Genomic DNA, 123,151 nt, shown 5'->3' with positions numbered 1-123,151 from the left:
TCAAAGCGTTGGTTGCTCTTGGTTGCTTGTTGAGTGTTGCAGATGCTGTGGAGAGCTCGTCTGGCTGATGTTGGGTGTCGAAGAGGTGCTGCTGCAGGTTCATGAAGTTCATCTTATTTTTTTTGATCGTTACTTTCTAAGACTAATTGATTGCTATGCGGGCCAGCTGGTTTTGTCTGCTATTGACGTTTGTTCTTCTGTTTTGAGAACCTTTCAAATTCTTTATGAGCCTGTTTATTTATAATATTAGTCTTTATTTGGCAAAAAAAAAACCTATTAAAATACTTATAAGAGAAATTTAATTTAGAACTCAAGAATAAAATTATAATTATTTAACCATCTAACCAAAAGAATTAATGTGTCAAAAATTATAATTATTTATGCGTTCTATAAGACACGTTTCAGCTGACAGCTGACGTGGCTGAAAGCACATCTTATAAGATAAGTTTTCTTTTTTCTCTCTAAAAATAATATACATCATAAATAAATAAAAAAAAACATAATTTCTCAAAAAAAAAACACATATTGATAAATTAGCCTGCATTTAACTTCAATTTAGTATTTCTCTTTTTTTTTTAAACTCATTTTAATACTTAAACTTTAACAATTAAATCTATTTTAAAGAAAGATTGCACGTAACCCATATTCTTGAAACAAAAAAATCAATCAATCAACTGAATCGATAACCAATTAATATACTAATTTAAACAAAAGAATTAAGCCGATTAAATAAAAAACAGCTTGAAACTGACAAAAATAGAAAACAAAAACAAAAAATCTATAGTTAAACAGGTTGAAGGAGTTTAATTATTATTGTTAGTCTAATAACTGAACCAGTTAAATCAAAAACCAATAATCTAATCAATTTAACCATGGAATTAGGTATTAAAACATGGTATCATGTCATGAATAAAAAAATTATATAATTTTTTTAATTTTCAAATGATAATATAACATATTTTTATATTTTTTAAGCTCAAGAACAAAAATAATCTAACCACCAAAGTGAATAAAAATTACAAGACCAAAATCTACTTGGGCATAAATTATATTATCCCTAAATTTAAAGCCTCTCCATTTTTTGTAGGATAGATGGTTGTTTCATTCACGACATTTAAACTTCAACTGTAAAACATTGCGTCGTCGAAAAATTTCCCATTTTTACATGCTAGAGGGACGGAAACAGAGCAATGACGGATATGAGCCTCTTAGCAACAGCGGTTTCTACAACATTAACTTTAAATACTACAAAGCACCGAAATAAACCCAGGTTGCAAATGTTCCAGCCACAAATAATGGGGCCTTCAAGGGGAAACAAATAAAACCCTAAATACCTACCGATGTATGCTACTAGTAAACTGGTATCTTATGGCTTCCACCCTCAAAAATCAGCATATATGGAAGTGTTTTCTCCGAACACAATATTCGACTAGAAGTAGTGTTGATAATAATAAGCGAAACACAAATGACTTTAAATTTTAAACTATCTTGAAACAATATTAGGGCATCATTTCTAACCAAAAACAAGAACATACATTAACTTCATCCCAAAAAAATGTATCAAGTAACTAAGTGTCAACCAACAATAGCCTTGTCCATCCTCGTTCAAAATTTGAAGCAACTCCTCAAAAATAAACTAGAGAAAAACTAAAGCATTCATCCTTGTTCAAAATTTAATGCAACTCCATAATCATAAACTAAAAACAGCTAAAGCATTCAATGTAATGACACCCCTCAAGAAAAATGTTCTCGTAAAAGTTTTCCTAAAAAAAGAAGGCTTCATCCAAAACAACCTTGTAATACCTCAAGCAGAAGCTGCTGCAACCTTCTTCCTCGGTGCTGCTTCAGTACCTAGACCATAATCCAACACCGGAATTGAAAATAGAAACAAAATCCAAAGATATGCTTCTAACAAAACAGAATGAAACGAAGCTTAAAATTATAAACCCGTCAGCAAAAAGAATTAGCAACTCATTACCTTCTCTGAAACCAGTCTTGAACCTGCGAGGGACATGGCGCAGATACCTCATCCTACCGGTTCCAGTGGTCTTTCTTCTGATTGCCTTCACACTCCAGTTATCTGAATCCCACGATAAAACAATTCCCCTTAGATTTAAGGACTAACACCAAATTACAATCCAATCGTAACATATAAACACATCAAAACACATGTTCATTCAAAGTACTTGAAGTATTACTACTGGTATAAGCACATTTCATGTAACATTACAACTAACAAATCTATGGTTCAGGAAGAAAACACATTGATTCAAACTACAAGTCCATAGTTTTATATAGAAACATCTTAAAATTTTAATCACACCATTTTTCCCACAATATTCAGGAAATTGAATTCTTATCTGACTAAACGCATTCAAACTGAAACCCAAATAGATATTCATGTCAAAGATATTAGCTTTAATATATAAGCACATAAAGAAAGAAACCCCACTAGTCAATCCGAGAAATCTAGTTGCAAATTAGACTTAGGAACAAAGTTAACAACAAAAACGAAAAACACAATAAACGATCTTGATAACAAAGAAAAAGGGGACGAGGCACTTACATGTCCTCTTACGAGCAGCAGGGAAAGCACAGGCAGAGCAACGGCTCTTCTGGAGATGGAAGCTACGGCGGCCACATCTAACGCAGAGAGTGTGGGTCTTGTTCCTTCTTTTACCAAAACTCCCTGTTCCCTTTCCCTGCACATTACCACTTTTTTTTTATTTCATTTTCAAATATACAAGTAGATCAAGGGGTGGAAAAAGAGAAATAAAAGCAGGGTGTGTTGGTTTGGTATATTACCATTGGAGCTGACGCAGGAAAAACCCTAAGTGGCTCTGAAGAAGAAAGAGAGCGGCGGAGGTTTCTAACAATACCAGTTGGAAGCGAAACAAGGGTTTTTTTAAGGCTGAGATGTGCCACACTTGGACTTCAATGGGCCTATCTGTTCCTTCTTGTTCATGCTTTTGGTCCAATTACTATCACTCAATAATTTGCTTGGGTTGGGCCAGCAGGAATATATGGTTGTTATTGAACTGGCAAAAACAGATAGTGTTGAACAGGAATCAGGTTTTTTTGCCAAAAAATTCTTAATATATATTTCGTACTCAAACTTGATTTTTTTATTTTGGTATTTAAATTTTGTTTTGGGAAAAGAATAAATAAATATTTGCGTGAAGTTTTTTTAAAAATTTTAAAGATTTTTGGGAAAAGAATAAATAAATATTAAATGAAACTTAATTAAGTATTTAAAAACAATTTTTTTTACATCTTTTCCACATTTAAAATTACTTCATATACAAGTGTCATGTGTCGATTATACATTAACTACTTGTATAAAAAATTAACATTTTTAGCATGTTAGAAGTAACTTATATAACTTTTATCAAATTTAGGTACCATATTGAAAAAAAAAATTAGATATCAAATTTAACCTCTAACATTGATAAAGTTGGAATCAAGGGCGTTCAAACTACGGTTAAAATCGAATTAATCGACTGAACTTATCTAATTTGGTTAATTGGTTGGTGGCCGAACTTAGTTATCGATTAATTTGGTTAATGACTTTTTAGAATTTTAGTTATCGATTAATTTAATTCGAGATAGGGTAATTAATCGAATTAATTGAAATTAATATGTTTCAAGACTTAAAATTTCGGTTAACTTTCAAGACAAATGAACATTATCATTGTATTTTTTTATTTGTTTTACAGTTGTTTTAACCAAAAGAAGAAAACATATAAATTTCGGTTTGGTTAAATTTATTTAAAAAAATTTTGATTCGATTAATAGTTAAAGAATTATATGGTTTAATTAATTCGATTAATACTAATTTGGTTGAATACCGTAAAATTGTAAAATTTAAAATTAATTCCTTTAGCTGAGGCCAGGGAATATTTGAAAACCAATCAATTAGTAGGTGCTAAGCATTATGAATACTACAATCAATTAATTGTAAGGTACATGTGTTGAGGGATATTTATTGTGGCCACAACTCAGAAGAAGGATGAAGGTGGGAATTTAATTCACTTGGATCATTGTTCAGTGTTCAGTTTCTCAGAACTGCTTCTGATACTCTTTTAATTGATTTCATCAGTCTCAGGTAGAGGAGAAATTGAGCAGATAAATGATGACCATGCTTACTTGAAACCTGTTCTTATGCACCACATTCTTGAAAAAGAAGTTTATACACAAATCATAAAATACGGTGCACTTATGCTCATTCAAAGCACATTGTATTATACACAAGATAAAAATATCATATCAGACGTGAATTAAAAATATTACCAACACAATCGTTCCAGTGGCCTAACGCTATCTGAATGGGCCAATGTAGATCTAAACAAAAGGGACCAAAAAGCTATCCTCTAACCATATCTAACGGCTTTTGCTTTTCTCCTTTTCATTTATTTAGGCTTTTTCCCCCTTAAGATTCTTACAACCATTTCGATTTTCGAACACTTCTGGGTTTGAAATTATCAGGTAAGAGCGGAAGGCTCTTCTTAAGCATACTGTTAAGTGAAGTTTGTTGGCTTGGTTCCTTTAGGCTTATCTTTATGTAAAAAGTAACAAAGGCTCAAGCTCCCTGTTTTAGGTTGGTGGAACGACTTTATTTCAGTGATGGCAACTGTGAGAAAGTGACTTCACCATGCAAGCATCAACATGTACCTTATCTTTGCATTAATATTGGCAACTGAGTTTTGGGTCCTTTAGATGCCATCCCCCCCCCCCCAACAAATAGGACCATTTCATACTTATGTTACTCGAAATCATGTATATGTCTGACATTGATATATTTCACAGTTTTGGATGATTCATATCTCAATACCTGTATCTTAAAGTGTATAAGAAACAAATATTGAATTTAACTACTTTATGAGTCAAATCAAAAGGAGGACTTGTAGATGATGAAATGATGAATTATGATCGCACCAAAAAATCTTAAAGAGATGTGGTGTCAAATACCATGTTGATATCAGATTGATTGTTGTGAAATTCAACAAAAAAAGAGTTTAAAAAAAGAAAGAAAATAAGAAGCAACAATATGGGTCCTTCAGTTTGGTCATCATAGTAAACCAAAAAAGGGTAGTAGTTGAAAGTGTGGACTATATCAGTTAAATTTCACCCAACCTAATGCCTTTTGCTTTGCATCTTAATCAGTAGCACTGCACTTTAAACAACAAATAGTCAAAAACAGAAAAACATTTGTGATCATTAGATTCCTAAGACCTCAATCTCTTAAATCTTTAACTTTCATTTAATTAATCTTTTAGCCCCAGATATTGGAGGGTTAAGGAGAAAAACAAGGAAAAGCGCAAGCGATTGGGAAGATATTTGCACTTTTGGCTCCATTAGCTTTGTCTTGTGTTATTTTAAGTCTTCATTTTTCTAACATACTCATGTGGGACACGTACATGAATCAGAGACACACCCGAGTCTAAGTAATATAAGTTTTGTTTTTAAGTAACCTTTAAGAAACATCTCTTGTCTCAATCCGTCTGACCTATATATTGGACATAACAGTTGGAGGAGAAGAAGAAGAAGCTTAGAGCTGTGTCTTTAGTTGCAGATAGAGACATCAAAGAGCTTAACCAAGCCTTCCCCCATACAAACATCACTGGCAAAAAATGCTGGTGATGGAATCCACACAAAAGACCAAGAACATGTTCCACAAATCAGTTGACAACCTTAAATCTTTCTTCTTTGTGGGATACCAAAAGCTGTCCAAACCAACCCTCCCAGACCCCTTCTCATGCACTGGTTGCAGCAGGAGGAAAGGCCAAAAAGATCGATCCTTGGCAGACTTTTGTAACGGCTGGGAAGTTGGTGTAGAGGAATCAAGGATGGGGAAGAAAGATGCCGTCATGTCCATGTCGTTGAAAGAACAAATGAGGGAAGAAGAAGAAGAATGTAATGGAAGCTTGATGAACTTTTCAGATACGAGTGTAGTGAAGAACAGAAAGCAAAATGGAGGAAAAGAGGAGAAAAAGAAAGTGAGAAGCTCAAAACTGAGCAAAGGGGAGGAACAGTACTATTACAAGAGAAATGGAGAAGGAAGTTATGCATTGGCTCAAAAGATGAAAGAGCTGGAGATGATGGATGTTGGTGATATGGAACATGTATTGGATGTTGAAGAAGCACTCCATTATTATTCTCGACTAAAAAGTCCGGTCTATCTTTCAATCGTCGACAAATTCTTCATGGATATGTACTCAGAATTCTCTCTTCCACAGGCCTCTGCCAGCATCAGCCGTTCGAAGCGAAGATTTGGGTCGATTCGGCTGTAGATCCTTGTCTCCCCATACATACTCTTGTTCAGATGAACCTGTGTTCTTATCCTAAATACTTTTCTTTTAAATCTGTTTTATGTGTGTGTGTGTGTGTGTGTGTGTGTGTGTGTGTGTGACTGCATTCTTCTGTTTCTCTTGGATTGTTAAAATTTGGTTGAGCATCCATTGTCATCAGTAAATCATAGAAGTTTCATATCAAGATTTAAGAAGTGTATATTTGCGTGTAATTCGTATCATAATATCAAATATTGCTTTGAATAAACTTTGCATCAATAGAAAATGGATGTTCATAGTAAATTTGTTTGAGTTTTGGATGAAAGTGAAAACCAGTGACTCAAGGTCGTTGAGTCCAGTTATTAGAAAAGCTGTTCAACTTTTTCAAAGGAAGGTTGTAGAGTTGATTCCGATAACAGTATGTTGTGAAATGATGGTGAACCGTCGAATGCAGTAGGTGATGTTGATGAGTGGCTCTTGGGGCGTTTGACCCCAAATTCAGAATCAGGGTTTGAGTCTGGTTCAGTCATCAATCCCATCAAAGTTATTATGAAAGAATTTGCGGTGCTGTGAGCACCTGGAAGTAAAAATCGAGAGGATCAAGTTCTCTTATATTTTTTATTCCATAGCTGATTTTAATGTATTAATTTCATTGTTAGTTTCATTACACACATGACATTTCAAACATGAATTCTCAAAGTTCATAAGACTTTATTATTATCATAAAACCATCATTGGCCAATATTTTAAAGATGACATAACCTGAAAGGGGAAAAATGTAATGAGTTAAAATATGGGTGACAAGTTCAAATAAATTTTTTTTCTTATAAATTAGAAATTTAGAATTTAGATTTCAAGGATAAAAAAGTCCTTTAAAAGAATTAAGTTGTTTTTCTTAGTCCAAAAATATAGCTTCTCTTAGTGGATAATTATTTTTAAAATTAAAATACTTGATTATCTCTAATTTTATTTTGTTTTATAATTTTAATTCATATATATGCAATTTTAATTAACTAAATAAGTGTGACTAGCCCATGATACTAAACTTACTCACCCCTTTAAATAAGATTAGATGGTTACGAAAAAATTATATAATAAATTTATTAAAATTAAAATAATAAATTGAATGTTGTCTTAACTCAGTTAAAGTTCTTGTCAAATATTTATTTAGCATAGACTTAAATATGTTATCTCCATCTCTTATCCCTAATGTTATATCAGACTTTAGGTTCAACTCCCATTATCTATATATAATTTTTACCATTTTATATAATTATAAAAACAAAAATACATTCATAATAATATTTATTGTTTAATAAAACTAATGAGTATTTGGTAATTTTATAAATGAGTTGAATCCCAATTGAAGAACTCAACCAATCTCTTAAATAGTAATAGTATGGATTAAAAAATACATAAAATAAAGAGTGTTGTGACATATTCAAATAATGAATCCGATCACAATGCTGCTGAACTTTACAATAGCATGCTAAAAGGCATGTAAATCCATCACTTCCTTTGCCTATTGCTTGAAGGCTGTATATATAATTTAAAAGAAAGAAGGGAAGGGTGTTATATGGCAATCAGTGAATCATCAAGCAAACCCATGGTTGCACCACTCTGACTTACTAATCTTCATCCCTGTACACCAATAGCCAGAACAAGACACTAAAATGTTCTGTTCCTGTAAAGCTTCTCGAAATGAGCAATTTGTGTTTGTAACTGCACGACATCGTCAGCCTTCTGCGAAAAAATAGCATTCAGTCTAGATATATAACCGTCCTGCTGCTTCCCAGGTCGGTCTGCTTCAACCAGCAGGTTCACCTCCTGTAATGTTTATGTGTACATTCAATAAACATGAACGTATCAGCTCAAACAAACGTAATTAGCATGCCTTGCCGAAGATAAATACCACTTTCTGAATTACGATAATATTGAATCAACGTGGAATATTCAGAGCTCGGATTCTAGTCAGGTGAAAAACAAAAAACTTGAACATGAAATGGTCAAATCGTTTACCTCTTTGACAATGTTCATAGTCTCCACCTGTTTTCTATGAGCATTTACAAGATCCTCCTCTTCCTGGGTGAAAGAAAACACTAAGGATTGAACATATGAATCATTTGCGCTGCATGTCTCTAACAATAGAATTCTATTACAAAATTACCTGTAGGAGGGTATTCAAATCATCATCCGACTTTGAATGTTTAAAATCGGATTTCAGTGGGTTCCTTCCATTTTGTCTGACCATTAGGCTTCCACAACTTGTCCTCGGAAACAGAGGAACTGTATTGATCTGGCTTCACATTTTTCTTCCATGTCATTTTCTCCTTCTCAAAAGGATCTTCTGATGCATCAAAATCATCTCTTTCATTTTGGTCAGCCCATGTGCCATTAATATCGTCTTCAAAGGTTGATGCTGTTGGTAAAACCGAAGATAGGGGTTGAGCAATCAATTCTTTCAGGTTTAAGGTTGAAGATAACAGATCTTTCTTGGGATTTCTCCCTTCCGAGAGGCTCTTGACCCCAGATGTAGCTTTACATTCAATAGAAATCATAAATGAGTCCCTTACAACCTCTGTGACTCTGTCAGCTTACTGCCTCGGAAAGGTATGTGACCCTGATCATTGTCCAGAGCTCTTATGCACTCCTTCAAAGCAAGCAAGCTAAATTAAACAGATATAGCTAAATTAAACAAAATCCTGGAAAGAGCTGAACATCATGAACTGGAAACAAATTTCATCTGCAGGTGCATATAGACTTCTGAACAACATTTAACTTTGAAATGTTTGTCTTGATAATAAATCATTAAGTAAAATTAGTTAAGAAGATTAGACACCAAAATGACAAAGAAAAGTTGAGACGATTCAGAAACTGTTGACTATTTGGCATAACATCTACTTTCCAATATTGTCTAACAGACAAATTACAATATATATCAGATACTAAAAACACTTCCTTTTTATTTCAGCTATAATCACCAGTGCATCAAAATATCCAGCTCTGCAACTCAATCTGGTCTATATCATTTTGCAATTGAAAGATTTCTCTGTACCTTGTCTGCTTATCATTATCTGTAGCATCTGCACCTCTTCCACTTCCAGCCAGATCTATAAACGAGGATTTGCATAAGATGGGGAGGCTTTGATTCAGTACCATCAACAGATCTCTTGATAGCAAGCTTAAGTATGGCATGAGAACGGGAAGATTCCTCATTTGCACCACTGGTACCAGTACTTCTTGTGGCACTTCCTTTCTCAATAAGCTCCTTAATAGTCTCTACATCTGATACTCAGTAGTCAGTACTCTTGCAGACCTACCGTGTAAACTTGTTGCTTACCGTCCTCCAGCATGAAAAGTTTTCAGCAGAACAAAAGCTTAGCTATCAGCGAATAAAACAAATAGCACTGATTAGATGAAGAGAATGCTTACAACAACTTACTTCCTATCACTGAGGAGATCAAATAATTTCCCTCCATATATCTCAAAGAAGCTCACAAACAACTGAAATCCTCGGTTCCTGTAAGTATGGTGCATCAACCTCAAGATATCCCGAGAAGCTTTAAGGGGAAGTGGCTTCATAGTATAGGTTTTTCCACTCCCTGGACAAGAGAAATATCTATAAGTGCAAGATAGCTTAAAGCAATAATCCAAAAATATGAGATGACTTGATGAAGATGGTAAATTTTAATGTCCGTAAGAAAAAATTGCAGTGGAAAAAAGACCATAAGGCATCCCTCAACTTTGCCAAATTTAGGCTCATAAGAAGCTAACAACCAACCATATAGATAAAAACAGTTATCCTCAGTCCTCACAAATGACAAAGGATATGCAAAAAAAACTTACTGATAACAGCACATATTCATAAAGATTTACAAATATACAAATATTACATTAAAATAAATAAATTCAAATTCTGGGTCATGCAAAACTAACTCCATAGTATCTATTCGATATTTTGGTAACAGCTATTCACCGGTTTGGTCATATGCAAAACAAGTAGCTTTTGTGCGCTGAAAAAATCGTAGGAACTATGGGCTCGACAGTTTCACGATAAACCGACAGAAAATAAGCTTGACTAAGTTAAGCTAAAGAAAACAATCATTCTAGGAAATCCATGTCTTGTAATATATGCCTCCTTTATCCACCAATAAGCACTCAACTCATCATTTGAGACCTCCTCCTTCAGCACAGCATCAAAAACAAATTCATGCTGCTCCAAGTGCTCTGTTAGGTCAACCTGCAAAATATCAGGAATAAATTGCATCAAGAAAATGTAGTATGAAGATAAAGCAATATCAGAAAATGAGTGATTAAAGTATGTCAAAAGCCAAGTGATAAATGATGACAACATAAAAATAATATGCTAGTTTTTTTTTTTTTTTTTTTGCATGCTATGGCAGGGAAGGGCAAACATAAAATATTCCTCAAGAAGACTAAAATAATCATCTTTGAGATTGCTCATTCCCGCGTGTAACTGCTTCAAAACAATTAAATTTGAAACTCAAGGGATTCATCCATTGCAATTTTCTTAATTACCTCAGGGGGAAAAAATTGGGATAGACCAGATTCTCAGGGTTCATTTTGGATCCCTATTCATATTTCACCATTTTAATATGGTATAGTGTTGAGCTTGTAGAGAATAAACAATTGTTACCTTAAGTTTAGTCTCATGGACTACTAGAGAATTGGAAACTGTCTCTATAATATCTTCCTCATTCCTTGCTAACCCCTTTTTATTAAGAGGTCTTTTGCGCACCTGCAGGCAAAAACCAATAGAAACTCTAATCAGGGCAAAAGCAAATTTGACGCCATACAAAGCATATGCAACATATCTTTATGTCATTCAGCATCATATCCAGAAGTCCAAATACTCGCACAATTGAATCTCAAATGTTTAACCTGCATAAATCATGGGGGAAACAAAAGTATAAATACCTTTCAAGTTCATTGATGGTTTATATTTGACGAAGAAAAAAACACGACTTGCATTCATACGCAAAAATTTAACTATAAACAGGGTGCATATCGCACATAAAGATGAGCTGTTAAATAAAATATCCATTCCCTAAATGACATTAACTCTTTAAAGAAATGCCAAGTGAAACCAACCTCAGGCAGAAGCTCCGTAACAAAAGAATGCAGATCTATGAGACCAGGACTAAAGTCACTAGGTGACTCTTCACCATTCTTCCTCTGGCCTGACGGTAGAGAACTAAATGGAGGAGTCGTATGCTCCATGGAAAAGTCATTGCCCGCATTAGAACCCCTCCGGACATTTCTATACATTCTAGATCCTAGTCCACCTTCTTCTCCTCCTCCGCCGCCATATAATGCACAATCCTGCTCTCAAAACAAATAAGAAACCACGAACAATGAGTCTACGGGAACCTGAAGTGGAGGAGCAGAGTTGTTAGGAGACTGAATATGCTGAAACCAGTAGACTGAAGCCAACTTCCGTATGACGTCGTTTGGAATAAATTATCCGAATGTTGCCTAATCTCTGATGGTGCACCTGTAACCCCGCCGCAGTAGATCTCTGCCCCTGTCTTCCTATTCCGTTCATCTCCCAACTCTCTCCCCCTTCTGAATTACTTGATATCTAATAAAAACCTCGACGCTTCGATTCAAACCTTCCCTTACTCTGTCCCTTCTTAAATCGACATGATCAAATAAGAAATCAATGAACCCAATTAATATTTAATCGGATCTATAATCGGGTTTTTTTTAATTATCTTTGTTTCAGACAAGATTCAAATGGAAGAGTGAAAAATAAGAGGGATCAGCGGAAGAGACGGAGTAATTTGAAATTTGTGGGACAAGTGAGGGACGTGGCGCGGGATAACGAGGGGGAAGATTACGCGATGTCGCATTGAGCCTTGGTGGTGGTAGTAGGATCCAGTGAAATTTGGTAATTTGGATTTATTTTGAGAAAAGAAAACGCGCCTGTCAACCATCACCGTCCTACATGGCAGGGGCCCACTTGGAGAAATTAATCCACTTTCGTTTTTGGGGGATCCCTCTACCTACACGCAACGTTTCATCAAACTTAGGAAGTTATTAATTGATTGGATTTTTTTAAATTTATGTGTGACTTTAATTTTTATGTTTAATTTAATTTTAATATTCACTTTAATAATTGAATTTTTTAATAAAAAATTTATGTTTTCTTTGTACTAAATTCATACTAGAGCACAAGTGTAATATTCATTGGATCCAACAACCTCTCTCAATCCGACTTTCCATTTCGTCTCCACCATCTCTGATTCCTACCATCGATTTGAGGGGATGAAAAATTGAAAAAAATTACTTCTCTTTTTCAAGGAGAAGATAAATTGGAAAGAGATTTCAAGAATTTTATATTTGAAACTCAAATTTTCAAGTAAATAAATATCTAATAAATAATTAACAAATAAAAAGACAAAAAGAAGCATGAAAACTTTTCAATAATTTTTTTAAATAATCATTTTTTGCATTTTTGTTAATATGAAGAATCTATAATAATCTGCACTCATCTTTAAGCATAAATTTTATTGTAAATGTTATTTTCATCTAATTTGTTTCTAATTTATTTAGACAAAGATGTAATTTTCTGAGGGTTTTGAATTTTTTTTAACTTCAATTTTAGATTTTTTTATTTTTTTGTAATATTTTTAAAATTTTAGATACAGATATTTTATAATTTTTAATTTCTTTTAGATTTTTAAACTAATATATATTTTATATATTTAGTTTTGAATTTAAATATTTTTTATTAAGAAAATTATATCATTATTAATGTTACGAGTCTCGAGTGTTCCATATTTAACAGGATTACAAAAGAAAATACCAATTCTTTTATGGAATGACAATTTGGATAACAATTTGAGAAAAAAAATTATAAATTCCAACTGGGAGAATGTGTTAGTTGGTGGGCTAAATGCAATATCGGAATCAAGCAAGTGAGAAAAAAAAAGTAAAGGTAAAAGGTGAAAGGTAAAAGGTAAAAGGCAAAAGGCAAAAGTTCGGTATATTGCAAGCAAGATTGTTTAATCCGAACGCGGAGCCAGAACTGGAGAAGAAGCCTGCATAAATTTCCTGTGTCTATGACTAATGAATGTTCATAGAAACTTCTCGAACTAACAAAACACTAACAGCTACCCCTCTTTTATTCCCTCTTAGGCTCCCACCCTTACAAGCAATCTACCAGACACCAAAACTAAAAGTCCGAAATACGCTTCCTCGTTGGCTACTTCCTTTGAAGCATTTCCACAAGCATTTGGCAGCCATGGCAGAAGACGGAGCCGTAACACTCTACAAAGCCACGTCCATAACCGACGCCAAGAAGAACTCCTTCTCTATCAAAGCGGGGCTTGCCCAAATGCTCCGTGGCGGCGCCATTGTCGAAGTCTCAACCCTCAGCCAAGCAAAAATTGCCGAGGAAGCCGGTGCCTGTTGTCTAGTCATCACCGAACCCAACCGCCAAGGCATTTCGCGCATGCCGGATCCTTCGATCATCAAACAAATAAAACGCTGCGTATTAATCCCCGTTATGGCTCGTTCCCGGGTCGGCCACTTCGTCGAAGCCCAGATTCTCGAACGAGTAGGAGTCGATTACATCGATGAAAGCGAGGTTTTAGCAATAGCCGATGAAGATAATTTCATTAACAAGCATAATTTCGGATGCCCTTTCGTTTGCGGCTGCAAGAACCTAGGGGATGCGTTAAGGAGAGTGAGGGAAGGAGCTGCCATGATTAGAACGCAGGGGGACTTGTTGGGGACCGGTAACATTGCTGAAACGGTTAAAAACGTCAGGTCTGTGATGGGTGAAATCAGGATTCTAAATAACATGGATGAAGATGAAGTTTTCGCGTTTTCGAAGGAAATTGCTGCCCCTTATGATCTGGTTGCCCAAACCAAGCAAATGGGGAGACTACCAGTGGTGCATTTTGCTGCTGGTGGAATTGTAACTCCGGCAGATGCTGCATTGATGATGCAATTGGGGTGTGATGGTGTCTTTGTGGGATCTGAAGTGTTTGACAATGGCTCGGATCCGTATAAGCGTGTTCGGGGAATTGTGGAAGCAGTTAGGCATTACAATGATCCTCATGTTTTAGTCGAAAATAGTTGTGGATTGGAGGAGGAAATGGCGGGCCTGAATGTCAGTGAGGAGATGATGGAACCCTTTGGAGAAGGAGGAGCTTGATCAAGTAATGTATCTTCTTTCCTGTTGTTGAGATTCATATGACTGTTTCTTAGTTTGCTCTTGAAGTTGTTGTTCTTTTAGTTTTGCTGAGGTTTGTATGTTGAACTCCGTGAGGATATAATTACAGAATAAGTTGGTTTAATCAGTTCGTCAAAAGTGTTCATGTAATTACTTACTTTTCTCACTACTTGGTTGTTGATGATATCGATTTGGCGATTATTTGCTATTTAGTGATTACATATGCCAAGTATATTTTTATCTTGGTTGGATATCGGACATGGATATATTCAAAAAGAAAAACTTATGCTTATATTTGGAGAGATAGATTCATATCCATATCCAAATATGTCGGATACCAACACTTTTAGGAAAACTTAAAGGGTCAAAGCAACATAGGTTCCAATCTCATAGCCAATATAATGGATCATTGTCAATTAGTCCATAGCCTTTAGTGTGATCTTACATTTTACGGTTTACCATCACCTGGTCTATGTTTTTTAATGAAAACGTTGCGTGCTAAGTTTTTCAAAGAAATGCATCTAGTAGAGCTGTTGCAGTTAGGGAATATGATTCTGAAAGTCTCTGATTTGTGTTTGTCTATGTGCACATTAATGCTTCATGTTTTAATAATTTGTACATAGAGGATGTTTGAATGTCGTCTATCAAAACTATCACGTAGATGGCATAAAGATCGCACTAGCATTGTGCTGGGAACAGTCTAAAAGATACAATCATGTAGACGTGCTTTCTTATTCGGGTTTGTACTAATAAAAACCATATCCAAATATTCTCAACTCAACTCAACTCAAGCCATTGCACTAAACTAGGCTTATTTAAGAACTTCTTAATTTACTGAGTGATATTTTACTATGTAACTGAGCCGAGTTCTAGTTGTAAGAAGCTCCAAGCCTCCAATTCAACTCAATTTTGGAGCTTGTTCAGCTAAATCTCAATTGAGTTTCACTTTTACAACTCAAGCTTGATTTGGAATAAAATCAAATGCTTGAGTTTGCTTATTTATAAATAATGAATTCACTCTCATGCTTGACTTTAAATTCTATTATTAATTTCAAATATAAAATGGGCTTGCTTAATAGCTCGAACTGTTAGAATTTAGCTTGACAATGATGGAATCAAATTCGATATATTTTCAAGTCAAATCTAAGTAGCTTGTGTCTCATCTGCACCTTAGTGGTATTTGCTCACTTCCTCTTTCTATATTTGTGCTTAGCCTATGAAAACCAGGGTAGTAGAGTTATAAAAGAGTAGGCTAAGTTGATTGCCGAAATAGCCTAATCTTTCGTCGTGCTTGTATAATTAGCAAACTATCTAAATTCAATTATGGATTATCGATACTGGATAAGACAGGTGTCTGGGCCGGATCATTGACCTTCAAAATTTTCTTTTGGTCCAAAACTTGGCTTTTGATTGAACTTTGTGAAATCAGAAATGCTTTTTTTTTTAATTTATTATCGTAAGGATTAATTTTTATAGGAAATAGTTTTCAAGTTTTAAGGATCAAATTGTAAAGATTATCGAATTCAATGATTAAATGCAATATTAAAGAGAAAAAAAACGCATTCAATCAAAAGCATCACTTTACGAATAACTAGTTTTTTATTCCGTATTAGTCATATGTTTTATAAAATTGTTATTATTTAAATATCGATATATTAATTAAAATTATTGATAAAACAATACTTAATAAATGTAAGCAAATTAAAAAATATACTTATAAATTTTTGAAAGATAATATAATTTTAATATTATGAATATAACTTATGCTTTAATTATGAAGAAGAAAAGTGGAAAAAATAAAACTATTATAATAAAGTTTAAAATATTTTTAATTTTTTAATTTAGAAATCATATATATCTAATACCTTTTTTAATTTTAGAAACAAAGTTTAAAATAATTTATTTCAGTACCAAATAAAGTTTTAAATAATATAAAAGCATAAATTTCACCTACGAAAAAAATAGTTCACTGATTTTTGTCTGTTTGAATAATTTTATAAAATTATTTAGGATAAACTATATCACAAGTCAACTTAAAGGATTAAACCGGAGCTAAACATACCTACCAATGTAGGTAAAAAAAATAGATGTTAAAAGTAAAAAAAATGATATAATTTAAAGGATAAATCATTAATAAATCCAAAGCATAGTAATAAATTCTATGTTTAATAGATTTGAATTCTAAATATTCTTTTGAACCTTAATTATTTTATTATAAATTCAGATGGTTTTTTTTATTTCAAATGATAAAATCTATGCTATTTTTTACAATTTTTATTTTGTGATCATCTTCTCTACAAAGAGAAAAAAATAGCATAGCTCCAATTTTCGTTAAAACATGTCTATGGGCTTTAAAATTATATTTAATTAAAGTGATTAAAATGAATAAATTTAGGAAATCTAGTAATTATTTAATTAATATGTATGAATGTACTCATCTAATATACATTAATATAGTAGATTAAGAGTTGCATTAAGAGAAAATTAATAATCACTTGTAAAAATTATATAAAAAGTTATAAGTGATGAAGTTATTGTAAAAGAAAAAAAATTAGAAAAATAAAAATAAAAATTCTTTTCATATTATCTTTCTCTTCAAGAATTCCCTCCAACTAGTATGAATATGGGATTATGTAGCTAGCCATTTAAGTTGACTAACAGGAGACCAAATATATTATTATTTGATATGTAGAAAAGTATTGGGCTGTCTAGTTTGATGATCAACGTACCCGATGTGAAACAACTAACAAGAACTGAAATCAATTATTTTTCTTTTCCCACTAAACCAGTTTGTTGTGTAATTCAATATAGACCTAATCATGAATTCAATACGAAGGTGAGTCCGAAAAATGAGAAGTTTGAATAAAAATATAAGTTTATTTAGAAAATGAACTAAGTCTCGAGTAAATTTTTTTGGTTTAGGCTAAACCTTAATTTGTAAAAAAAAAACAACTGTGGTTGTTTTTTACTATTTTACTACTATTTGCTATCATTTTATTATTATATTACTATTATTTTATTGTTAATTTTGTTATTATTTCAGAAGTATTTGCTTGTTAAATTGCAGCTATCCTAATATTATTTAAGTATAAAGACTTTTTTTAATTTATATTCAATTTGTTAAAAAATATTTAATTTTAATATTTTTAGTATATTTAATGTATTATATATTTTAAATTTATTTTTATATAAAAATATTTAATACAAGCGAGCTAGGCTGAGACAAAATTTTACTCATTGGGCTAAGCCTCTAAAACGGGCATGAAATTTTATCACCCCTACTTCAATAGGACAAAGAAATTTCCATACTTGCAATCTTTTTATTTAGTCTCTAAATTGGTCTGCGGGATAATAAATACAAAGTTGATCTTCTTATCGGGCTTCCATCTCTGTAATTGAGAGATTATTTGGTGAAAAAATCTGCAACTCGCATTCCACTATCTCTGGCTCATCCCTGTTCCTGGAAAAGTAATAAGCTGGTGGTTTGGGCGTAGGTAGTTGGTTGCCTTCACTGTACATCATGGATAAGGCATCTAGAATGGTTGGTCTATCAACTGGGTTGTCTTGTCCGCATAGGGGACCTACATGTATGCACCTCATCACTTCATCCTTTGGATACGACTCGCCTAATGACGGATCAATTAGCTCCAAAGCTCTGCCCTCATTCCACGCCTCCCATGCCTGAAATAATCCCAGATTTCTCATATGTACCTTACAGTGCTTACATGACATGACGTTTCTTATATCAGCAAATGGGGTTAAAAAAGGGGGGGGGAATCTTGTGTGATTTTGCTGCACTTACATATGCTACAAGGCTGAGAGGTCCACTGAGACTATGGAAACTATTATGCTTCCTGCCAGTTATTATCTCCAGCAATAAAACCCCAAAACTGAACATATCTGATCTCGTAGAGTAAATGCCATCCATTGCATACTCTGGAGACATATATCCGCTGCATTAAAAATAAAAATAAAAAAAGAAAAGGGTTTGAAGCTTATATCCTTCATTTATCTTTAAATATTTGTGTCCAACACATATTTAGATAGGGATATGAAATATAATCCTTAAAGGTTGAAAACTGATTTATCCTCATTAATTTGATCGGCCTTTGGCATGTTTGCTAGTGGTAGATGCAATCTACATGTATGTATGTACTTACTACGTTCCAACTATCCTCTCGGTGTTTGCTTTAGAGTCGTGATGACCAAAAATTTTAGCCATGCCAAAATCTGATATTTTGGGATTCATGTCATCAAGAAGTAAAATGTTGCTACCCTTGAGGTCTCTGTGGATAACTTTCAATCTTGAATATTTGTGAAGGTAAAGAAGCCCTTGACCAACACTCTCAATGATGTTATATCGTTTTTTCCAATCCAAGACGTTCTTTTGTTCAGCATCTAATTAAGATAGATTGTTTATTTGCAGATTATATTGTAATTAATATAGATGAATGCATTCAACAAAGAAACGAAGCAAAACTCACTGGATGATGATTAAAAACATTAAAAAGTTTTTGAGTGTTTATTATTCTAACCAAAGAGGAAGAAATCCAAGCTTTTATTGGGCATGTACTCATAGATTAGCATCTTTTCTTCTTTCTCAAGGCAGCAACCTTCACGCCTAACAAGATTTGTATGTTGCAGTTTAGCAATCAAAAGGGCTTCATTTTTTAACTCTCAGTTCTTGCCCAGAGCTGCTTGAAAGCCTTTTTACTGCTATTTGTTGACCACTGTGTAATTTCCCCTTAACCAGAAGAATCAAGTTAATAGCCAATTAGATTGGTCATTCATGTATTTGTATCGTATCGGTGTTATTTACTTTTCATGTTAGTAGCTACCTGAATTTTGATATGTTCAAGTACTTAAGTCGTGTTTGTATTTTTGTGTGTGTCCTATTGTGTGATTGGGTTGTTTCCAAAAGCGACAGTTCTAGAACTAACTAGCAATTCTCAGCATCTAACAAGCCCAAGGACTTTGTTGAGCATACCTTATAAACGGGTCCAAATCCACCCTCTCCAAGTTTATTTGTGGCTGCAAAGTTGTTCGTGGCATGTGCAATTGTTTCAAGGCTGAAAAATTGCAACTCCTGGTTTGTCTTGCCCTCTTTATTTCTCATCTCTACTTCTGTTTCATCCACTGTGTGCATATTGCTTTAATAAGATCAATGCTGAGAAATAATGGATGAGTAATTGAAATTAGCCTTGAAAACTTTACCTTTCGATCTTATAAGTTCTTTTACTATGAGAAGAAACATAGTTGAAAGAAAGCCCAAAGCTAGAACCAGTGAAACCACCAAGAATATTGATTTGTCCAATTCTACATTAACAAGAAAGTAAAATCGTCATGTTCCATAATCCACAACCATTTTAAAGTACTTAAATGCTTGGTTTCTTCTAAAATTCTAACTTCCAGCAGTTCTCAAGACCAGGAGATGAAAATTCGATGTTCTACTTGAAAGAACATTTGTTTACTAGTCAGGAAAATATTTTCGATTGTATGATATTCACCGCAGTTATGGTTGCCATAAATATTATGGTGTTGTGATAAATATTGCAAAAGAAAACAAAATAGAAAATTTTAAAATTTGAACAAAGATGGTCATTTGAATCCTAAATTGTGAAAGGACCCTGCATGTGTAAACAAAGATTATATTGATCGTTGAATGGGAGAAAATTTATAATTATCTGAGCATGAACTTACCACTCGAATTGTCCACAAGCATGAAGTAGAGCTGTGTCGTTTCTTTATAAAAAATGGGGTGGCTTTTGGAATTCATTCCTCTGCTCCAGACATCGCAACTGGCGGTTCGGTCATCATAAGCAAATGCGACACAAGAATAATCGCTAGAGCAATTGGCATTGCAATCATAAAGGCTCAGATTGGAATATTCTCCAAACTTGAATTTGCCTTTAAAGGAAGCTTTGCTATGCTTATACTGTTGGACAAAATACGTACTGCACTTGTGCGCTGTTGGCTGGATGCAACCGGTAGGAAGGTTATTGGATCTGTATAAACCGCAGCTCCGAAAAGGTGCTGCCTTTGACCTCTCCAGGATTTCACCTGAAGATGTAATGGAATTTCTTGACATGGAGTGGTTTTTATTCGTGGAAAAGAAGTACCTCTCTTCCTCATTTTCAGTGTAGCTGAAGTGGTGGTCAGATTCATTTGACAATTCTGGGGCTAAATCGAAATGTTTGTCGCGGTTCCGCCAAAACCCGCTGGTCCAATAGGGCTACCCTTTCCACGAGATTATCCATTGGCTTGCACCGCTGGGGTCTACACCAAGGGTAAAAGACCCATTGGCAGGAACGGCATCGCTAATCCATGAACTTAGTGATCAGTTGTGCCCAGTTTTGAAGTTAATTCCGAGTTTCATGCCAGGAAGAAGCGTGTCTGTGGGATAATCAAAGCTCTGCCACAATATCCGCTTGGTAGAACCATCTGAACTCAGCTCCCTGATTATAAAATTACCAGAATCGAGTAGCGTAGCGCTAACATTACTAGCTGTTCGAGCAGGAGAAGATAATACAAAGGGACTGCCTCCACCATGCGACACTTTCAAACTGCCAACTTCATCTATGATTAGGATTCCGAATTTATCAAATAATGGGTTGTCTCTATTGGCAACCCACACCGCCTTTCTATCTGCAGGCTGAGGCTGGTTGTACCACATCCCTAAGTAGCGATTGTTGGAGGAGCCGGGACTAAAGAATCCTAACCTGAAAGTCCCGCCAGCAGAGACCAGATACCCCGACTCTGCATCCTTCAGCTCTTGACCTGCCGCTAAACATATAATGCAAGTGAAGGAGCTAATAAGGAAAATCAGTTGTCTTCGTTTATTACCCATTAATCGGTTAAGCTTGGGGATTAAATCGATTACCTTGTAGTGACTATCTAGGCTTAGATATTCTGTTCTAGTTACAGTATTGTTTTAAGTTTCAATCTTGAGGTCACTACGGTATTCATTTCTTCGACGGCGTTGGGTACCCCTCTTTAGAATTCAACATTTTCGTTCTGATGAAATTTCAGAAATCAACACTGTAACCGGTAAACGGAGGTTCCTTTCCACTTTTGAGCGTCGCGTGGATCGGAAACTGTGAGGAAATTGAAATATGATCTGGAAATAGCAAAGAAACAAATGTATAAGGGTCAATCTAGTATTTAGGGCTTAAACTTAACGATTATTTCAACTTGAGGGCTTGAGGTTTTTTCAAATTAGTCTTTTCATTTGACAATAGTTTTTACATTAGTACCTAAACTTTTTTTAATCCAAACTAATCACTCACGATTAATTTAGCTAACAACAATATGATTGTGTACTCGTTTTAGTTAAAAATTTTATCTATGTATTATTTTTTGGTCTAATATAATATATATTTGACAAATGTTATACTGAAGATGACAATATTAATTTTTTAGTGTTTAAAACAGGTTTTGGAATTGATTTAATGAAAATTCATAATTAGCTAATAATGTTAGTGATAAACTTTCATCAAATTAATACTAAAACTAGAATTAAATCACGTTCGTAAGACTATATTTGACAAATTAAATATAAAATTAAATAAGTTCACAATTAACACTAATTTTTTTAAAAGATCATAAAAATTTCAAAACCTAATAATATTAACAATTGATTTTCATCAAACCCTATAACTCTAATTAAACACTAAAAAATGAATATAGTCACTTTTAAGTATCTGACCATATAACCTTGATCAAATATAAATATCATATTGGATAAAAATAACACAAATATCATTTAAAAAAAGAAATATGTAGCAAATTATATTTTAAGTTATGAATTAAATTTAAAAAATGTTAACCAATCCATACACGGTTACATGTAGCAGTTTCTTTTTAAATTCTAACCGCCATTTGACAAGCGACAATTCTTATAACCTCGAGATGGAAAATACTGTCTTATAGGTGAAAACTGAATTGAAATTATGAACTCTTTAAAGATTTCACTGCAAAAACCATGGGCTCCACTCAGTCATGCAGTTTTGTCAGCTTAACAAGGAATTTATATTTTATGACCCATTTGATGGAATCTCATTCGGTTTGAAAGTCTAGTTAGATTTTAAAACTTCTTTTCTTCAATAATTATTATTTTTAATTGTAACTTTTTTTTTTCTTTCCGATTAATTTATTTTTATAATGGAATTAACGTTGACGATAAGTATTAATAACCCTTAGTAGTAATCACTTTTTTTAAACACTCAACCTTTTTAAAAATTCTTTTATCATAATTGAATAAAACTAAATAGATATGCGATGGAATTAAGTTGAGTCGATGATAATTTATTTGATTAAGATGATTTATTTAATGAAAAGATTAAACTTAATCCATACTTGAATGTTTATCAACTCATTAGTCGGTAACACTCCCACTACTTATTGGACTGAGAAACATGAAATCAAGACAAATCTATCAAAAAAAAAGATCAACATTATCCGAGAATTAAAACCATGTGTTAGCCCCATGTTTAAAGGGGTTCTGATAAACCCCCTGAATCAGGAAGTAAATACAAGCAAGCCGACGAGAAGGTGAATTTAAATCAATTTTTTTATGTTTATGAAATCGAAAAAGTTCACTGGCAACAGAACATACGCATAAAACATCGAGGCCCGTCATTTGGGCTTTGTCCTATTAATCCAGGAGCTTGGGTTGGCTCCTCAGTCGTAGCATTACTATAAGCCATTTTAACAGTTTGGCAGCGGATTTGACCCTGAGAGAAGGGTAGGTAAGAACATCAGCTGAAGATTGGCAGCTACGATTTCATCAGTTGTTTATCAACCACCCACATTTCTCATTTCTCTTCGATCCACTACACTTACCCATTGTCTATTTTTAATTCAACCTTCAATCTCTTCTTCACTTTACCACAACCGTTGGACAAATTTTCCACCGCTTTTTTGACACTGTAAAATCATGGTAATGGCGTAATGCACTCTTCCTTTCTTTGTTTTTATTTTTTTTGTTTTCAATTTTTGTACCGAATTTAAGTGAGAGTTTTCTTAAAACTGCTCTAACAAATGTGTATATATATATATTATCATCTGCCATTGAATCAAGCTTCCCAGCGGTTAATCTTAGTGATATATATTTGTTGCAGTCTGTGATGACATTGATGGTACGGTCGGCAGCAATGCTAGTAACAACGCTAGTGAGTGAACCAACGGCCTCGTTCACAACGTTGCTTTATTACAGCGATCTTCTACCGCAAAACCTCAACTTAGAAAGACTTGTTCGGCGGGACTTGCTGGACCCAGAAAACTACTTGTTTCATTTTCTCATCAACCTCTTGAGATGTTTTTGGTAGTAAATTACCAATAACTTATTTTTCTTATCAATATTGCCTTTCATTTCTGATCATACATGGTTTACCTGTTTTATATCTAGGACTAGTGGGACGAGTAATAGTAACACTAACAGTCTATTCTGTTCTTTTGAAGTAATAGTAGAGTCTTTAAACGTCTCATTTTTGTTTTGTATTTTCTTTCCCAGACCCCCTGAGATTGGATCATTTTGGTGGGAAGAGAGGGATAGCATCCATTGATGGATCCCAGAGTTTGATGTAGCGCCATACTCTAAACTGCATATTATGCATTTGGAGACAAGTCCTAGGTTAACGAGTAGACTTAGAACTGGGAACTAATATTGTAGGAAAGATGACTATGCTAATTAATGAAATTCCATTACCAGAGTTTTATTTTTCATTTTTTTTATGGTTCCTTGTTTCGTAAAGACTAAGAATGAAAGAGCTGGTGGAGATCGGAAATGAACTGTGTACGATGGGGGGCAAAGAAAATGACCCTTCACATGTCGGATGCCAAAGAATCATTTAATTTGGGATGTCATCGGTTAATATCAAATACTATACAAAATTACATATGAAAAATTTATATAACATAAGTTATGTTATAATATAAAAAATTATAATAAAATGCATAAATTATTTTTTGAAAATTACATGTGCTCTGATAGAATATATAATATGAGAAACTGATAACTTCAAGTGCCAACAAAATACCAAATATTCAAAGTCAATGCTCCAATAAGAATTACATACAAAATCAAGATCATGAGAAGACAATGAATCATACATGATAACAAATTTGGGATATTCCCCAGTAATCAATTCACGATCTATATTGCTAGTTTTCCGACAATCTTCCCGAAGTCTTTTGCGTACAAAACTTTCACTCTCCTTGGACGATGAGTGAGTTCATTTGTGCTAGAAATACTACGGTTGCCCGCATCATCCAACAACATACCGGAGCTATAATGACCAAGGTAAGGTGGAACCAAGAAACCATACTCGTGTCTCCTTCTAATAAATAAAATATTTTAAGCAATTTATTATAATGTGCAACACCTAAATTTTCGGTTTGTATTTAAATAGTCTATTTCTCAAATAAAAACACTAACACTTCAAATTTGAGCTAAACTCTTTAAAATATTTTAAAATAATCAAATAAGGGTTAATTCATTTCAGATATACTTAAACCAGAATAAAATATTTTAAATTAATCAAATAAAGATAAAATCTAGTAAAAAAATTTTAAATATGTTTTAAATTATGTTTTTATTTTGTCATTTTTTAAATAATTATAAAAATTTGACTCTTGACAATTTTAGAAAAATTGTAAACAACTTCTAAAAAAAAATACGTTTTCTGGTGTAGGCCGAAACCCTCTGAAACTCGCACAGTTGAGCCACCGCTCACCCCACATGGATCAAAACATCCTTTTTAAACACTAACTAATAATAAATGGGTTATAGGCCCAACTAATCTGAAAGCTACGGGACCATACGCAAGGCTTCTCAGGGCTTAATTTGGATACGAACTGACACTTTGATGATGTAGGTGTGCGGGGGAATGCGGTGCCTCCAATCGGGCACAATGAACTAGGCTCGACTCATAATCAACAAAATAGAACCATTTAATAAACTCACTAGCAGTTTTCTTTACGTCAGAATGTAAATATCATATTTAATTCATGGGTAGATAAAATTGCCTTTGCTAGAATTGTAAAGCCAAAATCATCTCCAATATATGCAGGCCGACGGATTTAATTGTTCATCCATCCATTCTTCAGAAAAAAAAGAAAAAAAGAAAAGGGTTCATCCATTCATCATTTTCTTTCCTTCTCGTCAAATTTATAGCAGTCACTACCATCATAATATATATCTTAGTATAGCCACCGGTGAAGACCATATCGGTCAATATTGCACCGATTTTACTGTAAAACAAAACGATATTTATATCCCACCATCTTATGTTTTTAGAATTATATTAATGTGTATTGATTATATCGAAAAATATTAATATAATTGATACAATATTTTGATTTTTTTTAATTTCACCTATTTTATTTTTTAAAGTAGATTTTAATAATTTTTCTATGATAAGTCATTTTATATATGATCAATAATACCAAAACCATATATTACATAACACACTAGTATAAAATGCATGGGTATAGCGTAGACATGCCGGGCTCGGAAAAAATTTTTGGCCCGACTCTTAGGCCCAGGCCCTGCCCGGCCCGAAATATGGGCTTGAAATTTTGCCCAGCCCGTCCCGGGAAAAAAGAGTAAGCCCGACCCGACCCGACCCGATTTTTAATAAACACAAAAAATATTTTAAAAATAAAAAAATAAAAAAATATTTTTACAGTATTTTAAAATTAAAAAATAAAAAATAAAAAATATATATTTATTATATTTGGGCCGGGCCGGGCCAGGCCCGGGCCAAAAAAGTTGAGCCCGAGCCCGACCCATTTTTTTAAACGGGCCTCATTTTTTTTGCCCAAGCCCATATTTCGGGCCTATATTTTTACCCGAACCCTCCCATATTTCGGACGGGCCGTCGGGCCGGGCCGCCCGGCCCATGAACAGGTTTAGTATAGCGGTAAGTGCAATTTGGTAGCCACCGTATTTAGTAGTGTAAGAACCGCGTTTAGTATCTACAAAAGATGTTGGTTTTGGGGCGCAAGTCATCTACCAAAGGCAGGCTCACATGGAATGCTTTCCTGTTTTGCCGGAACAAGTTTTCCTTATATTATTGTTATAATTATTATATGTAATGCGGTTAATTGAGTTAATATCACTAGTCTAATTTTAATGTTTATTATATATAATATAATTAATTTAGTTCGTGTCAAGGAATTGATGTCACGAATTAATTTAAAATTAACTCACTTAAAAAATTATTTAAAAAATTAATTTTAATAAAATAATTAATATAATGGTATTTTTGTTTTTTACTATTTTTATATAAAATATTTAATTAAAACAATTAAAAACTAAATAACTAGGCTTTACACTTTAGAGTACTAAATAACTAAAACTTTAATTCGGTTCAAATTAAATTATTATATTTTATAATTATTGTTTAATATATTATAATATTAATTTATATGAAACTACACCTGCTGAATTAATTTAAGATTTTTCTTTTTGTTATTAAAAAAACACGGCTATCCGGAACTGGGAATAATATTTGTTTAAGGCCCAGTGTGTAAAGTCGAAGACTTGGTGATACGTATTTGCAATGTTCATGTGAGTTGGATGGGGTGGCGCAATATTTTTCACCCGATTTGGTGGCAACGTAGCATGTGAGCTGCTAGCTAATCAGGCCCAAAGGAAAACTTCATTTTGACGCCATCCCCTACAGTTTTTATGACGATTTATTTTTTTAGTCCACTAAAGCAAACACAACCATTTCACCATCACTCCACTCTATAGATCATGCTTTTCTCCCTGCTTCCATACCCAACTTATTATTGCCAGCTATCTCTATATCTGATACATGGCTATAAACCATTCATTTCATTTTCATGCATTAACTAATTATTTCTAAAGTGATATACCATTTTCAGATTATATACCTCAGGACGCCATTGCCCATTTACCTTCACCCAACTTCAAGACACCAAAACAATGGGTCTGCGCTATTTATGTAAATAAATGTCCGATGATTATAATATGATCAATCATTGATTGACAACTTAATTTTTTATGTATTTATTAAAAAGTCTTTTTTAACATTTTTTATTTTGTTCTTTAATGAGATGATAATTTATAATTACTTATGCGCTACCAATACATCAAATATACCTATAATTATATTTCACATATGTTTATTTTAAATCCCGCATCCAAATAAAAAAATATTCGTACAACGCTAATTAATTAATTTGATTCAATTTATAAAGTTACCTGCGTTTACTTAATTAGCTCTAAATTTGAAATTTTTAGCCATTTATCATATTCTATCGAAATTAAAACAGTAATTTTTAAATTTTTAGATGGTAATTAATTAATGACATGTTTAAAAGAATAAATTAAAGGTGGTAGAGAATAAAGAATAAAAGTATAGGCATAGAGGCTATATATCATGTGATTAGTGGGGTCCAAAAGCAGTACCTAATCAAATTTTGAGTAGCATATTGTCTCTCTCAACCACTTATCACGAACGAAAATCAGGTTAGTGATGTTCAAATGGGATCGACGTTCTTTAACAAAGATATCAAATTTTGATTTTGTGAATAGAAAAAATAATTCTTTGTTATCACATATGAAAATAATATATAAAATCATTACAAAGTCTCTATTTTTTTATTTGTCCCGTTATTCATGAAATTTTGATGCATAATTTTTTTTTATACGAAGATTCATCAGGTTCTGAATAAAAGTTTTAATATTTGAATCTAACTTAATTCAAAATCCTCTTATATCCATAAAAAAATACATTTTATTTAACATGCATTGACAAATATTAATATAATATAAATTATAAAATAGAAAAAAAAGAGATAATATCATTTATATATCATAGAATTGTATTGCTTTTGTTTTTTTAAAAGGTGACCCACGCAGCTTGCGCACCTTTTTGTGAAATTAATGTTGATCATAAATAATGTTAATTTTAATAAGAAAAAAAAAGGTCACCATCTTCTCTTTCATAATCATAAATAATGTTAATTTTTCATAAGAAAAATATATTTAAAAATTTAGTTTCCTATAAGAAAATAAATAATGGGAGTTGATGTTTTGTAATCATAAATAATATGTTCACAGATATTTCCCCTAAAGAAATTGGCTACTAAGTTAACTAAAACTGCTTTACTTACTAAAGAAGATTATGGGGCACACATTTTGATATTGTCAAAGGGAAACTACTTTTCAAAAACTCAAAGTGGATCATTGAACTTGCCTAACAATGCAACATATATATATTTATTTATATTAAAATTGTATTTAAAATATTACAATTATTAATTATCAATAATTCGTATTAAATAAAATTAAGCATATTTCTATATTAATATTTTTTTAATACTTAAGTGGTAAAAATCTTTCTGAAAAGTTGAAGCATTTTGTTTTGGCTTTTAGTTTTCAATCGACCAATTGGCACATATAACAATTTTTCTAATGAAATGAAAAAAAGGAGAATATTTTAATACTTGGCAAGCAAGAAAGGACATTGGCATATATTTCCATCCAGGTAACAGCTGTGCTCCAAAATCCAAAGACATGGAAACCCCGTTTTTCTACCGAGTTAAGCTTTGGAGTTGGACTTGTTTTATTTGGCTATATCCAATATAATATGGACACGTGATGTTAAAAAGCAAAGTTATTGACAATTATTCATTCTAAAAGAAATTGGGGGTGAGTAGGTTATTCTTTAATATTAAACCCAAGTTCTAATGAGTATTATTATTTAAGTTGTTAGTATGATTTATCCATTTTTATTCTTTAAATCGTCAGGAAAATCTTGCATGACTATGTTAAGGTGATATATATATATATATAAAAAAAAAGAGCTAGTAATGTAGATATATTATACTGTAAGTTTTTCGTCCAATAAAATTTAGATATTTTAAATATAATAAAAATCACAATCACGGATCCCAAACTTAAAATAAATTTGCTTGAGATCCACGTATGTTATTTATGCATAATTTATGACTCTAATTGAATGTTTAACAACTTTACTCTAAATAAACTCATTACAACTTATAGATAGTTAATGAAAATAAATATGAAATTTAATGGTGTTTGAAGTCCTTAAACTTTTTAAAAAAAAATGATTGACTCTCTCCCAACTTTTTCAACAAATGAATAAAACAAACATCGCCAATGACACTCCTCAATCCATATGATAGTTTTTAGTTCACATCAGTTTTTATAAGACAATAATTTATTTTGACAATTTTACATATAATAAAAATAAAAATATGATAACAGTACATAGATATAACAAATTCTATATAAAAATATAAATTATATGATACTTTAAAAATAATTATAATATATAATTTTTATAAATAGAGTACAAATACAAGTGATCAAATCAATATTTTGAAATTTGAATGATAAAAACATCGGATACAATATATCGCATTGACTCAAGTTGACTATACTTGAAAATACTTTTAATATAACAGCTTCCACCATGCTCTAAGATGTTGGCTATTATACCTTATTTTAGTGTAACAAAAGATCTGCACTACGCTAAATTGGTTTTAATTAATCATTTTATTTCAATTTATTATCATTGAGTAATATTTAAAGTAGCAAAAAAAATTAAGGGAATAGTTATATTATAAAATATATAATTTTCAGGCATTAATAAAAAAGCATAAAAATATTAATATATACCCAAATATGTATGATATATATACTTTTTAACTTAATTTAATTTTAATTAAATTACTTAAAAATAATTAAATTTTTAATAAAATAAACTAACATGAATTTTAATCATTTTTTAGTTTTTTAATTTAATTTAATTCTTTTGCAACCAAAATTTTTTAATTCTTTTAGTTTTTAAGTAGTCCCTTTTTTCATTTTTTAAATGTTTAATAAAACACCAAAGTTTGATTATAAATTTTTTATTTTCAGTTTTTACTAAAGGTTTTTTTAGTTGTTGATTTCATTTTTTTTTTCAATTTTATCTTATGATTCTTTATCAGTTATTTTTAATTATTGATTACAAAATTTTCAAAATTCAGTTGTTTTAATGTGTAGTATACTCCTCTCTCTTATTTAAACATTCTTTAAAATAACCTTCTTCATTTTCTGCTCGAAAAGTTGAAAAACCTCTCAAATTCCTTTCGTTTTAGCTACTTTTGCTTTGCTATAAACGCACCCATTTTAGCTTTACCTGTCTCCTCATTATCTTCCGGCTCTTTGTTTTTCTTTAACCGAGTAACTTTCTCGTAAACTTGTATCTAAAATCTTTGCCTTTTGCATTAAAAAAGAGACACTTCTTTTCTTTGCTTCTTTGGGTTTTTGACATACAGATTCCTACCTTCCTGGTGAAACTTGAAGAACAAACTTCCAGTTCTATGTTATCATAAACCCGGCCTCAAATCTTTCTCTTCTTTCAAAAAGCCATTTTCATTTTCATTTTCATTTTCAAAAAAGAAAAAAAGAGCCGTCTGCCTTTCAAGTTTGAGTCTCAAGATGTTTGACTTCTTGTTGAAGCCGAATTTCTATACAAAATGGTTAGACATACAAAAACATTCTTTTCTTTTTTTGCATGAAATTTTGATGCTTTGTTTTGTTTTTTAAAATTTCATTGTATTTATCGTTTGATTGGATTTTTCATATTTTGTTCGGTTAGCAAATCGGCTATAAAGATGATTAAGTTGAGACTGGAGACTATAAAGAAGAAGAGAAATGCGGTGGAAAAGTATCTGAAGAATGATGTTGCTGACCTTCTCAAGAACGGTCTTGATGAAAATGCTTACGGCAGGGTAATTACTTCCACTGTAATTCGTCCTTTTCCTCTTTTTTGCTCAATGATTTACGCATTAACTTTTTTGTAGCAGAGCCTGAAACTTGAGTTTCATAATTACTATATATGATGTTTGTCGCCTATATTGCTAATTAGACATTGTTTCCTTAATGCACTTCTTCTTCACTCTCAAAAAATAAACTATTTACTGCTAATTTTTTTATTGTCTTTACTTTTTAATTCGATGAATCTTATAGCTCTGTATTTCAAGAACCCAGAAAATCTGTTTGCTTGTTTAATTTTTGTTGGCACTTTGTGATGAATTTTTAATATTAGTTCTTTTTTTTGGGGGGGGGGGTTCTTTAAGCATCTATTTGCTGTAATACTTCCGTTGTCTGCTTATCCTTGGATTCATGGCAGCCTAACAATTTTTCGACTTAATCAACTTTGAGTGCCTTGTTCCTTGCTTCATTATCCGTGAATATTGGAAACATTTAGGCTTAAGGAAACATTTCCACAGAATTTTACACCAAAAGAATAAAAGTTGAAATATTGGAGTATGTTACGGGACCAGATGTTATGCTTCGTGTGCTATGTTATGTTGTCTTCAATTGTCACCCTACTTCATTTGGCAGAATATATTAGTGTCTAGTTGTGAGTTTTGATTAATGAACTGTAATATATGATTGTTGGCGTGTCGATTGAGCATCAGCAGCTGTTCGGGATGTTTTTGTTTATCAGCATGATACTTTGATGACAAGGCAGCATCTTGATTTCATGACCTGAGCTACTGCTAGGTTTTTTGTGTTAGTGCTGGCATTCATCAGGGTTCATGTGCAATAAGCGTCTATATTGCTGATGTTTGCTCTCAAGGATCATTGGATGGTCTAAGCACCTTAAATTCCCAACATGAGCCAGACTTGAGTGATAAATATGCAGACCGTCTTACACCTTTGTTTGCGTGCAATTTAATATGAGATTTAATTACTTGGCTCAATGTGCAACCAAGTTAGTTTAATAATTTATGCACGCATATTGACTATATCGAAATTTAATAATGTTTGTGGCCTGCACATGCAGGCTTCAGGTCTTCTGATGGAGCAAAAGAGAACAGCTTGTTACGATTTCATAGAGCAGTTTTGTGAGTGCATCTCAAAGAATCTCTCAGTCATGCAAAAGCAGAGGTATTTTGTGACGCTTGAATATGTGCTACTCCATTCGTATTTACAGAACGGATACCTCATCAAGTGCTTAAATCAAACATTTACCCCACTTTTCCATCTCTTAAGCTTAAGGATATGGGGAAATACTTGAATTTGACCCAAATTTTCTCTTCAATACAGTGAGTGTCCAGAGGAATGCAGAGAAGCTGTCCCTTCTCTACTATACGCAGCAGCCAGATTCGCTGATTTGCCAGAACTACGTGATCTCCGAACTATATTTACTGAGAAATATGGAAATTCCCTAGATTCTTACTTAAACCAAGAGGTAATAAATGGGTGACTTGGAAGTCCTATAAGATGTTATCTTCTCCTATGCTTAGGAATAGTGTCTCTTTACGTACTGATCTGGATGATTGCATACATACAGTTTGTGCAGAAGCTAAAGGCAGAGCCTCCCACAAAGGATACAAAGCTTCAACTGATGCATGACATAGCACAAGAGTTCTCTTTTGAATGGGACTCCAAGGCTTTGGAACAGAAGCTGTTTAAACCACCTCCATTAGAGCAAGTAAACTTCCTGCCTAGAACCTTGTAAAACCAGTATCTTGTTGGAACATGAGTACAGAACAATTTTGAATGCTTTTTGATGTTAAGAAATCTATAGTTATTACGTTTTAGTTACTGTAGATCTATTTGCTTTCTCGTACCGCTTGGCTTTAAAATGCTTTGATGCATTGGGGAATGCATTGGGCCTTTATTAGAAGGTAGAATAGTTAGGAGGTTCTAGGGACATTGCATATAGCTAGGCAATTTGTCTCATTACAGTAAATACTTCGTCTTTGAAGATCTTTTCTAAGGCTGATACACTTTGTGACTTTTCTTGCAGAACAATGCTGATGATGATAGATACAATTTGTATAGAAGCAAGAACAACACGTTTGAGAAAAGCAACAATGAAGATGAGAATGGATTGAGCAACAGGAGGCAAAAGGGAAATGAAGCAGACCTTACTTCTCGTGGGAGAATGGAGGATACTGATGATAAATTCAAGCAGAATAGCAGCAGTGAAGATGAAGTTACTGATCAAGATATCCCAAAGGGTAGTTCTGCCACGGATGAAAGTGTTTCTGAGGATGGTATAGAAAACAGGAAGCCCTTTTATTACAGGTTTATTCCTCCTCCCTATGTCAGGCCCGCCCTGGGTAAAGAAAAAAGCATCACAGAGGACCCCATGGCACCGAATGATAATACCGAGAATGAGAATAACAATAAATGGAATGAACCTGTTGCTGAAAGTAAGCCAGAACCAAGATCTGTTTGGAGGAGATCTTTGAGGCCACCACCGGGTTCCAAAGGTTTAAGTGGCTTTGGAAACAATGTAGCTGCAAATATGAGTCGGACATCCACACAAATGGAAGGCAGCGATAAGAGGGATGAAGAAGAAAAGAGGATGGATGAGCTTTTGGTGCATTATAGTAAGAAGAAGTCGCCTTTCGAATGGGTGAGCAGATGGAAGACAGCAATTCTAGCACCTCCTCCTGGAAAACAAGAATCCGAAGGCACAAGTAAAGCTCCAGGCTTACGAAGCACTAAATCCAACCCCATTTCACTTCCAGGCAGAGTTGCATCTTTTTCCAAAGAAACAACAAGTTCTACTGAGAGAGCAGGAAGACACACCCGAGCTGCCTCAGATGGGTTTGCTGGGCATGTGCATCCTAAGCTACCGGATTATGATGATTTGGCAACTCGCCTTGCAGCTCTAAGGCGGCAATAAAAGAATATTTACACAGTATTATGAGAGTATAGATATTACCTGCATTTATATTCTACCTAGTAATTTTCAGATTTGAAAGGCATCTATAGGAAATTAATTTGTTGTTTCATTCATTCATTACCATATATAGCTCTACATTTCTTTATGAATAGCTCGTTCATTCATGTAAAAGAAAAAGGAAAAAAAGCTTGTAAAAATAGATTCGGATACATATATAGATGATATTACTACGTGTTTATTTACATGCGGATTTTGATTGCTTCTCTGTAAATGATTACAACTTTTGGAAGATGAATTTCAATCTTCACCATTAACAGGATATAAAAAATTGATATTGGAGGACAATTTATGGTGGAATCATTGAAGAAGAAGGGGCTTACCATATGCGTGGTCCGTCTAGGATGATAATCAACTAAACAAAACCCCAGATTCTTTTAGGCCGGCCTCGGCTTTCTTCATTCCTGTCTGAAGTTTAAGGCATTCCCATGCTACGTTTTTCCAGAACGTTGCGAAAATGAAATTGATTTTTTCCTTTGAGGATAAAATGAACTAATTAGTTAGTAGTTTGGACTGCGACAGATAACATGGGATGTCTTTGCCATATAAGGAAGGGGACCATTGCTGATTGTTTCTCTTTGCTTCTCAAGGTTTTGCTTGATACTTGTAAAGATTAAACGTCCTTGAAAAGAGGCCTTACCCAAATTATAAGACCCTTAAGAATTAAAAATTTAAAATTCCATTTCTTTAAAATAATTGTATGAATTAATTAAATTAAATCATATACCAATTTTTTGTTCTCACATTTTTATTGCAAGAAATTTTTATTAGAAAATTACAATCACAGCTTCCGCGTAACAATCAAATAATTAACTAATACAAGGGATGTTAAAAAAAAGGAGGGTACATATGAGGAGGTAGAGGGTGGGTTTGGATGGGCGATTGGGTGCGGTGCGGTGCGATGCGGTGCGTTTAGCTTATTTTTTGTCTCACGCTACAGTATCGCTACAGTATCTAATCTCACCGCCACTGCTGTTTTTACACTAACCGCAAGTAAACGCACCGTCCATCTAAACTTACCCAAAGAAATATAAATACATTCGTACCTCACAAATGGTTTAAAATTCCCAACAAATTTAAAGCAGAAAAAACAACCTAACAAAAGAGCAGGCATTGCAATTTTTGTAAAAAAAAAAATTGTAATTATTATCCAATTGTGTGGCTTGTTTGAGTCACCCAGAGTAGTCTGTCTTCTATTTGTTCTCTTCTTGTACATGAAGATACGCATTCGAAAAAAGCTGCATCAAGAAAACAAAGTTTTACCAAAGCTTTTAGAAAGATATATGGAGCGATAAACTATCGTTAAAATCACATTTTTATATTCATTACTCCGAATCTCAATTTTTATTAGAAAATACTATGAAAGCAATACAACGGGAAATTTTTTAAAAAAATTATGTTAAAAAGTTATAATTCAAGGAAACACTACCTTACTTAAATAATCAATCAGCGCTAGGAAAATCATCCATGATTGCATAACTAATTATGTCTTTTACATAAATATATTATTTATTTATTTGAATGCGAGGAATAAAAATGAAACAACAAAATTTTCCCGTCCAAAGCAACCATCATGATTAAAGGGGAAGCAAACAAAAAACCCACTTTCCTCTAAAATACTACATGATCTTCCTAACACAACAATCACTCCCATCTGGTCCAAAGTAACATTTCTCTCACACCCGACGCCAAGTCAATGGCTCTCTCAAAACTCGAACAACAATCACCCACACAAGAACCGCCGTCGCCATCCCACTGCTACACTGCTTTACCAACCCAATCTCCTGATGAAAACTACGCCGTTTTGCCCTTCTACTCCCCCGGGGGACGACTCCGCTGGTGCGGTTGCCGGATGCTATACACCGGCACGGCTTCCTTCTTCTTGTTAGCTACCTTGGTGTACATTTTCTGGCCCTCCGACCCCGACGTTAAGATCGTACGGATGCATGTGAACCGCATGAAAATCCACACCGTACCCATCATAGCGTTGGATATGTCTTTATTGATTACGTTGAAAGTGAGGAATTCGGACGTCTACTCCATGGACATCACCAGTTTGGACGTTGCCGTCGGGTACAGAGGGAAGATGCTAGGACACGTGACGTCGGAGCAAGGTCACGTGAAGGCGTTGGGGTCGTCTTATGTGGAGGCGGTGCTCCAGCTTAATGGGGTTGAGGTGTTGTCGGACGTTGTGTATTTGCTGGAGGACTTGGCCAAGGGAACTGTCCCGTTTGACACTGTTACGGAAGTCGCCGGCTCCCTCGGTCTGTCCTTCTTTAAGTTCCCTTTAAAGGTAAAAATAAACTTTTTATTTTTTAATTATTATATTTGCTTTTCTTGGAACCTATCTTTCGTCCCCAGCAATATATGTTAGTTTAGGTCAAATTTTAATTTTAGTTCTCCTACTATACTGAAATTTTAGATTTAATCCCCATAGTAGGTTTAAATTTACAACACAATTAACGGTTGTAATAAAGTTTATTAACACTGTTAATATAGTTTACAGTTAATTTGTTAGTACTCTAATGGAAAAGCTAACAGTGTGGCCTACTGATAACATTGTAAAAGTAGAAGATCAAAATTATGCCAAATTAGAGGGGATTAAATTCAAAGTTTAAATATAGTAGAAGGACTCAATCTAGAATTAAACCTTTCATTTTATTATAGGTTTCAATATTGACAAGATTGAAGTTGAAGGCTTGATGCTTTAATTTTTAGATGGCTTCTTTACAAAGAACTATAGTGGTGCCTTCTTCTCGAAATATTTAGATATATTAAGCTTTAAGGTTTGTCTTTTCATGTTTGGGGTGAAATGTTGATTGACACAATAATTTTGTTTTCCTGGAAAGCAAAAAAAAAAAAGAGAAAGAAAGGTAACTAACCATTAAAGCTGTTTTATACCAACTTACCATTTGACTGAACAATTGCAATCTTCTAAGCATGTTGATCTTCATCTTCAAAATTTTCATTCTTGAACATGACTTGATGATTGCTTAAGCTCGTCAAATTAACACCCTGTTTCGAGAAATAAGGAACTGGGATTATTGGATTAACAAGCATTAAATATTAATGTTGAACTACTCTGTTTCATGATTTTAGTCTTTAGATTCTCTTCATGTGTGTAATAATATTGAACAGGCGAAACTCTTATGCGAGATTGTGGTACATAGAACCACTCAGACTATCGTCCGCCAAAATTGCTACCCTCAGGTACGGACGGAGCTAACAATTCACGCATGCCTGTTGAGTTTCGTTTTATAAATATTGTACTTTGTTTTATAAACTTATTGTCAATTTGACCCTTGCATAGAAATGAAGTTGGAAGCGATGGGTACGAGGAATGAAGTGGAATGGATTGGATTGCTTGCGGTGCAGAAAAAGCTGAAAGATTAACCAGTGTTCCACAGCCATCATTGTAAATAGATATTGAAACAGGTTTCTTAAACTTGTGCAGCATATTATTTCATGATATTGTAATTATAGCATATCCTGTTTCCATTATGCTGGACAAATTGGTTAATCTGTGTAAAAAAAATGATTTGGATTTTCCCATCAGCTGCTTTTATGATTGTTAGATGGAAAGTAGTAATAAAATAGGAAAGTGAGGGATGGGAACAGAAACAGGATAGTAAAACAGGGATGGTTTGGAGGTTAGGTAGTGATCCCGATGGACGGTATTGTGACGGTGGCGAAAGATGATAAAAGAAGAAAAAGAGGCGGAGATTACAAAAATCGACGACGTGCCCGAGGTGGTTTGGGTTCCGGTGGCTGGGATTTGATTTGTGGTTGGTGGGTATCCTCCGCTACAATCGTCAACCTGAAAACAAAATTGAAAAAATTGACTGTGAGGCTAATCAATGCTCTGACACCATGGAAGAGATTTAAACATTTTTTACTGCTAAGATACTAAAAAGTATGAACTGTAGAAGTGGCTAACCTTGTTATATGTTCACACTTACTCTATTCTTTCCCATATTTATAATCATAAAAAATTAAAGAAATCTAAAATGATAGAGAAGAGATAAGTTACGTATCAATTAAAATTTTAAGTGGAATCAAATTACATATAAATTAAGAATCTAGTAAGCTAAAAGAAAAATATATAATTAACGAAATAGGAAAGTAGTTTAATAAACATAATCCCATTATTAATCTAAGGTTCTACATTTGAATATGAGTTTCGGATCTGTGGCAGCTACCCCTAATGGGGAACTGTTGTTTTGGGCTGCACCCATGGCCTAAAATTCCCCAATCCCCATTTGAATGTATTTTGTTGCATCTATTTATTATTCCTTTTCGAAGAGCATCTTAATTAGTCTGAATAATAATGTTTTGAAGAGTTGTTGTAAAAGCATGAAAATTCAATTCTAAACGGTTCAATCAAGCAATTATGCTAACCCAATTATCAAATTAGCCAGTGCATGTAGCTGAATTATTATAATAATAATAGAAACAAAGGAAACATTAATAACTCACCATCACATGCAGCATAATTTCAGGATCAAATATTGTAAGTCAAATTAAGCTGAAATTTTGGTTTTCTTTTTTGAAAAATAAGATAAAATAAAATAAAAGAATTCTATTATTAGCTCATCACAGGATTTTGACTTTGGAAGCATGTTATTGCTTCGTATATAACTACCATACAGCATGAATATCCATAGGCTTTTACACTCTTGCCTCAACAAGATCTCAAATAAAAACCCACAATTTCTAGCTTTTCTTTCACAATGGAAGTTAGCAAGTTGTGCAGCTCAGGCATCCAGGAGTTGAGATGGAGAAGCAACCGCTATGACCGGATGCTTTCAATCAGTGTGTTGACGACCACATCAAAGGTGCCGAGGTGGAGGCTGCTATGGCGGAAGTTGATGAGGGAAAAGAAGAAGGTATTTGCTTGTACATCAAGGACTACTTCTGGGGTGCATAATGTTTCTTATGATCCTCATACATATGCACAGAACTTCGATCAGGGCTTGATCTCAGCTGATCCTGATGACTTCTCCAGGTCTTTTTCAGCTAGGTTTGCTGTTCCCTCAAGGGTTTTTGACAAGACTAGATTCATAGCTTGATCCATGTATTGTTGAGTTAAGAAAATAATATATAGTTTTTTTCTTCTTTTTTTTTTTTACTTTGATATGATCAATTTACTATGTTAAGATCCACCAAGCTTTACATATTTGGTCATCTTAATTAATGAAAACATATCTACTCTTCTTACTCATCTCATCTTCTTGTGTGGCTTTTTTCTTCATTTAATCCCTCCGCCGCCATATTTCCTCTTACCTATCGGATGCCACGGACCGACTGGACTAAACACTGGATTTATTTGCTCATAAGAAACTGAAGATGTGTGATCACATTTCATGGTTGAATATTGCAAACCCAGTCTGGCAAAAGGAAACCTGTAGAGCATATTTTCATTTTGTTTTCTTTAGATTTTAAGTGAAACTTGAAATATATTATAAACATTAATGATTGAAAGGATTATATCAAAATAATTTTTAATTTTCAAATGGGTATTATCCTATTATTTTTCTGAAGATTGCAGGGATGTTTTATGGGAAAAAAAATTGAGGTAGTTTGAAAACTGAACGTTCAACTTACAAGCTTTTATAATGAAGAATCACATTGTTGTTCCTGGTTTAGCTGTTCATTTAATCATTAACTAATCAACACTGCAAGCTTTCTGCTAATAAGAAAATTATTTTAATCAATTTTCATTAGTGACACAGAGCTTGCTTATATATATATATATATATCATGCAACTTCCCTGTTAGGTTTAGTAACAGAAACATATTTTCTTTTTTCTCTTCAGTTCAAAGCATGAAATTGGGCTTTTTGAATCCTGGTTTAAAAGTCCTTTTCATACAGCTGAAATATATATATTTTTAAATTACTTTTATAAATAAATCTTAACTTTTGAGATTCTTATGGTATGTATGGTTAATAGTATATAAACAAATGAATGGTGCAACCATATGTTCATACATATGGACCCAGATGTCTCACCAGTCACTAGTGTTTCCATTTGCAATGGTTCAGGTCACATCTTAAAGTCTTAGAAATGCAGATATAAGGCCCAGTGAGAGTGTCATTTGGTGCATGGCTTAACCCTTCTTTCAAAAGCTTGGAACCCCAGTGTTTGTGTTGATTTCCTCAATTTGCATGTAACGAGCTAGAACTGAAGAAGATAACAATTACAAATAATACGTACGCATGATATTATTACAAAAATTAACCATTACCCTGATCCATATAAGCTTAGATAGATCCATTCAATCACCATAATCAATAAGTATGGTGAAAATGGCAAGAGAGATTTCACAACAAGCTTTATGAATAGATAATATGAGAAAATTTCCTAATTTCCAATGCAAGAAGCCCCAGCACAGGTTAAGATTTTGAGTTCAGAATAGATAATGGCACTGCAATTCTGGTTCTTTTACCAAGTCATTCACCTTCACTTCTCATGTCCGGGCCCTATCTGTAACTTCGACAGACCATTTGATGGAGCCTAAACATCCACTAAAGGAATATATGATTCTATGTTCTTCAATCATCCAACCACAACATGTGGGCTGCCTTTATAAGTTGTATTATTATTGCAATCAGGGATGAATCTTGACCAAAAGTGAAATGAGATATTTCTTGAATGTCTCAAAGTTCCAAGTAACTCAAAATTGGTTTATCAAAATGTAGTTTTCAGCAGATTTATCTAAAGCTTGGAAACAGGTATTGCATCTCAATTCTAATCACTCTTATAGTTAAATTTTAATTCTGGTCCTATATTATGCTTAAATTTGAGATTTAATTTTTATACTTTAATTTTTTATATAATTTAATACCTCAAAGTTTATAATGTCATCAGTTAGTTTAAGTAATTTATTCTTATTAAAATAATTATGTGAATTTTAAAAATTGTTAACACCGTCTAATTTCTTTATTAAATTTAGATAGATTACAATGTTTTTTTTTGTCATATTTCTTCCAAGTGAGCTTTTTTTTTCTTGAAAATAAATATATGGGTACTAAATTCCAAAAAGAGTACAAAAACTCAAAGCATATTGTAACTTTAAATTTTAGGCATAAAGTCAAATTTAACCCTCTACGTTTACATCTTGTGTCAATTTGACCCTCATTCTTTTCTAATTAAATTTGTTCTTCAACCTTTCAAAAAAGTTGAATTTGACTTTAAACCTTTTAAAAAAGGTTAAATTATTGTTTATTTAATAAAAATATCGATTAAAATGTTAGACTTTTAAATATAACAAAATTTAATTTTAAAAAATAAAAACTAAATTGACAAAATATATAAATATTAAAAACTAAATTACATTACTCTATAATTTAGCATAAAATAATTAATGCAACATTAACAGAGGTTAAAAATCATACTATTTTAATCATAAATGTAAGGGTAGCTAAAAATAAACCGGTGCTAAGAAATTCATTGCTGTGATTACTTCGAAAGGAGAATTTGCTATAACAATGAAAATCACAATGGTGTTTAGCATCTTTGCACGTCAAACAAGGAAGGTCGGAGCCACTTCAATAATTGTGGAGTCAATCTAAAAAAAAAAGTTTAAAAATAAATACTTTATAAGAAAAATAATTTCTTTCTCACTAAAACTCCAAGAATCTTTAATTTTTTTATTTTATCTTAACTTATTTTAATATTTATAATGTTTTCAAAAATCTACTTATTTTCTCACCCAATTTTTAAGACTTTTACATGATAAATGATCAATCTTTTAAAAAATTGAAGTGGGTATAACATTTTTCTTTTATTTTTAATTTTTATTTATTTACCTCTAGAAATTTAAGATTGCGACTTTATTTTTCATAGATTAGGACTTTTATGCAAGATTTAAGTGTTCATTATTGAATTGTTTTGAGATATTGATTTTGTATGAAATTCCTAACATCTTGATTGGGTGATAATTTTTAGATGTTGATTAATACTAATCATGAAAGAAAATTAGGTTTGATTATCCTTATAATTTTTTGAACATTGATTAAAATTTTAGCAATGTTTTTAGAAATTTTTGTTAATAGTGTGATTATTGTGAATCTTGTATTTGATATATTGCATTCTCATGGCACCAAAAAATATTTAAATAGTCTATATTTTTGTGAAAAAAATTAATTACCATTTTATAATCAATTTACATTTAACCATTTTATGCATTAGTTTATAGAGTGTTAATGTTACTTTTTTAAACATTTAATTTTTCAAAATTTAACACTACAATAAAAAAACTCCTAATTTTACCTTTAATGACCTGCACATAAGTTGATACGCCCCGGCCTCGGTGATGAGAGTCGAGTCGTTGATGTACCCGATCGTGAATTGGAGTAATATCAAGGTTTGTCGAAGATAGGTTAAGAAAGAAGGGATAAAGGCTCAAATTTAGTTCAAAAGGGGTTATGAAGTGTATTGAGGATGATAGGTGAATGAAAACCAAGTATTCAAGTTGAACCAACACAATATAAGTGTGTTATCCCGGGACTTATACGAATACTTAGGAAAGGTTAAATGTTGTATGGATGGAAAACGAATAAAATGGAACCTTGACCCACTATCAAAGATGATAGGAACCTCGGTATAACTTGAACGCCACACTTTGGATGCAAAGTGATAAGTTCGGATAAGAAGAATGGGTTGACGCCACAAGGGTTACTTGATAAGTCAAACAAGTCTTTGGAGAACAATGAGAGTTGTAAACAATCTCACAAAATATAAAAACATTAATTCAAGGTTCTTCTCCCTTACAATGAAATTTAACAAATTTATAGGCAAAACAAAAGGGTAGCCGAATGGGTAAAATTGGAAGCCAAATTCGGCCATGGTGCTTCCTCAATTTGTTCCTTAAATTATGCATGATGTTGGCCAAATGCTTCCTTAAATTCTTCCATGAATTATGCATGATGTTGGTCAAATGCTTCCTCAAATTCTTCCATGAATTATGCATGCTGTTGGTCAAATGCTTCCTTAATTTGTTCCACAAATTATGCATGATGTTGGACAAATGCTTCCTTAATTTCATGCCGTTCACCTCCACATTAATTCGGCTTTTATGCATGTTGCAGTCCACCTCTTCTTTGCCGTCCATGTACATTGTCCTAGCAAATTCAACAAATTTACTTAGCTTAAATCTCACACATTAATTCGGCTGAACTAAGAAATATTTAACTAAGACTCAAATTAAACTTAACAGCAACTAAGACAATTTAATTAATTATTTCAAAAAAAATGAATAAGCTAAAAACGAGCTTGTTAAAAATTAAGCTGGAAGAGCTTGAAGTAAAGTGCACGGTTTGCTCATCTTGTTGGTCCATGAGTTTTCAAGTAGACTGGCCACGGATTCACCCCAAACCCGATCAACCAAAACTGAAATTGTGTCTTTAAACTTCTTAGCCCTAGCTCTGGTAATAGGTCCTTTAGGCAGCTCGAGGGAAACATCATTCGCATTTGATAACTCATGGGGCCCGATTGCATCATTCCCTCCCTCTTCGAGGCGATTTGTCCCCAAATCGCTACTTGCATCAAAGGGAGATAAATCAGCCACATTAAAGCTTGCGCTAATATTGTAATCACCTGGGAGATCAAGCTTGTAAGAGTTCTCATTAATTCGTTCCAACACTTGAAAGGGTCCGTCTCCTCTTGGCAACAGCTTTGACCTTCGTTGGGCCGGGAACCTTTCCTTCCTCATGTGAACCCAAACCCAATCTCCGGGTTCAAACACTATTTGCTTCCTTCCTTTGTTTGCAGCTCGCATATATTGTTCGGTTCGCACTTCAATGTTGGTTCTCACCTTTTGATGAAGTTGCTTCACATAATCGGCTTTTCGTTTTGCATCGGTATGAACAAGCTAATCATGGGGCAAAGGAAGCAAATCTAATGGAGTTAGAGGATTGAATCCATACACAACCTCAAATGGTGAATGTTTAGTAGCAGAATGGACGGATCTATTGTAAGCGAATTCCACATGCGGTAAACATTCCCCCCACGCTTTGAGATTCTTTCGAATAATTGCTCGTAATAAGGTTGATAGCACGCGATTCACAACCTCCGTTTGTCCATCTTTTTGGGGATGACAGGCTGTTGAAAACAACAGTTTCGTTCCTAGCTTTCCCCATAGAGACCTCCAAAAATGACTTAGGAACTTTGCGTCTCGATCGGATACGATGGTTTTTGGAATTCCGTGAAGTCGTACAACCTCCCTAAAGAACAAATTAGCAATATGAACGGCATCGTCAGTTTTAGAACAAGCTATAAAATGTGACATTTTGGAGAATCTATCTACAACAACAAAATTGAATCCTTCCCCGTTTTAGTCCTTGGAAGTTCTAGGATAAAATCCATAGAAAGATCGACCCATGGTGCGTCAGGTATGGGCAACGGTTTGTAGAGCCCATGTGGATTAATCTTGGACTTGGCCTTCTTGCAAGTTATGCAGTGACTACAAAGTTGTTCAACTTCTTTTCTCATTCCAGGCCAAAAGAAATGTTCTTAGAGGGTTGAAAACGTCTTAGCCGCCCCAAAATGGCCCATGAGTCCACCACCATGTGCCTCGATCACCAACAATTTCCGTATTGAACTTTGCGGAATACAAAGCTTACCTTCACGAAAAAGAAATCCATCAAACCTGTAAAACTTATCAACAGCTTTGTTTTCACAAGATTTATAAATATCACCAAAATTAACATCATCATTATACAATTCCTTCAAAAAGGCAAATCCGAGCAATTTTGAATCTAAATATGATAGCAAAGTATATCGTCGAGATAACGCGTCAGCCACAATGTTTTCCTTACCCTTTTTATATTTGATGATGTAAGGAAAAGATTCTAAATACTCTACCCATTTGGCGTGTCGTTTATTTAATTTTGCTTGTCCCTTGATATGCTTCAATGCCTCATGATCCGAGTGTATGACAAACTCTTTTGGCCATAAGTAGTGCTGCCAAGTCTCGAGAGCTCGAATTAGAGCATACATTTCTTTGTCATACGTCGGGTAGTTGAGAACGGCTCCATTTAACTTCTCACTAAAGTATGCCACGGGCCTTCCATCTTGCATTAGAACGGCTCCAATTCCGACACCTGATGCATCACATTCAACTTCAAACATTTTAGCAAAATCAGGTAACACAAGTAAGGGAGCATTAGTTAAACAAGATTTAAGAGCAATGAAAGATTTTTCTTGTTCCTCATTCCAATAGAAGGCAGAAGACTTCTTGATCACACTAGTTAAAGGTGCTGCCAAGGTGCTAAAATTTGGAACAAATCGTCGATAGAAGCTTGCCAATCCGTGGAAGCTCCTCACTTGGCTAATGCTCGTGGGTCTAGGCCATTCTTGAATGGCTTTCACCTTTTCTTGATCAACCTCCAATCCTTCCGAGCTGACCACGAATCCTAAGAAAATAACCTTGTTAGTATAAAAAGTACATTTCTTAAGATTAGCAAACAAGGATTCTTTTCTAAGCACACCCAAAACAGATTTTAAATGCAACAAATGATCTTCTAAGGAATTGCTATAGATAAGTATATCATCAAAATAGACAACGCAGAATTTTCCGATAAAAGAACGAAGAACATGGTTCATCAACCGCATGAAAGTGCTAGGCGCATTGGTAAGCCCGAATGGCATAACCAACCACTCGTAGAGTCCATGTTTCATCTTAAAAGCGGTTTTCCACTCGTCCCCCTCACGCATCCGAATTTGGTGGTATCCACTCTTTAGATCAATTTTAGAAAATATTAGAGCACCACTCAATTCATCCAACATATCATCGAGTCGCGGTTTCGGATGTCGATACTTAATAGTGATCTTATTTACCGCGCAACAATCTACGCACATACGCCATGTTCCATCCTTTTTTGGCACCAATAAAATCGGTACGGCGCAAGGACTAAGACTTTCTCGTATATATCCCTTCTCCATAAGTTCATTGACTTGTTTTTGCAATTCTTTGGTCTCTTCGGGATTTGTACGATAAGCTGGTCGATTGGGAATGGAGGCTCCGGGAATGAAATCAATTTGATGTTCTATTCCTCGAATGGGCGGTAACCCATTAGGAATGTCTTCCGGAAACACGTCCTCAAATTCCTGCAAAAGAGAAACAATCGAAGAGGGCAAATTTGGATCTAACTCGTTAGTATTCAAAAGAGTTTCCTTGTACATAAGTACAAGAACCGATTGCTGCATCAAATAAGACTTTCTAAAATCACTCTCTTTCGCATAAACACTCATTTTCTTTTGCTCTTTTTCTTCTCTATTTTTTGTTCAATCGATTTATTATTTTCTCTCACACTTTTCAAAAGTTTTTCTTTTTTTTTTCTCAGTGTGTTTTTCGCTTTCCTTTTCATTCTCTCGAAATTTTTCAAAAGACTCTCTTAACTTCAATTGGTCTTCATAAACCTGCCTCGGTGTCATCGGGACTAAGGTGACATTCTTGCCTTCAAACTTGAAAGTGTAGCGGTTTGTAAAACCATCATGAATAGCTTTACGGTCGAATTGCCATGGACGACCCAATAACATATGACCAGCATGCATAGGTACTACGTCGCATAAAACTTTGTCGAAATATTTTCCGATAGTGAACGGCACCAAAACTTGCTTAGTTACCTTCAACTCCCCTCCATCATTAAGCCATTGAAGTTTGTAAGGTTGAGGGTGCTTAGTTGTTGGCAAGCCGAGTTTTTCAACCATTAAGGTGCTGGCCACATTTGTACAACTCCTGCCATCAACGATCAAGCTGCACACCTTGCCTTGGACATGGCAACGTGTATGGAAAATGTTCTCCCTTTGCTGTTCGTTTTCAACGCTTTGAAGACTAAGACTTCGTTTAATGACGAGGATTTCGCCATCAACAGCATATTCAAGTTCGTCTTCTTCTTCGGCGGCTTCATCGGGGTTTTCATCATCGTCTTCCTCCGATTCGATCTCTCCATTAGCCTGCAATATCATGTTAGTTCGGTTAGGGCATTGACTTGCAATATGGCCCCTCCCTAAACACTTGAAACACTTTATTTCTCGTGATCGATTCGGCATGACAACTTCTTTACCTTTGCTTGTTTCACCAACGGGTTTGCTCACCTTAGAAGACAAAGGGTGATCTTTAGTGCGATTAGAGAAGTCTTTCTTACCCGTGCCTTGGTTCCACCTTTGAAAATTGTTAGTGCTAGGAAAGGTTCGGCTAGTTCCTTTTCTCTTCAATTGTTTTTCGACTTTGATGGCAACATGTACCATATCAACAACTTCGACATAGTGTTGAAGTTCCACCACGTTAGCTATGTCACGATTAAGGCCGGCTAAGAATCGAGCCATGGTTGCTTCACGATCTTCATCCATGTTTGCTCGAATCATGGCAATTTCCATTTCTTTGAAGTAGTCCTCCACACTTCGATTTCCTTGCGTAAGATTCTGCAATTTTTGATAAAGTTCACGATAATAGTAAGAGGGTATAAATCGCTTACGCATTACGGCTTTCATTTCGGTCCAAGATGAGATTGGCCGCTCCCCGTTCCTTCTTCGACTCGTTGTGAGTTGATCCCACCATACCATTGCGTAATCGGAGAACTCGATTGCCGCCAATTTCACCTTTTTGCTCTCCGAGTAGTTGTGACACTCGAAGATCACTTCTATTTTTCTCTCCCATTCTAGATAGGCTTCCGGATCAGATTTCCCATGAAAGGAAGGAATGGATAGTTTAATACCTTTTAAATCACCATCAACTTGGCCTCGATCTCTAGTACCCATATTCCTTTGACCTCGTCGTCTTTCGTTTTGATCCAATGCTTGGTCACTTTCCTCCTCGCTTGGCTCGAAGGGATCATCCACAAAAGGTCTTGCTCGCCCCCGCTCCCTTCTCAGTCCTTGAGGGGTTCCTTCTCGTGTTGGCCCTCCTTCCACTCGATCTAGCCTCTCATTGATGGATTCAAGCTCGTTACGGAGCATTCGTTGAAATTCTCTTAAGAGGGCTTGTTGGCCTAAATCGGGAACTCCTTCTCCTCCCGGTGTGACATTTCTTACCGGTTGCCTTTCAGGTCTTCCCACCACGTTTTGCTCGGTATCTTGAGACATGATTATATACTAAAAGAAGAAATGTTAAAAAATAATAATAATAATAGAAAATTAAATACCTCACCACAAAATTCTCACCAATTCCTCACAAAGAAAATTTCACACAATTTGGCTTTTACTCCTCTTTAATGGTCTCACCAATCGCTCTTGCCTTTTACCACTCGATTTTCGCCTCTCGAAGTTCTCCGCAAACTAGATAGACGAATCAATACCGTTTGTCGTCGGCTTACAAAATTGAGTTGGCTTGGTGGGCAATGATGCCGGAAATGGTAGGCTATCAAACAAAACTTAAAATGAATTTCAATCACTTTTTTTTTAAATTCTGATTTTTTTTTTGAATTTCTCTTTTTTTTAATACCGAATACAAAAGAAGAAAGAAAAAATAATAAACTGGATAATTTTTTTTTTTGAAAACGTGAAAATTCACTCAAAGGGGTATAAAGGAGTGTAGATTATGATTCAAAAAAAATTGTTGAAGGGTTTCCAGACTCTTTTTTTTTTACGGATCTTTCACGTTCTTTTCGTCCGCGCCTAGACCGTAGGCAAAATTTTTTTTTTTTGATTTTTTTATACAGATCTTTCACGTTCTTTTCGTCCGCGCCTAGACCGTAAAATTTTTTTTTTGATTTTTTTTTTACAAAACCATAATATCAAAGATGATGATTCTTACTCCGATTCGGCTGACTCTGATACCAGATGATACGCCCCGGCCTCGGTGATGAGAGTCGAGTCGTTAATGTACCCGATCGTGAATTAGAGTAATATCAAGGTTTGTCGAAGATAGGTTAAGAAAGAAGGGATAAAGGCTCAAATTTAGTTCAAAAGGGGTTATGAAGTGATTGAGGATGATAGGTGAATGAAAACCAAGTATTCAAGTTGAACCAACACAATATAAGTGTGTTGACCCGGGACTTATACGAATACTTAGGAAAGGTTAAATGTTGTATGGATGGAAAACGAATAAAATGGAACATTGACCCACTATCAAAGATGATAGGAACCTCGGTATAACTTGAACGCCACACTTTGGATGCAAAGTGATAAGTTCGGATAAGAAGAATGGGTTGACGCCACAAGGGTTACTTGATAAGTCAAACGAGTCTTTGGAGAACAATGAGAGTTGTAAACAATCTCACAAAATATAAAAACATTAATTCAAGGTTCTTCCCCCTTACAATGAAATTTAACAAATTTATAGGCAAAACAAAAGGGTAGCCGAATGGGTAAAATTGGAAGCCAAATTCGGCCATGGTGCTTCCTCAATTTGTTCCTTAAATTATGCATGATGTTGGCCAAATACTTCCTTAAATTCTTCCATGAATTATGCATGATGTTGGTCAAATGCTTCCTCAAATTCTTCCATGAATTATGCATGATGTTGGTCAAATGCTTCCTTAATTTGTTCCACAAATTATTCATGATGTTGGTCAAATGCTTCCTTAATTTCATGCCATTCACCTCCACATTAATTCGGCTTTTATGCATGTTGCAGTCCACCTCTTTTTTGCCGTCCATGTACATTGTCCTAGCAAATTCAACAAATTTACTTAGCTTAAATCTCACACATTAATTCGGCTGAACCAAGAAATATTTAACTAAGACTCAAATTAAACTTAACAGCAACTAAGACAATTTAATTAATTATTTCAAAAAAAAATGAATAAGCTAAAAACGAGCTTGTTAAAAATTAAGCTGGAAGAGCTTGAAGTAAAGTGCACGGTTTGCTCATTTTGCTGGTCCATGAGTTTTCAAGTAGACTGGCCACGAATTCACCCCAAACCCGATCAACCAAAGCTGAAATTGTGTCTTTAAACTTCTTAGCCCTAGCTCTGGTAATAGGTCCTTTAGGCAGCTCGAGGGAAACATCATTCGCATTTGATAACTCATGGGGCCCGATTGCATCATAAGTGTTGGAGGCAATACTTATACATGCGACTATGGTGGCAATTGTGCATGCAAAGAGATTTGGCCTAGTGACTTTGAAAGTCTCCAAGGGTGAAGGTCCTCTGAGTGCAGTTAGTGGGTTGGTAGGCTTTTGAAGCCTTCGAATCACTTTTAAGATACTTTGAGAACAAAGGGTTCGGATGTCCCCAATGCACGCGAGTACTAAAAGTGCAGGACAAGTTTAGAAACTTGTGGTGAGTGTTGGAACACACAAGTGAGCACTAAAACATTACAAAACATCGTAGGTGTGAAATTAAATATTGTATTGGTCCAATCCTAGGGAGGCCTATAAAAGATGTAGGGGATGCCTTGCTGACTCAATGAAAGCCTTTAGGGTACTTCCACCACCTCAACCATAGTCTTAAACTAGATATTAATTGGCTAGTATATTTTGATCATGCATTTGTTGTATCATTAATTAGTGGATCCTATATGGGGTTTGGCCTATAAATGGGAGGCACCCACCAATGGAAAAGCTCAGGTGTACATAAGTTGTGTTAAGTAATATGAGCTTATAGCCTTCTCCTTCTTAGCATACTAAGTTACTAACTCTTGTATTTGGTATATTAGAGTGCCTAGAGGCTTTCTCGTGCATGTATTTCGTAGAATATTTAAACATTGAGTTTTGGCACGTGTAGGCATAAGTCTTGAGCATAAGGGAGCACGACAATAGAGCTAAATTCTTGACATGTGATAAGTGTTAAGTGAGTCACATTTAATATGTAAATTTGTCACTACTTTAGATAGTAAATGAAACTTGCTATTATATTTTAGTTTTATTGATACTTATCATTGCACTTTTAAACTAAAGATAAATTTACCACTTTATTTTAATTTTATATTGAATTTTGTCACTTCACTTTTGTATGATTGAATTATGAAACTAAAGTTTGATTTTTTATTATTAAATTTTACTATTCAATTTTAGTTTAAATTAACTTAAATTGAATTTAATCAAGTTTTTTTTTTCAAGAAAAGACAACTTCATTAAAATAATAATAGGACAAAACAATGAAGGAAAAAACAAGAGGGGCACTTAAGTCCAAACCATTAAGCTTACCCAATACGCTCGAGCCTAACTCCCCTCATTAACATTCATATTAGCCAATCTCTCGGCGCTTACAATACCAACAATATAAGAGGGATAACAATGCATGAGCAACCTTATTAACATCCTTTCGAACCCAATGGAGGTTGAAAGATTGAAATCTGAAGGCAATAGCAACACAATTTTTTAATAATAATCTTGAATTCGAAGTATCTATAGACCTCGAATAAACCACTTGCCAGAGACGTTTGCTACCAATTTTCATGATAACACCATCCAAGTGCAACGACCTAAGCCAAAAAAGAGCCTCACGCACAGTCAAAATTTCAGCCATAAAAGGATCAGAAGAGCTGTTCATGAAACCCAAAATACATCTTATAAAGCCTCCTACATCATTGTGCACAACAGCAACCCATCCCACATGTTCATTATCAACAAAAGTAGCATCATCAACATTACGTTTGAGCATGCCATTAGACGGCTTCCTCCCAATCATCACCTCCCTCAATCCCTAGACACTTAACCGATTGAGAGATGTGAACCGTATGCGGCCCAACCAACAATGTATGAATTCATCAACATAAAGCACAAGCTGGTCTATCGTCATAGAGATATGCTTCCAAACCAATACATTCTGGTTAAACCAAATACCCATAGCATCCCAAGCACACGCCTCCTCAAATCGTCTTACTGATTGGTCAGAATATGAACAATGAACTCCTCAAATATATAATAAATATATTTCGTTTAAATAATTAAAAACAATTAATTAACATAATATTAAATATTAATAAAAACTGTTATTTATAAAAAGATATTCTTTTTATATATTTTTAAAAATTTTCAAGTCTTTCTTCCATTAAATAACTTAATGCTGGTTGTTAAAATAAAATAATTAAAATAATATTTTTTCATTATTTTTTCAAATCATTAAGATAAATATTTAAAAGTAATATTTTATTTAAAAAGTAAAATTATGAAAAAATTAATTAAAATTTAAAGTTTAGTAGCTATTTTCAATAACATAAACGTTAATGGTAAATTTATCTATAATGACTAATATAAATCAAAATAAAGTATAACCCCTATTTCAAAACCCACGTTCATTGATCAGCTTAGGTTAAAGGCCATACTTCTTTTGTTTCATTTCTTAAATTCATTAATGGACACATAGACAAGTAAATAAGGCGGATAATAATGTAGCTCCAGTATGTTTATTAAGTGCTAATTATTTTAGTTGTATTTCTCATGTTTTGAGGTGAAAAATAATTAAATAAATTTTAATCCTTAAACCTTAAACCTTAAACTCTGAACGTTAAATCATGTTTTGAGGTGAAAATAATTAAATAAATTTTAATCCTTAAACCTTAAACCTTAAACTCTGAACGTTAAATTAAAATAGAAATCATGAAAACTGTAAAATTTAATGTATAAATTCATTAATGGTCAAAACAAATAACCCCATACATTAATATACCAGAACGAAACCTCTGAATAAATACAATTTTAAAATCTCTATTTAAATATTACTTTCCATAAAATCTGCCAAATTAAAAACAACCTAATAAATTAAATGCTTTTAATATTAGCATCCGAAAATGTATCCTAAATAAAGTAAATCTTTCCATGATTTAACAGCAACCCAAATCTTACCAAATATTTTTCACATTTCCATTGAAAATCTGGCCTCCATTAAGTAAATCTTTTCCACTATTTAATAGCAAACCATATTTGTCAAATCTTACCCAAATTTGATGAGCTACACAAGGTAAGTTTTCAAAGCATTTGTTTCTATTTGCTTTGTAAATATTATTATAATAACCCAACCTGAACCTGTTTATTCTTATGCTTTTTTATACTTTGATAAACCAAAGAGCTTGGAAAAAAAAATATGTCCAAGAAGCTTCAAAAATCTCTCCAGGATTACGTCTCCAAGATCAAAAAAACTTCCCCAAATATTCAATTCCTTCCTCCAAACTCACTCTCTTCTTCCAAGAAATGGATCCGATGCAAACACACCAAAACCCTATCTTTTGCAGTCAACCTTGCCGAAAATCATGGTCATCAAGGGAACAGCGATGATAATAATGATGTTGCGGCGACACTTGCTGATGTTGATCGTTTCCTCTTCGAGAATTTCAAGTCACTGTATATTGAAGACTACGGCGAAATTAATGAAAAGAGAAGTGACGTTAGATTAGAAGATGATGAAGTAAAAGGCACCCGTGGCATCTTCCTTGATTCTCCAAGGTTTATTGATCTTCCCTCTGATCTTTGTGGCTCGAACAGGTTCTTTGTGTCGACGGGGTCGTCGGGTTCGCTTGTTGACGAGGCTCGCAGCAGTGCTGGGACCAAGTCAATGTCTGAGGAGCTGGGTTCAACGTCAAAGTCGTCAGCTTCAATCGATAATACTACCGCTGCCAACGGTTCTAACAGCAATGGCACCATCGGGGGTGATGGGGTCACTGTCAAGTCACTGAGCAATATTCCGAATGAGTGCATCGCGGTGTTAACGTATTCTCCAAACCCGTATGATGATTTTCGACGTTCAATGCAAGATATGGTGGAAATGAGGCTGAAACATAATTCCGGTATTGATTGGGATTTCATGGAAGAGCTTGTGTTTTGTTACTTGAACTTGAACGACAAGAAGTGTTACAAATTCATTTTAAATGCTTTTGTAGACCTAGTCGTGGATTTGCGTCAACATGATATAAAAGTTCCGATGAAGGCTCGTAATAATGTACGAGATCATCAAAGATCAATGAGAACAAGGCACAACATAAGGTAAGGATACATATAAAATGTCATGTGTTCAAGAAATATTGTTAAAATTGTTATTATGTTTTTTTTTCTTTTCAAATTAGTAATTTGTGTTATTGATACAAACATATGATTTCTAAGAAAGAAGGTTTTAATTTGTTTATAATTTAAGCTATTGGATTGTTGTGGTATTCGGTAAGATTTGGTGGATGCTTGTGTTGACATTGTCCATTGCTTGTTCCCTGCTGATTATTTGTGTGTATATTAATATTAAATATAGAATTACAAGATTTATTTAAGGCATGGCTGACAAATCAACAATCGTATAGTGTTGATTTATTTTGGCAATGAAGGTCTATTGTGTCATGTCTAACATCTACCATTACAGATTGACACGAAAATGAGAATCTTGAAGGCTCTTGGTCATTTTCTGGAAGCCAACATTGAAAAAAGGAACAAAATCTGTTGGCTTGATGTGTGAATTTTTAATTAAAATTTTAATTATTTATATAATAAGAAAGTATATATATTATATGACAGATGTTGTCATTTGATTATAAGGATTAAACTAACATTGCTCATCAAAAGCTTAAAGCTGTAAACATAAAGATGAATTTCAAACAACACAAACTATAAATTAGGCTTTTAAATTTTATTATTGAAAACTAACATTTAAACAAATTAATTTAATTAATATGTATGACAAATATATTCAGTGAAGCAACATTTCTATTATATTTATTTATTACATAAAATAAGTAAAATTAATATTATTATATTACATTTTAATTGAAATACCATTTATTATTTTGGTATAGCGCATTTTAATGAAATAAATATATAAATATATATTTATTCTTTGTCCCCATCATTTTGATTAAAAGGAAGCCTCCACCCCATTTTCAGATTGTTTATTTGATAAAATCTATATATGAAATTAATTTATTAGTAAAACAAAACCCTATAATCTTAAACTTTTGTGTAATAAACAATAAAAAGATAATAAAAAATTTCTAATTTAATAAAATGTGCTTTTATATTTCGTCAATTAAATAATAAAATGTTACATTTTGATTGTTTTAATTTATCAAATTTATAATATAACAATATTTAAAATTAATTTTTCATAAATACTCACCAAATCATTTGTGTAAATTCCATTAAATATTTTTAAAGTATCAAAAACACCTTTACTTAACACTCATATATGTCCCTAATGAAAAACCATTTAAAATTTAATTATTTTATGGAGTTCTATTAAGGGATGGATCCCAGTAAAGATCCCTCTTTCCTTAGCCACACGCATTTTAAGAAGGGTCAAAGATGGATCCTGGGAGGGATTCCCCAGCCTAACATAACAGCTACTAAATTTGTGTCTAAAAGAGATGAATCTCATACTCAACTATTAAAACCCACAATATTTTTAGTTTGTCATTCTACAATGAGAGACAAGTTCCAAATGTCAAAAGGGAATATTCTAAGTTCTATTATTTTCATATTCACTTTTTATTCAGAGGTTTATTTTTTATTGAGGGAGCTTTAACTTACATATTTGAAAAGCATATTTGTTTGTTAAATTTGTATTCTCGTTTACCAGAGTTTTTAAAACTTTTGGGCACAATTTTTAATAACAATTAGTGGTTCTATCTTATCCTTGAATACATATGAAAATGTGTCAATTTTTTTATCCATAAAATGTATTAATTTAAAAAAAAAGATAATTTGGAAATGTAAAACTCCTATCTCGTATCCGTCGCCGGATTAAGGTTACGAGGTGTTACCGAATAAAAAAAATATTTCCGAACAATCACTTATTAATTACAATTCATGTATAAAATTTTATCAACTTCTTTATCAAAGTTCTCAAGCTCAAATAACATCTCGCCAATCATTCATAAATGTCAAGTCATTACATATATATATCACATATCCAATTAAATAAATCATGAATCATTCACGAACCAAGTAGCCATAATTCACTCAATCACATAAACCAAATTCGCATTACAAACCATGCTCTGAAACTCAACCAAGTCATTACCATTTACTTATTCAAATATTGGTACCAACTAATATATATCCATATCATGTTTCTTATGCTTCATAAATTCAATGTTCAAAGCATATGTCCATCTATTCATGGCATTCGAATACCTAAAATATAATCAAATATATTTTATTTCATATAACAATCACATATTTCATCTCATTCTTTTGTATACATCTAATTCAATGGCTAATTATTAAACATATCATTTCATAAACCTAAGTGCGTTAGCAAATCAAGTCAAACCAATCCATATTATACGACCTATTAATTATTCAAATATAGGTCATTATCAAATATCACCAGATGGTCAAATATAGTTTTAATACATTATAATTTCATGTGGAATATGCTATAGTAACAATAGCTATTCCTAGTTGTCAAATCAAGTATACCAATTTAAAACATAGATAATGACAAGCATATATAAAGAGAGAAATAGTCACAACATTACATAACCAAATTAAAAACAAATTGTAAACCCATGTCCAAGCATCTTATTTAAACCAAACTAAAACTAGATATTATAGATAGGTTCGAAACTTTATATCTAAAGTTAACTGTTTTATTGAAGCTTGAAGTAAATGATTCAGACAGCTGCGGCGATGGCTATCACTCAAACTCGTCGTTGAAGTTCAGCAAGGAATCCAGGAAATCCTCATCATCCTGCAGTGATATAGAATTTATTTTTATTTAAACGTAAACAGTATAAGCCATTATAAGATTGAGTGATGATGATAACTCATAGCTTGATGAATTAGCTCCAACTGGGGCACCATTGTTCGCATTGTTTGCCTAGTTATATACAGCCAGAGCTGGAGCAGGAGTAGGAGTGTGCCTTCTCCATATTTTCTGCAGCCTCTGCCATGAGGTCAGTAATGTTTCTACCTTGAAACATGTCTGAATTTGAGGCTGGGAAAAGGTCATGAGGAATGAAAAAGGAAAAAATGCCCGAGGAAAATGAGGGATGACGATGCCATTGGGGATTAGAGTGACTCTTCTTGAAAGCAAGAAGAGGAAGCTCGTCACAGGCATGAAACAGAATTCTAAGGAGCTCCTCCATTACATCCCAAGAAAATCCTGCGCCAAAGAAAATGTTGAGTACGGGGGCCTATTTTTCAAAAATGCTTTTTCCCTTAAACATCCTGTACCCCCAGTAAAACTCAACAAAGGATGACTGATGCTGCTGAGTCGTGTATTATGAGGTCATACTGCTGCACCGCCAGCATGATAGGGACCAACACCTTAATGGACGAGGAGTAGGAACTTGACATTGCTCATTGCTGCAGGAACTTGTCTCATCGCGATATGTGCATACAAATTGCTCAATATTTTAATTTTTACAGACATATACAATCAAAGAATGTTATACTTGGGGTAAGCGTTCAATGAAAGCTAGTTTTTAAATACAGTATCAAGATTATTGTTTTTTTTTTAAAGTGAGAGGGAGAAATTGGAAATGAAATCGCATAAAAGCCTGTCTCACTATAGATTGCTTTTAACCTATCATGTTGAATAATGCATAAAACTCAGTATATATTCACACAGATTATATCCTGGACCCCATCTTCATCTATAGATTCGAAACGACTAAAGTCCCAACAAAGGAAGCTCCTACTTCTAAATAAACAATCGCTCATTTTTTGTAACCTCTGACTTGTATATATAATTATCCATTACTGAAATCAGAAACAGACAGCTGCTACTTAAAAATTTCGTCAAACAATTATCTTTTTGAGCAACTCAAGTTCAGAATAAAAAGCCCAGCTTGGCCCCATTTGCATAGTGAAGATAAAAACCATATGGAATAGATTTTTCACCGTGCCATATTCAATAAGAAACAGCTTTTCAAGCTCAAAATACTCTTGACACCTTTACAACCAACACGTCCAGCCAAATTGCACCAATAGCATGAAAGAATATACTAAAAGAGGGGGCAGGGGAATGAAGCCCAAATTCTCACATGGAACCAATAATCAATAATGTAGATAGAGAAACAATACTTACCAGACTTCATATCTACTCTTTCGATTCTCCCAAATTTTCTGAAGAGTCGTTCCAAATCAGACTGACGTGCATCATACTCAAAGTTTCCACAGAAAATGGGTCTCATATTGCCTGAGAGGAAGTGACAACTTTCCATCAGTATTCACACACACACACACATAACTGAAGTTTCGGTTGACAATATCTTCGTGCAAAAGAAAGCTTCAACAATCGAATTAACTTTAATTTACCACAACGTTTCTCAATTAGAATCGTTCCGATGGATATAATTCTCAATTAGAATACAAATTCTTCTTCCAAACTAAACCTCAATTCATATATGTACATTCAAAGTTTATTTCCAATCCGGTAGATAGATTCAAACTCATATAACCCAATTAACTTTTCAATCAAATAATTCAAATTAGATTAAACCACGGAATCGGTCTTTTCGAAGAATTCTTCTCTTCTCGTTAAAAGAATAACCCAGACATATCATTATACAGAAGCCACAACCATCATATAGAAATCATAATGTCATGATAAGACCGACGTCTTAACTGTAACAATAGATAGTATCCCGACTATTAATAAAGCATTTAAACACGGAGAAAATCAAATATGATTTGAACAACAACCAATGTAGAAGCACAACTTTTATAACTCTGATAACGGTACTGTAGCACTCCCAAATTTCAGAACAGAAATTATAATTATAATAGATATAGCCATTTCCGTCAAATAGATATCTCTTACAGATAATCATATAGAATCATAAGAAAACCAGGATAGCGATATTTCAACATCTGAAACTACACAAAATATCAAAAAATTACAACCCATATAGAATGATATCAATTCCGATGATATCCTAGAAAATGTCTGGAAAGATCAATGTCACTCATAAATACTAGAATCCAAAGTAACAGAAGCAATATAATCTTCAAATATATTCAACAAAACAATAGCCAGTAGAAACAAAATATTAGCCTCATACAGACTTTGCCGTCGATTTTCATATTCACACAAGGGAATAAATACCAGAAAAAGACATGCAAATGTCGAACATAACCCAAACAGACCAACAATACTTTCATCTATTAATATGTTTAGCTAATGTTCTCATACGATAAGAATTCTTTCTGAAATTAAACAGTCACATATACTTCTAAGGATAATTGTACACACAAAATGTCCGGAAGGAATCATAGTAACTGCCCGACTATAGCCACTGCACTCAGCCATCAATACAATACAAATATTATTCAACTGCCCAATTCTATCATCAAAAATTTTCACATTATCTCTTCACTAACAGAAATCAATTCAGAAAAGCTTCGAGTTAATACTTGCTTTAGATAACATACCTGAATAGATCATTTAATCGAATTTAACTTCTTCTGTAACAGTAACTTTGCATAACCTGAGTAGTTTTCAGAGCTATCCAATATATCTTTTAATATTGTCTTCATTTGCTGATTCATTCACTTTTCTGACTACATTATTAATCTTCCGTACACAAACTTCTATAACACTACACTCATGAGCTTATTCGACCTAAATCTTACAGATTTCATTGTAACATAAATTTAACTTACACATAAATGCACATAACACATACTACCGCAAATAACCAATTCATTACTAATTTCACATTCTCAAAGCATTTAATAAACATTTGTTTTTAATCACTTTTGTTCTTAACACATAATTCATATACTAACTCAAATCACTAATTCACAATCGAAATTTCCATATAGCATCATAATCCAAATATCATAACTCATGTGCTCATATAATTATAACATTTATCAATAACAAAGTGTCATACTCTTTGATCCATACCTTTATGAGTTTCAACTCATAATCAACACATTTTCACTCAAACATTTGAGTATTTACTTCTGTACTATCAGAATTAACTCGGTTGGAAAACATATCTGTCTCATCAAAATTATTTTCGTCAAAGTTGGGAGATATCACACTATCGCAGGTTAAGTGTGGCATGTATAGCTAGACTATATTAGCTATGTTAGTCCTAAAACTGACTAAACCATAGCTCTGATACCAACCAAATGTAAAACTCCTATCTCGTATCTGTTGCCGAATTAGGGTTACGAGACATTACCGGACAAAAAAAAAACATTTTCGAACAATCACTTATTACAATTCATGTATAAAATTTTATCAACTTCTTTATCAAAATTCTCAAGCTCAAATAACATCTCACCAATCATTCATAAATGTCAAGTCATTACATATATATATCACATTTCCAATTAAATAAATCATGAATCATTCACGAACCAAGTAGCCATAATTCACTCAATCACATAAACCAAATTTGCATTACAAACCATGCTCTGAAACTCAACCAAGTCATTACCATTTACTTATTCAAATATTCGTACCAACTAATATATATCCATATCATGTTTCTTATGCTTCATAAATTCAATGTTCAAAGCATATGTCCATCTATTCATGGCATTCGAATACCTAAAATATAATCAAATATATTTTATTCCATATAACAATCACATATTTCATCTCATTCTTTTGTATACATCTAATTCAATGGCTAATTATTAAACATATCATTTCATAAACCTAAGTGCGTTAACAAATTAAGTCAAACCAATCCATATTATACGACCTATTAATTATCCAAATATAGGTCATTATCAAATATCACCAGATGGTCAAATATAGTTTTAATACATTATAATTTCATGCGCAATATGCTATTGTAACAATAGCTATTCCTAAACTTAGTTGCCGAATCAAGTATACCAAATTTATAAGCTTTACACATTTGTATATTATACCAATTCGACCATTTCCCACAGCTTAAATTTCATTAACAAAATAGATAATAACTAGCATTATCACATTACCAAAATATACCTCTTTTCACATTACAAAATTATGCGCATATTATATATCAATTTGAACCATTTTCGAACACTAATAAATAGACATATCATGCCTAGTTTGCATGTTAAAATCATGTCTAGACATCACCCTTTTCAATCATCCAATGAGTCATTTAAAAACCAAACCTAAATGACCAACCATTCAAGCATAAAACATGTGCATATTTTGCCATCACCAACCGTACCTAAACAACCAATATACAAGTCATCAATTATACCAAACTTAGTTTATAGAAACTCATGCATTTTAGCAAAACAAAACCATCAACTAACTCATTATTCAAACTGAATCATATAACCAAATACCACACATATATACACCATGAAACATACTTCCATAATAATCTTGAGATATGACCAAATACACACAAGCATTAACATCATGATTAAGCCATTTTCGCATGTCTATATATACACAAATTCCAAAACCAGTATATCAAAACTAGTCTATACATGCCACATAACCAAAACTCAAAGCATTTATTTACCGAAGCGAAAACTGTATAGTGTGATGTGGTCTCCTATGACTTCCAATCCGAGCAAGTCTCCGAAACTCTATAAACATAGGGAAAATACACAAAGTAAGCTTTGAAAGCTTAGTAAGCCATAATCAAATAATTCATCACAGTAACATTTATAATTCAATTCGAATAGACTGAATTTAGTTAATCTCATACACATATACAACCACTTTTCTCATATAATCCATATTGTCACATTACACAACTTCACTTACCTTATTTATCAATGAACATATAAACCAAGCTTTAAAATTCAACCATTTCAATCTCATTTATCAATTCAAAATTCAAATTAACTACCATACATCAAAGTCATATTACACATGCTTCATAATTCCACTGATCGAACCATATATACTCCTCATTCAAATATATCACATTCGGTCATACAATCACATAACTAACAAATCAAAACATACTTATTTAACTCTTTCACATATTCATAACATATTTAATAATTTAACATTATCAATAACATTTATCTAATCATCTTTCAAACCAAACTAGCATACCTCAAAACCATGTTTCATGTTTCATAAATCCCATGTTCAAAACATAGGACCACAATTTCATGGTATTCGAACTCTTGAATATAATTAAGTTTATTTCATTACAATTTCATATAACGAGCATATGTATCACAACGTTCATTTATATACATTCATTTCATTCATTGTCATGTATTTCACATATCGTCATTTGAAAAATACTCACCTTTCATTCTTGAATATCATATACACTTCGTACGTACCTAAATCGGATATACTTTCACATAGTCATTAATTTCTCGATATTGCCCGTTGAACCGTTCGGAATCAATAAGGATACTTGGATAGCTCGGAAGCTCTTACAATGCCAACGTCCCAGGCGTGATCTTACATGTAATCAAATATCGATGCCACTGTCCCAGACAGGGTCTTACACGAATCGTATACGATGTCGATGTCCCAAACATGGTCTTACACGTAAATCTCAAATCGACGCCAACGTCCCAGACGTGGTCTTACACGGTAACTCATATCGAAATCCTATGTCATGACATATGTATCTTATACTATTCCTATGGTTCGTACAGGGCTTTCGAACGTCATAATTCTATCGATTCAAGCTCGTAACTAGTTCTCTAGTGTTTAATTCATTTCGGCATATACACATATACTTATTATAATTCAATTCAGCACATATAACACACATACATTCGAATTTAACAACATTTATTTACTTATGAACTTACCTTGTACGGACACGAACGAACCGGACGACTATTCGAAATTTTTTTATTTTTCTCCGATCCAAATCTGATCTTCTCTTTTCTTGATCTAATTCAATTCAAATTTGGCTTGTTTAATAACATACTCATTCAATTTTATCCAAAAATATATAATTTGGGCATTTTTCATTTTAGCCCCCAACATTTTACATTTTTACAATTTAGTCCCTATGTTAAAATAACACAAATTACTCAAAATTTCAACAAACCCATGTTAGGCCGAATTTACATTAGGTCTTTAGCAGCCAATTTATTCAATTTATTTCACAATTTGACCCTTCATACAAATTTCACAATTTAATCCTTAAAACACATTTTTATCAAAAATCATTTAATTAAACATATTAATCTATCAATAAATATTTATTTTTCATCATCAAACAACAAAAAAATCAAGCTATCATCAATGGCAAATCACAAATTCATCATAAATTCCTAAAATTAGAGCATGGACTAGCTAGAATACAAAGCAACGATCTAAAAAACATAAAAATCATCAAAAACCGAGTAAAGAACGTACCTAAATCAAGATTTAAAGGTGCCGAAATTCACCAAGCTTCAAACCTTATTTCTTTTCTCTATATTTCGTTGAACATGCAAGAATATAAGCATATTTTAACTTTGTTTTATTTAATAATAACCTTATTTCTAAAATTACTTATTCAACCTTAATTAATATAATTTATAAACACTTAGTGGATGGTCATTATCGTCCATTAACCATATCAATGGTCCATTTGCATAATAAGGGCTTCATAGTTAATAAGCCATAGCAATATAGCACATTAACAAATAGCATACAACTTTTGCATTTTGCGCAATTAAGTCCTTTTATCAAATTAACCAACCAATCGGTAAAATTACTTCTCGAAATTTTCACACATATCAAATAATATGCTGTAAATACCAAAAATGATATTAAAATAATTTTACAACCTCAAATTTGTGGTTTCGAAACTACTGTTCCGTCTAGGGTCTAAACCGGACTGTTACAGGAAAAATTCATAGTAAGAAAAGCTAAGGAATTGATTTGTTTTCAATCTTTCTTGATTTCATTTTGGGAATTTTTAAACATCAATTCAACTCGTTTTGGTATTATCGACTTTCTATATTCCAATCAAATGAATCAAAATAGTAATTTAACATACCTAATAATGTGCTACATAATCTTACATTATTTTAACCAAATGCTCCTTAGTAAAGTGTGAAGAGGGGATTAGAGAAGGCTCTTACTTATGCTGAACTTGTAGTTCAAGAAGTTCACATGGTTGAGGCTGTTGGTTCAGTCTCTCGTGTTCCTGCTATGTTAAACATCCTCACCGAGTTCTTTAGTAAAGAACCTATGTGCACAATGAATGCTAGTGAATGTGTGCGAGAGGTTGCGCCTTGCAATGTGTAATTCTCAATCTGACATTCAAGTTTCGGGAGTTTCAGGTAATTATTTGCAGTTATTAATTTATTATCATCGTTTTGTTGTTCCTGTCAAGCTTTGTCTCAGCTTTCTACGTTAATTTAAGTTCATTTATCTATTTGAGAAACACGCATCATAGTATGATATTCAGTTGACTTTTATTTATTGTCTTGGTGGTTAAGATTTTGTCTCGAAAATCTTCCATGCCTTACTTTCAGTGTCAAGGCTGTGACATTCCATAAGTACTTTCAGTCAGCGTCGATGTTTAATATTCTGATGCAAGTGATTTGCAGGTCCCAGCAAAGATTAGTACATACATGGTAATTGGTCAGCAAAGATACTGTTGCCTCTAGTGCCAATGAGACAAATGTTAACATGCAAGATGTCAAGGGTACAACTAATGCAACAGGGGTTGAAAATGGTGTTGATGAGTCAAGGAACAAGCCTGTTTAAATGGAAACCAATACTAAAGTATGTGTTTTTGGTCTGCGGTCTATAAATGAGTTGTAAGGATTGATAGTTTAGCCTTTAAGGAAGAGCTTACTCCTGATCTTATATAGAATAATTTTGGAGCATTTGTCTTTGGTTTTTGTATGCGTTTGGTTGGTTTAAATTTTATATATGTTCTGCCTGTCGTATAGGTTGAGAGTTGAGACTCCCAAGAAGAAGGTGAAGAAAACAAATGTCCCAGTGGCAGAGTTGGTTTATGGTTCAATGTTACCTACAGGCTACAGATGTTCAAAAAGCAGTAGAGGAGTGAAGTACTAGATTTTATTATATCCAGCTTGTAGGTTCTTCTTTTATTCGTGCATGATACTTGATGCTAAGACATTGAATTTTGCTTTAAAACAGGTTTTGCAAACCAATGATGACGAACCCTAAATCAACTAAGCCAGCCATGCCTGAAACACCACCAACCCCACCTCCCCAGGGAAGTGAGGCTCAACCACAGGGAGCAGATGGCGCAGATGTTAATCCCAATGTAAATACAAGTCCTAACCACAGCCCCTCCCCTAGTAAGAGTGTCCCGGCAGGCGAAGGGGAGAGCAATTGTCAGTTTTAACTGGAAAAAACAAAAATTAAATGGACCCGTTTGGATTTTCCAGTTTCGGACCGACAGAAAATCGACTTATTTTATATTATTTTTAATTATCTAAAATATATTTATATTTTATAAGATAATAACCATATAAATCCAACCCAATAACCAAGTTGTACCATCAACCCTATAATTTCTTTAGGAAAAACTAAATCGAAATTATATTTGCAGCAATCTTGTGGGAATACTATGAATTATGAAATGGGTTTAGTTATTTCTTATTTATCATGTTTTTCCGAAAGCTGATCTGGTGCAGACAATCAGTTTGCTATTAACAAGGCACTGAGTTTATTGATGAATTTTGCTAACATGATTGAAGACGATTCCACCCTTGAGTTATTTCCATAGCAAGATCATTTTGTTTTCTCTGTTTCCTGTTGGATTTACTGAAAAATGGTAGGAAAAGTTGAAAACAAACTAATCGAAAACTTCTCATTCAATTGGTATACAACAATCTTAATTTAGCCCTAGTTTGGAGAATGCTGCACTGCTAGCTATCATGAGATCTACTTGCCCTTCTTCAAACCAAAAATGATGCTATTCAACCAAATTGCATGCTTGACATAAAAAAAAGGATTTATTACCTGTGAACTATAGCTATTAAAGCAATACAAGTGAGAAAGTCGGTAAAAAGAATTTTCTAACTCACAGTAGCATTTGGCAATAGGCTTTCAATATGATATACAACAACATTTAGTAGTCAACATTAAATAATCAGGTTTTGCATTATCCGCTAGCATTCTCGATGGAGACATCGTTATCCTCTTCGTCACCCTGCTGTATTTTTACAATTTCGGCTTGTGCATTTTCCATGATCCGCCTCTTTTGCATTTCCAACTCCATGTGAATCTCCATCCTCATTTTTTCTAATTCCAACATCTGGTGCCTTTTACTATTTTCGATCTTTTCATATATATTGCTGAATTTATGGATTGAATCTGCAAGCATTCGGAAAGAAGAACCCTCGTCATATTGCCTCCCGAACCTTCTCTTTTTAGGTGGCAGTCCATCTGAGATGTCCTCATCACTGTCAGCGGATTCTGAATCTGCTGGACTATCCCTCATTTTGTCCATACCATTTGCACAGTTCGAATAAGCCCTAGGGTTTACAAATATAGGCTCACCCAAGTCCATGCCACAAGACAGACCACCTTGCTGTGGAGGAGTTGACATTAACATATCCACCTTCTTAAAATAAACCCATTTGCTAGTGGTAGCACTAGTCTCTGCCAGCATAGCCTTCTCCTTCTTATACTTCTTCTTCAATGTATCCAACCGATTACAACATTGGGTATCAGTCCTTTCAATCATTGAGACCTTCGAAACTTTCTCCGCAACTTCTTGCCATTCCTCGGATCGAAGACCATTCCTCCCACGTTGCAAGAAACGGCCACCCCATGCATCTAGTAAAACAAATGTCTCATGTTCAGTCCAGTCTGTAAGAGAATTCCTTCCACAATGCGAAGGCTTCGGCATCGACGAAGCTGCAACTGCTGGTGCAGGTACTCAAGGAGCAAATTCATAACTCAATAGCAAATTCTTCAATTTCCTCTTTTTTGGGTGTCTCTCCAAGTCAACATCATTGCTATTTTCATTATAGCCTTTTGGCTTATCACTGCCATCATCATCATCATCCTCTCCATCATCAAGCTCATCGTCATCTTCATTATCCATATTTTTTCCTATATACTTCTCCTACAACGTAATACCTCCAATCTCAAATTTCCTCTTTCCCAAACAATTAAGCTTTAACAACATTTTCCAAAACAATCCAAAAAATCGCCATAAAATCCCTAAAGTTCTAAAATCCTTCTGAATCTTTTCTCTTCATAAAAGGAAAGAAATTCAAGATCAAGCTTCCTACTTTATTATTGAATCAACCAACAAACCTTAAAAATTACTAAAAAATGAACTTTCTCAACTGTAAATGTCTAACTTAACAAAATCAACAGCGTTCATTATACAAATAAATTTTTTTAAAAACTAAATTTCAAGTTATTTTCTTTTTGTTTGATCATTTTTACTACTCAGCTCCTGATGACCAAATTAACTTTTCCAAAAATAAAATTAACCCACTCATCATAAAATTCGATAAAGCCCCTAAACCTTTAATCAAATCAAGAAACAAATGAATCAAAAACGTACATGGAAAAAAAAAAGCTCTCAAATTTCTCAAACTACCTTTCAACATCAATTCCTAATTGAAGCTCTAAGAAGCCTCTAACTAAAAAATGAAGGCAAACTGAAATTTCAATTTGTTCTTTGAAGAAATTGAAACAAATTGTGTTTGTGGAAATTTTTAAAAATTGGAAGGAAAAATATTCATGGGAGATAAAAAGATGATCGCTGTTATTATACGCTTTGTGCGTAAAATAGTTAAAAGAATAAGTATTAATCCAAAATGATTGAGTAGCAATAAATTGAATTTTTGAAATATAATGCTTCTTTAAAATTCTTAACGTATAATTAAATGATAATGTGATAATTAACATGAAAAAAATGATAATATAACGGTTGATGTGAAATAAAATATTGATATAAAAGATTTAATAAAATTTTAATTTATTTAACGGAATGTTAATTGATTTTTAGAAATTTTAAAAATATCATTAAACTATAAATATATATTTATTAAAATGATAAAAATATTTAAAAATTGCTAAGAACTATTACAATAAAAAATCATATATATAATTTTTAAAGGTTTGGAGTCATTGGTTTTGATAAAAATGAGATGGAGAGCTTGAATTATGGTAGTAATTAGACTTTGTATGAGACGTCAGTTTGAGGGGTTTGAATAATATTAAGTTTAGTGTTGCTTAAGTAATGACAAGATTTACCTCTGTGTTTTACTAAAATTGTCTATACTTTTAATTTATTTGATTTGATACCTGTATTTCTCCACTGTCATCAATCTTTTGTGCCACCTATAGGACTAAAAGCTAATTTATCACTATTTATTATTAAGTTATAGAAAGAACATCTTTATTAATCAAATAAAGAAAATGTCCGCCATCATCTTCAATCTTCTTCCTAAGAACCTGCAAGATCTAGAATTTAAAATTCCTATACAAAACTACAGAATAGAAATGAATCTAGTTTAAGGTCTCTTTACACTTTAAAATTCCTATACAAAACTACGAGGCGACCATCAGGTAATGTTTCAAGAAAAGAACTAGTGAATCCCAGCAATTGAAGCTGAGACTAGATTCCCAAGATGTTGCCACAATTACTGATCTTCCACTACATGCAGTTTTTCTTTTTCATAAAAAGAAAAAAAATCTCTAAATTTCTCTTTTTGGTCTGGTAACACCATAGCCGATTTTCCAAGCAACTCAAACCAAACACCTTTGAAACATCTCAACTTAATCCCATAAAATCCAAAACCAAAAACAATAAAAAGCCCTAAATTTCAATAAACCCAACAAGCATTTAGCTCTAAAAAAGAAATTTCCTACAGTCAAGTTCATACATAATAAAACATACAAAAGAAAATAGAATCACTTATCAGTCAAAGAATTAACAACAAATTCAGGCCAAAATTAAAACTTACCCCAGTCTTCCATCTTCACTTAACAACAACTCGCATTGTTATCTTTGTAACATTCCGATTTAGGGCATAGTCAGAACAGTAGTTTCGGGATCACAAATCCGATGAGGAAAAATTAATTTTTACTATATTTTTATGGCCTACAATTTCATGGAAAGATTTCGTGAAAATTTCGTTCAAAAATTTTGATATTTGGGCACTCAATTTAGTCAAAAGGACTAAATTGTAAAAACTGCAAAAGTTGAGTTTTATATGTTAAAGGTATTTAATTGTTATGGAACTATAAATTAGGGGTACTTATATGGTAATTAGACCATTAGTTAGTGATGGACAAAAATGGACATGAGATAAGTGAAATAGGATTTTTTTTAAGTAAGGGTATTTTAGTCATTTAGTAAATAAATAGAATTAAAAGGGAAAAAGATGTAAAAATTGTGTTCATCATCCTTGCTTGCTGCCAAAACTTGAAGGAAGCCATATCTAGGATTTCTTCAGTTTCTCAAGCTCATAGTAAGTGATTCCAAGCCCCGTTTTTAATGTTCTTTACGTTTTTAGAATCTCGGTAGCTTAATTTAGCTTATTTTAGCAATAATTTAACTTAGGGTTCATATTTGAAAAATACCCATAGGTGAAATATGTTTATTTTGATGTTTTATAGTAGAATATGAAGTTAGGAATTATGTTAAACAACTTTTGCTAGTCGATTTTAAGTGAAAACGAGTATATTGACATAATCGGCAAAAATACCTAATGTTTCTAAGTAAGTGTTAGAGTAAGAATTTGATGTTGTCATAGAAGGGAAAAATGTTCAGCATGTTATAAAACATAAGAATAAGATATGAAGTTTAATTTCCGAGCTTTGGGGCAAAAGTGTAAATATGCAAAAGTTTAGGGGCAAAACTATAATTTTTCAAAAATTGAGTCAAGGACTGTTTTGATGAATGTGAGTATTAAATAAGCTAAATTTGCTATTATAGATCAAGAAGAACGAAATCTGGAGCTAGATCTGGGAAAGAAAAAAGTTGAAGACTAAGTTGATAGATTTGGCCATATTTTGTACCGAGGTAAGTTTACGGTAAATAAATACAATATTTAATAATTATTATTAATGCTGCTATTTTCCAATAATTATGTATTTATTTCATGAAATTATTTAATGTTGACTCAAGTATGAGATGATAGAGAATCAGTGTTAAAAAGTCCCGTTGAAACACAAGGAATGTATTGGATACAAATGTCATGACATTTGTGTAAAGAGATCTCATGTAAGACCATGTCTGGGACATGACATTGGTATCATTGAGATTATAAGAGGTCCCATGTAAGACCATGTCTAGGACATGGCGTTGACACTGAGATGAGAGGTTCCCCGTAAGACCATGTCTGGGACATGGCATGGGCACCGATATGAGAACTCTCAGGTAAGACCATATCTGGGATATGACATTGGCAGTACAGGAAACATCCCATGTAAGACCATATTTGGGATATGGCATTGGCAGTACAGGAAACATCCCATGTAAGGCCATGTCTGGGACATGGCTTTGGCATGTTATTATCAAAAAAGAAACTCAAGTATCCTTATTATTCCAATGTGGCTCAACGGGCTAGTAAACAAATTATGTTCCATGAAAGTTCAGGTAAAAGCATAAATAGCAAATTCAGGTGAGTTATAAGAGTTAAGAACATATTATGTTATCAATTGAGAACCAACATTTCAGCAAGAGAAGAGTAAGTTATAATCATGAGTTATCTAAGTAAACAAGTAAGTGAACGAGTAATAGATTAAGTAAAGAGAAAATTAGAGATCATGACACTTAAGTATATTTATTTGTGTTAAATGTTGTTATTTATTTGCTTGTAAACTTACTAAGCTTTATGCTTGCTTCTTTTATAGTATTGCAAAGCTAATTTGGGGATTTTAAAGACGTCAAAGAGCGTTCACACTATCAACAATAACAACTAGGTATTTTATGATGATCAATGTTTGAGCTATTGCATGTATAGGGACTTAGACATTTTGAATGTATGTCCTATGATATTGCTAAAGGATGATGTGTAAATATGTAATAATGTTTAGCTATTAAAATGGCTAAGTAAGAATATGATTGGTATTATGAATGCCTAGGTGATAGTTTATACCTAGAAATTATGAAAGAGTTGCAATGAAGCAGTTTTGGGATAGCAGCAGTGACGTGACTTTGAAAATCACCAAGGATAGTATAAAATGAATTAGAGAGTGAATGATATATAGAATTAAATCTTATCGAGTCTAGTTTCATAGAAAAATAACGGTGTGGGTAAAGAAATTTTATATTCTGAGATATTTGAATTTTCGTTAGTCAGGGTCAGAATGGTTTTTGGAGTCCCCTGTTCTGAATTTAGAAAATCATTAAAAATTGTACAAAAATAATTATGAGTTATAATTTATATGTATAGATTCCTTAGTGAGTCTATTTTCTATATAAATAAGTGAGAACACCATATGAAAATCATACGATGAGAAAATTGATTTTTAGTGAATAAAGGCAGAACCATCAGGCAGTGAAACAGAGGAGACTTTAATGAATAAACTGTACTAATTGGCTAAACCAAAAATTCTGAAAATTTTATGGTAAGATAGTATATGAGTCTAGTTTCAGGGACAATTTACGGATCTAAATTTCGAGTTTTTTAACTTGAGTTATAGTTAAATTTAGTTACTGTTGCGCAGGTGCACAACATTATGGTGAACAGTGAAATAAATTTTAAAAACAAATTTTTATACCCCGAACTAATAAGTTAAGTCAAGTAACGCCCCATGCTCAACTCTGGAAATGGTCTCGGGTAAGGGGTGTTACAATCTTTCCAGCATTTGTTAAATCAAAGCAATGAAATCAGAAATGCAGTGAAAAAGCAAAAAAAGAAAAAGAAAAAGAATGGTTTGCAACTTTTCAACCAAAGGAAAAAAAAGGAAAGCTAGAGATGGGAAGAAAATAATGTTACAGTTTATTCATACTTTGGGCAGAGGCGAGGGCAAAAATTGAAATTGGAAAAAGAAAATTTCTTTTTCCACGAGTTGAATGATGAAGGGGTAAGATGGGGTTCTTCAAGCAACGAAGGGGTAAATGATGAAGAGGGAAGAGAATAGAAATCCTCAAATATCTCTACTTAAGCCCAGAATGGAATACACCCGTAATAGAGTATTCTCTTAAACCAAACATCTGTTTAAGTGGGCATAGCCATTACCTTCAACCAAACATCCCCTAACAATTTTCCCATCAGCTTGCAAGTATTTACTCCACCAATTAAGACTCCCTCCTCTATGAATTGTACAAGGCTCTTTGTAGAGGTTAGGGATAAAATTTTGACACAAGAACAATAATTTTTATTAAGGGATTCGTCGGTCCTAAACAGACTACACTTTAAAAACTTCTTCCAGTAAAGAGTCTAACCTTCCCTCAACAATATTAAAATATTATAAAATCAATACTCATTGTTTACTATATTATTTGATTATTATTTGAAATGTTATTTTAAGTTTACAAAAAAATACAAAATGCCTTAATAAAAAAAAACTAAATTTCTCTTACACTTAAGATGCAAAAGGCTCAAATAAAATCATTGTTGTTGTTTGGGGTAATTTTTAATGGGTTATTATTTGGAACATTTGTAATTGTTTTTTTAATTTAAAAAACAAAGGTAAAATAATAATAATAAACTAAATAAATGAGATGCATAGTAACTTTTAATTCGGATTATAAAATTTAAAACCTTCATCATAATTATATAAATAATTATTTATTTTTAATAATTTTTATATATTTATCATTAAGAAGTTGAATTTATTACACATAAAATTATTTATGTGAGATTATTTCACCTTCAAATTTTCAATCTATATTTAAACTTTAATTTTCATAAATGAAATTTTTATAATGATTTGTAAAGAAAAAAAGATTACATGTTAAAGCAAGGTAAATGTACAATTTACATTTTATTCATTTTTAAATATACAATTATATAGAATTGGATTTTAAAATAGAAATATTGATACAAATGGTTCCGTATTTATTTTGAATAAGGAAATTTTCTTTTTTAGGTTTAAAGGTGTGAAAAGTTTTCAAGCTTTAAAAAAAATAAAATTAAACTTTTGTTTTTTTTGTTTTTATATTCAATTTGGTACTTGAACTTTCAAAATGCATAAAAAAAACCCTCAAACTTTAAAAAAAAAGCAATTAAGCCCATTTTTTTTGCACTTAATTAGGTACTTAAACTATCAAAATGCATCAAAAAGGCCTTTTGATCATTAACTTTAACAGTTGACCATTAAAGTTAATTACTCCTAATTTTTTCAATTAAAGTCACCATGTGTCACAACCATTGTATGACACGTGACAAAAAATGATAAAAAATAAAAATAAATTAAATTTATAAAAAAATAATAATTTTTAATAAAAAATATAAAAATGTTTAATTTTTATTAAAAATTAGAAAAAATTACAAATATCGTAAAAATGATAAAAAAAATATATTTTACAAAAGTTGTAAAAAATTATAAAATATATAGAAATATAGAAAAAATTATAAAATTTTATAAAGTCGTAAGAAAATTATAAAAAAATGTAAAAAATATAAAATTTGTAAAAAAATATAAATTACTGTACCAAAAGAAGCATTTTATAAATTTTTATAACTTTTATTGATTTTTATTTTTTTATTAACTTTCGCCACATGTCATGCTGTGTTGCGACACGTGATGATTTTAACTGAAAAAATTAGGGGTCGTTAACTTTAATGGTCAACGATTAAAGTTAATGGTTAAAATATTTTTTGATGCATTTTATAATTTTTTATGATTTTTATAAATTTTTACAATATTTTATGATTTTTATATATTTTTTAATTTTTAAATATTTTTACCTTTTTATTAAAATTTATTAATTTTTATAACATTTATTATTTTTTTATAATTTTTTGCCACATGCCACGTCGTGGTTGTGGCATGGGGTGGCTTTAATTGAAAAAATTAGAGGCAATTAACTTTAGTGCTCAACTATTAAAGTTAACTGTCAACATGTCTTTTTGCTGCATTTTGGCAATTAAAGTACCAAAATGAGTGCGAAAAAAAAAAGTAGGGGCTTACTTGCTTTTTTTAAAAAAGTTTGAGGGTATTTTTTATGCATTTTGAAATTTTAAGTACCAATTGAGTGAAAAAAAAGAGGCTTAATTGCTTCTTCTTTTTTTAAGTTGAGGACATTTTTTTATGCATTTTGAAAGTTTAAGTATCTAATTAAGTGAAAAGAAAACAAAGACTTAATTACTTTTTTTGAAAAAGTTTAGGGTTTTTTTTTACACTTTAAACCTTTGATTTACAAATAGAGTGGGTAAAAGTATCATAAAGATTCAATATTAAGAATTGGATTACATTTTGTCCTCTACTAAAAAATAGGTAATTTAATACCTATACCTTATATCAGAAAGCAAATTGGTCACTTATTTTAAAAATTTCATTTATTTGTACTATTAAAAACTAGCGCGACTGACAAAATAACCAAACAATGTCACATGTACCTCATATCAACATACAAGAACCAATTTTTAATAATAGAAATGAATAAAATATTTAACAGAATGAGCAATTTTCTTTTTTTAGTTGACACACAGAGATTAATTTATCTATTTCTTAAATAAAAAACTCTTAGTACAAAAGCCTTCGTGATATTTTTATCCAAATCATTCAAATGACTTTGCTTACTGTGAAATTACCATCAAATTCATAGGTTAAACCCTGAATATCCTTGGCCTGCAAAAAGAAACCGAAAGAGAAAAATTAAGAAAATAGTAGTATTAAAACGAAAAGCGAATGATGCAAAGTTGCAAACTCCGGGCATCCCGATGTGGTTACGATCTCGTGCGCCACAAACAAACAAAAGAATTTCAGGCACTTCAATACATTGCACGACACGTGTGGTGGGCTCACTTACAGGGAGCAGTTAACTATGTATTTTTATCCGTCAGATCATCTTACTTTCCCCAGCGAATCTTCATATTTCATCCGTTGGATTGCACCAGGTTTGACGGCAAAAGGGAACACATGTGGATCCTCTCGTGTACATATCTTTATTGTTATTATTATTACTATTATTTGGTGTAATTAATTATATTAGTGAATTAGATTTCTTTTTATAAAAAAAAAGAAAAAGAAGAGCTGAGTCAAGCTAAACGACAAAACAGAACTGTAAAATAAATAGGTCTGTGAACTGCGAGGAATCATTACTCGGAGCGAGGTCTTTTCTAGTGGGGTCCACGTTTTTTGGACCCACTAAATCATAGAGTTTGACGGCGACGCCGTTTAATTTATTGTTTGTCTCTACCACAAAGGACGTGGCAAAGCAAAAATTTCAAACTTCTTACGGTATAATAAATTATTTACAACCATTGATTGCGTAAAACAAGGCAAAAATGTCATCGTGAGCTTATATTTTGAGTGAGCTATACGCCATATAAAATTAAATTAATCTATTTAAGTGTAATAGTAAAATGGAAGAATGAAGTTAAAATTTTAAAAATAAAATTATTAAAAAGAGTAACCATAAATTACAAACGTGAATGGTAAAATTAACGTAAAAAATATTTAAAAAATTAAATAAATTTTCGTAATTTTTTTATTTACACGCATTATCCAAGTTAAAGGAGTAGGAATATTTTGAAAATGGAATTTTATTTTTTACCTTTATACTTTTAAATCAATAAAAATAATATTTTTATCAATTATCATATAATTATTGATAAAAAGAACTGGGTTTTTAATTTTAATAATTCGAAACACGTTTTTTTATATTTCGTAAAACATACGAACCTACATAGATACAAAAAATTTGTATAAAGAAAGAGTATAAGCAGTACGGTTTTTTTTTTGGCCGGAAGAAGTAGTACGTTAGTGAGCAGGCTTTGATCCCTTAAAACAAATAGCACCATGTTTGGATCAATCCAGAAGCAACTTTGGCTTTGTCTCGAAGTTCTTAAACACCGACGGCATAGTAAGAAGTTTGCAAAAGTTAAAAGCAAACAGATCTTTAGGTTCCCTCTCCTAGCCCTTAACGATTAACGTCGTTAAAAGCAACAGGACAGAAATTTTAGAAAAAAGAAAAATTGGTGTTGACAAAGACGTTTTTGTTCAGCTTTGTGTTCTTCACTTTTTCGGTTTTTTGTGCTGATTACACTCTCTAAGAAAGGGCAAAACCGTAATACACTCCTTCAAAAGCTTTTTTATTTTTCTTAACACAACTGGAATTTTTATGGTCTATCTTCAATGCACCATTTTATGCTCTGAATTCAAAGACCTTTTTTTTTTCTTTTTTTTTCAAGTATATAATCTAGACTCGAGAATTTTATGTGAATTATATTATACGATATGAACTGTAAAAAAATTATAATACGATATTATATATAATTTAATGTAAAACATTAATATGGCTATTACAATATAAAACATGCAAATATATGATAAAAATTTATATAATATAAAAGTTATTCATTTATATTTATATTTACATGATTATGGAAATGCAAAATATAAGATTTTTAGTAAAAAAGGAGAAAATAAAATAAAAAGTTGATGAAGGGAGAGGACAATTAAAAGCAAAAACGTGGGGCAGATCAAGTGGACAACAATTGCCGTGCACAGCAAGCGTGACTGCTTCATATAAAAGAAACTCTGTTTCCTTTTGTCTTCAGCTCTAACAGGAATGGAATATACACGGTTTAAAGAAACATATTATTATTCTTACAGTTGGATAATAATTTGATTATAAATTATTAGGGAGCTAGATAAACAGTAGAAAAAATAAATTAATTTTTTTTGTTTTATTAATTCAAATAAATTGTTAATATTAAAATTTCCTTTACTAACCATATTAAATTTGAAGTCTTTTTGAATGAAAGGTGAGTTTATTTGTAGTCAGTATAAAAATAACGATAGTAAACTTTGAGATATATTTTAATTCGTTTAATCTATAAAGAAAAATTCGATTATTAATCCTATGCCTCTTTGGATGAATAATGTATTAATGTAAAAATAATAATAACTATAATATTAGATACTTTAACTGTAATGTAACTTGAAATAAAATAAAAAAACTAAACGTACCAGGAATAAACATAATCTAAAAGAATCCTAACATATATTTTAATTATTTTAGTTCTATCGAGAAAAATTCGTTTATTAATAACATAAAAGCTTGTTTTGAGTCGGTTACTGTTTTATTGTAATATATTATTTCTATTTTGTTTTATTATATATAATCAAGGTTACTTTATTTACCGCCTATCAGTAACTTTTACGAGGTTATCAACAACATTCAAGCTCACAAAGGTATACGGTGGACACTGTTTTCTACGAACTACATCTACATCGTATAAAAATACGTATTTCTCTCTTAATGATTAGAGAGAAGAAGAGAAAGAGTATATCAGAAGCCTCAGTCGTCTACTATTTCCCTGATTTTGATGCATTTCAGAAGAAGCAAAAATAAATTAACTAAAAAATTTAATAAAAATGATAGGAAAAAATATATTTTGAGAGTTTATATATGTTTTTGCTAAGCCAGACTATCATCTCATTCTCATCTGCATTTTGGGTGTTCTTTTCTCCTCTCTCCTTCCAAGTTTTAAGAGAAGAAAACCAGGTGGGTTCTTTTCAATTTTCGCCATTTTGTATTTGTTTTAGCTCTTTATTTTTATTTTTTTGATCAATCTGCATTTTTTAGCATCTGGGTGTTAAAAAGATTGGATCTTTGTTTGAAACCAGTTTGATTTTCAAGGTACTTTTTTTCCCTTCATGTTTTAACTTTGACTTAACTGTTGTCTATGTTGGTTTTGATGCATGCAAGGTCTTTTTTTTGTTAAATATTAATGCCTTATCCATTTTTTGAGTACCCATTTACTTTTTTTTTGGGGGGTAAATTTTGCATCTTGTTTCGATTGTGCTTTTTGTTTGAGTTTCCTTCTTCTTCTTCATTTTTTTAAGAATCTGTTCTCAGTCCTCCATCTTCAAAAAGCTCCTCAAATCTGTCTGATTTTTAGGAATCTTTGAAAATTTTTTGTTAATGATAATCTGGGGTTTGGTTAATGTTGAATGTAAAATAATCTTGTTTATTTGCTTTGTTTATTTACAAGTTCACTGTTGCATATCAGCTATGTAAAAGGGTCGCCCCCTTTTGTTGATTTGGATTTACCTTTTTCACATTAAACGAACTTATTGAGGATTAGTTTGCTTCATTAGATTCTTCATCGGTGCTCAAAAATGTCATTAGATTAATCTTTAATGACATTTTCCAGTGTTCTTTTTTTAATCTTCATCTTGCATTGTTGATATGATTCAAGGATCTTGTACTGTTTCCACTTTTTCTAAAGGACTGTCAAACTTTTGATTTTTGAAGTGAAATTGTTATGATATTATTCTGCTTATTGGCTATTCCGATGTTGCTTTCCAAAAAATGCTCATGATTTTGGGGTATAATCCTGTGGGCTTTTGTTTTTCTTTGGGTAGATAAATCAATGTTCTTTATACTCTTTTTCATGAGGCATTTCCTTACATGGTATTTGTTTTGTTATAGTTTTGGCATCAATGGCATTTGTTTTATATTGATGGATTCTTGATTCTAATGCAGTAAGGAGTTGCTGGCTTTCTTGCTAAAAGGTTGAGGTTTTATAGATAATGCAGTGTGAGAAAACATACTTCATAGGCAAGTTCAATGGATGGTAGTGTGATGGCTGATCCTGATCCAGACTCGTCTACATTGGGTTTAAGGCATATTAGCAGCTCACTATTCAATATTCCTGGTTTCCTTGTTGGGTTTAGCACTAAGGGTTCTTTGGATTCTGATGCTGTACGAAGCCCTACATCTCCTCTTGATTTGAGAGTGTTTGCAAATTTTAGCAACCCCTTTACTGTTAGGTCTCCTAGATCATCATCTCAAAGTGGTTGTCAAAAGAAGTGGGATTGTAGTAAGATAGGCTTGGGCATTGTGAATTTGCTTGCCGATGAAATTAAACCAGATGGTGGAGACCTTGATTCTCCAAAGAGAATGAATATTGTATTTGGACCACAGGTCAAGACTAAGTTTCCTTATTCATCAAGGTATTCCCGTGAATACCTTGGTAATTCCATGAAATCCAATTCTTTGCCTAGGAATTACATAATTTCACAGCTTTTCCAAGCCAGAAAATCCAGCACCAAGTCAGCAGATTCTAGTCTTGACTTTGGAAATGAAGAAGTACCGGTTGAACCCAAAACAGATCTTGGGCTTTCCCCTTCATTTATTTCCTCTAGTGAAAACCTGAATATGAGTTCCGAAAGTTGTTGTTCAGAAAATGCAACCTTCAGTACTAACAGTTCACCTCTGCCAATTGGCAGACCTTTGCAAGTAGATAATTCTTTGGTAAGTAAACCAAGTTCACTTCCTATACTCCTCAGCCATAGCATGGTGTCTCTTTCCACACATGAGCTAGAGCTTTCCGAGGATTATACTTGTATAATTTCTCACGGTCCGAACCCGAAAACAACTCATCTTTTCGGTGACTGTATTTTGGAATGTCACAACAATGAGTTGACCATTTTTGACAGAAAAGCCGAATCCGGTACCAATGTGCCCCCACCAGCTAAGAGCAGAGAGACTTCAACAGTTCACCTCTCTGATGAGTATTTGAGCTTCTGTTACACTTGCAAGAAAAAACTAGAGAAGGATGAAGAAGTTTACATGCACAGGTTTATACACTTCGTATGCGCTTTCAACTTTTACTTCTGGTTGCATCTCTATGTAATGGCTGAGACTGTTTTTACTTCTGATTGTTGCAGAGGTGAAAAGGCATTTTGCAGTTTTGATTGCCGCACTGAGGAGATTTTTGCTGATGAGGAAATGGAGAAAACTTGTAATAATTCCTCATCCAACAGTTCTCCAGAACAGAGCAATGATGAAGATGTCTTCCTAATGGGTATGTCCATTAACATGTAATGAACTATTGTTGTGATAGCTTTTTGCAGGCATTCATGCCCAGAGTGATAACATTAATTAACCGGGATGATCATCTGTTCATAAAAAGAGCTGTTTATGTGAATCTATCTGCAGCCATTGATGATCGGAGCATTCGGAGCATAAATCACAATTCATGGATAGCACAGCATAGAGTTTAATTTATAATCCGAAGATAGATATAATATCATTAGACTGTTGCATTATAATTTTGATTAGATGAGTTAGTAGCGGCAGGAAGCCCCATCTCATCAGTTTTCTTTTTATTATATCTTTTTTGTTTTTGTTGCTCCTGTGTGAGCTGTTGCAGAAACTTTGGAACTTGAAAAACTCATTGTTGAATCTTGAATGTATTCGACGTTCACTCGATTAACCTTAGTTGTCTGTAATAAATTATTGTTTATGAATGTTAGTGGGTTTAATCTTGTTCCTGGTTCCGTGATGCAAATCTGGGTTTTCACGGTTCACTTGGTAATGCTGAAGAAGATCGTCGCAGGTTAAATGTATCTCCTATAATTGGTGTCTCAATCTCAGAACCAACTATACTTTTTGTGGAACGCTGTATGTTACGTGGGTGAGTGTTGTCATTGGTTATAATTGAGTATATTTATTTTTTAGAAATTTTTTCCGGGTATGATCTGGATGTGTTTGATACAGTGGTTGAAGTCTAGTGCTGGATTTGCTAATCTGCATATGGTAGCCTAATCTTCAGCTCCAATCTTGCAAGAGCTTAGACTAAGGTGAAACCACTTATTTGATCTGCAGGGAAGGGGTTAGAATCTTGCTCTTCGAATGAGTGTTAGCAGACTTTTTGGTTTTTTGTTTATGGTTTACTCCAACTCGAGTTAATATGACTATGGAATACCAAAGAAAAAAGAAATCACACAAACAAATAATTTGTAATTGTTTTAATGGATGCGAAGTCAAAGGCACTCACATCGGGTTGAAAAGCATTGCATCTTTTCTGCATGCATAATTCTTCTAACATTTGCTTTGCACAACGTGAAATAAGAACCATGGAATTCGGTGTTGAGGCAAAATTAATCATAATCAACTATCCTTTTAAAAAATAAAAAATAATAATAGAAGAAGAACAATGCATATGAAATGGTCCAATGCATTCATCTGTATCATTAACAAGTGTCAAAAAAGAGGGTGTTATAGCCATAATGACTTGTCAAAAAGGTGATATCTGACCTAATATTAAGATTGTTCACTATTTGCTTATTATTAAACATTAATGAAACTTCCATCAAGGAAAGGAGATTGGTTATAGGTTCAAAAGGCCCAAAAATAATAAACACAAAGAAGTAGAAAAGACCAACAGATGTCAAGCTTAGTAGCCCACAAGTGTAAGAACACCCTCAAACAAGAAAAAATATTTATCAGAGCTAGCTTATCGGATACATCAAAATTAAAAAAAATTGGACAAGAAAGGACTACTTCAATCTACGATCTTGCATGTTAAAAGCCTCTATCATTCACTATATTAACATGACTACTCAATTTTTAATGTTTATCAATACGCGAAGAACATATATTTATTCGACCATCTGACCTATAATTTTGTATAAACATAGGAGGCTATGAAAAAGAAAAAGTAAGATTATACACTAAAACAATTTGCATGACGTGGCAACCTGACCGGCCTGTATGTTGAAGATAAAAAGTTTCACTTCTTCTTACGTGGCAATTTGACATTGGGTTTAGAAGCTGTTGAATCTCAATACTGCATGTATGGATCTGTTTTTTTGGACCCATATCTCTATTCCAAATTACCCATTTGCCCTCTCATGTCTAACATTATATATTACTCAATAGTGTTTTTAAAAAAAATTAAGAGTATTTCTTTTTATTAAAAAATGAATTACTTTGATAAAATTTCACCACTTCGAAAGCAAAACAGTCTACTTGACCGTGTCAAGAATCATTTCAATGCACTACTCTTTTTATTTTCATAAATATATTTGTATTGAACTTAAGTATAATGATTATATATATTCATCCGAAATCATTAAATTAAATTTAGGGTTAATATTTGATATATTCATTAAATTTTATTATTTTACAAATAGTTTTAAAAATTGATTTTGTGTCTCCATGTTTTTAAAATATTTTTTTTATATTTTATTATATTCGTACAAGATGTTTTTTTAATTTTTAATACTGATTGTAAAATTTAAAAACTCTGATGAAAATATACCAAATGTTTTTCCTAATTTATATGAGATGCAATAGAAAAATACCAATACTTAAACACAAGCACAAATATCCCCCCAAGAAAATTCTCAAATATACTACATGAAAAAGGGGAAAAAAATTGAAAATTGAAAAATTTATATTTTATAGAGCGAAATAAGGATTTTCCTCGTAATTTTCACAAACTGAAAGGGGCTTTTTTGCCTTTCAACGAGCTTTCACTGGCGGAAATTAGAAAAAAAAATGAAGATAGAGCAAAGTAGAGAGCAGGCGAGCTTCTTTCTTTTTTTCTCAACTTCCCAGAGAAGTTCAAAAAAAAAAAAAGGGAAAAAAGGTAGAAATGGGTTTCGTGATAGGGAGCTCTTGCTATTTGCAAACTCCCATTTCCAACTGTCAGCTACTGTTTTCTTCTTCTTCTTCTTCGCAATCCGTTTTCTTTAACCTTAGAAATGCAGAGTCCAAGCGAAGAAGTAGAAGCTTCAGGCCTCCAATGGCTTCTCTGTCCCATCAAGACCCAAACGACCACGTTTCCCGCAAGAGGAGGGCGGTTCTTCTTGTGGGTATTTCCATTCTTCCTTTCCTGCAACTCAGAGCCAACGCTGTCGAGGGCTCCACCTTAAGTAAGCCTCATTCTTTTTTGAAGTAATATTTTTTCTTTCTTTCAACATTTGATCCTTTTAATCATATTACTGAACTTCTTGAAATGGGTTATTGTTTTAATTAAACCATGTTTAGAAGTTGTACTTGAATGAGTAGGCAATGCTTTAGTTGGAGAAATGTTCTTTTGAATTTTATGGTTTTATTGTTTTCACATCTTATAGATTGGTTCGCGCATAAGTATATCTTAAGTTCTAGTTAAGATGAAGTAGCTTTTGTTATGGATGCAGAGAAATTAGATAAAAATGGATATAATTTCCTAATCGATTTTGTCTTGTCATATCTTATCCATATCCTTACACACCCATGCAAACGTTACTTCTATGTTTTTTTCCCTGATATACGTGTCAGATTATCACCCTTTAGTCATTTTTGCTACATCAATTTGATTTGGATGCATTGAGAGCACAGATATCTAATGTTTTTGCTCATAGGAGTGATGTTCTACTGTAATTTGTGTACTTAAATATATTCCTTTTGGACTTTTTTGGGTAAACAATATTGGTTTCTTGAAGAAAATTGTAACAAGGTTCTGCTGATGGTTGTTCTGCACTTTGAAGTGATGTTCAAACATAGCAGTTAACGGGCCTGAACCTGATGTCAATTTAGGCACTCAACTTTAACATCATACTTAAATTGGTTCTATTTTGCCATCGGGACTTCTCTTTGTTAACTTTGTAATGCTGTTTGGTATTTTTCTAATTTTATACGGACATGTGTTATGGTAGAAAGAGAAATAATACATGTTGAGAGATTGCTATATATGTATTTTGGTTTCAGCAATCTATCTCTGATAAGGTAAGCCTCTTTAAGGTTCAAAGTGTAAAAGTGATGGATGTGCTAGATGAACTTACCATTATATTATTAGTGTTAGAAATAGATGATTAGATGGAGGAATCTTCCATGATAAGTGCAAGAGATTGCTTAGCGGAGAAAAGTAGAAGTAGATAAGAAGGAATAATGGAGCTGCCAATGGCAGTTGCTTGTGGGGAAGCTCTGGCACTAATTGCCTTTATTTTGATTTCTTTTCTTTTCGCCCTTATTGTGTTAAGAATTCTGTTTTGGCTTTTATTACTATGATATAATTGAGTTAAATATTAAATCAGTCCATCCCCTTCCAGGGAAAAAAGGGAAATATTCCTCCAAATGGTAGTGGAACAACTTTTAGGACTGTTTTGTTAGGAAAAGTTCAATGGTACATGAAATTAGTAAGAGGTGACCCGATTGAGAATTTAGTAAAATGCTGAGTGGTTTATTTTGGTATTTGAACAAGTCACCTTTCTTGGAGAAGAAATCAGGTATGAACTCACAGTTTCTGTACTAATCGGCTTGAGGTATAATTGCAAGTGAAGCTTGTATAAGTTACTCATTGCTTTCATATTCAAAACAAGTTCTTATGCTCATGCTTGTTCTTTTCGAAGTAATTTGCATATCATTTTCTTTAAATTTCATATATATTGGATCTCTTATCAGGGTCCTATATGCATTCTTCTTCTTAAGTCCCTTTTAGGGTTGGTCTAATAACTGTTCACCTTCAATTTCTTTTTTCATTTATTCATCTTTTTTTCATAAGAAAATGTGACAGAAAGTGAGCTAAACAAGCCGGAGGAAAACCAAAAAGCAGAGGTTTGAGTCTTACTTGCTTTATTATCCCATTCAGTCTATTTGCTTTAATTATGTTTATTTCTTGACTTTTTGACTAAGTTTCAAAATTCTTAACGGGGTAGCTTCCATGGACAGGAAGCACGGGGAGGTTCGCCATCAAATCCCTTTCTATCTTTTCTGAATGGTCTTGGGATATTTGGAGTCAGTGTGCTTGGTCCGCTCTATGCTTTGCTTCAGAAGGAGAAGAAAGAAACTGATCAAGCCCTAGAGTCAGTAAGTCATCACTTACCTTCAAATTCAAATTTTGTTACACCGTAAGATGGTTTTGAGCATTTATGAAGAGTTAAAGCAGTTATGGGTACTCAGACCCTTTTCAACCTATGTTACTTGGACGTGGGTGTGTTTAATTTTTTCTTAGTTTTTTCATGTATCTGGAGGGTCGTATACCCTCCATGTCAAAACCTGCGTCGGACTCAGATACTTGAGTGAAAATGAAGAATCATAGCAATATAGTTTTCTACAATATTATTGTCTCTCCCAGTCCTCAGACTACTTTTTCCTCAACTTCCCTACCTCCTTTCAAGTATTCCCCTTTCCGGATAGAGAAAGGTAAAGACAAAAAGCAAAAGATTAGAGATCAAAGGATGCTTTTGGTTTTTCTCACTTAATGTAATATTTTGCCGTTCTTAATTAATTTCAACTTCCATTTCCGTGGATTAGTTTAAAATTAATTTTGCATTGATTGGAACACGCAGATAAAGATCAAATTGAAAGAAAAAGAAGCTGCAATTGTCTCAATGGAGAAAGACTTTGAATCAAAACTGCTAAATGAACGCGAAGAACGAACCAAGCAACTTAAAGAGGCAAAGGAAGAAAAGCTGTCTATAATGGATCAACTAAATTCAGCTAACAATACAATTGCAGGCTTAGGGCAGGAACTTAAAAATGAGAAGAGGTTAATTGAGAACCTTAAAGTTCAAATTGACAGTCTTCAAAGCAACCTCTTGAAGGCCGGGGAAGAAAAAAGATCTCTTGAACAAGAATTGAAGGAAAAGCTTGATTTAGTGGGTGTCTTGCAAGAAAAAGTTAACTTGCTCAGTTCAGAACTCAAAGATAAGGAAGGTAACATTCAAAAGCTCAGCTCATCCATTGATGAAAAGGAATCAGAGTTAAAGAACGTAAACACTGTTTATGAGAAAACTAAGGAAGAACTTAGGAAAGCAAATTCAGAGATTGAAGGTTTGAAAGAAGAATTACGGAGAAATCAAAGTGAACTTGAATCGAAAAATGCTGCAGTGGATGAATTAAATGCAAGGATAAGTTCTTTAACAGTTGAAAAAGATAATTCTAGGCAGGAATTTGGTGCTCTTCAAGAGGATTATCATAATCTCAAAGTGTCTTCAGAAAATAAGGTGGCAGCAGATGCTAAGCTTTTGGGGGAAAGAGAAAAAGAAATTCACTTGCTAAAGGACCAACTCGAGCTTGCTGTAAATGCTGCAAGTAAAAATAAAGCAATTGTTGTGGATTTGGAGAAGGAAAGAGAGAACCTGAAGAAAGCACTGGAGGTGGAATTGGAAAATTTAAAGAAGCTGAAAGAAGAACTCCTAGTTGCTGAGGAAACTCTTGCAAAGTCCAAAAGTGAGGCTTCTGATCTGTTCAAGCAACTTAAGAACTCACAAAGACAATGTAAAGAGCTTGGGTCAGAGGTTTCAAGGGTTAGGGCTGAGTTTGATGAAACTAAACTAAGACTGCAAGGTAGCCTTGATGAGGCAGAGCAAAGTGGCAAAGTTCTTGCCAACGAGCTTGCAGCTGCGAAAGAGCTTCTGAACAAAACCAGGGAGGAGGTGCAGACATTTTCTCATGAGCTGGCATCTATGACAGAAAATCGTGACAGCCTTCAGAGGGAATTGGTAGATGTCTATAAAAAGGCAGAAACTACAGCGGGTGATTTGAAAGAAGAGAAAGCGATTGTTTCTTCTTTAAAGAAAGAAGTACAGGCTTTGGAGAAGCAGATTTCGAAGGACAAGGAAGCAAGAAAATCACTTGAAAAGGACCTGGAAGAGGCTACCAAGTCACTTGATGAGGTGAACCAAAATATACTGAAACTTTCTAAAGATCTCGAAAGCACTAATGCTAAAATATCTAGTCTCGAGGATGAGAAAACGGTTCTGTATAAAACACTTACAGAGCAGAAGAATGCAGCTAAAGAAGCCCGAGAAAACATGGAAGATGCCCACAACCTTGTCATGTCACTTGGTAAAGAAAGGGAGAGTTTGGAAAAGCAAGCGAAGAAACTCGAGGAAGAATTGTCATCCGCCAAGGGTGAAATACTACGGTTGAGGAGTGAAATAAATACATCCAAAGTTGCTGTAAACGATGAGCTTAGACAGGAAAGTGACAATGAAGGTGAAGCAAAAGTGACAGTCAGTTCAAGGAAAACTACCAGAAGGAGAAAAAGTAGCTCACAATGAGGTTCACAAGTAACCATCCTGAATTATAATATTTTATTATCCTGGATTTGATTGTTGCTTGACAATTTTTGGCAATACCATTGTATTATTGTTTCATAAATCTGACATCGAGAATGGTAATTAAGGAATTTGCTTATATGCATGTAAAGATCCACTGTATGCTATTTAAGGAATTATTTAGCAATAACATTGTATCATTGTTATATAAATCTGACACCGAGTATGCTATTTTAGGAATTTCTTTACTTCGTACTGATGCCAAAGTACCAACACACGTTCTGAACCATTTTCTTCATTTCTCATGCATTTCTCCCTTTGCATCAGTTATGCAAATATAAATAAATTAAGAATGCCAAAATTTTAAATACGAGTATGATACATGTCATGCTAATCTTCTTTTATAAAGTCACATTAATCATGTTTTATGTTTATTATATTCACTGTATCATGTATTTGTATAATGTTGTGTGCATAAATTTTTCTTTGAGATATTATTTAGTGATACATAAAAATGTGAAGTAAAATTTTAATTGGTTATTAATATTTGAATATTTGAAAGATTTAAAATGGGTTTTTAAAAATAGTTATTAAAAATGGTTTTTAAGTAAATTTATGTGATAACGAACTTAATAATAATTTTTATAAAGTTATAGAAGTATTAGCTATCAACACAATTAAATAGGTAGGTAAGAACCAAATTATATAATTAATTTAAATTTTAAAAATTAAATCTCTTACTAACTCACACTTCCTATTTGCTACTCTTCTAAAAAAAACTATATATAGAATTAGTTTTGTTTCTTTCACTGTTATTTTTTATTCTAATTATTAATGCATAAATTAATTAATTTGTGAACAATCCAAATCCAAATCCAAATCATAATAAGCTTTTAAGACTTTTAAAATTCAATAAATAATTACGAAGGTATGACCCTCGACCTGACCATAGTGGGAATCGAACCCGCGGCAAATTGAACTGAAAACAGAAAAACAAAGATGTGAATTTATTACATATTTTTCATTTTAATAAAAATTAATTAAAACCTTCATTTTAAATCCATCCCCAAAGAAAGTTTTTCTCAAAAGTTTGTATTTCTTTAAATTGTAAAAAAAATAAAAAAAAAGTTCTGGAAAAACAAAAATTGCAGAATTCGCTCGTATACGGTTCCTTGTCTCTCGCTTGTATCGATCTCGATTTCCAGTATTTAATCTTCACATTTTCTTTGTTTTTTTTTTTGTTTTCTTTCTTCAGGACTCACTGATTTACCAGATCCGAGTTCGCCAAGTCTCGATTTTGGGTACACAAAAATGTTTTAAGGAAAAAAATAGCATCGAACTCAGTTTTAGCATTGTTTGTTTGAAAACTGGGTTTTTCTTTAACTTCGAAAAGCTTCAGCGGGGCAATCAATGGTTTTTTCCTTTGATCCTTGTAATTTTCTAAGAATTGGGGTTTCATAGAAGAATTATTAAAAGAAACTAGTGTTTTTAGGATCTGGCGCTTGGATATAAGGAAAATTTACAATCGTATTAAGGAATTGGTTTGGAAATTCTTTGAGGTTTTTGCTGATCTTGTGTATTCGGAAATTGAAAGTTGTATTTCAATTGTAGTCATGTTCTATGGGGCGATGGTATGGGATCCTTGGCTTATTGTAGCCCAAATTGTTTGCCTTCAATGCTTATACTACCTCACCCTTGGAGTCTTTTTGTCCTTTCTTGTTGGCACTCATGTTTCTCATATGAGCTTAGTCTATTTCTTTGACTTTGCTACTATCACATCCTCAACCGTTGTCGGCCGGTGTGTCATTGCTTCCTTTCTGTTCAGCTCTGTTGCAGGGTGAGATACTGAGAATATAATTCCCACCTTGATTTTTAACTGCACTTCATTTTTATGCTTATCTATTTAACTTTTGAATGCAGAAATGGTTGGTTCCTATATGATGCCTTTTGGATGTAGTAATTTTTAGATTTCCTTGGATACGAGTAATTGTTGCCATAAAAGAATAAATAGTATTAAAGTTAAGCCTAAGTCTTATTTTGCTCGACTATGGGCTGTTTATTATTAGAAAATCTATATGTTTCCTCCTGTTGCCTCAGCATTGTACCCCATCCTTGTAAAATCTGCTGGTTGATTATGATTGAACTATATAATCCCCTTTTCTTTTGTTTCATCCATTGCTATAGGTTGTAGGACTGGATTTGATCAATAAATGGATTATGTTGTACAACTGTGATGTTTCGTGATGGTCCGTGTCATCAGTTTTATGATATGTATACTTTTTCTGATACTAAAAACTTGGATTTAGAAATCTTTGCATATGCATTTTGATGTCGAAATGTGAGAAGTTTGAATGTCGAACTCTTTTCTTAAGGATATTTATAGTTAAGCTTTAAAGTAATTACCTCTCTGCCCAAGTCATTGTATCTGTTATTTTTTGCTGATTCAGTTTGTGTTTGGCATGAGGGAGGTTTTACTTAGTTGCGAATTGATGGCCAGAGGTAGATATCACTTCTAGGAAGATATTACCTCCATGAAAACTTGGAATCATACTCCACTAAGAATTTTGGAGATAATAATGATATTAGGCACTTTCTAAACTTAGCTTATTTTTAACTTGCGTTTTTGCTTTATTTGGATGTATACAGAGCTGGATACATGATTTATTTGATTGAAAGGGCAAATAAGTGCTTAGATTTTTCAGCCACCCTCTATATTATCCATCTTTTTATATGCCTTGTATATGGAGGTTGGCCTTCCTCTGGAACCTGGTGGGTTGTGAATGGTACTGGAGTTGCAGTGATGGCTTTGCTAGGTGAATATTTATGCATTAAACGGGAACAGAGAGAGATTCCTACTCGATACAGATCAAGTAAGAAATAATTCCTTTATATATTAAAAGTAGCTTCTTGATTGTAATTTGAAATAAATAATTATTTTTTCTTTATTGGATTATATCGGTGATGTTTTTGGAGGCATTTCCAGGGAAAGAAAAACCTTTTAATGCTTGACCCCTAACTGTTAAAAGAATTCATTCTCATCTTAGTTATCTAAGAAAACATAGAAAATAAAAGGATCCAGTTCTTCAGCTTAAAGTTGAAACATAAAACAGAAATGTTCAGATACTCGTTTTGTTTAGTCATTGACCTAAGACCTTACTAGTTTTCTGAGTTGAAGTTTAACATGTCATAATATCGGTTGAATTTTGAAACTATTCCATGCAGATATTTGACTGACAAAGAATCATGTGTGAAGAAATCCCTTATTTAAAATTCATGGTATTTCTTCACTTCTTTGGAGGAGCTTAAGGATATAGTTCTTTAGATATGGATTCAAAGGCGCTACGAGGAAGCACTAGCTTAAGTTAAATAATATGTGTTCAGTGCTTCTGGATATAATCAAGAAGTGATTCTAAGGATGGCAGAGAGGAGCGGTAAAAGCTTGGGACTTGTGGTGCTCAAGTGATATGAAGCTGGAGCATACGAGGCTAGATATGCATTCATTCAAGGTAGATCTAAGAATACAATCATAGGCCGCTTTGCGAAAGATGATTCATTGCATCTAATATACTGTTTTCTGATATTATTTGCATAACTGAGTAGTTTTTCGTTCTCTAATAGAATTGTTTGATAGTATACAATTTATTTTCCAAAATAAATTGGTTCTAGTAACATGAAAATTGATTTAGTTTCTTACATTCCAATATGAAATTGAGAAAGATATTACTTTGGGAAACCATGAGGCATCAACTTGGTTTGATGGAATGCAACAAATTTTAACCTATTTTTTTCTCTTCATTAAACCAAATCATAATGTTTAAATGATTTAGGGTATTGCTCACAAAATGAAGTTAAAAAAAAAAGAGTCAGGTCTATGCTAAACCTCTTTCAAGACTGCCCAAGGGTCTGGAAGGATTAGACAAGCATTTTCCTCGCCAACTCATTCAGGACTGATTCATAAAGCAACAGTTTCTATTTATTGGATTAACTCATTGCAGGCAATGATGAATGTGGCCTGAATAGGCACTTGGGACCCATCAGAATCGGCTATTCAACGCCATCAACAAGCACTGAACTCAGCCACAACAATACAACGACTCAAAACTTCAGTCTTATAACTTAAAAATATTAGAGGGAATCAAAATGCTATAAGAAAAAAAAAAAGAAAAAAAGAACTCTCCTACAGTTCAATGCAAGCAAGAGCAAATGTCAAAGAAATCAATGGAAGATGATTCAAGAGGAGATCTATTGCCAACCCAACTAGGGGAACCTCTTCCAGGTAGTATTGAATGATGTTAGCCATTTGTTGTAAATTTCAAATGAGGTTGGGTATCTCGGAACTTATGCATGTAGTTAAAAAGTGAGAAAAATCAAAGCAATTTTTGCTTATGGTAATCAAAATTTCAGAAGCAAAAAATGTCAAAGAAGGTTTGGGTGAGAAATCTGGAAAGGAGACAGAGGAATAGAGGTGAAAAAAGAAAAAGAAATTAAAGTATTTACTGGGTAAGGTCACGGTAACTGGCAATGGAAACCACGGTGGTTGGTGGAAGTAAATATGACGAAAAATAGATAATATGATGAGTTATGAGTTTAGATAGAGAGAAGATAAATTGTTTAGAGAGAGGAGAGACAATTTGCAGAAATAAGTTGAAAAAAACTAAAACTGAAATTAAAAAAGACAAAATGAAAACATTTCTAATATTATTTCCAATTAACAAGATGGAGTATTATATTATATTTTGATATAATACGAACTACTAACTAGAAAATAAAAATACTATTTGTAATACCCAAAAAAATATTATTTAGATTTAATACTTGTCTTTTAATTAAAAATAAAATATTATTAAATATTTCTATCTTATTATGGTTAATATTTAATTTTTATAAGATGTTAATAATATAAATAAAAAATTATATTTAAAGATAAAATTGTTATTTTAAGTTATTCTTTGCATATTCTTTTATGTAATCAAATTATGTAATACTATTATTTATTTAGTCTATTCAATCAATCATACTAGTTAATATCTATTACCTCCTCCTCTTATTCCCATCAAATATCTATCAATTTCAATGAACCAAACGTAATTATTATTTCTTTCCCTGAGGCTTCCATGATGCTAAGATGTCTCCCACTGTTAGATAGACTGAATTCATTCCAAAGGATTTTGGAATTATGTAATTTCTCCATCACATTCACACACAAGCTGAAACGGAAGAAAAACCACATCAGCAATGTATGCGGCGAAATTTCATTGGATGAAAATGACTAGGTTTGAAGAAATATTATACTTCATTCAACTTACACGACATATCGATAATTCCTTTATTCAGCCAAACATTTGCTCAATAGAATGCTTTTACTGTAATCTGCTAGGCTGAATAAAACATTTCAGCATGACAGTCCATTGGAAAATTTAATGACATATTCAATGATAAGATTAAAACGAGATATTAATGGAGTTACCTTTCTTGTAGATAAGTTGAATTTTCGAAGTAGATTGGAAATTGGGTGGCCAGTATGAGAAATGAAGGCACCTTTGCATCTGTGTTGATGGAATATATTCCCAATTTCCAGTGTTTGGCCTGGTGACATGCAAGAGAATCTTGACTACAGAAATCCCAACCTGCAATTTCAAGCACTGATCGAAAATTTTCCCTACTTCCTATTCTATGTCAATGCTTTTAACAGTACAATAATATGAGAAGAGAGAGATGAAAAGCAGTCACTTGGAAAAGTTCAAAATGATTACTGCAATGGCAAGTAATCAATGTTATAATGAAGTAATAGCAAGAGTCCGAACCTGATGTAACATAGCATGAAGTGCAAGAACCAGCCATATTCATTAGAGACCGAGGGCCATCATTTCTTTGTTTCTATCAACTTGGTAATTCTTTAGAGAAGCAAATGGGCAACTCCTTCCTACAAAACGTTGTGAAACATTTGTATATGAGAGACTAAATTTAAAAATCATACAGATATCAATGATTTTGTGGTTCATTTATAGTTAGCGTAGGCCATCCGTAACATGGTATGGAATAGTATGTCCATATATGTTGTCTAATAATATGAGGTAATAACAAAGATTTTAGTTATCGACGACAGTGCTGGTTCAGGAAAAGCTTACAGTGAGGGACAGGACCTCAGTCTTGATAGCAAAAGCCAGATAATGGGCATTAAAGTATAGCATGTTCAACGAGGGTGGATTCAAACCCTTTTGCAAGTGGCCAATCAGTGAAATATAAAAAGAAAGAGACAACTTAGATTTGGGACAATTTTTTCAAAACATCTTTTACATAAAAGAAGAGTATCACTTCTTACAAATGAGATTCCAAGAGCTTTTTGATTTAATGCAGAAGGCGAGAGAATCGCGGCCGTTAATGGGGCAGCTGCCGATTCCCAGACAAGCTTTGGTTTCCTCATGATTTGGATCCATCGAAATTTTCTAACATCAGAAATTAAAGAATCTAAGCTATAATGTGGACAAACTTTTTGGTGGTGAAAAAGAGATACTTGTAATGTCTTGCCATCAACAGAAGCAACAGGAAGCCAAATCCCATTACAACAGATGAATTTAAAACCAAAATTACCATTGGAACATTTTGTTCCTTTTCAAAAGTGGAATAGGGCTCTTACTACATGAAATGAAAGCATATATAATATGAAAGGCACATGCATGCCTTGTAGTCATTGATTCTGTGGTTTAGTTTATTGGACTGAAGCAAAGAGTAGATTTACATTCATCAAAGTCATTCCAACCAATGATTGTGGAAGCATTTGTAAAGTGCCTTGTAGTCCAAAAAGCAAGAAGCGCACTCCCAAGATGCTGCTAATTACTAGCTTAGTTGACATTCTTCTATAATGTTTAGCACCTAGTTATTTTAAAAAGAAAGAAAATGACTATAGGGAAAGTATACATTGCTTTCCCTTGGTGTACCCACTTACCTCATCTCTGTGGTAAAATACAGAGGTCGTAACAGGTATGAATTGCAGCTTGCTAGTATGAAGTATTCCACGCAATCCCTTTAGCTGCTGTAATCACACAATGACTGCTTCACCCTCCATGAATCCAGCAAGTGTTGCCTTGGATAGAAATTCGATCAGAAAGCCTGACCTGTATGTCAAAACCAGAATCAATTAAAATCACAGTGATAGATAAATGAAGTGGCTTTTGTCTCTATATATAGTTCAATATGTTCAAGAACTCTTTTGAAAAACCTTATACATTTTGACTTTACAACATTAAAAAGGGTACCTTAAGGGACCCAAAGATGCCTGATACACCAGCAGAGACACTTTCACTGATCATTGTGCCGATCACTAAGGATGCAATGGGCACTGGACCAATAGCAAGATGTCTACAACTCCCAAGGAGAAAAAAACAAAGGAGGAACAAAGCTTGAATCTGCATGGACTGATATAAATCCGCACTAATAAAAGCCATTAATTTGCATTCATTTATCATTGCATTAGATTTGGAGGTAAGAGTATAGTTGATACAAAGGTACAACATGGATAAAGTTCAGAGGAGAGTGCGGTGATGCTGATGGAGGTCGGTTTACCCAATCAGAATGGAGAGTCGAAGATTACAGAGAGAGGAGGTGAAGAGGAAATGAAGATCGAGAGTTGAAGGTAAGTTAGCAAAGTGTAGGAAAATATGCTAGGAGTCGATCATTTCTTCATTGTTTTGGGGTTTTTTTATAGGTGAGGTCCTGTGCTGGATGGCATTAACGTGGCAAACCTACAATTAGGTCATTATTATGGAACACGTGGGGGGGATGTAACACCCCTAACCCATATTCGTCGCCAGAACAGGGTTACAGAGCATTACTGGAGTTTACAGAATAAATACAGTTAATTCATGTCATTTACTATTCATATTCGAAACCAAACATATTCAACCATATTGTCCCTTAAATGGACACTCGAGTCTCATTTTATGCATTAGAAACAAGTCGAGACTAAACCGGAAACTTAGAAAATTTTTCGCTAAATTAAAAAAAAAAACAAAATTTTCCTAGGTGCAGGGGACACACACTAGTGTGGCCAAGCAGTGTGGCTCACACGACCAAATGACACGCCTGTGCCCCAGGCCGTGTGGGTATTCGATGTGAGGCACACAGTCGTGTCCCTGCCCGTGTCCTTACCCGTATAACTCTCTGACTTGGATCACACGGCCAGCCACACGCCCGTGTGCTAGGCCGTGTGGACAATTTAATTTTCGAAAATTAGGTGCAGGGGACACACGTCCAAACTACACACCCATGCGCATGGCCATGTGTTACACACAGTTGAGACACACACCTGTGTCTCTTCCCGTGTGGACAAAAAATAAGCCATTTTCAAGGCCACTTTTCTCACCCAATATGGCACCAACCTAACCAACCAATTTTGCACCATTACAAGTCACAAAAAAACCTTCATTTCAAGCCAATCTCAAGCTTAATACATGTCATAACATCCAATATTTACAAGTATTCAATCTTACCTAATTGGCCACATAAGCATAATAGTATACTTATCAATTCATTGCAACCTTTAACATACTTATGTGACTTCCACCATTCAACCATTTCAATACACACATCAAGCACAATAAGGCTTTAATAATTACAACAAAATATGTCTAATACTAGTCATTCCAATGGCTAGTTACAACCAAATCTTATCATGCCAACATTGGCTAAATAACCTATACATGCCATTATAATTTAGTTTAGTTTTCTAATTGTACCAAAATGAGCGGAGGAATAGTGTGATGATGCTCCGACCAGCTTCCAACCTTTACGAGCTTTCGAATACTATAAAACAAAGGAAATAAACATAATAAGCATTTAATGCTTAGTAAGTTAGTATAACAAGAATCTAACTTACCAATCATGTTCATTTAAAATAAACATATAAATGGCATCCAAACAATTTGGCTAACAACCTAAAACACACAACTTTACTAATCATGTTAGTCAAGTAATTCACATAAATACTAAGAACATGAATGAGCTCATTATGTAATAAATTTCATACACATATGTTTTCCATGTCATATTTCCACATAACATATACATTTCCATGACAAATCGTTTCAAATACAATTTAATCATGTCATAACTTTGCCCGTTGAATTTTTTTCTGAAATACCGATGAATACGCATATGGTACACTTAAAGTGTACTAAACTGTAATCCATCAATTCATATTCAGGGGTACTCATTAGAGTACATAATCATGAAGCACTCTCTCGAGCCATATAAAGGAAGCTCATGTGAGTCATGTAATAGGAAGCTTATCCGGGCTATAACAGGAAACTCATAAGAGTTTGAAACAGAAAGCTCATGTGAGCTTAACAAGCAACTCCAAAGAGCTATTATCAGGAAGCTCCGGATAGCCATATATCAGGAAGTTGAAGCCAGCCATCGTAGGAAGCTCATTAAGAGCCTTATATCGGGATGCTCATAAAGAGTTGCAGTATGTTCGCAATATATGCAAAATCAATACCGATCATATAACAAGACGCTCATTAAGAGCTGTGGTATGTCCGCAACACATGCAGTATCAATACCGATCGGGATGCTCGCAGGAAGTATATAATAGGAAGCTCGAGAGGGCTTATAACAGGACGCTCTTCCGAGCTATGGTGTGCCCACAACATATGCAGGACACATTATTTATCGGGCATAATTGGACATGTGATTAATTTCATACATAAGGCATTTATACAATTCACACATACAACATTCAATTTAAGTATATAAATATACACAATTTAGTTACACGAACTTACCTCGACACTTGCTCGTATCTAGAAATTTACTAATCCGACACTTTTTCTTTTGCTTAATCTAGCTCCTTATTTGATCATTCCGAATCTATATAAATAAATTTAACATCAACTTAACACATTTCATATCCAATTCAATTTACATATTAGACAAAAGTACCATTTTACCCCTATACTTTTGAATAATTTCAATTTCGTCCCTAGACTTGGAAAATGAAATTCATGCAATTTAATCCTTATTACAAGCGTAGCCGAATTTTTCATATAACAATAACAGTCCATGTATTTCACAAAAATAAAAAATTTTCCATGAATTTTACATCTTTCAATTTAGTCCCTAAATCACAATTTCATAAAAAATTCCTTTACAAAAGTTGTTTATCTATAAACAACCTTTCACTTTCTACCATAAATTTCAAAATTTCAGCATACTCATCCATGGCAACATTTTAATACTTTGATAACTTGGCAAATTAATCCCCTAAATAGCTAGATTATGTTATTACGATATCAAAAATATAAAAATTACTAAAAACGGGACATGATTACTTACCCAATTAAACTTGCTTGAATTTCTCTCTCTTAGCTAGGGTTTCCATAGAAAAATTTGGGGAAGATGATATAAAATGATGATATTTTCTATTTAATTAAAATATATCTTTTATTATTTCACCTTTCTAATTTAGTCCTTTTTTTTATTTAATTTTTCATTGATGACTAAGCATGATTATCTACTAATTACATTTAATGGTCTAATTTCCATATAAGGACCTCAAATTTTAAATTCCATAGCTATTTGATCCTTCTAGCTACTAGAATTCAACATTTGCATTTCACGCAATTTGGTCCTTACTAACAATTAAACATGAAACCGGTAAAATTTTCTTATCGAAATTTTCATACGTCATTCCTATCATAATGCAGACCATACAATAATATTAAAATAAATTTTCTTTCTAACTCGGATTTGTGGTCCCGAAACCACTGTTCTGATTTCACTGAAAACGGGCTATTACAAAGGATGTCTTCAATGGGACGATGATATCTACGATGGGAGATATCTTGTCATTCACTTTGATCCAAGGTACGAAGTAATTGAACCCATATGAGATTTGGTGACCAAAATGATCACACTCTTAACAGAAGGTCGGGGCCTAGAAGAGTGGATGGTAGCTACCTTTCGCCTGATCGAATGGTTGAGACTAGAGGTTAAGCTCTTGGAGACCTCTTAATCTATAATGGGTAGGGCGTATCCTTTAGGCATCCTTTTGTTCTGCCACTTGTTCCATTTAGTAGGGGTGATATAACAAGTATTTGTTGTGCTGATACTAAAACCATTTTTAGATAAGTTCTAAGCATAATTTATTTGTTTAAAATATGACAACAATAAAAGCAAATTATATATTATTAAAAAGTAAAAAGAAAAAAAAATCATATTTTAGAAAAATATCAAGTTCACATAAACCATACATTTAGTGGTATACATTTTTCTATTTTTTTCTTTTACAATTTTTTCTCTTAAAAGTCTAATGATCTTGAAGAAATTAGAATATATTCAGAAACTTGTCCACTAATATAATATTCATTAATGGTAATGGACAACAACCCAGGAACAACTATGAGTGAGTGAGTGAGGGGGCACTATTTGTGGTTTAATGATGATGAATTTTACTTGTGGGATTGCAAGGCTAGAAATGGTGAATCGGTAAGGAAGATCATTAAGGAAATATTCTTGAAAGCTGGTTTTTTTAGCTTCTGGAAAGTGGTTTTCTTTGGTGGAAAGAAAACATTTTATATCTTAATTGCCACCTCTGGTGGGGCATTGGTTTCTCTTCTGTAACCTTGATAGTTGTTGTAACCACCCTTTCCTGACTCGACCGATGGGTCCAAGCTATAAGGTGCCATATTTGTTGCCGAAGCAACTTCGGCCAAATCACAATTTGATTTACAATATTAAACACTTAATTGTAAGTAAAACAAGTGTATATAACAATACATAATCATTTCCAAGTCATGTACAAGCTTACGAGAGCTCTAATGCTAACCCGAGGTCAAATTAGGACTAAACTGTAATGTCCACAAAGTTTCAGGTTGACGTCGTGACTTTGAGGGTTCCTCATTGCAACGCAACATAGTGACTTGGCCTCGTCGCAATAACCCATACTCAACATCGCGTTCTGATGTGGTGGTCTGATCTCGTCACGACAGCAATTGCTTGATGTCGCTGTGACATACTATTTTTGAATGGTAACAAATGGTCATCAACCTGCAAGTACCAATCAACCAATTTACATTCCATAACACATTTTTCAGCCAAAAATATACCTCCAATTGGTTAAATTTTAAATCATAATACCTTTCATACATATATACATTCTATTTGTTTCACCATTTCCATCCAAACACCTAAGCAACTTCATTAAAATAACCATTTAACTATTTGACATAAGTATACATGCATATATACATACATTACCATATACACTAGCAGCACACCACAATTTATACATAAGAAAATATTATAACAACCTAGTTTGCACAATTCTAACATAGTCACTTTCAAAATACCAATTCCAACTCCAAAAGTTCATAAGTCACATATTATGTCAAAAATTGAATAAACCCAGACACATGTCATACTTAAAACAAAACAGAATTACACAAATTTTGCACAATTCAAACATATAGTCACTTTCAAAAATACCAATTCCAACTCCAAAAGTTCATAAGTCACATATTATGTCAAAAATTGACTCAACCCAGACACATGTCATACTTAAAACAAAACAGAATTACACAAATTTTGCTGAGTCGGGAATTGCTTACTAGATGCTCGATCTACTACTTGAACTCTTGGAAATCAACTATACTTGTGCACGGAAAAAACAAACCGTACACTAAGCGAAAACACTTAGTGGTAATTCCATGATTTAAGATAAAATAACATATGTATTAGTAAATTTTCATAAGGTATATAATATCAATGACTATTCAAAACATGTTCTATGATGTCAAATAATTCTATTAATATATTCACATTTGAGCATACCATAACAATAGTAAAATCAATTCAAGTCACTTATTAACTACCTATCTTTAAACCATTTCCAATTTCAATACATTCAATTCCATTCTCATTTAACATCAATATATTGTTTAACCCGCCATTCAATCATTTTTAGGAGTCTATCTATTCATTCGTATTTGTTCAACCCCAAGATTCATTTTCAACCAATTCATATAGTAGTTTACACACTTTATCTATCTTAACGCACATATAAGCATAATATACCAATTCATCAACATTCCATAACTTCTATACTACTCTTGTCATCTCTGATGGCCTGACAACGATGACTTTTGCTATCTATACCATCACGACTGGCCCAGCTATGGCGGTTTGCGCTATACAATATATTATCATCCTAAATAACCCTGCAACAATGGTTTGCTCTATTCAGTATTCTATCATCCCGGATGGCCTGACAACAATGACTTTCTATTCCAATATTCTACATCCTGAATGACCCGACAACGATGACATTTAACATTTGAACATTCTACCATCCCTAATGGCGTGGCAACGATGGTTCCTAATTAATATCCTAACCCTATGCATGCCATTATTTCTGACTTTGTCCAAATAGCTAGTAGGGTAACTAATTTCCAATTTATTATACATATAACTCAATTCACATTCTTCTATTCTCAAGTTATCATCAATTCATTATTTCATCACATCATCTAGTATATTTCAACACAAATTTATATAAAATAACACATATAAGTTAAATCATATTATTTTTCTATTCCATTCAATTTAGTCCATGTCTCGACATTCAATCTCAATCATAACAATTCAGTTCAAATAGTCATTGACAACTCACCTCAATGTTATATCATGCAAAACATCGTAAATATATAGAAATTAAATTGATCCCAAATCATAGAAATACAAATTGGGATCCCGTGTCACTCATCGACAACTCTCAATTTTGTTTTCCGTCTCGATGGCATAGGGTAACGACCCGATAGTCACGGATGTCGAAAAGTGTATTTTTGAGACTCCGTTACCATAAATTGGACTCGTAAATATTTATCATAAATATTTACGAAGTTAGTTGTGTGGCTAATTAGGTTTTAGTTAGGTGAATTTGCATAAATTAAGAGTAATTAGGTAAAAGGACTAAATTGCATATAGGGTTAAAGTTGAATTATAGATTAAAGAAAAATTAAAGGGACTAAAGAGGCAATTATGCCATTTTTCTTAAATGAGGCGACATAAGTTAAAAAATCTATGTAAAATTTAATGTATATTATAATAAAATATATTTAGTATATATATTATAATAATATATTATATAATAATAAAACAATTAAATAAAAGAAAAAGAAACAAGATAGAAACGAAACAAAAAGGAAAAAGGAAAGAAAAGGAGAAAGACATAAGCTAGGGTTTCAAATTGTTCAAAACTTAAATGGTTAGTCAATTTAGTCCATTTTTCTTGTAATTTTTATGTTTTTGGAATCCCGGTGTTAGTACTACCCGATCCATGTCAAAATTTTAGAAATTATTGAGTTTTTAAGTGTTGTCTATGTTCAATAATTTTAGTATTAGGGATTAAATTGATAGATTTTTAAGTTAGAAATGAAAAAGGATTAAATTGTAGAATCAATTGTAAATTTTGAGTAATAGGGACTAAGTTGTGAAAATTTTGAAATTTAGGGATTTAAGTGAAATTAGGGAGTTAAATTTATTTTAAAGTAGAATTTGTATGAAAATATAAGATTAATTGTGAAGAAATAAAGTTAGTCTTGGTTTAATGACTAAATTGAAATTTAGGCAAATACTGAGTAAAAATTTAAAATATTCAATATGAAATTGAATTGTGTTGTGTTGTATTGATGATTTTTAATTTTTTTTATTCCGTAGCTTACGTCGTACCGGAACCCTCGACTAAAAAGGGGAAAGATAAAGTCGACAAGGAATAACTCGGAATTTCTGGTTTGTATTTCTATAATCCGAATTTAATTATTAATTGTTGTATTTTGGTTAAATGTTCATGGTAAGTGATTGAGGTGAGTATTAGATATTTTTATATTGAATTAAATTTATATGTATTGTGATTATATGAAAATTTGATATTGGATATTGATTGTTTTTGAATTGTGAAATTAAACCCTATTAACTGTATCGGACTGAGTCGGATATAGATGGCATGCCATAGGATTGGAAGAGTTCAGGGATTTCTTCGAATTCGAGTCGATGAGACACTGGGTGTTAATTTACTACTTCGAATTAATTCGATGAGGCACTGGGTGCCAATTTACTTCAGTTTAGCCGATGAGACATTGGGTATCAATTTATTACTTCAAATTATCCGATGAGGCACTGGGTGCCAAACTGGTGTGTTTTGGTTGGATCCATGTATCCATCCGAGTCCGATTCGTGTTAATAAGGGTAAATGAATAAATAAGTTCTATAATTGATATTGAAATGGTATGGCATGAGAAATGGAAATGAAATAGTGAATTGAGTATGGAATGAATAAAGCAATTGTATAAATGAAATGTGGGTTAAATTGTGAAAGGCTATTTCCATAGCAAGTGATGGAAATTGAGTATTGTATGGTTTTAAATGTTCAATTGTGTTTAATATTTTATTATACATATTATATTGTTTATCTTTAAATATTCGGATTATAGAAATACCACTGAGTTTTACTCAGTGTATGATTTTGTTTTCCGTGCGCAGGATAAGTACTTAATTTTGATCACCGATTCAGCATCCAACAACAATCTCGATCTCAAACGTGGTGATGTTTATCCTTTTGTGTCGGCATGTACCTAAGGTGTCTAAATGTTAGTTATTTTGTGGATGAAATGTATTAGAGGTTATAAGTATAATGTTGGCTAAGTATATATATGAAATAGGTCAAATTGATGAATTTTGGCATGTTTATAAATTGGATTTGAATGATGCTTTAATGATATGAAATGATGATATAATTGTGGTATCTATGAGGGTACATTGGTTAGGCATCTAGAATGTTTGTTTGATATGATTTGGAGGTGTTTGAATGTGTTTTGAATTGGTTAAATGAAGGATTTTTGAGTTGCTTATTGTCCAAGCTTGCAGGGAATGGTAAACTTGTTGTTTAAGGTACATTTTGAGTCCACACGGCCTGAGACACGGGCGTGTCTTCTAGGGGTGTGCAAAATTCGGGTAAAATAAAAAAAATTCGGTTAACCGACCGAATTCGGTTAATCGGTCGGTTAACCAAATTTTTTCGGTCGGGGGTCGATTAAGAATTTTTTAAATTTTTGGTTAACGGTTAAATCTGTTCGAAACCGGTCGGTTAACCGAATTTTTTCGGTTTAACCGAATTTTGCAGGATAATGGGCCTTAAATTAAACCCAGCCGGCCAACCCAATTTATTTTTTCTCCTCCAGGCTCCAAGCCCAATAACCAAACATTTTCTCAAGAGCACTCAGGCTCCAAGCCCAATAACCAAACATTTTGCAGGTAGGGTACTGGTAACACTAACGGCAAACAAAATCACAAATCGACCATTTCTCATTTCTCAGTCTCAACCTCAGATTTTCAGTCAAATCGGGAAAATTCACCATTTTTGCTGTCCGTTTTTCTTCCAGCACACCAAAACCCAGAGGCTAGGTTTGCTTTCTTCTAATTTCCCTTTGTTTTTTTTTTCAATTTCTTCAATGGCAGATATATTTTTAATTTTAGGGTTTTGCTTTTTTTCTAATTTCTTCACTGGTAACATGCCGGAATGGACGTCCAGTGATTCCACTTTGAAGTTGCTACAAAAAGTCTCTTTTTGTTAAAAATGAATAAAATCTCAGTCGAACATGCACACGTTTCCTTCGTTTCTTTTTAAGTTTTCTACCTTTTTCTTCAGTTCTTTCTTCTTTAGTTTTTCTTTTTTCTTTCTAAGTTCCGAATCACTACAAGATTTTTTTACATATTAAATTAATCTATTTAAAGTCTCCAGTGCTTTTCTTCTTCCATCCTTTATTGCGTGCGTGATTGAGATCCTTTGCTGGAATTTGCTAGTTTATCAAAGGTTTAATTATGACCTCGTTTTTATTTAGTTTCTCTATTATTTTAATTTAATGATTGTAATCTAATATGACCTCTGCTGGAATTTGCTGATATTTTTTTATTTGCTTCACTTTAGACATAGATTCTAAGTGATATTTTAAAAATATTACATAAATTGATTTAACAAAATTAAAAGTAGAGATGATATAAATAGTAAAAGAATAATTAGCTTTATCAAAATACATTGGATCCAGTGCAAGTATAAATGAAATTTTTTCAATAAGATTGATGAGATTTTGTTGTTTAAGATATTAAATTTGGGAATGAAGCAATATTTGAGAAATAAATTTTAAATTGACCACCACTATTCAGTATTCATTATACTTGGACTTTTGTCAACAACCCAAATTAAATTAAACAAAACGTTGTTCACGTTGTAAAACATGGATCGAGAAATGGTCTATTCCTTGTTAAACTTGGATGGTTTGTGGATAGTGCCAAGAGGAATGGTAAGATTAGGATATGCCTCTCATTTCATACTTCCCTGTTGTGTTATGTTTTGTTGCAATATGAAGGATTTGCTGCAATGCTTGTTTAATACGAAAATTCGAACTCAGTTATTCTACTACTTGTTAATATTAGGATACCTTATGTTACCTGTTGTTGCTTGCCTTGTTAATGGAAGCAGAAATGTTAGTTTATAATTTTTGTGGGGTAATTTGATTTCTGTTAGTTTATAATTTTTGTTTTCTCCATTCATGCAGTAAGGTTAAGTGAATCACTCTACACTGTGAAGGGTGCAGAAGAACATGCGGCATGTGTAGATGAGTTGAATCGGCTTGCTGGGTCTACTGCTTCCGAAAGCTCATGTCTTGTTGCCGGTTTTCATGAAGCAAAGAAACTAGACATGATAGGAAAGCCAAATGTACGGTATTCTGGAAGAGTCCTCAATAGAAGTATGGACTCAGTGTTATCTGGTCATACAATATACATCGATTTTGATATTTCAGTTGAACTAAATCGGTTAAGTCGGTTAAGTCGGTTAAATCGGTTAAATCGGTTAAGTTGGTTAATTTTTAACCAAAAATAAAAATTATATGATTTTCAGTTAATTCGGTTAACCGACCGGTTTAACCGAAAAAAATTTGGTTCGGTTAATTTTAAAAAAAATCGGTTTGGTTAACGGTTAAAAAATTTTGAAGGTCGGTTAATTCGGTTATAACTAATTCGAGTCGGTTAACCGAATGCACACCCCTAGTGTCTTCTGACCATGTGAGTCACACGGCCGTGTGAACCCTGCAGTTTTGAAAATTTTAATATTTTTCGAAAAATTCTCTGAGTTTTCGAATTTGTCCCGACTTGTTTCTCACACGTATTTTAGGCCTCGATGGCTCAAATAAGGGACATTATGTATGAATTTAATTGGTTTTTGACCTGAATATTAATGTTTAAATTTATGTTTGTTTGATCGATAAGTTTCGGTAATGCTCTAAAACCCTATTCTGGCGGCGGATGTGGGTTAGGGGTGTTACACATAACGTTGACGTTAACTACGTACAATCATATAACATATATCAAAATAAATTTTCAACCAATTACCAATTCATGTATATTTTACAATTTATTCAATTTAGTCTCTAAACCCGGGACAAGCATAACTTTCAATTCTTAGCTTCAGATTAAAGTCCGATTTCACATTTATTCATTAGGGACCCTCTACTTTCTATTCCTATCGAAATTTCATAACATATTTTCATTTTATTCAATTTGTTCCCTAATGTACGAGAGTAACAATTAAGTTTTACAATTTAGTTATTTTCTTAATCTAAGTTTAATTTCTATCAATTTCACACATATTTCTTCAAGAAATCAACAATGAAAACTTTCTAAAATTTTAACAGTTGCACAAATTGGTACATGAGCTAGCTAAATTAAGATCTCATAACCTCAAATCTATAAAATTTACAAGAAAATAACCTAAATTACTTGATCGAATGGTTTAGCTTCAAAATGGGCTTTCTTCTTTTCTTCCTAATGGTTTTGGTGGTTTTGGAGAGGAAGATGACAACTTCCAACTAATTATTTTTTTATATCCAAAGATTAATCCTTAATTAATTTTAATTAACCTTCGTTTATTCATTAATTAATCTATTTTTACTTAATAAATTAATCATAAACAATTAATCATCACCGTCTACTAATTGCGTGAAAAAAATGGTTTAATAACCATTTTAGACCTTTAACTAATTGTAATTTCAGTCCCAAATTTTTTGTCAATTAAAAATTTATAGAGATTGGACTTGATAATTTAGTCCCTAGGTCTTATTTAATTACAATTTTATTTAAATTGACTATCCAAAATTTAATTCATCTGTATTATAACTCCATAAATATCTCTACTTAATATTTATGGATTTGATTTACAGAAATGAAATCCCGAAATCATAATTCTTTGACACCACTAAAAACTGAACCGTTACAATTATTACAGTTATACTTCCAGTATGGTAAAAAACATCTTCATTCTAGTTTAATTTTAAACCAATTTTCCTTCCCCTTTTTACTTCAGAAAAGAATTACACAAGGTTTTATCTTCATTTATATTTCATCATTTTGATATTTAAAATTTTGTTTCTATCTAAACTATTACTAGGTTATACTTTTTAGATAAAAAATTAACTGTGTTAAAAAAAAAGTGATACACCCAACCAATAAACAACCCTACATGTTTTGCTTTTTTTTTTTCACAATGTAGTTGTTTATGGTTGATCGGCATTGATTGACCATAAAAATAATTTTTTATAATATTGACTTTAATATATAATTTTTTAATATGATATTAAGGGTAAGAGATTAGGCTAACATGGTTCAAATCGATGTCAAACGAGTGTCTGCTTTAACCACCACTCCATTTAAGTTAAGACTTTTATATATATATATATATATATAAACTTTGAATTTATAGGAAATGCAACTTGGAATAAGAGTGCAAGTTATTTGCAATTTCCTTACCGATAAGGAAAAAAAAATTGGGTCAAAAGAAACTGTCATTTTGGAGTTTTATCAACAATTTTCTTATGTAGGCGGCGATTCAGTATTTTCTGAATCCTTGTGTAAGGAATTACAAAAGAAATTCTTTCAGCAAATATGTGAATTAGGAAGGATTGGTCGACGTACATTGTCCCCAATTTTTATGAAATACAAGACACTCATTGAAGGATAAGAAACTAATTACAACTTCGAATATTTAAGGAATATTTGTACATTCTCTTTTAGCTCAAACAGAGGAATTAAGGTTCCATCCGTATTCTTATGGATAGGCTAATAAATAAAAAGAAATAAAAGACAATACATCATTGAGATTCTCGATTTTTGAAGAGACTTTTTTATTTATTTTATTTTGAACGAGCAAGACAATAGCTAATATTTGTTTTAATATGGTAGTTTAATCTCGCGAGTACAATTATAAATATAATCACAATAATGATTAATGTATTTGAATAGTTATAAATTGAAATTAATTATTATACTACGCAATTGAATTCAGAATTAAATTGAAATAAATCTAAAAAAATTAACATTTAACGCAACTCAAAATTGAGATCTCATTCTCTCTTCAGTCAAGAAAATATATATTTTTATAATTAACTGAGAATGTGATATGTTTTTCTAAATAATTTTTTATGTGAGATATTATTATAGGAAAAATTAATATCAATACCTCTAAAATAAATAGAAATAAATTATATTAACATCATCTTAAAATATATAATCTTTAAGCACCAATAAAACAGTATCACATAATTAATTTTTAAAGATATATAAGTATTATTATACACTCAATCATATTGAATTGATTTAACTTTAATTAAATTACTTAACAAATTAAAATTTTTAGTAAACAAAATAAGCATATTTTCTTCTTTTATAATTTTTTAAATAATTTTTAATTTTGTTTAATTTGATCGTATTTTATTTCTAGGCTTCCAAATCATGTCAACTTTTTTTTTTTTGTAAATTCTTCTTATGCAGACAATTTTTTTCTTTTTTTCTCTATTTTTAATTTTCTAATTCTATTTCTTAATTTTTAATCAAATTCCAGAGCCAGTAGTTTTTCAATTTTCGATTTCCTGCTAATATTTTTTTAGGTTTTTTAACTTTTAATGTTCAGTTTTAGTTTTTCTTTTTCAAATCATTTTTATCAGTTTTTTAAATTTTAATTATTGATTTAAGTATTTTTAAATTTAATTTTTTCTTAGTTTTTTTTTCGGTATATAATTCTACATGGTTGTTTTTTCCTCAAAATTTTAATTATTTTTTAAATAATTTAATTAAAGTTATATTAAATTAGAGATAATATTCTATATGAGTGAGTGTATAATAATATTTATATACTTTTAAAAACTAATGATGTAGCGATATTTTATTGATGCTTAAAAACTATATATTTTAGGATGATGCTAATATAAATTATTTTTAAATAGATATTTTTTTATAAATAAATTTTTGATAAAATTTGAAAAAAATTATTTTAAAACATTTAAATATTTAACTAAAATTAAAATAAAAACATAAAAAGTACTCGTTAAAATCTATAATATTTGAATTTATATATATGGTTTATTTAGAAATGAACTTTTTAAAATATTCAGAATTATTTATTATTTATTTTAATAAATATTTACATAAATAAAAATAGTAAATATTTTAAATTTTTAAATTTTTTCAACAAGTGAATTTAAAGCATTTTTATTAAAAATATTATCCAAGTTACTTTTATATTTTAAAATGATTTTATTTTTTTCATATTACTAAAATATTTTATATTTAATTTTTAGCAATTTATGGGTTACCAGGTAGAAGCACTTAAATGGATCACATTATAGTTGACATTTAACAGTGTTGAACATTAGATTCCACAATAAATATGGGGTTGATATCATATTAAATATTTTAAAAATAAATTTTATGGATAATTATTCGATACGGTATATATTTTTAACTTCAAAAATTTTAATATATGTCTGATTTATTTTTAAAAAATTTTAAATATAATTTATGGATAAATAATACCTGCTTAGAAATTAAAAATTAAACCAAATAATTATCCAAAATTTATCACTTTAGAAATTATTTATGACAATTATGTATAAAATATTTTCTTATGTTCTTAAGGAGGCGTCATTGATTCTTTCTGCTTTAATTGGGTAAAACTTAGCTAATTGTTTTTTTTGATTTAGTTTATTTTGCTCCAAATAAATAATGAAAAATATGAAAATGATTGTTTTGAAAGTCATTGTTTTTGATGAAGGAAGTGAACCCATGTGTACGACTAAACTTGATCTCCTGGTCTCTCACAGTACGTCACACAAGTGAAGTGATTTTTATTTTTATTTTGGATAATATTACTCTCAAATATGAATAACACCATCCACAACAGTTTCATGAATCTCAACAGAAAAATTAAAATTAAAGCCAAGTGAATTAAGAGAGTTAAGTTGCTGAGTTGCTTCCAGGATTACCACAAAGCTTCATCTTGATCGTGTTTTATGTCTTGCAACGAAAGTTTCTTATTTTTGCCAACATTCTTTTAAGATTTATTGATTTAATTTCTAGAAGATATAACTTTGGGAAACCATGAGGCAACAACTTGGTTTTATGGAATACAACAAGGTTTAACTTTCATTTCTCTATTAAACCAAAAGCATAATGTTTAATCGATTAAGGGGTTTTCTCACAAAATGAAGGGAACAAAACAAAACAAAACAAAACAAAAGTCATGACTATGCTAAACCTCTTTCAAGACAGCCAAAGGGTCTAAAAGGGTTAGTGAAGCGCTTTGTTTCTTCTCTACAGACTCATGGCTGAGGCTTCCATGAAGCTGCGATGTCTCCCACTGCTTCCCCTACTGTGAGATACATTGAGCTCATTCCAAAGGACTCTAAGATTTTGGACTTGTGCATTTTCTCCATCACACTTCCCACTGGGTTTACCAATACAAGCTGAAATGGAAGAAACGAAAACCATATCAGCAAAGCGTTAAAACCTTAAGCTAACCAACAATGTAATGTAATTCATTGGGTGACACTTGACAATCATTTACCTGAAGTGATCTTTTCTCCAATATCTTTCTTAGTTCACATAACATGTCGATGCCACTTGTATCTATTGCCGAGACAGCTGAGAAATTTGCTTCACTGTTAGCCAAAATACAGATAGGAAATTCTTGGGAATATATAATTTTTCCACATAATTCATGTAACTTACCAGTCATGTCAATAATTATACATTTCAAAGTGCTTTCATGGCTTTCATTAATTCGTTCTTCCTCCTCTCGAACCCATCTTAACATCCTACAACAAAGAAATTCCGTCAGTCAAGTCAAACATTTGCTCAATAAGATGCTGTATTATAATCTGCTAGACTGATAAAACATACCGGATAGTTTATTGACCTGGCAATGGAAAGATTAAAAGAAGGCCTTAATGGAGTTACCTTTCTTGTAGATAAGTTGAATTTGCAAAGTAGATTGGAGATTCAATGGCCAATATGAGAAATGAAGGAACCCTTGAAGCTTCTTTGTATCTGTTAAGGCTTTGGTATATCTGTGTTCTTGGAATATTCCCCAATACCACAGTGTTTGGCCTGGTGACATGCAAGAGAATCTTGAATATAGAAACTCCAACCTGCATTTTCAGGCACCAACCGAAATTTTTCTTATTACTTCTTACTCTATGTTGATGCTTTTAACAGTATAATACTAGAACAGGTGGATGTTCAAAATGCTTACTGCAATGGCAAGTCCCAAAGGAACAGAAATGAAAAGAACCCCAAAGAAGGAACACATACAAGCCAAGAAATCGAATTTATCGACTTTCCACAGCTTGTATGCTGCCCGGTAATCAATAAGCCCTATAACTGCTGTTATAATGATGGCCGCTAAGATGACATTAGGGGTGTAGTAAAAGAGTGGCATCAGGAACAGCAGAGTCACAAGCACAGCTGCAGCTAATACTATGTTAGAGACTGCTGTTTGTGCTCCAGCATTGTAATTTACCGCAGACCGAGAAAAGGATCCTGAACAAGACATGTCAAAGAGAATAGTTTTAGATTCTGTAAGTACCATGTTTTTATATGGGAAGTATTATGTGAAAGAGTCAATACCTGTTGTAACATAACATGAAGTACAAGAACCAGCCATGTTCATGAGACCGATGGCCATCATTTCTTTGTTTCCATCAACTTGGTAGTTCTGTAGAGAAGCAAATGTCCTCCCCACTGCAATCCCTTCCTGCAAAACATTATAAATCATTGGGATACTAGAGAGAAAAAATCATACAGAAATTAGATATCAGGAACATGGCTGCAGTTGCATGCAAATCCACATAATTTCCTGAGTCATTTAGACATCAATGAAAGTGCTGGTTAAGGAAAAGCTTACAGTGAGGGACAGGATCCCAGTGATAAGGCCAGTCTTGATAGTCAAAGCCAGATATTGGCCATTAAAGTACAGCATGTTCAACGAAGGTGGATTCAAACCCTTTGGCAAGTGTCCAATCTATAAAATATAAAAGGAAAGACACAACTTAGAATTTGGAGAAATTTTTCAAAAGATTTTACACAAAAGTATTGTATCACTTCTTACATATGAGATTCCATGAGCTTTTGATTTAATGCAGAAAACTAAGATCGTTGAGAGAATCACGGAAGTTAATGGGGCAGCTGCTGATACCCAGAAAAGCTTCGGTTTTTTAATGCTCTGCAACGAAATTTTCAAACATCAAAAGTTAAAGAAGGTAGAATGTGGACAAACTTTTTGGTGGTAAAAATAGAGATACTTACAATTTGTCTTGTTGTCAACAGAAACAACAGGAAGCCAAACCCCATTACAATAGTTTGCCAGGACCACTGCAGATGAATTAAACCAATATTAACATGGGAACATTTTGTTACTTTTCAAAAGTAGAATATGCCTCTTTTCTACTTGAAAGCATAAATAACATGAATAGAAGGCATCTCATATCTATAATTATAAAAGGCGCAAGCCTTGTAGTCATTGCTTCAGTGTGTTAGTTTATTGGTTTAATTGAAAGGGGCAGATTTTCATTCATCAAAATAGTCCAAGCAATGATTACGGAAGCATCTGTAAGTGCCCCTTTCCGACAAACAATCACCAGATTCTTGGCCAAAAAGCAAGAAGAGCACTTCCACAATGGCTAACACCTAGTCATTTTTAAAAAGAAGCAAATAAATATAGGGAAGTTTACATTGCTTTCCCTTGGTGAACCCACTTACCTCATCTTTGTGGTCAAAAACAGAGGTCATAACAGGAACAAATTGCATCTTGCCAGTGAAATGAACTATTCCAAGCAACCCCTTTAGCTGCTGTAATGCCACAATGACTGCTGCACCCGCCATGAATCCCACAAGTGTGGCGTTCGATAGAAAATCGATCAAAAAGCCTAACCTGTAAATCGAAACCCGAATCAATTAAAATCCTAATAGATAAATGAAGTAGATTTTGTCTCGCTAGTCCAATATGTTCAGGAATTCTTCTGCTGTTTTACAAAAATGATGATTAAGATTCAGGAACACCCATGTTTAACGGATATTAAGACAGATCGATGTGCATCCACGGTGCAGGAATCTTAAGCTATCAAACTTAATACATTTAACCATGAATTACTCCTCAAGGATAATGAGAAAAACCCATGAAAACTCATCCACTCAACTATATCAAACTTCATACATTTTGACTTCAGAACATCAAAAGAAGTACCTTAAGAGACCCAAAGATGCCTGAAATACACCAGCAAAGAAGGTAGCAGTGAAGGCCAATTGAAGGTAGAGAATTGGGTCATCAGTAGAGGAGACACTTCCACTGAGCATTGTGCCCATCACTAAGGATGCAATAGACACTGGACCAACAGCAAGATGTCTAGAACTCCCAAGGACTGAATAAATCAAAGGGGGAACAAAGCTTGAATCTGCATGAATTGATAGAAATCCATATTAATAGAAGTTATTTATTTGCATTTATCTATTATTGCATTCAATTTGGACATAGAGCCTTTTCGGTTCCGATACTAACATAATCCAACGATAGGTGGCAAATTTGCAAGCTTTGCGTAACTGATACCCTGCATCATCAAAACAAAATAGATTACCATAAAAGAATATGGAGGGTTTTTTCTTAATATGAAGCAATTCTGTAAAATAAGACAATTTAATAATTATTTGATCCGGAACGTAATTGATTTAATCTAGTAACTCAGTAAATTACCATATCTGGCACCCAAAGATCATTACCATGTAAAATAAAATCACATGAGGATTGATTAATGAGAGAAAAAAATCATCTTTAGATAAATAACCAAACATAAATTTTTTATTTAAAATATGATAAGATTAAAAGCAAATTCTTTTATTATTAAAAAAAAAACCGAGTTCACATAAGCAACAAGTTCAGTGGTAAACATTTCTGTTTTCTCTTTTCCTAAAAAGCACTCTAATGATCTTAAAGAAACCGGAATATATTCAGAAACTTGTCCACTAATGAACCCATGAACAAGCATGAGAGAGAGAGAGATGCTGTTTGTGGTTTAATGTTGGTGATATTTTACCTGTGGGATTGCAAGGCTAGCAATGGTGAGACCAGAGATAATATCCGACCTAAATAGCTTGAGATTGTAGTGGAGACCCCACTGACATATGGGGAACAAAGACTGAAGTCCGAGAACCAGCTTCTTACACCACGTTTGGTTCTTGAATCCGTGGAGAGGATCATCAGGGAAAAATATGTCAGAGAGGCGGTGCTTTAGCTTCTGGAAAGTGGTTTTCTTTGGTGGCAAGCAAACATTGTGTACCTCTACTGCTTCCTCTGGTGGTGGCATTGGTATCTCTGTGGAAACCTTCAAACTTGTTACAGTTGTATTTGCAGAATGGCTAAAGAAATCTTCAACCCTGTTAGAGTTTAAACCCATTTCCCTTTCCCCTTTTTCTTATTTCACCAGAAAGAAGAAAAACAAAAATGAAACTTTTCAACAAGGAAATTTTATTGGTTTTTGGTGTTGGTGTTTTGGTGGAACGAAGATGAGCATTGGCTTTGAATTTATAGAGAAACGAAACTTGGGAGGGTATCTATCGGAGGGTAGTTATTGTGCAGTTTGTTGGTATGTGCCTCAATGGGGGTAGTTTAGTCTTTTCAACTTTTTTATTCGGGGTTCTAAAAGCAAAATGAAACTGAAGTTCAACTGCATTATGATTTTTTATGTATTTACTAAACTAAATGGGATAATGACCCAAAAAAAAACACTCAGGCACGCTAAATAACAGGGGTATTATTGAACAGTAGTATTTTTCACAGCCCCCAATAAGCACTTTTTTATTTGTTTTTGTTGCAGTTTCGATACCTTACTTACAGGGTGATTTTGGATGTTGCCCAATGTTTTCCTGAATTTGATGCACCATATTTTAAAATTTGTTATATGTCTTTTAAGAAATTATAACATATCCCATATTGTTTTTATTTTGACAGAAATTTGGATTTTATAATGTAGTATCTTTAGTAGAGCCAAATTTTATATAAAAGAAAGTGGATTTTCTTAATACTAGGAAAATTTTGTGTGAGAAAATAAGAAATCTTCTTATTCATCACACTAAATCTTGGAGAGGGTCATTAGCCAGTTGTCTCTGTCTCTAACACACCAAAAAACAATAATGTATAATAATATAATTAGATTATGTGACATGCGAATGAAAATGATTATTTAATAATTTTATAAAAAAATTGATATAGATATTAAATATATTTTTTATTGAGATGATAAAGTTGAGGGGTAAGATTTATAATAGTTTAGGTTTGAATTCTATGTATTTTTTTTATTTTATATAAAAAATAAAAATATCTTTAAAATAATATTTATCTTTTGTAAAAATAATAATTTTTTTAATAAATTCAAAATTGAATTGTGATTTGATTCAGAGCAACACCAACTCAATAAAGAAATAAATAGTTGACTATAAAATGTGTTTTTTATTTTATATTATTTGTTACAACTTAACCCACGAATAAAAACAGGGGGAAAGAAAAATGAGCCATGTGATGATGGAAACGGAAGACTAATTAGCATGTGAATTGTTGTTTCTAAAATACAAACGAAAATGAGCACAAGCAATATAGAGTATATATGTTGAAACAATTGATAGGCATACATTTTTTTTCCTGAATTAAAATGCTGCTCAAAGTTTTCTCCCCCATTACAAACTTTTCTTTTCTCGGTTATCATCAAGATTTTAGTGCAAAAGCTTTTTTTGTTTTTAGTACATGTTAAATGTATCTGTTAAATGTATCTTCTTGGTTCCCCTTTTTTCCTTTTTTTTTAATGAGCATATTAAAGTTGCTTTTCTTTTTAAATTTTTTCAAGTCGGATCAATCATCAAAGGCAGGGTATTAAGAAGTTTTGTGATTGTTCAAATTTAGTCCATGTTGAAATAAAGACAAATTATTATCTCATACATAATAATCTCACCTTATAAAAACAAATCTCTCTTAAATTTTATATAACTAATAGCAAATAAGATAAGTCAAATTTAGATAGGATATTAGAATGTGATCTGGCATTAAATAAAGGTTAGTATATGCTCAAACCTAACTTTAGTACTTGATTTTATTAGAGATAAATCATGTAAAGTGGACCAAGTTAAAATTAATTAGGTTTAGGCAATGTATTAAAATGTTTTTAACTGATGTTTAGACCTAGTTCTACTTAAATATCAATCAAATTTCATATTTAAATTTGGTTCGATTTTATGAGAAAATTATTTAAAATTTTTGAAAAAGAAATCGGTCACTCTTAAAAGTTTATCAATTTTAACTTGTTACTTAAACTCATATTTTTTTAATTTAATTTTTTGGGTCATATTATAACTTACAAATTTAAATCCTAGTATTTTTTTGGTACATATTTATGTCTTCTTCTTCTTTTTCAAATATCAAACAGAACTTTGATATTAGTCGAATAACATGACGTTTAGTTTTAAGTTCATTATTATTAGGAATTAGCTAACCATACTTGTGGAGTGCTTTACTTGCCAATATTAATGAAGTGTTTTTTTTAGTTTTAAGTTTTTTCTATTAACGAAAAATGAAATCTTGGAGTCTTTGTTTGTGAAATTATAATTTTTGTTGATTAGGTTTGAAAAGCCGACAATAGAAAAGATTATTCTAAATTTACATATAAGTCTAGTCTAGTGTCTTAAACTCAAAAGCTTTGCTAAAAGGAAATTTAGAGAAAGGCGTATGACTTTCCAACTGCCTTTGCCAAAAGGAATATTTTGAACTCTTTCTAATTGCTACTACTTTCGACATTATCAATTCATTCCCACCCCGTCTATTTGCAAGTAGATTTGTTCATAAGTTGGGTTATCAATGTAAAAGGATTTTGGCAAAAATATAGACCCAAAAAATAGGCTTGGACAAAAAATAAGGCCCATTTAATAAACGGGTCAGATATCGGGTAAAGTATTTTTAGCCCAGGGCCCGACCCGGCCCGAATTCATTAAAGGACAAAAAAAATCAGTATACATATTTTTTAAATTTTATTTTCAATTTTTTGGGAAATATTTATTTTAATGTTTTTAGTATTTTTGATGTTTTATATATATATATTTTAAAATTATATAAAAAATAATATAAAAATTAATGAACGAGCCGGGTTGGGCTTGGGCTTTAACATTTTTATCCAGGTCAGGTTTAAAAAAAAATTTAAGCCCATTTTTCAAGCTGAACTCGGGCCTAGCAAATGAGCCTAAATTTTTAATTGAGCCCCGCCCAGCCCATGCACACCTCAGGCCTTCCTATCAATTATAATCCCTTCCTTTTTCTTTTTTTTTTCTTCTATTATCACATTATCACATGCTGAAACATGTAATCAAAGTAGAACACACATATTTATATTTGATATATTGAATGATTTTGTAGAGTATGTAAAATATAAACACACAGAAATATTTATATTAATTAAAAATAGTTTTATATATTTTTTGTAATTATTATCCGAAGGATATTTGTTTAACAAATTTTGTGTATATAAACGGAGTGTTGATTATTTAGAATTTTGCGAAGTTGGCAAGGAGCATCTACCGCCTAAATGCAGCTGCTTAAACTGAAAGCTATCCATTCAGGAGGGTCATAACATAAGGAAGCTCTTTAGAAGCTTAAAAGACATCTCAACGGTTAAAATCAAGAGACCCAAAAAATAGGATTTTATGGAGTTGGTGTGTTACATCAATATTATCACTATTATAACTTTTGGCTTCTTGGTTGAAATTTTGTAATATGGTCCAATCAAATCAATTCACTAGGATAATTGTCCAAGATTTTTGGTTAATGTATATATTTATATGATAATTTTATATAATTCGTTTAATAAATAAGATTATTGGTTTGAATATGATGATTATGAGCAGGGTGAAGTCAGAAAATATTTTTAGGGGTTAAAATTAAATTATAATTTTTACAATAGTAAAAAATATAAATTTTAAAGAATTAAATCAAAATTTTATCATTTTTAAGAGGTTAAAGTGTAATTTTATTTTTATTAATTTAAAATTTTAAAAATTTTAAAGAGTCAAAATAAAAAAAATTCCATTTTAAGCCCCTAGATTCATTATGTGTTTAAATTTTTTATATATTTAACAGTTTTTGTATTATTTATATTAACATAAAATAATAAAAATACGATAAACACGTCCAAATTAACGGGTCGAGGTTAATGGAAATTTCTCAGTTCCCAAATCTGGCTTGCTTTCAAAGGGCAGGACAGAAATTAATCTGGACCGTCTATTTAATTTTGGCTTTGCATCAGCCACCAAGTAGAGAAAGATTCTAGCCTTTGTTACACTTTTTTAAATATGTATAAAGAATACATATTTTATTTCCTTCTCTTTTCTACTTTTGATTAAACATTTATTCTCTACAAAGTTAACTATTTCACCTTTTCTTTTTGTGGAGAGAGTTTATTAATTGGATGATATTTAAGAAAAAAGAAATTCAGTTAATGGAAACGCCTCTTTTAGCATTGACTCTTGCCTTCGCTTATTCTTACTCAATTTAAAGAGTATTATTATTTTTAATACTCAGATATGATCATTTAATTTATATAAAATATTTATTATTAAAAAGGCTTGCCACTTCATTTGAAAAAAAATGAAAAATCAAATAATACACAATATTCACGTTTTTATTTTATTTTATAATATCAAATCATCTGGTTCTTTCTTAAATGGTTAGCCACCTTTTAAAATCTACAATAATTTATTTTTCTTGTATTGCAAAACGCTCTTATTTTTGCACAATGTTTTTCTTCAACCTGTAATTAACGTGGGTGTACATATGTATCATATACACTAATTAACCAAAGAAAAAAGAAAGCTTAACATTATTATTTAACGTGTAGTTACCAATATTGATGGTTAATAGTAGTTTATCTCCTATAATTGAATTTAGACCTCGTGAATTGTTTAGCTATGTCATATTCAATCATTTTGTCGGATTTTTATTGTGTTTAAGATATCTTATATTATTTATATAATTTTTATAGGTTTTATGTACGTTGTATTTGCAATATTATTTTCTTCTTGTATTTTTAAATTAAGTTGTTTTAAGATTTATGTATGTTATTTTGTTCGGTATATTAAACACTTAATTGAGTTGATGTTATAAGTCAATCGAATGTTAACTGTAATAATAAAATATTATTTTGAGGTTATTTTTTTATTATTTCATATAAAAAATATACCCACATTTATAATTTTTAATATTTACACTTTATAATTAAACCAAAACTTTATTTATTATTTATATTTATATTTGTCCCATAACCTAGTATTGTATAATTATATTGTGTATAATATTTTAAAGTCCTCCATTATATACTTATGCACATGTTTGTTGAACATCTTAATCTTAATTAACTAGGTAATAATTGTTTAATAATAATTGTCAAAAGCAGGGCACGAGGGGTGATGTTTTCCAAAACCATGTCACCAAAAACAGTACCAAATCAAAAGTCTCCAACTAAAATAAAAGACATAACTTTTAATATTTATATTTTTTTGTTGATTTGATTTTTTTAATTAAATTTGGTCTTTAATTTTTTAAAAAGAGTCAAATTTAATCGAATTTTTGTAAAAGAGTCAAAATAATTTTTTAACGAGAATACTAATTAAATGTTAATTTTTTAAACACGACAACCTATATGATAGTCCACGTGTACTTCATGTTATTATTTTTTAAATTTTAAATTTATTTTATTTTGATTTTTGATTTTTATAATTTTTAAATTTTTATTGATATGAAATATAAGACAAATGATATTATGTTAGCATGACATGCATATGGATTACCATGCGAGTTGCCAAACCAACAATGTTAAAAATTATTACTTAATTTATTATTTTCCTTAAAAATTTAACTAAAAAATATAAAATAAAAACTAAATTAACAGAAAATATAAACATTAAAGACTAAACATATCGCCAAAATAAAACGCATACAAATTAATTGGACGTATCCGAGGAATGGGTTACCTATTGCAGCGGTATGTTTTTGACTTTATATATAGTGCTTTGATGGAGCAGGAAACATCATTCGAAACCTAAACAATCTGCACATTTCAATTAAACGAAAGCAATTGGTTATCTTTTTATATTATTTTTTGTCTCAAACTGGTAGGCTCTAATTCCACCAAAGTCCACCCTAATTGAAAATCAAACCAAGACAGCCATATCCACCGATTTCATCATTTAATCGTATTAATTATTGAATACGAATACTTGTTTCGATTTCCGCATTGAAATAATCACTTTTAGAATGTGAAGGATATTTATACCCTGACATTTTATTCTAAATTGCGATATTTTCTGTACAAAAAAATATAAATATTTTTTTTGGGTTCGTTGTGCGTATATCGTGTTACCTGTAGTCATTCATGTTCTGCAAATAAAGCTTTGGAAGATAACGTTGCCCATAGAACACATGACATTGTGGCATTGTTTGGTAAAATAGAAAAATGAGAAAAAGAAAGGCAGCGGATGGAAAAGAGAAAAGAAAATGTTTTTATTTGTGGCATTGTTTGGTAAAGCAGAAAAATGAAAAAAAAAAAAAAAGAGAGAGAGAGAAGAAGGCCGATGGAAAAGAGGAAAGAAAATGTTTTTATTAATGTCAAAAAATAGAGAGAAGTGCTAAAGAAAGAAATTGGAAAGATAACTATTTTCACCATTATTTTCAAAATGAAAAGATAAGAGGCAGAAAGAGAAAGATGAATTAAGTTATCGTTATTAGTCCTTGTACTTATTCAAAATTTGATATTTAGTCCATGTACTTAAAAAGTTAAAAATTTAATCTTTCTATTTTTTCAATTTTAATTTTTTAGTCCAATTATTATCGTTATTGGTAATTTCTGTCAAAATTTGTCAACATGTTTATCTTTTTTGTCAATTATCTACAATGTCATAAGAGGACAACCTAGTCAACATGTTAAATTGACAAATTTTGACAAAGAATACTAACAATGTTAATGATAAGATTGAGATTTTTTAATAAAAAAAGTAAGAGAAGTTAATTTTTAACTTTTTTTATTTAAATATAGGGACTAAAATTTGAAATTTGTCAAAATACATGGACTAACATCATATTTTGACATTCTTTCAACTTAGAAATGATGATGACAAAATAATATATATATTTTAACTGTACCATTAGATAAAAAGAAAATTATTTTCTTCTCTAAATTTTCCATCATCCCCACCCATCCATCACCAATAAAAATAAAATGATGTAACTTTTTTCTTCATATTTCTAATTTTCTCTTTATTTTATTTATTTATATATATATTAAACTTACAAAGCAAAAGTCTAAAATAAAGCTGAGCCTCAGGTAGTGAAATGAAGCAGATGATCATAACGGAGCCAATTTGGTTCCACGTATCGCACGGAATTAATGTGAACACAGCGGTCAAAAGAAGTCAACAAACGATATTATTACAAGTTCCTAATGAGGGTAATGAGGTCAAAGAGGAGTGAAGGGATTTTGACATTTGTTTGATGCCTGGAAACTAGCTAAAGTTGACTTATATGCAATGGCCAATAAAAAAGACAGCCTAGACTTTTTTTTTTTATTAACCATGTATTAAATAATATTTCATATAATATATGTGCGTACACATGTGGGAAGAAAGTAGAGATAAAAAAAATTAAATTTATAAGCTTTAATAAAATTTTATACACGTACGTTATATTTGTTTAACCCAATCTCATTTTATTTTATGCTGTTAAGTTTTTAAATAAATTAAGAAAGTTGATGTAAAATTTTCAATAATTAAATATATTAAGAATAACATTGGACTGAAATAATAGAGACATTTTAGGAATTTAAAAGTTTACATGCACAACCAGTTATGTTAACTCTGACAATCCATGTATTAAAACATCAGTTGTCTTGAAGAAAAATACTATCAAAACATATTATCTTTAAAATACTTTAATGAATATAATATACTATGTTTAAGTATAATTAATATGCAATGATATTTCTCTTTAAAGTTTTGATATATTTAATAACCTTTATTTTGTTTATATTTATATATGTGAAAGTGCTCTTTTTTTTCGAAATTTATGAAAAAGCAGTTCTAATTGCTTCCAATATGTTGTGAAAAGCATTAATGGATTGACAATTTTCAAAACAGTGCTGCAATAATGCTTTGTGCTTTCATTGCTGGATCAAACTCACTAAATTAGAGCACCTTTCTTCTGTGAAATTAAAATAAATAGAGCACTTTTATTATATGAAAAATAAAATAAAAAATAGAGCATCTTGCTTTCTTTTTTGAAATTAAACTATTTATTATAATTTTTTAAAATGAAGATATCATTTATATTCGTTTTACGATCAATGAAGATAAATATTAACATAAAATCACTTCCATTATTACTATCATTTGAGATAAAGATACTTTCAAGCTAATAAAAAATACTATAAATATAACACTTCTTCTTCTTTGAACTAAAAAAAAGAGCACCTTTCTTTTGACCAATTTAACCAAATTTAAATACGCCTACCATTAGCAAATGTATTATACTTTTGCATGTTCTTTATTTTCTATATTTTTATTTTTAAAAAATATATTGTCTTTCAGCTTTAAAGTAAATGGAATTGCATCTAATATTTAGAGAACTTATCAGCATTTGAAAATTAAATTTTTATAAGAGCATTCCGGTATGCATAACATCTTTGATACATGTCGTTGGATGCTTCTTAACTATAAAACAGTTTTTAGAACTATTATTTTAAAATAAATATATCAGAACAAAGAGATTATAGTTATTGACATTTGAATTTGCTATTATATCACGTTAAGAATATTACTTAAAAATAAATATATATATGTATATTTATACTTATACTTATATTTTTCATAATTAATTTTAGTTACAAATTTCATATGAATTAAAATTAAATTGGACACAGTTGGATTGAATTGAAAAATATATATGAGAATTTTGATTTAATTTGAATCAGATTTGTAGCTCAAACAGATAATCATAGGTTTACCGGTAATTAATTAAAATAAGTAGACAGTACCCTCTTAGTTTATAAAAAGAAATCTTCCAATAAAAAAGAAAAAAAAGGTATATTCAATTTTCTTGCATTATTTATCAACTGGTCAATTGCTTGTATATTTTAGTTATGGTGGAGAACCCACAGGGTTGAAAATTTGAAATGTCCAAGTTCACGATCAATAGCAGGCCACGTGCCACTGGCCGGCTAGTCTTTACTACTTTTTTTTTTTTTGTTAGGGATTTTTCCTCATGGTATTTCTCAATCTCCATACGTTTTATACTTTTATCATCATATTTTCCATTTCCACTGAGAAAATATTACTATATATAAAGCAGTGGGGGGAAAAAGTTAGACCCAGTATTGAGGTGGTAGCAGTGGAAATATCAGAGGCCAAGAATCGCTGGCAGTCAAAAGTTTACGCCCTTATTGAACGATCAGAGTGATTCGTTTTCCCACAAAATAATATCATTGACATGAGCCACTAATATTTCAAGGCAAAAGAATTTTCTTTTATTTTCTCCTCTACGTTATTCCCATTTTTTATCGGATATAATTTCAAAGAGAATATATTTCTTAAGAAACTTTAAAATACATGGAAAAAAAATTAAAAACTGAATATATTTATGGGTGAGATATATATATGTATATATTTATTTATAGGACACACTCACACTCGAATCTAAACAAGGTATATGCAATCAAAATAGAGAGGACAAAAGGATATGGCCTTGTTCACCTATATGCGGCGAGAAGTAGAAGGCTTTTGATTGCTACCGATAAATGGATTGTAAAAGGCAGTGCATTTAGTTAAGCAATATATATAGGTTCCCACAATTGAT

At 32.3% G+C, this 123,151-nt stretch overlaps 14 protein-coding genes, 2 long non-coding RNA genes and 2 pseudogenes across 26 annotated transcripts; 9 read left to right on the top strand and 9 right to left on the bottom strand.

The window, feature by feature from the left end:
* Positions 1 to 1,488: 1,488 nt before the first annotated feature.
* Positions 1,489 to 3,070, bottom strand: LOC107906521 (60S ribosomal protein L37-3). The gene is made up of 4 exons (XM_016833536.2): positions 2,806 to 3,070; positions 2,567 to 2,702; positions 1,979 to 2,080; positions 1,489 to 1,851 (listed from the first exon to the last, which is right to left on the bottom strand). The coding sequence occupies exons 1-4, from the start codon at positions 2,806 to 2,808 to the stop codon at positions 1,805 to 1,807; spliced, it is 288 nt and encodes a 95-aa protein (XP_016689025.1). The 5' UTR covers positions 2,809 to 3,070; the 3' UTR covers positions 1,489 to 1,804.
* Positions 3,071 to 5,407: 2,337 nt separating this feature from the next.
* LOC107906518 (uncharacterized) lies at positions 5,408 to 6,555 on the top strand. The gene has a single exon (XM_016833533.2). The coding sequence runs from the start codon at positions 5,631 to 5,633 to the stop codon at positions 6,288 to 6,290; it is 660 nt and encodes a 219-aa protein (XP_016689022.1). The 5' UTR covers positions 5,408 to 5,630; the 3' UTR covers positions 6,291 to 6,555.
* Positions 6,556 to 7,703: 1,148 nt separating this feature from the next.
* Positions 7,704 to 12,188, bottom strand: LOC107906517 (kinesin-like protein KIN-13B). Of its 4 annotated transcripts, none has more exons than XM_016833532.2 (9): positions 11,725 to 12,188; positions 11,400 to 11,630; positions 10,945 to 11,046; positions 10,451 to 10,527; positions 9,720 to 9,889; positions 9,343 to 9,572; positions 8,455 to 8,953; positions 8,307 to 8,369; positions 7,704 to 8,114 (listed from the first exon to the last, which is right to left on the bottom strand). In XM_016833532.2, exons 1-5 carry the CDS (start codon positions 11,851 to 11,853, stop codon positions 9,850 to 9,852), a joined length of 579 nt encoding a protein of 192 aa, XP_016689021.1. In that variant the 5' UTR covers positions 11,854 to 12,188; the 3' UTR covers positions 7,704 to 8,114; positions 8,307 to 8,369; positions 8,455 to 8,953; positions 9,343 to 9,572; positions 9,720 to 9,849. The 4 variants fall into 4 exon arrangements, with proteins under 4 accessions (XP_016689021.1, XP_016689020.1, XP_040949637.1 ...); XM_016833531.2 differs by having other exon boundaries at positions 9,343 to 9,631; positions 9,730 to 9,889; positions 11,725 to 12,187; XM_041093703.1 differs by having other exon boundaries at positions 8,455 to 8,937; positions 9,343 to 9,631; positions 9,730 to 9,889; positions 11,725 to 12,187.
* Positions 7,956 to 9,640, bottom strand: LOC107902765 (kinesin-like protein KIN-13B). Its single transcript, XM_041092645.1, has 7 exons — positions 9,628 to 9,640; positions 9,444 to 9,566; positions 9,343 to 9,397; positions 8,886 to 8,953; positions 8,536 to 8,823; positions 8,307 to 8,425; positions 7,956 to 8,114 (listed from the first exon to the last, which is right to left on the bottom strand). Exons 1-7 carry the CDS (start codon positions 9,638 to 9,640, stop codon positions 7,956 to 7,958), a joined length of 825 nt encoding a protein of 274 aa, XP_040948579.1.
* A 1,013-nt stretch (positions 12,189 to 13,201) lies between the features above and the next one.
* On the top strand, positions 13,202 to 14,617 carry LOC107906513 (pyridoxal 5'-phosphate synthase-like subunit PDX1.2). Its single transcript, XM_016833528.2, has one exon. It carries the CDS (start codon positions 13,384 to 13,386, stop codon positions 14,470 to 14,472), a length of 1,089 nt encoding a protein of 362 aa, XP_016689017.1. The 5' UTR covers positions 13,202 to 13,383; the 3' UTR covers positions 14,473 to 14,617.
* A 3,006-nt stretch (positions 14,618 to 17,623) lies between these two features.
* Positions 17,624 to 21,483, bottom strand: LOC107906515 (G-type lectin S-receptor-like serine/threonine-protein kinase CES101; annotated as a pseudogene).
* A 1,746-nt stretch (positions 21,484 to 23,229) lies between these two features.
* Positions 23,230 to 24,213, top strand: LOC107906516 (uncharacterized). The gene is made up of 3 exons (XR_001686720.2): positions 23,230 to 23,428; positions 23,610 to 23,812; positions 24,002 to 24,213. It is a non-coding gene; the product is annotated as an uncharacterized lncRNA (long non-coding RNA).
* Positions 24,214 to 30,560: 6,347 nt separating this feature from the next.
* LOC107906511 (uncharacterized) lies at positions 30,561 to 34,426 on the top strand. Its single transcript, XM_016833527.2, has 6 exons — positions 30,561 to 31,014; positions 31,134 to 31,266; positions 32,328 to 32,431; positions 32,591 to 32,735; positions 32,838 to 32,978; positions 33,297 to 34,426. Exons 1-6 carry the CDS (start codon positions 30,974 to 30,976, stop codon positions 34,182 to 34,184), a joined length of 1,452 nt encoding a protein of 483 aa, XP_016689016.1. The 5' UTR covers positions 30,561 to 30,973; the 3' UTR covers positions 34,185 to 34,426.
* Positions 33,181 to 34,847, bottom strand: LOC121217705 (uncharacterized). The gene is made up of 2 exons (XR_005913885.1): positions 34,565 to 34,847; positions 33,181 to 33,948 (listed from the first exon to the last, which is right to left on the bottom strand). It is a non-coding gene; the product is annotated as an uncharacterized lncRNA (long non-coding RNA).
* Positions 34,848 to 35,634: 787 nt separating this feature from the next.
* On the top strand, positions 35,635 to 37,789 carry LOC107906510 (uncharacterized). The gene is made up of 3 exons (XM_016833526.2): positions 35,635 to 36,534; positions 37,380 to 37,451; positions 37,552 to 37,789. Exons 1-3 carry the CDS (start codon positions 35,938 to 35,940, stop codon positions 37,555 to 37,557), a joined length of 675 nt encoding a protein of 224 aa, XP_016689015.1. The 5' UTR covers positions 35,635 to 35,937; the 3' UTR covers positions 37,558 to 37,789.
* A 5,737-nt stretch (positions 37,790 to 43,526) lies between these two features.
* Positions 43,527 to 48,328, bottom strand: LOC107902764 (uncharacterized). Its single transcript, XM_016828889.1, has 5 exons — positions 46,664 to 48,328; positions 45,418 to 46,444; positions 44,866 to 45,345; positions 44,175 to 44,515; positions 43,527 to 44,114 (listed from the first exon to the last, which is right to left on the bottom strand). Exons 1-5 carry the CDS (start codon positions 48,326 to 48,328, stop codon positions 43,527 to 43,529), a joined length of 4,101 nt encoding a protein of 1,366 aa, XP_016684378.1.
* A 4,732-nt stretch (positions 48,329 to 53,060) lies between these two features.
* LOC107903243 (transcription repressor OFP14) lies at positions 53,061 to 54,373 on the top strand. Its single transcript, XM_016829283.2, has one exon. It carries the CDS (start codon positions 53,212 to 53,214, stop codon positions 54,109 to 54,111), a length of 900 nt encoding a protein of 299 aa, XP_016684772.1. The 5' UTR covers positions 53,061 to 53,211; the 3' UTR covers positions 54,112 to 54,373.
* An 11,538-nt stretch (positions 54,374 to 65,911) lies between these two features.
* On the bottom strand, positions 65,912 to 67,667 carry LOC107906508 (trihelix transcription factor ASIL2-like; annotated as a pseudogene).
* A 9,612-nt stretch (positions 67,668 to 77,279) lies between these two features.
* On the top strand, positions 77,280 to 80,325 carry LOC107906507 (FCS-Like Zinc finger 10). 5 transcript variants are annotated; one of them, XM_016833524.2, is made up of 5 exons: positions 77,353 to 77,572; positions 77,654 to 77,707; positions 78,601 to 79,653; positions 79,744 to 79,880; positions 80,015 to 80,325. In XM_016833524.2, the coding sequence occupies exons 3-5, from the start codon at positions 78,641 to 78,643 to the stop codon at positions 80,077 to 80,079; spliced, it is 1,215 nt and encodes a 404-aa protein (XP_016689013.1). In that variant the 5' UTR covers positions 77,353 to 77,572; positions 77,654 to 77,707; positions 78,601 to 78,640; the 3' UTR covers positions 80,080 to 80,325. The 5 variants fall into 5 exon arrangements, with proteins under 5 accessions (XP_016689011.1, XP_016689013.1, XP_016689014.1 ...); XM_016833523.2 differs by having other exon boundaries at positions 77,354 to 77,572; positions 78,557 to 79,653; XM_016833522.2 differs by lacking the exon at positions 77,654 to 77,707 and having other exon boundaries at positions 77,280 to 77,572; positions 78,557 to 79,653.
* Positions 80,326 to 82,367: 2,042 nt separating this feature from the next.
* LOC107906506 (MAR-binding filament-like protein 1-1) lies at positions 82,368 to 87,087 on the top strand. Of its 2 annotated transcripts, none has more exons than XM_016833519.2 (4): positions 82,368 to 82,737; positions 84,348 to 84,400; positions 84,515 to 84,652; positions 85,135 to 87,087. In XM_016833519.2, the coding sequence occupies exons 1-4, from the start codon at positions 82,458 to 82,460 to the stop codon at positions 86,848 to 86,850; spliced, it is 2,187 nt and encodes a 728-aa protein (XP_016689008.1). In that variant the 5' UTR covers positions 82,368 to 82,457; the 3' UTR covers positions 86,851 to 87,087. The 2 variants fall into 2 exon arrangements, with proteins under 2 accessions (XP_016689008.1, XP_016689009.1); XM_016833520.2 differs by having other exon boundaries at positions 82,369 to 82,737; positions 84,360 to 84,400.
* Positions 87,088 to 87,877: 790 nt separating this feature from the next.
* On the top strand, positions 87,878 to 90,628 carry LOC107906505 (protein SYS1 homolog). The gene is made up of 3 exons (XM_016833518.2): positions 87,878 to 88,684; positions 89,494 to 89,717; positions 90,070 to 90,628. The coding sequence occupies exons 1-3, from the start codon at positions 88,461 to 88,463 to the stop codon at positions 90,075 to 90,077; spliced, it is 456 nt and encodes a 151-aa protein (XP_016689007.1). The 5' UTR covers positions 87,878 to 88,460; the 3' UTR covers positions 90,078 to 90,628.
* A 1,183-nt stretch (positions 90,629 to 91,811) lies between these two features.
* On the bottom strand, positions 91,812 to 92,998 carry LOC121217704 (uncharacterized). 3 transcript variants are annotated; one of them, XR_005913882.1, is made up of 4 exons: positions 92,652 to 92,998; positions 92,315 to 92,474; positions 92,154 to 92,217; positions 91,812 to 92,054 (listed from the first exon to the last, which is right to left on the bottom strand). XR_005913882.1 is itself a non-coding variant. In XM_041093701.1 (3 exons), the coding sequence occupies exons 1-3, from the start codon at positions 92,692 to 92,694 to the stop codon at positions 91,901 to 91,903; spliced, it is 357 nt and encodes a 118-aa protein (XP_040949635.1). In that variant the 5' UTR covers positions 92,695 to 92,998; the 3' UTR covers positions 91,812 to 91,900. The 3 variants fall into 3 exon arrangements, 1 of the variants encoding a protein (XP_040949635.1); XR_005913881.1 differs by having other exon boundaries at positions 92,154 to 92,225; positions 92,652 to 92,813; XM_041093701.1 differs by lacking the exon at positions 92,154 to 92,217.
* A 16,355-nt stretch (positions 92,999 to 109,353) lies between these two features.
* LOC121217703 (probable sulfate transporter 3.4) lies at positions 109,354 to 113,819 on the bottom strand. The gene is made up of 13 exons (XM_041093700.1): positions 113,313 to 113,819; positions 112,781 to 112,829; positions 112,469 to 112,676; positions 111,985 to 112,156; positions 111,532 to 111,597; positions 111,335 to 111,448; positions 111,131 to 111,247; positions 110,854 to 110,980; positions 110,480 to 110,766; positions 110,185 to 110,375; positions 109,957 to 110,042; positions 109,793 to 109,869; positions 109,354 to 109,691 (listed from the first exon to the last, which is right to left on the bottom strand). The coding sequence occupies exons 1-13, from the start codon at positions 113,670 to 113,672 to the stop codon at positions 109,548 to 109,550; spliced, it is 1,998 nt and encodes a 665-aa protein (XP_040949634.1). The 5' UTR covers positions 113,673 to 113,819; the 3' UTR covers positions 109,354 to 109,547.
* Between the last annotated feature and the right edge of the window lie 9,332 nt (positions 113,820 to 123,151).

This window comes from Gossypium hirsutum, chromosome D05 (genome assembly GCF_007990345.1).
Source record: "Gossypium hirsutum isolate 1008001.06 chromosome D05, Gossypium_hirsutum_v2.1, whole genome shotgun sequence".
Classification (NCBI taxonomy): Eukaryota; Viridiplantae; Streptophyta; class Magnoliopsida; order Malvales; family Malvaceae; genus Gossypium; species Gossypium hirsutum.
The sequence above is the reverse complement of the archived record's forward strand: the minus strand, read 5'-3'. Positions and strand labels throughout refer to the sequence as shown.

Coding starts and splice junctions, on each gene's coding strand:
- LOC107906521 (XM_016833536.2), bottom strand. Junction 2,081..2,566: donor TGCTGCTCGTAAGAGGACAT/GTAAGTGCCTCG, acceptor CGTGGGATTCAG/ATAACTGGAGTGTGAAGGCA. Junction 1,852..1,978: donor CAAGACTGGTTTCAGAGAAG/GTAATGAGTTGC, acceptor ATTATGGTCTAG/GTACTGAAGCAGCACCGAGG.
- LOC107906518 (XM_016833533.2), top strand. CDS start 5,631: ATGCTGGTGATGGAATCCACACAAAAGACCAAGAACATGTTCCACAAA.
- LOC107902765 (XM_041092645.1), bottom strand. Junction 9,398..9,443: donor TATCAAGAGATCTGTTGATG/GTACTGAATCAA, acceptor CCTCGTTTATAG/ATCTGGCTGGAAGTGGAAGA. Junction 8,115..8,306: donor CTATGAACATTGTCAAAGAG/GTAAACGATTTG, acceptor TAAACATTACAG/GAGGTGAACCTGCTGGTTGA.
- LOC107906517 (XM_016833532.2), bottom strand. CDS start 11,853: ATGAACGGAATAGGAAGACAGGGGCAGAGATCTACTGCGGCGGGGTTA. Junction 10,528..10,944: donor TCCATGAGACTAAACTTAAG/GTAACAATTGTT, acceptor GATATTTTGCAG/GTTGACCTAACAGAGCACTT. Junction 9,890..10,450: donor GAGGAGGTCTCAAATGATGA/GTTGAGTGCTTA, acceptor TCTCTTGTCCAG/GGAGTGGAAAAACCTATACT.
- LOC107906513 (XM_016833528.2), top strand. CDS start 13,384: ATGTTCATAGAAACTTCTCGAACTAACAAAACACTAACAGCTACCCCT.
- LOC107906511 (XM_016833527.2), top strand. CDS start 30,974: ATGTTTGACTTCTTGTTGAAGCCGAATTTCTATACAAAATG. Junction 32,432..32,590: donor TCAGTCATGCAAAAGCAGAG/GTATTTTGTGAC, acceptor TCTTCAATACAG/TGAGTGTCCAGAGGAATGCA. Junction 32,979..33,296: donor AACCACCTCCATTAGAGCAA/GTAAACTTCCTG, acceptor CTTTTCTTGCAG/AACAATGCTGATGATGATAG.
- LOC107906510 (XM_016833526.2), top strand. CDS start 35,938: ATGGCTCTCTCAAAACTCGAACAACAATCACCCACACAAGAACCGCCG. Junction 36,535..37,379: donor TCTTTAAGTTCCCTTTAAAG/GTAAAAATAAAC, acceptor AATATTGAACAG/GCGAAACTCTTATGCGAGAT.
- LOC107902764 (XM_016828889.1), bottom strand. CDS start 48,328: ATGTCTCAAGATACCGAGCAAAACGTGGTGGGAAGACCTGAAAGGCAA. Junction 46,445..46,663: donor TCCCGATGACACCGAGGCAG/GTTTATGAAGAC, acceptor TATTTGATGCAG/CAATCGGTTCTTGTACTTAT. Junction 44,115..44,174: donor CTAAACATTCACCATTTGAG/GTTGTGTATGGA, acceptor CCCCATGATTAG/CTTGTTCATACCGATGCAAA.
- LOC107903243 (XM_016829283.2), top strand. CDS start 53,212: ATGTCCAAGAAGCTTCAAAAATCTCTCCAGGATTACGTCTCCAAGATC.
- LOC107906507 (XM_016833522.2), top strand. CDS start 78,641: ATGGATGGTAGTGTGATGGCTGATCCTGATCCAGACTCGTCTACATTG. Junction 79,654..79,743: donor GAAGAAGTTTACATGCACAG/GTTTATACACTT, acceptor TGATTGTTGCAG/AGGTGAAAAGGCATTTTGCA. Junction 79,881..80,014: donor TGAAGATGTCTTCCTAATGG/GTATGTCCATTA, acceptor ATCTATCTGCAG/CCATTGATGATCGGAGCATT.
- LOC107906506 (XM_016833519.2), top strand. CDS start 82,458: ATGGGTTTCGTGATAGGGAGCTCTTGCTATTTGCAAACTCCCATTTCC. Junction 82,738..84,347: donor TGTCGAGGGCTCCACCTTAA/GTAAGCCTCATT, acceptor TTTTTTCATAAG/AAAATGTGACAGAAAGTGAG. Junction 84,653..85,134: donor CTGATCAAGCCCTAGAGTCA/GTAAGTCATCAC, acceptor TGGAACACGCAG/ATAAAGATCAAATTGAAAGA.
- LOC107906505 (XM_016833518.2), top strand. CDS start 88,461: ATGTTCTATGGGGCGATGGTATGGGATCCTTGGCTTATTGTAGCCCAA. Junction 88,685..89,493: donor CTGTTCAGCTCTGTTGCAGG/GTGAGATACTGA, acceptor GGATGTATACAG/AGCTGGATACATGATTTATT.
- LOC121217704 (XM_041093701.1), bottom strand. CDS start 92,694: ATGAATATGGCTGGTTCTTGCACTTCATGCTATGTTACATCAG. Junction 92,475..92,651: donor TTCATGCTATGTTACATCAG/GTTCGGACTCTT, acceptor TTGAAATTGCAG/GTTGGGATTTCTGTAGTCAA. Junction 92,055..92,314: donor TCAACTTATCTACAAGAAAG/GTAACTCCATTA, acceptor CTTCCGTTTCAG/CTTGTGTGTGAATGTGATGG.
- LOC121217703 (XM_041093700.1), bottom strand. CDS start 113,672: ATGGGTTTAAACTCTAACAGGGTTGAAGATTTCTTTAGCCATTCTGCA. Junction 112,830..113,312: donor CTAGCCTTGCAATCCCACAG/GTAAAATATCAC, acceptor TTGATGATGCAG/GGTATCAGTTACGCAAAGCT. Junction 112,677..112,780: donor GCCACCTATCGTTGGATTAT/GTTAGTATCGGA, acceptor CAATTCATGCAG/ATTCAAGCTTTGTTCCCCCT.